At 47.4% G+C, this 111,327-nt stretch overlaps 7 protein-coding genes across 14 annotated transcripts in view; 4 read left to right on the top strand and 3 right to left on the bottom strand.

Annotated features, from left to right (window-relative positions):
- The window catches only part of LOC129785027 (protein Shroom1-like), a 15,966-nt gene extending 15,922 nt beyond the window's left edge, over positions 1 to 44 (top strand). Inside the window, exon 3 of the mRNA XM_055812302.1 lies at positions 1 to 44. This exon is cut by the window's left edge and continues 96 nt beyond it. The gene's annotated coding sequence lies outside the window, so the exon portion shown is untranslated.
- Positions 45 to 141: 97 nt separating this feature from the next.
- LOC101914239 (protein Shroom1) lies at positions 142 to 7,408 on the top strand. The gene is made up of 6 exons (XM_055812201.1): positions 142 to 152; positions 236 to 550; positions 2,387 to 2,968; positions 3,346 to 3,496; positions 4,768 to 5,040; positions 6,806 to 7,408. The coding sequence occupies exons 1-6, from the start codon at positions 142 to 144 to the stop codon at positions 7,058 to 7,060; spliced, it is 1,587 nt and encodes a 528-aa protein (XP_055668176.1). The 3' UTR covers positions 7,061 to 7,408.
- A 10,645-nt stretch (positions 7,409 to 18,053) lies between these two features.
- Positions 18,054 to 19,754, bottom strand: SOWAHA (sosondowah ankyrin repeat domain family member A). Its single transcript, XM_013303475.3, has one exon. The coding sequence runs from the start codon at positions 19,752 to 19,754 to the stop codon at positions 18,093 to 18,095; it is 1,662 nt and encodes a 553-aa protein (XP_013158929.2). The 3' UTR covers positions 18,054 to 18,092.
- A 7,670-nt stretch (positions 19,755 to 27,424) lies between these two features.
- Positions 27,425 to 65,647, top strand: SEPTIN8 (septin 8). Of its 2 annotated transcripts, XM_055811617.1 has the most exons (10): positions 27,425 to 27,589; positions 44,377 to 44,491; positions 46,523 to 46,718; positions 47,394 to 47,580; positions 53,347 to 53,508; positions 54,986 to 55,082; positions 55,431 to 55,599; positions 55,855 to 55,987; positions 56,781 to 56,971; positions 64,792 to 65,647. In XM_055811617.1, the coding sequence occupies exons 1-10, from the start codon at positions 27,560 to 27,562 to the stop codon at positions 64,844 to 64,846; spliced, it is 1,335 nt and encodes a 444-aa protein (XP_055667592.1). In that variant the 5' UTR covers positions 27,425 to 27,559; the 3' UTR covers positions 64,847 to 65,647. The 2 variants fall into 2 exon arrangements, with proteins under 2 accessions (XP_055667592.1, XP_055667591.1); XM_055811616.1 differs by lacking the exon at positions 64,792 to 65,647 and adding an exon at positions 59,890 to 62,840 and having other exon boundaries at positions 27,433 to 27,589; positions 46,523 to 47,580.
- Positions 65,648 to 69,116: 3,469 nt separating this feature from the next.
- CCNI2 (cyclin I family member 2) lies at positions 69,117 to 78,663 on the bottom strand. Of its 4 annotated transcripts, none has more exons than XM_055811612.1 (7): positions 78,328 to 78,663; positions 77,011 to 77,160; positions 75,444 to 75,578; positions 74,589 to 74,663; positions 73,308 to 73,448; positions 72,020 to 72,250; positions 69,117 to 71,252 (listed from the first exon to the last, which is right to left on the bottom strand). In XM_055811612.1, exons 1-7 carry the CDS (start codon positions 78,646 to 78,648, stop codon positions 70,845 to 70,847), a joined length of 1,461 nt encoding a protein of 486 aa, XP_055667587.1. In that variant the 5' UTR covers positions 78,649 to 78,663; the 3' UTR covers positions 69,117 to 70,844. The 4 variants fall into 4 exon arrangements, with proteins under 4 accessions (XP_055667587.1, XP_055667588.1, XP_055667589.1 ...); XM_055811613.1 differs by having other exon boundaries at positions 77,011 to 77,157; positions 78,328 to 78,446; XM_055811614.1 differs by lacking the exon at positions 78,328 to 78,663 and adding an exon at positions 78,176 to 78,312.
- Positions 78,664 to 80,998: 2,335 nt separating this feature from the next.
- KIF3A (kinesin family member 3A) lies at positions 80,999 to 102,985 on the top strand. 4 transcript variants are annotated; one of them, XM_055812071.1, is made up of 19 exons: positions 80,999 to 81,074; positions 82,540 to 82,822; positions 84,381 to 84,525; positions 84,761 to 84,845; positions 85,320 to 85,425; positions 86,177 to 86,316; positions 87,234 to 87,431; positions 87,826 to 88,000; positions 89,682 to 89,783; positions 91,371 to 91,442; positions 93,343 to 93,351; positions 94,972 to 95,128; positions 96,015 to 96,195; positions 96,499 to 96,609; positions 97,397 to 97,522; positions 98,649 to 98,702; positions 98,826 to 98,894; positions 99,130 to 99,254; positions 99,785 to 102,985. In XM_055812071.1, the coding sequence occupies exons 1-19, from the start codon at positions 81,069 to 81,071 to the stop codon at positions 99,831 to 99,833; spliced, it is 2,193 nt and encodes a 730-aa protein (XP_055668046.1). In that variant the 5' UTR covers positions 80,999 to 81,068; the 3' UTR covers positions 99,834 to 102,985. The 4 variants fall into 4 exon arrangements, with proteins under 4 accessions (XP_055668046.1, XP_055668044.1, XP_013159000.2 ...); XM_055812069.1 differs by lacking the exons at positions 91,371 to 91,442; positions 93,343 to 93,351; XM_013303546.3 differs by lacking the exons at positions 80,999 to 81,074; positions 91,371 to 91,442; positions 93,343 to 93,351 and adding an exon at positions 81,151 to 81,811.
- Positions 102,986 to 103,106: 121 nt separating this feature from the next.
- Positions 103,107 to 108,352, bottom strand: LOC101920907 (interleukin-4). The gene is made up of 4 exons (XM_005242811.3): positions 106,613 to 108,352; positions 106,306 to 106,353; positions 104,800 to 104,931; positions 103,107 to 104,568 (listed from the first exon to the last, which is right to left on the bottom strand). Exons 1-4 carry the CDS (start codon positions 106,745 to 106,747, stop codon positions 104,476 to 104,478), a joined length of 408 nt encoding a protein of 135 aa, XP_005242868.1. The 5' UTR covers positions 106,748 to 108,352; the 3' UTR covers positions 103,107 to 104,475.
- Positions 108,353 to 111,327: the final 2,975 nt, after the last annotated feature.

Genomic DNA, 111,327 nt, shown 5'->3' with positions numbered 1-111,327 from the left:
AACCTTGGTGAACCTACTCGGAGATCTACTGTTGGGCTCTGTTTCTGGGGATAACAAACACGGGAGTAAAACCAAGCAGCTGCCTAGGCTGACGGTGCTGGTTGCCCCAGTGTGCTGTTTTCATTTCCAGGACACCGCCAGATGTGCGGCCGGTGCAGCGGTGCCGGCTCGGCGCTGCGAGAGCTGTCTCGGCACCCCCAGGTAAGGCTGCGCCGGCGCGGGGCTGATGGCCCAGATGTGTGAGCTCCAGCGGCAGCGTGGCTTCTGCTTCCGTCCTCGTGTCGTGGGATCCTTCGTTGTCCATATGGGAATATTCATCTGCTACGCTATTTGTTTCATTTTGGGACAGTCTTAAAATAATTTCTGCTGTGTGGAGAAGTGGGAAACGCAGAGTGCACCTGAGCTGCCTGCCTGCAGCAGCCGCTCTCCTTCAGATCGCTGAGATCACAGAGAGCTCGATCCTTCAGATCGCTGAGATCACAGCTCCCTCATCCGAGCTCGAGCAAAAACGGCATCTGCAACAGCTCGGATATGCCCAGCCTTCAAAAATGTGGGTGATCACAGGGTGGTGTAGTAGGGGCTTTTGGTGTACTTTTTAAAAGGAAAAAAAATATGCTGTTTACACATAGCTAACTAGAAAGTTTGTGTGTTAACTCTCCTTAATTGTTTTGCTTGTTTGAGGAGTATCAGGGGAGAAAAGCATCTGAACTCTATCTCGTCAAGGCAGTGATGCTGACACTTGCATAGTAATAGAATTTCCACTCTTTCAGTCACTCAGAAAAATCCTCAATGGTTTCTGGAAGCTTGATTATCTTTTGGGGGAAAAAATTGTATTTTTAGTGAGACTTTGAAGTTTTTCTTAGATTTTCTGGTTTAGCTAAGAGGCTCAGCAGGTCAGCATGAACATAACTGAAAGTTCTGGACAGAACACAACATCAGAAACATATTTGATCATAGCTCTATAATACGTACTAAGTAATGAAAAGATGAGAATTCCAGAACTGGTTTCATTAGTAATTAATTTAGATTATCATATTTGGGGGAGAGCTGTAAGTACAGATTTCATTCTGTTACAGCTGCATCTCCTTTTTTCTCTTTGTTTTCCTCCACAAGAAAGTGCTGCTGAGCTGTGGTAGAAAACCCCAGACTAGGCTGGGCATGTTTGCTGTATGAACATATTAACATTAACAGGTTAACGTAGTTAAATGAGGGCTTAAATTTTCCTTCCATCTAATCCCTCTAGCTTTCCTCATTACTGACCCCTCATAATACCGTCAGGTTAAGAAAAACTTTGCTAGAGGCAAAAATAGGTGTGTCCATTCAGTCACAATTATTTATATATACAGATGTACTGACTGTTCTCACAAGCAGTTACCTGGATGCCTACATGACTGCAGAAATTGGTCTATGCATATTCCAATCATCTTGCGCTCAACAGTGACCCTATATTCTTGCAAATCCTGGTCCAAAGTGTATTTTTAAATTACATATATATACTTCCTCTGTCATCATGAACATAATTATTTATGCCCTGCAGGCAGCAGCTTTTTTCAGTCAAAGTTTGTTCTAAAGTGTTGCATCAGGAAGTGCAAAGCACTGGGTCCCACATGCATTGGCCAGCGCTTTTTTGATCTCAGAATGGTTAACTGAAAGGATTCAATAAAACTTTGACCTAAGTCTAATGGCTGTTTCAAAACAGAAGCCTCAGATGAGCAGCGTTTCCTCTCTGCTGGTGTTCAGTTTGCCTAAAGAGAAGGAAGCACTAGATGCCTTTGCTGAGAAGGGCTGAGCAGTGGGGGAGCGATGCACAGGAGACAGTGGTGGCATCAGCTGGTGCTCACTCTTGGGCTGAAGCGTTATGGCCATAGGAGTATGGGGGTGTAAGGAGCGAGGCAGAGAAGGTTCGCCCTTGTGCGCTGCAGTGGCTGTGCTCCGGGGGCTGGTACAAGGGGTGCAGAGCGGGTGGTCCGGCTCTGTTCCACTGCTGGTTCCCAGGTGGGGCTGGAGCAGGGTCCCCACATGTGTTGCGTCCTCTTGGCAGCATGCTTTTCCTCTGTTGGTCAAACAGCGTCGGTGTGACGTTTTAGGGCACTATTTACCATAAGTTTATTTTGGAAAATATCTATCTTGGTCATAATTAGCAACTGAGAAATTTAGTGGGGATTCAAACAACGTGGGCTGGTGCAACTAGGCATTTCACATACTTCCTTTTTCTCCCCCCAAGCAAAATTAATAGGTATATGGAATCTGAATTTAGAAAACTTTAATAAAAAAGAGGAAGCTGGAAAGATAATGACAATTACCTGTAGCTGCTTAAATAGGCTGCAAAAATATCTGTTGCAAAGGAAATGTCTCATATTAAAAGGAAGTGTTGTCTTTCCTATAGTTTCTGTGACCCTGAGAAAGATGGATACGAGAATCATGAATATAGAGACAGTGACATAACTGGACGTGCACGTTGTCAGGATGCAAAGGAGCTGACTCCTGAAACCCCTATTCCTGTCCCAAGAAGCGGAAGCAAGGAAGATGCTCAGGTGGAGGAGGAATGCAGAACCAAATCTCTGAGTGGCCATGCTTTAGTAAAGTATCCAGACCAAGAGCCTGCATCTTCTCCAGAGCGAGTGGCATACTGCCACGGGGCGGTAGCTCAGCCTCACCAAGGGGACAAAAATACAGCCAAAGGTTTAACTGCAAAGGAAACATCCGTGCACAATAGCCAAAGTGACTTTCTCCCTGAGGGAGAGACAAACCTACCCCAAAGAAGACTGCAGTCTCCTGAAGACCAGCGATACGAAGAACTGGCTATGGAGATCATTGCCAAAGACAATTCTCTGGTTGATGTTCTCATTCCTCATCCTCTTAGAAAAACTGCTTTAGACTTGATAGAGGGTCTGTTCCCTGTTGACGTTTCCATGCTGGATAAATGGCACAGGAAAAAGGGAGACATACAGCATGTGCAGGAGAACGAGTAAGTAGACAAACCAAATTACCTTGTATTTTAAGCTATTTTAGTGTATGAATATCACGTATATACTAGTAGTGAGATGACTCGAGCATATTATTTTATTTTTGTTTCATTAGCAAAATATTTTAGTTTTCAGATTTACTTATCAAGAAATATCTGAGACTGTGTGACAGAAGAGGAGCGTGATTCAATGGTGCCATATTAAAAGGGACTGGGACAAACCTAGGCACAAATCTTTTGTTCTCTGTCTTTTAAAAAATTAGAAAAATTGCTGTTATGAGAAGAGAGGGAAGTGATTCTGAAGTCAAGATAATGGACACAATGTTTGAGAACAAAACTTTTAAGTGCTTGCTGTGGGTATTTATTTTCTGTTCCAATAGCAGGAAAAGTAGTAGAGATGCAACAGAAGAACATCCTGAATCTGAACAGGGTGCCAAGCAAAGGAGCGAAGATCCTGCCTCTAAGGGAAACAAAGTCCTGAACAGGTGCAGAGGCAGCATGGACAACCTGGATGACATCACATCTAAGAAAGTATGTAGATGACCATCACAGGAACTGCTGTATCTTCACTAAGACAAGGAAGTTATTAGTAACCTCACATTTATTACTGTGGATGTTTTTATTCATTACTTTTATCCCAATAATAATGTTTCATGGGTAACTTTGATAATTATCACACAGATAATTTTTGCTAGTGTGTGAAATCCTGGCAAATTGACATATTGATTGTAAATGGTGGTATTTAAATCCTGCCTGGTTTGTTTCAGATCTCTTCTCCCACATGCTTCTCTTCAGGAGGCTGTGGGGGACGGGTTGTACCTGGAGCAGGCACGCAGGGTTGGTTATACGTTTCCCTGCGAGGCCGGCTCCTGTGCAGCAGCTGACTCACAATTTGACGCTTAGATCCGGTCTCAGAATCTGCAAAATCCATTACAACTGGCAGCCGAAGCAAGAAATACTTTTTACTCCGTGAGAACTGGCAGCAGTGTCTGCACACTATAGTGCCCTATTAATTTCCATATGTGCAGGGAATAGAGGGAGCTGGGATGTAGCTGGACTATGATAGAAACATGTCAGCTTGGAAGGGCAGTATGTAGCTTTGAAGAATTTGGGGGGGGAGGGGGGGCGGGCTGTAGAAACCTGACTGTGCTCCATCTCAGGTAATGACAATCTGCCTTCCTGAAAGTCTTCCTGGAGTGCATGTGGTAATATTCCTCACTGCCCACTGTCTGACTGCTGCTCCTGCTCGTGGTGACGTTGGCTGGTTTCCAGGAAAGCTGATGGGCTTCTCCTGCTGCTCCAGTGTCAAGGCCTTTCTCCATATCGCGATTTCTGTAACGAACAGCTGCCTCCGCTCGCTTTGTTCCCCAGGCACAGGGGCTTGTTTCAGTCACCTGGGGGACTGACTTGTTCTGTGTGTAATATAAATGAAATTCCAGTCAGTTCTTGTAAAGCTTGGTAATAGAGCTGTGACTTCATGCTCGTGACTTAGAGCCTAACAGTGCGTAATCATGTTGTAATCTTCATTGCAGTTCACTTGTAACAGGTTGGAAGCTCTGAGCGAGGAATTGCATCACCAGTCAAGGTGATTGCTGGTAATTTGCTTTTCAGAGTTTGAGAATTAAGTACAGCTTAGAAAATATTTCTTTTTTTTATTATTATTCCTTTTTCTTTCCCAGAGCTTAAAATTACTTTAAAAATCAAAAATTTGGCAACGTGAGGAAAAAATCTATTCTCCAGAAATGATGTGGATTCTCTTTGGCAATAACACTTTTCTGTGATTATTTTTTTTCCCTTTGCAGCTGGAACTCATCTCCAGCCTGCGGTCAAAGCTGCAGACCCTGTGGGAGGAAAGGGAGCTTGTCCTCTCCGAAGCCAGGGAGTGCACAGAGCGAGGCGAGGAGCTGCAGGCGACGGTGCGGGACGTCTGCAAGCCCAATGAGTTCGAGCGCTACATGATGTTCATCGGTGACCTGGAGAAGGTTGTGAGCCTCCTGCTCTGCTTGTCCAGCCGCCTTGCCCGAGTCCAAAACGCCATGAGGCGGATTGATGGCAATACAGACGCTGAGGAGAAGGTGAGTGACAAGCAAGCAGGGTATTTAATTTGTTTTGTTCACTTCTTTCCAGGTGGGGCTGTGCTCACCTCGTCTGTCCAGCAGTTCTAACCAAAAGTTGTAAATTATACCTGAATCGCGACCCGCCGCTGCCTGGGCAGCATGCAGTGCCATGCATGGGGCTGTCTCTCCGTGGCCAAAGCGGCGTGGATGCTGGTGTGGGCCACGGGCTCAGCGCTGGAGAGCAGAAGGTTGCAGTGGGCCCCGCAGCGTGCTGCAGGCGTGGTGCCAGCAGAGCCCTGTGAGCATCCGAGCCGGAGGGGTGGGTGGCCTTTGCACCCTTGGGCTGCTCCCTGTGGCGTAGCTCCAGACCTGTGCAGCAGTTATTTGGGTTTGGTTTTTTTCTTCCCACTGGTAATTTCAAATGCGGTAATTATTGCCTCTGAAATCATATTTCACTTGATGGGCTGTCTTAACTATAGCGAGCAGGAAGAAGATAGGGTTGTAGCTTGAGATAAAATTCCCTGTAGTTTAGCTCAACTAGCCAGTTTTGCTGGAAAATTAGAAATTGTCTCATGTTCACCCGGGAACTCTTTTCAAGTCTGAAAAGTCTCTTTTTTGCTAAAGGAGACAAGCCAGGTTTATCCCAGGGATTATGCTTTCCTGCTGTCCTTGCTGCTTTTAGACATGCTTTTATCAATATAATACCTGCTGTTATTTCTCATTTCAAAATTAGAAAAGGACAGATTTAGAAAAACTGGGATTTCAGGGAGCTGTGCTGCTGCCAACCTGTAGCTCTAGAGATTTATTGCTGTTGACACGCAGAACGGCACTGAGAGGGTCCTGCCATGCAGTGCGGTACAGAGAACCAGGATGCACCCGTGCCAAAATGTCAGTCGTTTAACATGAATAATTTTGAGCAATATTTCACACTGACTTTGGCTCTGTAGCTGGGGGGGGGGGGGGGGGGGGGGGGGGGAGGGGCGGGGGGGGAGGGGGGGCAGGCTGCTGTTTCTTTAGTGATCTTTTTATATGCTTCATAGTAAATACATTAAATAATTTATTTAAGAATTTTAATAACATGCTCAGTAAAGGCTTGGTTATGTGCCAGCCACCTCCCAGTTGCTGCAGCTGCCCCAGTGTTAGCGAAACCAGTAGTCTCAATCTTTGACTCCATTTTTAGGGTGTTGATGGTGGCTGTTGCTCTGTGCTGTATTTATGGACGCTGTCCTGAAACTGGACTTCCAGCAGTGCTATCCCTGTGAAAATCTGAAAACAGCTGAAAGATAATTAGCTAAAATGTGAAAGGTATTAAAATCCTGTCGAATAGGCAAGGCTTGATTCTCATGAGTTTGTTAAAAAGAAGCCTCTGATGAACAGTTACCGTCTGCACCAAGTTATGCTATCACATGTACCTTTTAATAGAAGTCACGCTCTCTTTTTAATATGACATTGGTACTCTGGCCACATGCAACTCACAAAATAAAAAGATATGTGCCTTAAAGACCTTCTAATTGACTGAAGACAGGTACAGCATATGTTTAAATTACCAGGATGTTAAGTATATTGATTTTTTTTTTTTCCTGAGGGCAGCATGGAAGAAGTAAGCCTTGATGGGGTTTCCACAAGAATGAGTAACTCAGTCGAGAAAAAACTCATGTGGAACACAAAGCCCACAAGAGGAAGTAATTAAACTAAATCGACTGTGGCTTCCAAATGAAGATCTAGAGTCTGCCAGAAATGATGAGTTTTCATAGTGTGCTGCTTTGTTTTTTCATTCTATTAGCAATCGCTGAATGAACGGCACAAGCTCTTGTCTAGACAGCGAGAAGATGCAAAAGACCTGAAAGAGAATCTAGATCGTAGGGAAAGAGTGGTCTCTGGTATCCTTGCCAAATACCTGACCGAGCAGCAGCTCCAGGACTACCGCCGCTTTGTTCAAGTCAAGACCTCCTTGCTGATTGAACAGAAGGACCTCGAAGAGCAGATTAAATTTTTCAAAGAACAATTAGAAAATCTTGAGAAAAGCATTCCTCTCTGACACCCACCGACAGACCATCCGTTTTCACACATCGTAATTAGTGACATTTCCCTGGAAATCCACAGGCACTCGCTGCACTGGGCTGGGTTTGCTGAATTCTTGCAATCTTGTTAGTGCCACAGTATTGCCAAGCGCCTAGATGCTCTGGTGATGCTCTAGGCACATGCTGGACGTGCCTTCCCCTTTGGACAGGCCAGCTGACAGCATCTTACAATATGTAGCAGACTGCATTTTGGAAATGACAGATAGGAAGTGTTGCTCCTATTACCTTGGCGTGTATTTTCCGTTCTGTTGTCTGTCCATCTGTTTCCAGATTGACATAATCTCAATAAAAGAATGATACAACTATTTTCCTCTTGTGGGTGGGTTGAGTGTTTGAAATGAAAAACGATGTGGGTGTATTGTATTGGAGATTGCTTGAAGCCATAGGAAACGTTACAGACCATTTCAGTGGAACTTCGGCACTCGTAGCTACCATTTGTGTATGACACAGTGAAAATGCACTATAATAGAAGAAAAAAAATTATTTTCTCTCTTGGCAATCGCCACACATCAGTCTTGCCTGGTTCTGTGTAATCCTGGTAAGCTGTTCAGTAGTAGGTCTTAGGGGGTCAGAAAAAAAAGGTGGTCCTCACTGGCATCCAAAAGAGCTGATCAGTGATGGTGCCAGCTGAACTGAACACCTTTGGGAATGATAAACTGTGAATTTATCCTTACACAATCATTTCAAAGTCCTCACTTTGCTTTCAAAGTGCTTATTTTTCAAGCAGCACCTTCAGGGGTTGTTTTTTGGTAGTTTTCAATTGTCAGTGTGCACAAGTGCTGAGCGTGGGGGGAGGCTCTGCTGCAGGGTAAGGTAGGTAGGAAGGGTGGAGGAGATCATTCAGTTTCAGTGAGGCTTTATATAAATCCCTTGGCAAAAATATTTTAAACTAATGTTGTGTGTTAAGTCAAACCAGTGATGTTACTATATTTAAAATTGGAGTGTGTTTTGTTTGTTTTTAAGTATTCAGTGAGAGGAATATTCAGTCTGAGCTACATACCTAGGCCGTGAATAAGGCGGCTGCTAATCAAATTCGGGTTTCTTCCACCGGTAAAATAGATGTTTGTTTCTATTCCGTGATGTTAAGCTTTACTGAGAAATGTTTTAGTAGTGGTGTGTGTTCTGACTACAGTAAGTAACACTGCCACTGAAGGAGGCTGTTCTGTTCCTGAGGCATCTTCACCTTTGGGACTGCGTGAGCTTTCAATGAACACACAGCCCCCCAGCATGGGGATCGACGTAGGGGTGAACGGGTGGTTTGGGTTCACTTTACCTCAGGTCACGTTCTTCATCTGAGTTTACTCACTGGGCAACATGAATGCACTGATCGAGGAAGGGCAGTGTATGAAAAGGAGATGACTGTGTGTTCTGCATGAGTGATATTTGTTAAGGAGAACCTGCCCACACCCAGGAGGGCACAGTGTGCACTTGCCCTGGCCGGGTTGAGGAGTGGCCTGGGAGATACGTGACAGTGCAATAAAGCACAAATAGCTCTGAGCTTGTCAGGTGCTCTGTATTCGTCTTCAGGATAAGCGAGTATATCATCAGGTGCTGCTCAGACTCCAACAAAGAAGCATTGTTCTGTTCTAAGTTTGCGTATTTATGCAGAAGTGCTTGTTTCAAAAGAAACAACGCAGTACCTGAGTAAGGCTGCGAAGGCTGGGCATCAGAAGTCTGTTTTATGATGTGTAACAAGTGTCAGCGAATACATTTGCAGTAAAGTGTGCAATTGGGTGGTATATAGCAAAGAGTAGTTTTCTGAATAACATTTTGTTCCAGTGATCTGAACAAAATAGATTGAGCTTAATGCTGAAACACTGTTTCCCTGGGCACACATAACTCCAGGAGTGCAGTGGCCAAGCTGCTGTGTGTACTGTGGTTATTGCCTTAATACGTGGGGGGAAATGGCCAGTGTGGATCCTGTGAGTAGATCTGCTCAGTGGTTCTCAAAAGGCCATAAATACAGGCTTTTAATAGTTAAATCTGAAAGCTGCCTTTTGAAAATGGTCTTTAAAATAACAGAAGTGATGCTAACAGAATCAGTAGAGAACTTAAAAAATACTAGCTTTGTTAAATGAGCTGTTTGAATTATTTGAGAAGCCTGACTTGAAGGTGCACTTCATTATTATTATTCCTAGTTGAGGAAAATCCACCTGATTAGAAACAAATGTTTGACAATTGAAGCTGATGCTTGCCTGTAAGGGAAAGAATGGGTCTGCCCTGTCTAGTTTCTCTTGTCTTTTCCGTCTTTTGTGTCATGGGAACCACACTGGTATTCATGGTTACACTTCAAAGAGCAACAGTGAGAAGTAACTTTTACTCTAAAAGCCACATATCCTTGCACCTTGTTACTTTGTTAGAACTGTGAATTCCAGGCAAAGTGAAAAATGGATGTAGCAATGACATTGAAACCTCTTTGCTGGCCACCCCCCATTCCAAAGCACCAGCAGCAGACCTGAGCTGTCAGGTGGGTCCTGATTTTGATACTGATCATTTCTTATCGGTTTATTTCCAGGGGATAAGCCCATAGTAATGGTGGTAGTTCACACTGGACCCAAGTCATGCACAGCATTCCTGGCACACTGACATACTAAGATGTGGGCTTTTAAAATCACAGTCTGATGTGCAAATGCAAATAAATTATTTAATGTGATCCCAGATGAGTTTGAGGAGCAGCCCTGGGTACCTCTGAGACTGGTGAAAGACTCTTTGGTTGCTCAAAATCGTAGCTGTTACCTGCAGGAGAAAGAGATGCTCTGTTCTTAAAAGGAGGTACAAGCCCCCCTCTAGCCCCGAACTCTAGCGTGGAGTGGCACTGGGGTGGCATGTGCTGGCCAAGAACTCCTTCTAGAGGGGCCAGTGCTGCTCTTAGCTGCTGGCAGAGAGGACCACGTCAGGCAAGCAGTGTCCGCATCCTCTAGGTGTTCTTGTCTTCACATCAGTTTACATTATTGGCTTAAAAAGAATCTTTCTCCAAAGTAGGGCTTGCAAACCGAGCTTGTTTGTGGGGCTTGCAGGACTCCCATCCCAGTGAGCACGACCTTGAATCATCCTGCAGCTCAACCAGCTGGACGTGCGGTCAGCGCCCCTCTCTGCTCTGGGCAGCTGTATCTTTACAGGTACAGACTGAAGTCAAGAAGGAGTTTAAGCTCCTGCTTTTGAATCCTTTTTGGGGAAAAAAGAGAGTTTGCATTTTCCTGAAGGTTTAGTATTTGAAGCGCAAATTACATCGCTGTACCAATAACCATTGTTTAAGTGGCAGCTTTTTCCCAGCTTCAAATCATGCAGTTAGCCAATTCCTTTAAATTTATTCTGGGGAATAACATGAGAAGATCTCATATTCCAGCCTAAGCTGCTTGAAGAGCTCTGTAAACAGATTTCCTACAACCTTCCTGGGCTCTCCTTTCTCAAGCCCGGTGCCTCCCTTCCACAGGTTCCTGCAGCAGTAGTGAGAGCAGACCCCACGAGGCTGCGTGCCCCTGCCCCGTGCAGCCCCAGCCCCGCTGGGTTCCCACAGCTCCCCAGTTTCTGCTGCCCCCCTGTTCCTCCCTGCTGGAGCACAGGAGCCGAGGTGGCCAGGAGTGCAGGGTGCCTCCTTCTTACAGCGCTGTGATCCCATGCTACTCCAGGTGGTTTTCTCTGACCCGTACAGGCAGAAGACAAATTTAACACCTAAGCTGTAAGTAGCAGTAACTGGTGGCGGTTGCAGGGAAGCAGATCTTGCAAATGTAAGAAATGTGGAAGTGAAACCCTGTGCAGTGCTCATATGCCATCACTGCTCTAGCTTTCCATTTGTGACTTTTCCAGCAATGCCACCAAGTTGCCTCTGCCGAGCATGTTAGACCTTCAAGCTCTGCTCTTCCCAACTGCTGCCCATAGCCCTGGAAAGCTGTCAGCTTCCAGGGGCTCCAGGGCCTTGGCAGAGACGTGTTGAACCACTTCTTGCACAAAGTGTCAAGTGCCTGTGCTGGGGGATGTAAGGAATGAAGGAGCTCCCTGCTACCTGCCCCCCCTGGGGAGAACAGGCAGGGAATCCTGCAGCTGCCCGCCCAGCACCTGGGAGTCTCCTGTTGCAGCCTGCAAGGTGAATACGTGCCAGGTAGAAGGTAATGTGAGCCCACCACCACGAGAGACCTGCAGTGAGCTCTCGGTAGGGATTAATTACGGCTACGTCCAGGAGAATGCAAAATAATAGTGCCAAGGAGGAATGTGCAATAGGCAAAATGCAAGAGCCTAGACCTCCCCCTTGGTGTGCCAGCTGTGTGGAGGCTGGTGGGATTCCAGGACTGATCTCTGTAACTCATTTGCCTATCCACGAACAAGCAGTGTGGGGGAAGAAACCAGTAGCTTATGTTCTGCTGAGCAAAAGCAGGTGGGCCTGATTTCAGGATAAAAAGATACTTTTTATTGCCTTGAGCTGGAGAGATGAGCAGGCGTTGGAGGTGTGGGGTAAAGCAAGCGGTCAGTGGCAGCAGACAGCGCATCATGCCCATCTGACAGTGTTTTGGCAGCAGTTGCAAGGATTTTGGGTATAGTGGCTCATTTAGCATTTGATGTAACACCCACTGCAATGTGTGGGAGTCACTGCTGGATCAGGAGCTGCTGTTTCAGCCTCTCAGGCACTGAATTGCGGGATTTTAATTATAATTTCTTTTAAACCCCAGGCTTGTTTTCTTCACTGGGGTGTTATGCTGTGGGACTTTCACATGTGGGGCTAATTAAGGAATGGAGGGGTGCAGAGGTTAATGAAATGTACTCTGCAAAAGATCTATTCGGTGCTGATGAGAGCTGCATTTAATAAGTAAAAGGATATTCTCTCTGCTGGGGGAATTCATGGCAACCATCTGAATAAAATTTTTAAAATAAGCTCAAAGCACCATTGCAAAGCTAATCTATGCCTGAAGGGAGCCCACGTATACATTAAAGAATAATCAGGCTGTAGGAATCTTGCAGCCTCTGGGTTTCACAAAATGCACTCAAGCAGCATGTGAATTTCACTGCTAAACGAAGGGAGGCATTAAAGGTTATCAGAGACTCTAAAATACCACATGAACCTTGAAGCTGAGTCATATCATACTTAAATCTATGGAGAGGAACTGATAGTCTTGATTTACAGACTAAGAGACATTTGAGCCAGAGGTCTTTCAGCCTTCAGCCCATGATGTAAGAACAAGTACATCCCAGCCTCAAGAAGGAACCACTTGTGGAACAATCTCTCCTGAGATCCCTGCTCCATGACAGCCTCAGATGGGATGGCAGGTGCCTCCAGCACCCCTTTCTGGGGTCCAGCCGCTCCCTCCTGGGATAAGGCCAGTGTCACTCAACGTCATAGCGGGAAGCATGAGCTGGTGGTAGGAGAAAAAAAGGGGTCTGAGCAATTCTCACTGCTGGGCAGGAGTCTGTAGCCACGTGCAGAGGTGGCTGGACAGACAGCTGCTTGGAAAGGAGTGAGCTGGTCCGAAATTCTACCTAGGAAGGGAAAGCTGAACGCTGCCAGCATCTTTTGTTGTGCACATCCATAGTTTTTTCTCCACAGAAAGGGAAAAAGACATAAAGCTGTGCTAACACTAATAGTATGGATCTGTTTTGTCTGGGCTCAGAGGCGAATTATTGTTTTAATTTAAATCAGAGCTTTTTTTAATGACAGTAAAAATTAAAAAAAACCCCAACCACCCAACCCTGAATGTACTGAGCCAAAAGGATTCTGTGACTTGTTGGACCTGCTGAGGACTGTGACACAAAGGAGCATGCTTTCAGCACACAGTGCAACGTTGCGGGGAGGGTTTGAGTGCGGCATTACCACCACCCCAGACCCCTTAAATCTGTTTCAATCCTGATAAAGCACAGACACGGACACTCCTGGCTGTGGCTGTTTCAGGTCAGCTAGCAAAAGGAAGGCTACTGCGGCGGCTAATGCAAACAGGATGAAGAGGCTGTAAAATGACGGGTGCATGGTGAGACACGAGGTGGGGACTGGGGAGGTAAGTGGTTGGGTGCAGCTCTGGCCGCGCATCCTGTTTTCAGAGAAGTCACCAAGGCTCGGGTGAGCTTAGGGGCTGTCACTGGCAGAGCTACTGCCGTAAATCCTGTCCCAGCCCCTGTGCTGCAGAGATATACCCAGATCGTCCAGAAAACCTTTTTTGCTGGTATGCTTGATTCCACTTCAGGAATGGTGTGAGTTCTACATGGAGAAACAGTCTTTCCCTTGTATAACCTGCATTTCTACCAGAAGCATTTGTTGATACAAATTTACCCAAAACTGCTTTGTGGTGTAATTGGCTTTTTTCTTTTTAATGTCTCTTTTGGGGCAGTGAGTAGGACCAGACTGCTTCCCGTGGGGGCTGCATCACATGCTTCTAAACAGGTCTGTTTTAGAAATCTTTGCAGGTGTAACGGTGTTGATCAGTGGAATGAGTTTGGGGAGAGCAGCCTGTCTATCTCTAAATGTTGTTTTTTTTTTTAACTAGTCTAGGTTATTTGGCAAGGATGCTCGTACTGCAGGCAGCTGCATCACCATTAGAAAGCATGTCCTGATGGGATTTTTCTGCCCGTTCACTCCCAAAGGGCCAGCAGGTAACCAGCCACTATCATTCAACTTCTAGCGGCTGGTGATGGGTTGGTTCAGGGTTGCACACATAGTAGAAGAGCTAGATGTGCTTAATGATTTGCTTTGGAAATTAGCGAAATTAAACCTTGGAACTGGAATAGAAAATGAATGGTCCTCATTATGATGCAGAGCTTTTCATCTGTGTTGTCCTGATCTGTCCCTGTTCTGTCACTGCAACAAACAAACACCGTGCTGTTTGTGCCCATGCTACGTGCTGGCCAAGTCCCTGTTAACAACCTCTTAGTTTGGGGCGGTCCCACATTAGTACCAATCACTGGAAAGAGCAAAAACTGCCATGCTGCCATTTTACTCAGATTAATATGCAAATCAGGAAGCAAATGCGTCCAAGGAATGTAGGTCACGGTGGAAACGTGCAGAGCGCGAGGAGAAGGGACAAGCAGTGGGCAACTGGGGAACTGGCTCGAAAGGCCTTCTCTCTACCTTCAGCTGGTGGGTGCAGCTCCCTTGGTCTGTTGAAGTTACCCTTCTGCTGGGCCTTGGTTCTGTGATGAAGCCAAAACCTCATAAAGGCCCCTTTGCAGTGCAGGAACGGCGTTTCTCAGGGCTTTCATAGAACGTGTGTTTCTATGCAGCACTTACAAGGGGATGGAGATGGCCAAAACTCTATTTGAACCTGACTGCACTGCTCAGACACATCTGGGAGGACAAAGTCTTTCCCTTTGTACAGAATCGTGGCTCAAGGCTTGTTTGCAGATGTCTTCAGTGCAGGTTTTTGAGCTGATACTCCTCAGAACAAAATGTTCCGAGGAATGGACGAACTGAGTTATCTTTAGAAAGGCAGACTAAGCCAGGGTCAGGCAAACATTAGCTTTACTGATCTCTGATGCTGCTAAACTAAAATCCGAGCCAGTTCTATTTGTGTAGGCGCTCCACTGAATGCGCAGCACTCACGCTGCTGCTTGTGCTGCCCACAGGTCTAAAAAAATTATCTTGATTTTGATTCGGAATATCAGTATTGCCTGCTTTAAAGAAGTGACCAAGGTGGCTACCTCCATTTCATAGCAGGAAAACTGAGACGTGGCAAGTAGGCAGGCTAATAACCAACGCAAAATACAACCCCGAGCTCCTGAGTCACAGTCCTGTACCTTATCTGCACCTTCCATCTCCAGCCTTCTGCAGCTGCCAGCCTTCCCCTACTGTGTAAGCCATCTCACCAGGTAGGAGCGGAGCCCAGGGGGCTAGGGTTGTTTGGGTTTTCCTTTCCTGCAGCCAGCTTCGATGATGTGGAAGGCAGCTCCCAGCTCAGAGCTGGGTCAGAGGTTCAAAAGGCAGCATGCTTGTCTGACCCGTGGCACACACCGTGGCACAGCCTCTGCCCTGGGCCAGCACACTGACAGGAGCAGCGGGTCCTCCTCTTGGCTCTGTCACTTGTGAAAGCATCCTGGCTAAACTTCACAGCTCTTGTTCATTCGAGTGAAAATCCTACTGTGTTCGGCCAGATTTGTGCTTGACACATCGAAAAATTAAGGAGACTTTTAAACTGAGGGATTCATAAAGCAGTCCTGGCCTTAGTCTCTGCCAGGAAAGCACTCCCATGATTGTCCTACAGCATCTCTTCCAGAGTATAAATGGCAACATAGGAAACCAAAACCCAGAAAGGCTGATGGACTGGTTTTACTTCAAACAAAAGGCAATATATATTTTTCCAAGATTACAGCAGCGCATTCTCAGTACCTCTCAGTATTTGTTTGCACCTGAAGTTGTACAGCACTGGGTATACTAATCACAGCCTGCCTACTGTCTTTTCCTTAATCTGCTCAACAAGGAGGAGGAACAAGCTGAGTCACTGCACAAACTTGTTGGCAGAGCCTGGCCCACCCCACCCACAGCACCCGACCTCTTGAGCTCCCCACCTTTGTGTTGCAACCTTCCTGCCAAGCCTCAGAGCACCTCCTTGGGGAACGCTGTAAAGAGAGCTCTGTTGTTGCTGGGCATTTTTCTATTATGCTAGCTCATCGCTGTGATGCCTCCAAGGAAGGAGTAGCACAGAATTTCCTTGATGATAAGTGTTGCAATGAAGTCTTACCTCAGCCATGACTTCTTGCTTTTCCTTTGACACAATAACACAGAAGCAATGAAACCTTCTCCCTACTCTCCTTATGGTGAATTCATGACTGTGCTTTACAGGTTGGTCGGTTATGTTTTTTTTTTTTAAATGGAAAGCACTCCATCCTTGAACCCTCCCTCTGACTCAAGTAGGTTTTACTCAGAATTAGCACTAAAACCTCAGCTATGTTATTTGAACAGGTATTAAGCATATAGCCAAAACTAATTAACAAACTTCCCCATAAGGCCAAGCCAAGCTGCAGAGTGTTTCCAATCCACACAGAAACAGAACACTTATACCAGGCTGCTTCAGTCCTGCCAGTGCCTCAGAAGCAACATGAACACACACACATGCTTCTGTGGTTTTAGTGAACGCAGAAAAAGGTGTTTAATGTCAGTAAAATTGGAAAGCCTCTTTAAAACAGAGTAACACACTTTCCCAACTCCCCCCCCCCGGAACTCTGCAAGCTGACACAGTACAGCACAAATCAAGGTTTTAAATGACCGTGCTGGTCAATGGTCACACCAACAGCTATAGAGCAAATAGGATTTTTTTTTTTTAAACCCTACTCCAGATATAGAAGTCATGAGGTGCTTGATCATTAACGTTTGCTTAACAACTTAATTAGTGCAATACGGAAGCAGACTGGTGCAGAATAATCCAGTCTCTTCCGAGAGCAGGTGGATCAGACCCCTCTGCAATCACTAGGGACTTCAGGGAGAACACTGAAGTAAAAGAGGGCAGTGCCTCCAACTTCAGCACAGTCCTACAGCACTCCTTGCCAAGCCAGCCTTTGGGAGAAGCCAATTACAGCCAATTAGAAGTACTAAGGCTTAATTCAAGACTGAAAAAAAACATTCCTGGAGTCACTGACTTGGAAAGAAAGGCAAAGCGTGCAAACAAGTGTTTCAGTATGGAAACCAAAACACCTGATGGGGCTGAAAAGCAGAGCAAGTGCAGTATTGCTATTACCTTCATCACCTCTAAATTATACAGGGTTTTAAGTTACATTTTTAGAGAAAACGTGATGGTTTAGCAGACTGGCCCCAGGAATCAGACAGTTTCTGTTCTTAGCTCTGCCTCTTTGCATTAAGTTTAACCAAACAGTAATTAAAAAAATAATAATCTCATTGCAAATGTGTTACTTAACCTGCAGTTAGCATGCTTTTTGGAGCTACATGTCGTTCTATATATAGAACCATTATGTTTATGATAGAAAAAAAAAAGAGTTAGTTTTAGGTCAATGATTCATGCTGTTGAGATGACAAGGTCATGCAGACATTCCATCATGACACACCTAACATAACATAAAGTCCCATTTTTATAAATATTTATTGTAAATAGGTCAAAATCAAGGCCAAGTTTTAAATAAAAGGAATCAGACATACAAGCCTAACTTTGTTTCCAGTTGGCTACTCAAAAACTCTGCAGGATCTGATTCCCAGTTTTTCAGTTGTTTTCACTATCAAATATCCACAAGGTTTTTATTCAGATTAAGTGATTGAACTATAGTCAAGTTTAAAAGTTCACAGTATTAGCAAGACACGTGGTTAGTACCACCTGGTCAAAAAGTCTTTCAGGTAGAGAAAAAAAATAAATTGAAAATGCTAACCTAGTTTTTGGACTGAGGTAGACAGGTCATGGTGACTTGAGTGCTGAGGGTTGGAGGTTTTATGCTTTTTTTTATTAAGTTCTTCATCTAATAAAATAATGCATTTTATAATTGCTACATAACAATTGATAGTTATGTTAGCATTTCTGATAGTGGGAAACTTTGTTTTGAAAAAGTACACAATTTTTTAAATAGAAATATTCCTCTTCTGTTACCAAAATAATCAGAAATGTCATAGAAAACTATGCATCTTTCCTCTAGTCATTTAAGCCTGCTATATAACAAGCCATGTTAAAGTAGCCAGCTACCAGCTTGCTGTTCACAGTGTAAAATATGCAATCTTTTACCTTACTTTTGCTCTCCAGCCAGGGAACACAGATCAAGAAGGCTGTACCTTAAGCATTTTAACCTGTCTACACACACAGAGGTTGTTTTAGTTTTTCCAGCCATAAGTATAAAGTTCGTGGCTTCCACCAACACACCAGTATGATGGTACATACAGCACCTGCAACACTCCCTGGGCAGCTCCCTTGTCACAGGCAGCTGTGTTTCATCCAGTGGCCTTTGGAGCTGGACCCTGTCACTGATCTAGTTCAACATCCAGACAGACACACAGAGAAGAAACCCAAGTTGCTTCTGCGAGAGGAAAAACTGAGACCCCAGTCACATTATCAAACAACTTTTATCCCAAGCAGGCAGAAGCTAGTGGCCAAAGAACAGCTCAGAAACAGGTCTGCGTTTCACGACGACCTCTTCCTCCTCCTCTGTTACCTCGGAGAGGGAGGAATATGAAGGGAATCCCCCTCTGGTCTTTGGCTTCCTCCTCGGGCCTGTAGTGGCAGCCAGGAGCTTGTTTAAGGACGAGGGTTTCCTCAGACCTTTGGTGAGGTCGTAGAAAGCCATGTCATCGGATATGACCCCCAAGAAAGTGCTAGTGGAGCTCAAGATTGAAGCCGCAAGCTTTGTGGTCTTCTTGATGGGCACAGAGGGCTCCGTGTTGGGAAGGCTGGGGTCTCCCAGCAAGCGCCTGACCGCAGAGGAGGCCCCTTCCTGTAAGTACTGGTGTGGCTTCTTCCCGCTGTAGTCCCTCAGGTCGATCTTGGCGTGGTAGCTGTAGACCAGCATGTTGATGATCTTCTCCTGGCCGTGTATGGCAGCCAGGTGGAGCGCCGTGTAGCCACCATGTGACCTGGCATCCACGTTGACGCGGGCGCCCCCTTTCTCGGCCGCTCTGATGATGTTTGTCACCATGTCACAGTTGCCGTTCTTGGCGGCCCAGTGCAGGGCAGTGAAGCCCGAGATAAAGTCCCTCCGGGCTGCCAAGCTGGCATCGCCCAGCAGCAGCCCATGGAGCTGCTGGGTCCACTGCCCGCTGGCCGCCATCACCAGCCACTGGTGCTCTGCCTCTTCCAGGGGCACCGCTGCCATCTCCTCGCTGGCCCGATGGCTTTTGGGCCCCCGCCGCAGGCCAGGCGACCGGGACCCGGCCTCCTCCTCCAGCAATGGTGGGGGTGTCAGGGGGGACCCCGGCTCCTCAGGCGGCCCCGGGGCGGTGGCGGCGGCGGGGGGCAGCACGCAGCGCACCGGCAGCATGCAGGGCTTGGGGAGTGGCTCCCGCCGGGGCCCCCCCGTGCCAGTGGGCAGGGGTACCCCGCCGCCGCCGCCCTGGAAGAGGCCCCGCAGCTCGGAGACGGCCCGCGGCCACGGTAGCTCCTCAGGGGGCGCCGGGTCGGTGGGGAACGGGGCGCCGCCATCGCCCCCCTGCGCCAGCGCGCCCCCCGGCGGCGGGGCGGTGAGCAGCTCCCTCCGCAGGACCGCGGACCGGCCGCCGTGCTCCGCCGCGGCGTTCAGCTCCATCGGCGGCCGGAAGGTGCTCAGCAGCGCGGCGTGTCGCTCCCGCAGGCAGCCCAGCACGGCCGCCGGGCCGGTGTCGGGCTCCGCCGCGCCGCCGCCACAGGTGGTAGAGGAGCCGTCGCCTTCCCGCGGCGGAGGGAGCCCGCCCGCCCTCCGGGCTCGCCGGTCTGCGCAGGCAGGAGGCACCTGCGGCAGCAGCCAGCGCGTCCTCCGCGGCAGCTCCCGCTGAGGTGATCGGGCCGCCCCGCCCCGCCCGCGCCGCCGCCCCCGGCTGAGGGAGCGGAGCGGCACCGGCTCCCGGCGACTGCCTCCGCCCGCGGGGCGGCGCTGCGGGGAGGGCCCCGCACCGGCCCCGCCACCCGCCCGGGCCCCCCACCGGCCCCGTTCCCGGCCCCGCGCCCCCAGCCGGTGAGGACCCCGGCGGCCGCCGCACCCGGATCCCGCCCGCCGGCCGCCCGGTGCCTCCCTGAGGGCGCTGAGGGGGCGCGTGCCGGTAGGTGCCGAGTGCATCAGCTCCCCGCAGCCTCCTCAGGCGGGGGCGGACGCTTCGTTCCTTTACTCCTCTCTCAACTTACTAAAACGATTCTTTTTTTTCTTTTTCTTTTTTTTTCTTTTTTCTTTTTTTTTTTTTGTTATTTTATTTCAGTAGTAAACAGGTGGTGCAGCTTTAGGTAGCAATCACTCTGCGGCCGGGTCTCCGTTCCCTGAGAAGCCTCTGGGGCTCTGTGGGAGCTGCAGTACCTCTGGGTCAGGGTCTTGTGCCACGAAATCAGTCAGAAGACAGGTGGACGGGTCAGTCTTTTGAAATACATTCAGCTCTCTGTGATACTATATATATTCTCATACCTATTCTCTATATGCCTTTTATTTCTATTGCATCTGCACCTATATAAACGATGAAATCTTCATAGCATGCCTGCCCCTAATCATGTACACCTGGAAAAGTCCTGCTCTTTTTCCAAAGAGATGCTGTCTCTGCTGCCAGATCAATTACTTCTGCTTAAGCATTTAACATAATTACTGTTTTCTGTTCTACAGGGGGGGAAATCCCATACAAATGCCGTTCCCCAAGCAAAGGAGTAGGACTGAAGATCTCTGAAGGATGGCGTTCAGCCTGCAAACTTGTTTTCTCCTCCACTGAGTGTTGCAACTGAGATCACTAAATCGATTCCTGAATGACAGAACAGTTTGTCTAGGAAAACAGCAAGAGAGGTGGAACACAGAATGAACAGTCAGTGTGGTATGAAGACAGATAAAGGTAACTGTCTGTACAAGGATGGATATGAAAACAGAAAATAGATTTGGTTTCATTTTCACTGTCTTAGAGCTAGAATAAAATGGAGTATCAGCCTGTGCCAGTCTCCATTTTGAAGGCAATTGGAGGTGCATCGATCCCCATGCAGTGCATCTCTTTCCCTTCTCATTGATGCTGACCTCCCTTCTGCCTCTTCACACCTTTTACTGGTGCTAGAAGAGCCTCTTCCCACAGATTGCTCAGTCTTCCTTTGGCAGTCTTTCCCCTTCTTTCTCCATCTTTGCACAGATCTCTGAAAAGCCATTTTATCTCTTGCTAACAAGCTGGCACTGAGCCCGTTCCTCAAAATCATTTTGCTGTTCTAACATAACACGTAATAGTGTGTAATCTTCATGCTGCTTGTAGCAATTCAGTATTTCTACCTGAATTGCACACCTCTTATTACTGCCTTTTTACATGGTATATGCAGCAACCTCGCCCTCTGCTGAGGCAGTCACTTGTGTCTAGAGTTCTACTGTATTAGCAATGCTTTCTAGCTTAATGGCATCGCCACAGTTCTGCGTGGCCTACTGTAGAGAGCTAATAACGAGCTATAATAAACCAAATGCTAATTGCTATACCTTGCTTTTGCTGTTGATTTCTTTTCTGTACTAGAATCCATTGCAGGCACAAGAAAACCTCAGCAGTCTGTAATTTTTACATTGTGAACATTCAACTATATCCTAGGATATAGGATAGTTTCATACTATCCTAGTTTCCTAGGATATAGGATAGTTTCATACCTGCAAATGAGTGAGAGGAGGAGGGAAAATAATTCAGCATAGGCTCTTTTAAAAAATATTTTCTTATGTTACAAATGCTAGGGGAGAATTTGCTCCTATTGCTTGAATTGGTTCAAGCACAGCAGGGTATGTCCTCGGGCTCGCCGCTACACTGAGGGTGTTTCTGTGGGTGCTTGCAGAGAGGTGCAGTGCTCCATCCCTGCCTGCCCAGACGTCAGCCTCCTGCACCCATGTACCCTTTGAAAGCCACAAGGGTGCCATCAGATCCCACCTGTTTGATCCCTAGCCTGGCACCTCTCCTGCAGAAGAGGGGTCTCCTCACACCAGGCCCCCAGGAAGCCTCACTGCTCAGCACCAAAGGGGGCAACCCTTGGGTTGCCAAGGTCCTATCACCTCCCTGGGGGCTTATGTTGGGTCGAGGTCCCAAAGGAGGAGTGTTATTGAGACTGTTCCCCACTGCAGGTCCTGACATTCCTCATGGCCGCAGAGCAGAAAGGCACATCCCCAGGAGGTCATAGAAGAGGAGACAGGATATTTATGAGTGTGCTTCGTGCCATACCAAGTGTGACCCGGTTGCTCTTGTTTAACTGCTCTGACACAAGGAGCTCCTTTCCCAGGTAATTTTCCAGTGATGCATCCAACCGCCTGTCCCATATGTGCTCACTTCATTCTTTACGAGCAACCCGTGCTGTGTGGTGATGCTCCTCTTCACAGTCTTACTGTCAGTGGGAGTTAGGTTAGTCCTATACTTTCTGAAATTAAGAAGAAAACAACATTTATGGCTATTTCTCTGTATCATTTCCAGACCACAGCATGGGGTGCATCCTATTTGCCAACCTTTTCCTTTATCTGTTGATGCCTTTTGGGTGCCCACCTTTCAGGCTGAGTGCCAAGTACCAAGAGATCCCAGTGAGCTCCTCTTAGTTTACTGGGCGCTGGCCGTATTCTCATCAGATTGCGCAGCAGAAATTAAGCTGTTCGAATTTTATTGATATAAATAATAAAAGCCTGGAGCATTATGGGTGTTTATGCTCATCAGCCATCTGAAATTTCCAGCCCTAAAAAGCATGAGAAGTTTTGCCTCTTCTGTGTCACCAAAAACCTACAAAGCAAGTATTTTTTGTGGGGCTTTTTACAGAATACTGTGGGCTGCTTCATAGGAGATTTCAAGCCATCTGTCTTGATATTTTTAATTTACTGGCTGGGATAAAAACAATGTACAGAAAGCTGTGATTAATTTATTACTACCTTTTTAAAACACAAATGTTGCAGTTTGCTAGTTCTGCATCATAAGCTATAAAGAGCTGCTCCCTTTTATAACTGTGTGACTGAGGAGAGTTACCTTTCCTGTGAAGAAGTTTCACAGACTTTCAAACTATCAACATTACAGTGTAGTAAACCAAACCACATAGAGAGAGCCTGGGGCCCTTTCCCACCCCCTCAGGGGAAGAAGGTAAAGGTTATATGACCAATTATTCACACCACACAAACCCAGGAAATAAAATGGGAGATCAAGCAAAGCATCTAGTCAGAGCAAATGAGTTTCTACTGACACTTCAGAACTGAAGGAGATGGTATCCCGGGGCCTGGTCCTTCCCGCATGATATTCTCAGAGCCACAGGGAAGGGGAGGTGCCAGGTTGGAAGCAATGGAGGAAGAAAAAGGGAATATGGAGGTTAGTCTCAGTCAGACAGGATGCTGCGGCTTTACAGAAAGGTGAAACTTAGGTGCTGTTGACTATGGGTGGAATTTGTACCTCAAGCAAAACTCATTTTCCTCTGTAATGAAATCAGGGTTCCCAGAATAAATAGGATGACAAAGCCCATGATTTTCCACTTTCCTTGTTGATATTTTCGTGTGAAACAAAGAGCATGCATTGTGAAGGAAAATAGCTCTTCCTTTGTTCCATGGAGAAATGCGGTAAGCTTCCATAGATAAACAATTGAGCAGAAGTTTGTGAAGGGGCAGGGAGAGGGGAGGAAGATTATGTGCAGATAAGTAATTTTCTCATAAATGAGGAAGGTTCAGCTGTAACTCAAGGGCCTTGGTAGCTGGTCGGATGATGTTTCTCAACAGTGAGTCCCATATATTATGAGCATAACTAATGAAAGTTTATTAAGGTTCTTGGTGGTAGTGCTGCTAAAAGAGTAGCTATGAAACCATTTGATTTCTAATAATTCCCAGGAGGACACATAATGAGAAATGAATAGTTACCAGTAAGCTGCTTCCTCTGGCCTGTGTTGAAAAAGTTCAGGAGTTCTGTTTGTCTGCACCATCTGGATTTGAAGATCAATGATTTTACTCAGCCCTGAAAGAGGCAGCCATTTTCAAAAGGCCTTGCTCTTGCAGCGCTCTATTCATGTGGCAGGTAGGATGATCACTTGCTTACTGTGGCTGTGTGTGAAGTAAAAGGGGCTGTGATAGCATTTATTTCTCTCCACTTTCACTGCCAGTATGCAGGGTCACAATGTGAAGGAGTAAAGCAACTCCTGCTGATCTCCCCACTATCAGAACTGTGCTACTGCAGTGCCACTGTCCTTGCAGCATGGGGCATTTTCCTTCCTCTCGCCAGGACAAAGAGGTTCCAGGAAAACATTTGCGCCTCTCCAGTGCTTTGTGTTCTCTGCCCCAGCTCTTTACCTGTAGAAAATTCACAACTTATTCTGAATTCACTGTAGATTTAGCAGGTACAAATATTCCAGAGTCTAAAATCCTTGCAGGAGCATTCAGCGCTGTAACATATGTGTAATTCATTAGCCATTAGGAATAATTTGCATAACAACTGCTTAACAAGCAGTTAAAGGAGCCACCAAATCCAATTCTCTTCTCTTGAAGCAGTTTTTATGCACCTGAAGCTTTTGAAATTAGCAGGATTTCTCTTGAATTGGCATTAGAAATAGTGTGCTTTTTGAAATAACAAGGTGCTTAAAAATAACTGCGAGCTTTTACACAGCACTCTCCTGTCACAAAGATCTGCCCCGTGCTGGTGGCAGTGCTGATGGGCAAAGGGAGAGAGGCCTCCAGCTGCAGAAGGTCTCAGCAGCGAAGCTGAGAGCGCCAGGTGACACCTATGTTGTCCCTTGATCTGTTGCAATGTCTCAGAATTTCCTGTATGCCGTGAAGTGAATCTTTGCATCTGACCTGCAGCTCACAGAAACCGGTAGCTGTCTGGGAATCTGCTTTTGTGAGCCTTGTGTTACATTCTGCAGTCTGTTGGCAGGGAACAGAGCTCTTAATGAATCTGTGTCAATCACTTCTCTCAAAGTACCTGGAATAATGGCATTTGAGCTGTGTTAAGCAAGAGTTTTTACATTGTCTTAAATCAGGACTCCCAAGCTTGCCTGTAACGTAAAACAATCGACCAAACAAACAAAAAAAGGTAACTTTTTAACCTTTTTATCTGTTTATTTTTGCTTCTTTAAGTGATATACAAAGGCAGCCTGGAAAGTTAGCTCTGCTTCTGTATAAACTGTTCTACTTGCATCTGTGCACCAGAAATACCAGATTTTAGCTTCCCCATTTTTGCTGAAGGACCCAGGGAGAACTGGAGAACCTTTGGGAATTGGCCAAAGAAACAAGATGGCAAAGCAAGGATAAATGAAAAAAAAAGGTTCAGCAAGCTTCTACTGCTGCTGTGGATGGAGAGAGACACAGCTCTAGATGCCAAAGGCCAGCAGGTCAGCTTGGCTGTGGCTGTGACAGGAAAAAGATTGGGGTTTTTTAGTAATTTTTGGTGACCCAAGAAATTAAATTAGCAGATGGTGTTCAGCAATGGCCTTTTTAGAGAAATGCAACATTTTTGCAACCTGTCTTTAGCCAGAACTGATATATGGATTAGAACAATTAATTTGGCTGTAGGCAGTCCACTCAGGAAGGATGGAAAAAACCTAGTTCTTCTGACCTGCACTAGATTTATCATGTTTCAAAAAGCAGATCACTTGGATACCAGCTTCTTAGGAAATGCCTTGAAATTACTTAAAGGGAGAATACAACCTTCTTCCTAATCTTTGACCCCTCTAAGCACTTGCATTTGATAACCTTTGCCCCCTCCCTCCATTTATCTACATCTGATTTTTATAGCCTGTTTTATTTCTCCAGCATAAGCACATCCCTTCTGGTATGAATAGCTCTTCCCAGAGCTCCTGCAGCACAATGCAGGTGGATCCCAAGGAGTCTTGGGAAGAATCAAAGATGTGGAGATGTAAAATATGATCTTGCATGCCTGCTTTAACACAGCAACTCAGTACCCAGCAGCACAGTGTGATCTCATGTATTTATATTACCGTAGGAGCAAGAGAGCTTTGTTCAGATCACAAATAGCAGGTGAGGGAGAAGATAGGTGTTAACAGAGAGTGCAGCTCATCCAGTATTGTAATGAGATGTAACTTCTGTTTTAATTTGTTTGCTGAGGTTTGGTTGTCTTTGAATACTTCACTCCTGCTTTAGGGGACTCCAGGGATTTTTGTGCTTTTGTGGACAATGAATGAAAGGAATTGGGGTATTTGGTATCTTTCCTTTTCCTTATCTTGCCAAAAAGTTGGAATTTGGCAAACCTTTTGAAAAATAACTGGAAAGGGGACCTAAGCACAGTTGCTTAGTAATTGGGGTGGGGCTTGGAGCTTTAGCTGTGTTGTAATTAGGTTATGACTATATTTGTGGCTCTCCTTGGTGCAGGAGGCTGGAGCTTGTGTTGCAGGTGATCTAGGAGCACCCGAGTAGACAAGGAAGAGTTTGCTGGGCAGAGCTACTCTCGGTAAGCTCTCCCTTGTGTGTTCTGTGGGAGGTGGTTACATTATGCAGTTAGATTAGATTAGCATCCTGCACCTAGCATAATTTAGGGATGTTCAGGCCACGAACTGGTTCTTGAAGGACAATCCTCACCAGCAACAACAGCAAAGATGGGGCAGCAGGCTCTGACCCTGCATGGGGAGGGGAGCATGGAGCCTCAGGCCATACTCAAAAGTTATCTTGATTCCTTAACTCTCCCTGTGGCTGGTTCGTGCACTGCCTGGAGAAGCAGCCCTGAGGGTGGTGTTTGGGGAGCAGCTCAGCTAGGCAGGTGTGCGTCCAACAGCCAAGAGAGAGGGCTGAGAGTGTGCCCAAAGCTGCTGGGAGGATTTCTGCTGTGCCCTCAAGACCTGCGTTGTAGCTGCTGTCATTCTGTGCAGGCAGTAGGTTTTCTGCAGCTCTCACAGGTAATGGGTTGCAAAAAGGGCTTGCTCTTCTTGAGGTGGTCCAAAATGATCTCAGCAGTCCTTTCCCCATGCAGAGTCTGCATTGTAGGGAGAAGCATTTAATTTCTCTGCCCAAACTCGGCTCTCCGACTGGAAGTGTGCAATGCTCCGAAAGATGGGATGAGGAGCAAAGATGAGGACACAGTGGCTGATGGGCAAGACTGGGGAAAGCCTAAGAAAAAACCAGAGCAGCAGACAGATTAGAGGTGTAGGTCTGGTCCAGTGACCCAGCTGCACGACTGAGCACACGTGGCTCTGGTGAGCTGTCCCTCAGCGGGTGCACCGCAGCAGAGGGCACCACAAAGCAAGAGAAACCGCTGCGTGCTAACAGCTTGTGCAGTGCGAGCGCCTTCGTGGGTACAGAGGCTGCGGGAGCTGGCGATGGGACGGGCTTTCTGCTCCCTGTGGGAAGGGCTGACAGGCCTCTGCCGCCTGCTTGAACTCGCCATAACGACGGGCAGCGCAGGGGCCACGGGCGCTGGGCACCCGGCGCGGAGCGTTCAGGGCTGCCTCAGCGCCACACGCCGGTGCCTGGGGGGGCTCCCCGGGACGCACAGGGAAACGGGTCTGACTGGGGGGTCTGGCTCCTGCAGAGGATGCTCCTGCCGCTGCTGTCACAGCCGAAGTCAGGCTGCTCTGTGCCGCGGGTGACGCTGCGTGGCCGTGTCACAGCCCCCTCCACCCGCGGGATGTCACCGGTGCGCCCTGTCACCCCTAACCCCCTTCAGGGAGGCGGGGGGACCCCCAGGGGCGGGCCGCAGCCCCTCCCCCCCCCCCGCAGCCCCTCTCCCCCCGCGGCGGGGCCGTAGCCAGCCCACCCCCTGCCGCGGGCCGGCCGCAGCCCCGCTCCCAGCCCCCTGCCGTGGGAGGGGCCGCTCCCGCTCCTACCCGCCCCCCGCCGGTGCCGGTGCCCGGCCCCCGGTGCCCCGGGCGGGCTGTCGGGCGGTGCCTGTGGCGGGCGGAGGGGAGTTTCCAGGAAGTGGCCATATTGGATCCATTCAGCCGCATCCACCCGCGGCGGGGAGAGCCGCGCCAGCCCCGGCCATGGCCGCCACCGACCTGGAGCGCTTCTCGGTGAGCAGCCGCGGGCCGGCCCCGCTCCCCCGCCCGCTCTCCCCGGGACGTAACTTGCGCTTTCTCTTTTTCTTCCTCGGGGGAAAATAATAGTACTACTAGTAACCGTGTAGCCGGTGGCGGGGCCGGGGCAGCGTGGGGGATGCGGCGGCGGGGAGCCGGGAGGAGCCGGCGGCGGGGGGTCCTGGGAGAGGGGCCAGGCGGCGTCCCCGGCCTGGCGGGGTGCGAGGCCGGCCCTGCGGGAGGGTCCTGCTGCGGGGCTGCGAGGCCGGGGGCTCGGTGTGGTGCTGACAGCGGGGTGGCGGTGTGGAGGAGAGCCCTTGGTGACGGCTGCTGGGGTGGCCAGAGGGCTCCCGGGGGGTGGCCAGTGTCCCTGGGTCTGCGGGGTCGAAGTACCCCGCACAGAGGGGCAGAAAGAAATAGGGTCAGACCTTCCTACATACGAACTGTTTACATACCGCTGGTACCTAAGCACTGAACCAGTGAGTAAGTTAACGGTGTGTATGTAATACTGTGAGAGAGACGCCGATGCCGACACGGGCAGAGCAAACCCTCGAGGCTAACTGGTCGCTGAGGCAATGTATGGAGAATGCTGTACAGCAAATATGGAGCGTGACCTGTGCACCGCGCCTCCCCGCAGCTCACATGTTGTATAACTGCTATCGGAAGTCAATCTGCCGAAAATCTGTGTCGGTGTAAATCTACTTGTCTACCGCTTCAATTTTGTGGTGTTGTTGGAAAGCCATGCTAATTAAATAGCTTGGCGATGCGTCTTGTAGTCTTTCAGAGCTAAAAACGTTTTTACTGCATTAAATAGCATAGCTCTCGAAAGTCAAAAATGTCTGGTGTGATATTGCTAAATAAACGAGAACAGCAGTGGCGGTTGTCTGAATTATAGGCATGCCGTTTGAGCACAAACAAGTCCCTGCTACTGTTTTCTCTGTAAACTACTTTTTGCCAAGAATCTCAAACTCTGCTTCATTTATTTGAATCCTGGCCCAAAAGTTTCCAGCTCAAGAATGAATTTGCAAGACTGTGACTTACTTAGAACTTGCATGAACGAAAATTGATTGTGGGCTTTTACTTAAGAAAGTAAATGCTTCTCAACTCTGGGGAGAGGGGATTAAGGTAAAGCCTCAGTGGCAAGGAATGGAAACACCGTAACAATCTCACTGCAATTCTTCCTGCGTTTGTATCGTGTATAAATACTTTTGATGTTTTTGGTGTGTCTGTGCAGGTTTTCATAGGTGTTACAGGAACCTAAAATATTGCCTAGCCTGGGAGAAAATTAAACTTAATCTTGTGTTCTTTGGTGTGGGTACTTGAATGCTTGGTGTACTTGTGTCAGTACTCCATCAATTTTATTTAAAAAAAGAAATGGGGGGGGGGGGGGGGGGAATGTTCCCAAAGGTGCTTGGCTCTCATTTGGAGCACCAAGGTGAGATGGCTGGGCTCCAACATGATTTTAGTGCCCAACTCCATTAAGAGAAAATCCGCTTACTTTGTGCAAGCGGCTAGGGTGAGTTTATAGGGGGCTGCAGGCCCTGTAGATTTGGTGATCGGCTGATCTTTGCCTTTGGCCTAGTTTGCCTTTTGCCTGGAGCCACGGATCTGGCAGAAGCAGGTGGGAGAGCAGCACCTCGTTGTAGGGCAGGGGACAGTCCCAGCTGTGCTTTCCTTTATCCTCAGCATGTCTCAGCTCTTGATGCTGTTCCTCCAGCAGCATCATGGAAACCTTGCTACTAAGGTGTTCAGAGTTGTTCTTTCTGCAGGGTTTACAGCTTCCTTGATGCCACTTGATATCACTGTGCCTCAGTTTCCTGAGCATAAAGTCTGTGTGGGAATAGCTCCTTACTGCCAAGAAGAGGTGATGATAAATTCATTTATTTTTACTGTCTGTTTGTATCTGCAGTGGGAAGTAATGTTGAAAAAGCCTCTGAAGGAGGTTTTTGATACACAGTAAGTCATGCTATTCAGATTGGTGAAGCTATTTATAAGTGTCCAGCTGACACTGACATCCTGGAATGTAGTGACCCTTAGGTTTGGATAATGTGTTTTCAAAACTCCCCAGATGCATGCTTCCCTTGTACAGTCCTCCAGAATGCCTCTGTCTCCAGCACAATAAAATAAAGTTCTCTTGGAGTGTTGCTGTTGGAAATGACCAACAAAAGCAAATGAAAGGAAGCTCGCCCATAGAAAACTGCCTCTAAGGCAGCAGAATCACACCAGCAGTGCTCAAGACTGCCTTTGTTTTTTGTGAATGTAGTGCTTGTGAGGGAGATTGGCTTCAGCCCCTGGAGACTGAAGTTTTCTGCTGATCTGTCCTGAGAATGTGATTCGCCACTGACTGCAGTGTTCAAGGGCTTGGTCTGCAGGCATTGCTTCTAGATACCTGGGGCCAGTTGTCTTCGGTACCGTTACTGCCGGAGTGGAAAGCAAGCTGATAAAATTTGGTTTAATTATGAAATACTTCAATTTGTCATTAAAGCTCGGAACTTCTCCATTGCCTGCTCTGGCCAGTGCTGAGCTAGCACATGTGATGACTGTGTGCTGGAGCAGACACTGGCAGTATTAGCAAGGATGTTGTGTTGAGTGGGAAACAGCCCAACCACCACGTGCAACTGGAAGCCAGAGAGTGCATGAAATGCAGTGAGGAAATGCAGAAGCTCTGGAGAAAGCTAGAAAAGCTGCCACGGCAGGAGAAGTGAGGGAGAAGTGACTAGAGATGCCTAGGAGAGTAAATGGGATGAGATGTGAGACCAAGACTGTAAGACTGTCTTGCTTTTGAGAAGCTTTTTGAAGCCCTCAAATCTGTTGCTTTCTCTCTTTTTAAATAAAACCCATCGACCTCCCAAAATGCTGTCATTAACTCTCTGCATTAACCCGTTGTCTGATTTGGAGGTGCAAAGGCAGTTGCTTGGGCTCTAAACTGAGCAGCTGTGTGCTCTGAGATGCATGTATGTGAGGAGGAACAGGTGTCCTCGGCTATAAGGCTAGGCTGACATAAGGATTTAACATTATGCTCTAAGTTTTGAAAATGTTATGGTTGATTGCTTTGTGTGCATGCTGTGACTGTGTGTATGGATGAGGGATTTGTGAACATCGACGCGAAGTGAAGGGAGGGCGGGATGCGTGCACATAGCTGTGTGTGAGGTGTGGTTGTGCAACAGCTGTCTACACACAGTCCTGGAGAAGATGTCCCTTGGTGTTAGTAATTGATAGCTAGGCTTTTACTGGTAGCTTTTCTATAAATTAGTGCCCCTTAGAAGATCTTACATGAAAAAATCCTACCACTTTATGTAGAGGAAAGCTGAATAACATCTTCCTCGCTGGAAACAGACAATGGTGGTGGGTGGGGTTTTTTTTTGTCATAGCAAGCAGCTGAGTTGGGGGGGTCTGGCCAGTTCAGCAGGTCATCCAAGTGTTGCCTGTTTACACACCACTGCCTTCTTGTGACCTGCTCCCAGCTCTGCTGTAACTGCCTGTGTTGTGATAAATTTCATGCATTTCTGCTGCTGCTGTTTTCTGTAAGCTCTCCTTTTCTCTTACTGACTGCACAGCCTAAACCAGCTCCTCCGTGTGCTGGAGTTACACATCAGTCCATGAAAGATGGGCATGAGGAGTGGGCTGAGAACAGCTCTGTGTGCCATGGCTGGGCAGAGAGGTTGCCACAAGGCTTACCACTGTAGGTCCTAAACATAGGCTTACATTTTCTTTTAATCAAACTCCCAAGGAAAACATTTCCATGGCTCAGTTCCAGTGGAAACTGGCGTTGGTTTGGGTTGGGACATTCCCCCTGCCCTGTTTTTTGCCCAGCCAGTGTTACCATTTGGAAGTTCTGGGGTTAAATTTCCTTGTCTCTTTTTTGTTGTTCAGTTATTTTACCTTTAGCCTGGAAAAACTCAAGTGATCCCCCATGCAGCGTGGAACAGAAGTGACAGATTTTTCTCCAAGCTGGTAACATGCACCAGGAAGCAAGCCCAGTGGGAGCAGCCCTTTCCCTCCCTGCCCTGGCCAGCCCTTCTGCCTGTAGTGTATGCTTTTTTGGGAAGGAGGGATGGAGGAAATGGTCCTCCACTGGAGGAGACAAATTGGTGGTTGCCTCTCCAAGCCCCGCGTTCCCTCCCTGGGAGGCTTGCCTGTGCTCATACAGGAAGACAGCTCTGACTGTTTCAACCGCAGGACCAATTAGGTCAACCACAGTCCATCACAGTTAAACACTTTTTTTGAATATATGTGCTGGGAACAAATATGTGCCCAGAATTTTTTTTTTTTTTCTTTCCCCACTCTGGTGCTGTTGCTGGCAGTGAATCTGGAGCGTCTCTTCCTTTTGCAGCAGAGATGCAACATGTTGTTCTGCGTGGGAGTTCCAAAGCTGCTCTTAACCGCTCGTAATCACAGTGAGCGCTGAGGCAGTGGGTGGAAGGATGTGAGCTGGCGAATGCTGAAGCCGCATGTGCCCTCTGCATCGGCAAAACAAATGAAAGCCTGAAGAATAACTCTTTCAGGAGGCCGGCACGGTGTCAGGGCTTGTCATCAGCACTGTGGTGGCAGCTGTCAGCCAGTCTCTAGCGTTGTTGGAAGGCCAAAAGCTCCCTAAATATCTTCTGTAGCAGAATACCAGTGCTGTCGCCAGCTGCGGGGAGAGACACAGCCCTGTCGCCGAGTGCCCCCACTGTCTCCAGTCCTGTCGTCTCGAGGCACCACCATGCAAACGAAGCACTCTGGGGACTGGGCTGTTTTTCTGTCTGCAGGAATGACAGTTGTGCTCGTCTCCTTCTCATGCTCCTTTGGCTCGGAGGTTGGGAGGGGAAGAAATGGCGTGATGCTGAATCGGCTTTTCCTGGGTTGTGCAATTAAGAGGAGGAATTTGGGAGGCCATGGAACTGAGGGAGAGGTGCAGGGTGTGGGCACACTGTTTGCACCCTGCCTGCATGGGGTAGGGGCACAGTTACATGATTAACTTTGATTATTCAGAACATGTCCTGGGCACGTTATAGGCTGTGGATGGGAGAAGCTGCCCTGCTGCTTTCAGATTAGCTGCAATCCTTAGAAATAATGTCCTGTCCTCTGTTTTGATGAGAGGGAGCCTGTGTGTTCGTGCTTAGCCTGCCTGTTTCTCCCCTTCCCCACATCTGTGTAGCTGCAGCGAGCACTGGGTTTATGCTTGAAGCTTTGCATTCATATTCACGTATCATAAAAGTATCAGACGGGTAAGAGAGCCTACCTCTGCTCTGAGAGCAGCTCAAGTGAGACAAAAATACTGAAGGAGCTGCTTCTCCTCAGTCCCAGCCACATGCTTTCCTTCCAGAGTCTCATCTCTGCTGTAAGTGGCCATGCTGTCCTCCAACTTGTGACATCTGGATGCAGAATTGGAGCCAGACAGGGAATTGGCACCCTCCAAAACAGGGTGACAGTGGAGATTTTCAGAGGGCTGGGGGAGAACAGTGCTGGTGAGAACGGCAGGACTCCCGGACATGTCCCTGGTCACCGCTCTCAGCTTGCGGGTCGACCAGAGCCTGTGGGGTCGGGGTTGTGGAGGCACCACTTTGTTTAGATGTTCAGATTCCTTTGTGAAGCCAAAAAGTGTCCATCTCCCCCACACATGAAATTCCAGAGATGTCAGACAGCTAGACAGCGGTTCCCAATGAGCACCCTGCCTCAGGGCTCTTGCCCTCTCTGGCTTGCACAGCCTCCAAACCAGATTGTCGCGGGGAGCTGTGGAGAGAGCGAGCCTGGGCTGGATTTCCATCGAGGGGCTTGGGGCTGCTCCTGTCCGCTCCTTGCTGCCGCACGAGGTGCTGCGATGAGCCTGTGCCACCGCTGCATTACGTGCACAAGGAAACATTCGGGGAATGCATCCAGAGTCCTCCACAGCAAGGAGCATTCTGGCTGGCTCCTGCCGTAAGAGAGAGGCAGGACACGTCCCTCGACTTTTGCTTGGCTGAGTTCATGTCTGCCTGCAAAGGGCTGTACAGGCATGCCTTCAGCCGTGGGCCAGGGTGAAGCATGATCCCAGAGCGCCTGGTGTTCACACTGGAAAACTGAACCTTCCTGCAGCAGCCACAGCCAGGGTTGTTCGGGTCGGTCGCTGGGAGAGGAGACCAACCAGGCAGTGTCAAATAGTGTCTGTTCCTGCAGGTACCCGGTACGTGCCGGGCAGCCCCGCGATTGTGGGGCAGGGAGGCAGCGCTGGGTGTCTAGTCCAGACCCCGCTGGCAGCAGGCTGCTCCAGGCCTTGGATTCTCATCCAAGTTGATCCTGGCTTTCAGCTCTGCTACAGTAAAAGGGCTGTCGGAGCCAGCCTGCCAAGAACGTTCTGCTTCCCCCAACGTTCCGCTTCTGCAGCAAAGGTGTTTCTAGCTCATAGTCATGAATATAGGATTATTCCGTATTTTCGTACAGAATGAATCGTCCTTTCAGCCTATCTTTTTGCTAAATGTGTGTTTCAGATAGTTTTCTCCTTTCTGTTGCCTTGAGTCTTCAAATTAAAGGTGTTCTGTGCTAATACACTTTGAGGCTTTCTGGAGGCGCATGCTAATAGGATACAGAGCAGTCAGCATATTAGCACAATGACTCTAGTTCAGCTCTTGGGGCTGCCTGGCTGTGCTATGTAAACCTTCTCTTTTTGGTGTCTTCCAGGCAGTGTCACAAAGAGACTTGTCCAGTAGTTGCAAGAGCTGTCTGTGGAGGTCCTGTGAGATGGTTGCATAAGGCAAACTGGGGAAAAAGGATATGGTGGTGACCAAAACTCTTGGGTTCCCATTAGATCTCTGTTTCCTTGTCTAAAAATATACTGAGTAATAGTATTTATTGTAATCAGGCAATAAATTCTGAAAATGTATGTGGGAATTAGCTCTGTTTATTTTAAGTGGTAACTAAAACAAGTGATCTTGGTGGCTGATAGCCAGCATGGCTTGTTCGGCATGATGGGGATCCAGATCCTTTTCCCTTCTTCAACATTTCTTTTAAACTGCCCCAAACCTTTTCTGTGGCACCACTCCTTAGGGGTAAGCACCCAGTTTCTCTCTTGGCTTTGTCCCACAGCCATTTGTATTTGCCATATTCTCCTCTTCCTTGTGGCAGGACAGTGGGGAAAGGAAGAGATCCTGCTGGTCAGATCAGTTGAGTGCAAGCTGGGAATGCATCTGCTGCCTTGGGTGGACTTGGGAAAGCCTCTAGCTAGATAAGTGGATAAGATTAGTCTCTTGTCAGGGTTAATTGTGAAGTTTCATCAAATTAAAAGCCTCAGCAACTTTTGAATAAATAATTTTGAAAAGAAATGAACCAGAGTAGTCTGGTGTGTTCTCATTTATCTGTATTTTGCGTTGTTTTTAAACAGACTGAAGGAAAAGTTATGTTTGTGTTTTGGAGTTCACTTTCTTGGTTTTGAATAGTGTATGGGGGGTGGAATTCTCAGGCTGATGAGAAGCTGAACTTTCTCATCCTTTAAGGTCATTTTGGAGGAAATGTCTCTCATTTTTGGTTCCATAGTTTTCTCTGTTTTAACCAACTTTCCTTATTCTCAAAGGCAGCATTCATGTTTGCAAAACATTGTGTGCATAATGCCTGACAAATCCTGTTTGGCTCCTTTGTAAACGCTTATCCAGTACTTGTGATAGGGGCAAACTGCATGTTTTATCCTTTCTTAATTAAGAAAGACCCCAGATTAATTAATTAGGCTTCATAACTGTTATAGGGAAATCAGTAAATAACACCTTAAGGAAAGGAAGCATATGGGAATTTTGCTTTTAGTGTAAAAAGTCAGAGGAATTTAAGCCAGAAACAGTCAGTTTGTTTGCAGAAAATTAAAACTGATGTTGCATTCACAGGCTGTGAATGTATCATCTTGGATGTATGTTGTACAAGAAAAGATGGGAAGCTTTACTCTCCCTTCAAACTTGGCTCTGAACATCAGCAAAAACTGATGTTTTAAGCCTGTGCCAATTAATTTGATTCTGTAGATGTGTGTAGAGTTTTTATTTTGTTTTGTGGTTTGTTTGGTTTTTGTGTTTTCTTCTTTAAAGGAGGAAAGGCTGCTGGGACTGGAGCAAGCTAAAGGCAGTGCCTGCAGTTCAGCTGTCTACTTGCAAATGTTAAAGCGAGTGGGCTGATGCAGAAGGGGGTATGTTGCGCGTGCAGATCCGTGCTGCTGGGTGTGCTTGGCGTCCAGTGTATTGCTGGGACATCATCAGTACAAGGTGTGCCGCAGGAATCAAAACACTGCTTTGGCACCATGGCTTCGATTCAGAAAAGCAGCTAAGGAGTTTGCCTGAGGAGTTCCTCTCTCAAAAGGAGTTTCGCTTTCTCACTTGAATCCTAGTCCACCTTCTCATGGGTAGGTGACTACAGTGTGTGTTCAGCACGCTGGGTTTTTACAGGTGTGCATCAGAGCTTTTTCTTCCCCAAGACTAGCCTGGGGCACATGAGACATTGTGAAACACTGATACTGGACCAGTGATTTTTTTTTTTTTTTTTTTTTTAATTCTTGTTTTCCCAAGATGTTGAGCATTGCTCTTTGCAATGCGCTTGCTGGTCTCATAAAAATGGGTCCAAAAGCTTTCAAGAAAGGTACCACTTCAGGCAATGTAACCTTTAGTTAGCCCTAAAAGAGAGATCCTTAGCTTTTGAGTCATCTTGCCTCTGTAATGTAAAGTGGCTTTCATATTTATCTGGCTTGTCTTGGTGGTGACTCCGTATCTGGTTTCTTCAGTGATGTTTTTGCCTGCCTGGAGTGCAGCTGGGAGCCAGGAGGGATATGAATAAAGGCTCAAGTGTCTGGGAAAATTCTTGGCATTCTTAGGAGAGCGGTTTAAAGGGGGGCTGGGAATTGTGTTGTTTTAGCGTTTTAGGTTTTTATTGGGAGACTTCAGTGTGGGCTGGGAGCTTGTGAGCGTGCAGCTACTGGAGATGACTGGCTGATGTAGTGTCGTGTACGTGGAGGGATGGCTCAGACGTGGCTGAGCTCTGTGTTGGAAAAGAGAAGGAAGTGACAGCCACGGGGCTTTGCCCTGCTGTTGCTGGCAAGAGCAGCAGCGTTGGGCATTTACAGTTCTTTAGGGCTGCTGCAGTGAGGAAAACACTGTTGCCCTCCCTGCACAGGCATAGCGAAGGCAGAGTTGCTTACACCATCTCAGATGTGTCCTGTTGGTTTGGCCACGTACCACCACCAGACCGGGCCGGAGCAAGAGGTAGCAGAGAAGTTGAAGCATAGCAGGTTGCTATTGTAAGACAAGTGGTACATCAGCATAAATCCCACATCTAAAATTTTCTCTGTGGCCTTATTTTTTTCTTGCTTTCTTCTTCCCCCAGCCTGTTATTCACTGCTCCACAATGGGGAGCTGGAATTTTAAGCACACACTTAAGATGAACTGAAAAACTTGAGAATTGAGTATGTGCTTGTGCTTTGCAAATCTGCTTGAGATCAGATGGCATCTAATGTGACAACTTCAGCCTAAAAGGTGCTGAGATCTCCGCTGGCCAGCCTCAGCTGAAGGCACTGGAGATGAAAGGAAGCACACTAAGGCACCAACGAAGTTGTGCTTACTACCCCTGAGCCCCTCTGTTAAGACTTCCTATGCTCAGCATCCTCTGACTGTTGTTAGACAGCCTCAAATCTGATCTCATCACTTCTCTTGGGCCATTTCTTTCTGCTTAGTAGAGTGCAAAGAGCCAGTTCATGCATTGATGCTGTAATACACCAGTCTTTAGCTTGTGAGTACAAGAAGAAGATATTTTGATGTGTGACAGTGTCTGTTTTGAATGTTGCTAACACCATAAAGGTGCTTTTCAAATGTCAGGTGTGGTGTTGCTGTTACTGCCCCATAGCTGCTGAGCTTGGCAGAAGGAATGTTTTCTTTGTGGAAACTTGAGTCTGTACTTGCTGCTGTTTCTTTGCAAATGTCAAGTGGCATTTGTTGACCAGTACTCGGGGATGGGGTGGGATCTTCTGAGAGAGGTGATCTGCTGGATTTTTCTGCATTAATCGAGAAACTGGGCCAAGCCCCAGGGAGTGTCTGCTTGGACAAAGAAGCTGAATTTGGCTTCCAATGCTGTTTGCCAAGGTCTCTAGGCAAGTACTTAACTGCTCCATGACTCAGTTTACTTGTGAAATGACAATAAAACAACCAGCGCCTCTGTAAGAAATCTTGTGGTGATGGGTGTTTGGGGGAGGTCCCCTCAGCATCACACAGTTGTGCAGTTGGGGTAGGGGTGCTGGAGCAGACCTCCCCTTCCATGGTTTGTGGGCAGTTTGGCTTGTCCTGCTGCCTGAGCTGCCTGGTCCGAGAAGGGGCCAGGCAGTGCCTGTGGCTGGCAGCGTGGCTGCTCGGGGTGTCAGCATCCATGAGCCTGTACACAGGACCAGCTTGCTCTGCCAGAGCTCATACAATCCTTCTGCTCAGTTGCAAATGAGACTTCCTGCATCAGGACCGAATAATTTCCTGATACCATGCATTTCCACTTGGGATGCAAGGGAATAGCATCCTACAGACCCCACTGGTATGTGTGTTAGTCTCTGTGTTGCATGTGCTGTTGTGGATTGTGGACAGGGAATCAAGACGGTGAAGTCATAGCTTTGTGACTAACAGCAGTCCCCAGCTGTGCCGGGTGCCGAGCCAGCCCCTGCAGAGCAATAACCGCTCCGTCCCACCACGGGAGTGCTGCCAAAGGTGTCTTGGCTGTGCGGAGCAGGGCCCATGGGAGCACTCTCTCCTCTTCCTCTTGCTGGTCTCTGAGCCACACTGGTTGGGGAGCTGCAGTCTGTCTGCTAGCACTGTTTTATCTTTCTGTTTTGATTTGATTGTAAATGGGAGAGGAGAGGATCTGTCTGTGCTCTGCACATTGCAGGGTGCCTGGCACACTGATCCCAGGACTCCACGTATGTGTGTGCTACCGCAGGGCAAAACGATGTGCCCGTGGGTATATCCAGAGCTACTGCAAGGCATTGGTGTGAAGGTAACAGACGGTACCCAGGTTGGAAGGGGACCTGTGCTGCAAAGTCCTGGAAGATTCAGTATTATTTAAAGTCAAGGTGTCATCCAGGATTGAGTAATTCATAACCAAAAGTGTGCCTTGGTAGTGGGAATTGAAGCACTATGGGAAAGCGCTGTGTAGATGTTGTGTTGTTGCCTCTTGCTATTTTTTCTGTGTGTGAAAAACGTAAATGGCAAAAGCCCAGGAAGAGAGGGACCTGAAATACTGCTGCCTGTGAGCTCCTGGAACAAGAAAGCTCTCATCTGAAAGGCTGTGCTTCCCCTGTGCATGGGGCTGGCGTCTGGGGAGCCTCAGCCTGGCCACAGCTCGGAGACAGCCCGGGTCAGCCGTGTGAAGGTGCTGGAGGGAGCATCTGGGAGCAGCACGTGCCTTTGCCTTGAAGGTCATTGCTCAAGTGTGTAAGCCCTTTTCATTTAGCAGAAAGAAGAAAGGACTGACTTTCCCCTCCTCTTTCCTCTGTAGGCTTTTGCTGTTTTGCCTTGGAAAATGTCAGCTGTTCATCTTTCTCACTCCCGTTTTGTTGGGCTGTAGAAATGGGAAAAGGCACCTTGGGTACAGAAAAATGCTGTGCTGTTCCTCAGTGTATTAAACCAGGAGTCTTGTACGCTGATGACTGCTGTAGCAGGGCCCAAGATTTACATTGCAACTCCCATCATGCCAAGTTCAAAATAATAAAAAAACCCCCACATTTTAAAAAAATAAATATCACCATTTATGATGGTGGCATTCAGTTATGCTTTTGTTTACCCATATGCTTTCACCTGCTTCATTCAGGAAAACAAAACTGTGGGTTGTCTCAAGCAGAAAACACAAGCATATGTCACTGAAGAGCATTTCTTGTTGAGATTAATTGAAAGGTGATAAATCTCGACTTATTTTTAGGGTTTTTTTTAACCAGCTGATGTCAGAATGGTCTTTTATGACTGAATTCCACTCTGTTCATACTGCTCCTGGAGTGAAAGCAAGGAGAGGAGGGCCAGCATATCTAAAAGCAAAGTGAGCCACTCTGTTCTGCACCAGGAGCCCCAGGTAGGAGAGCTCTGCAGTGGAGGGGCAGCTGGATGTGGAGCTGATCTTGCTGCTGGCATCCCCCATGGGTCACGCAGGCAGAGACAAATAGCTGCTTTTCCTGGAAGAAGTTGCTGAAAAAAATGCAATGATGTAGAGTGAAACTGATGCCAATTTGGAGGTGAAGCATGAAGAGAAATTGATCAGATTTTTATTTTTTAAAGGATTGTAGGCACACTGGTCTATGCTGTAGCCTATGCCACTTCTCCTCACAGGTTTCTTTTATCCCTCTGTCTACTAGGAAGAGCCTAATTAATATGTGAGTACTGTGTTGACTCTCTGACAGGGATCTGGATTTGGTCTCTCTGTTTCTCTGCTGCCTTTTCTTGTTTCACTTGCAATGAAGGGCCAAATAACATATCATCATCTACGGATGTGGTTTGTGGCCTGTCCCCGCAGCAATGCTACACGTGCCTGCAGCGATGCCACCTCTTGCTTCCTCCTAGCCCCACGGTCCTGCACAGCCACGGTCTGTGGGACCCTGCTGTGGATGGGCTGAAGAAGCTGATGTGGGTTGGAAATGCTGGTTTTAGTTCCCTGGGCAGCTTTATACTGGTGTGGCCACAGGAACAGGCCAGCATGCCGTTGTGCATCCCCAGCCTCCAGTGGACCGTTTCCAGGAGCTGGGGTGGCTCGTGCCTTACAGCAGGTTTGGAGCGCTGTGTTTGGAGGTTTGGTTTCAGTTCTTGTGGTGCTCAGTTAAGTGTGGCCATCTGTGCTACCAAGGGCACGTCTGTCCTTCTGCTGTGTGCCAGGAGAAGGGTCCCATGACGTAGCTGTCAGACCAGAGCCAAAGATCGATTTCCCTCTGGGATGGCTGTTGTTCCCGTGGCTGTGCCCTCAGGTGTCATTTGTGTGCCTGTTGCCTTGACAGACTGCTTCTCGGACCAGCCAGAGCATCTGTGAAAATGTTTAAGGGACTTTGGATCTGAAAATTAATAAATCCTGCTCTGACTTTCTGATGAATCTGTTGTTTCCCGTGAAATTCCAGATGAAAAATACAAATTATCCCCTTGTCTCTCTGCTTCAAGCCCTGAAGATCAGCTCAAGGCACAGAAGATCTTCAAAGAGCATGTTCCAAGGCTCCCTGTAAAGTAAAACCCTGGTAGCTGCCCATCATAGGATGCCATTAGTGACCCAAGAAGTCATGTTCAGGGCTGCAAGTGGCTGCTTATGGTGGGAGTTTGCACTCGGAGCCATCGCAAACACTTAATTATCATGTTGCGAAATGATCAAATGGGCTTTGGGAAAGCTTGGCTCGCCTCATGGTTATTTGCAGCCCCGGGATGGGGTCTGGTGGAAGGCAGGCTGTGAGCTGAGGGACCTAATTCTTACCAGGCGCTGGGGAGGGCAGGAGCGTTGCAGAGACCAGTGCAACTGGAAAGGGCAGGGCTGTGTTTCTGCCTGGCTCTCGCCATGGCTGATCTCTGCCACGTAACCTGCCTGCGCCTGTCCTGCAAGGCAGTTGTGTCGCTGGCACCAGATGTGGCAAAACTCCTACTGAAATTCTTAGCTTTTATTTAAAACAAAAACAACACCCCCTTACCCCCCTTGCTGCATTACTTTTTTTTATTACATTACCCTTATTTATTGCAGCATTTCTATTCTGGATTGGTTATTTATGCTGACTCTTGTGGGCTGGCTGCTTCTGCTGGAAAGAATTCAATTTTGAGTGTGACTTTGTTGTCTTCACTAGCAGGTGAACCGTATCAAGCTGTCCTTCAGCTACCCTGGGTGAGTGGGAGCGGGCCAAAAGGGTTAGTCATTGGGGGTGAGATTTGCAGATCAGCTGCAGGTAGGTGCAGGAAGAAGTGCAGGTGGCTGCTCATCAGGATGGTGGGTGGGTTCCTCTGCAGGGCAGGTCAATGCACCAAACAATGCAAGTGAGCAGAAAAATTAGTTGCAGTCACAAGGCTGTCAGGTTTCTAAGCTCAATGGTTTGGAGGGAAAGAATAAAACAGAAGGACTTTTTTTCCCGGTTCTTTTTCTTTGCGTTATTACTTTCCAGCAGTTGTTGCCGTTGTTTGTCCTAACACAGCAACAACAGCAAAATCCTTTTGGAAGCTGAATGACAGCTGAACATGCTGCAAGCACAGCAAATGTTTTTTAGCTTTGGTATTGGCATTGTCTTGAACTTGAACCAGATTATTATCGCTGCTTACAGGTAAAAAAAAACAAGGAAAATGCGTTTCAAGGTCACTGACAAAAATATTTCACTGAAGTTTGGCTCGTTGGTTGAGCAGCTTTAAGAGATGGCGAGCGGTTTTGAGTAAGTATTCTTGTCCCGTAATGAACAGCAACTGAACGCCAAAAAAAGAAGAGAAAAAGAAAGCCCTGTGCAAATGCGTTTGGGTTTCCTCCGGCTGAAGCATGACTGAGTTCTCAATGCAGCCTTGCCTAGCTGGAGCCTATTTTAAAATTGCGAGCAGTGGTGCTGCCTGTTGCCTGGAAACCTCCTCCCAGCCTTGGGCACTCTCAGCCTAATCATAGCCATCGCCAGCCTTTATTTATTTCCCATCCAAAATGTCATCCCAGGCTTCTGGTTTGTGTTTTTGTTTGCTTGTTTTTTTGTTTATTATTTAAAATGAAAAGACACAAAGTGTAACCATCAAACCGGGTGACTTTCTGTGGGAGCGGCGTGCTTGGCTGTCACTGTGGTGCAGTGCTGGGAACTGGTCTTTGAAGCTATGTGAGGTGGTGGCTCGGGGGGGGGCATGGGGTAGAGGAGAAGTGGGGGCTGAGAGCCTGAGGAAGCCCCACAAGCTCTGCCGATGCACACAGTGGCTTCCTGCACCTTGTGATAGTCTCCTCCTTAAGAGGAAAACCAAACCTCTGCAGCTCTGAGCCCTTTGCAGCACACATGCGGTGCAGTTCCCTTCCCTGCACAGCTGCACCGTCCTGTCCTGGATCCGCAGGTCAGCATTCAGCTGCCTGGATCAGCACGGACTCACCTTTCTCCCTGTGTGCTGGGGACTGTTCCCGCAGCTGGAGTCAGGATCTGTCCCTGCAGAGGTGTTAATCTGAGCTTTGGCATCTCTGCATGGTGACAGATGAATGAAAGAAAGTTTAACTTGGAAGTTTCCCTGTCTTAGGGGCCTTTTTTAATTCACCTAAACTCCTGTCCACCTTAAAACTGTAATTGATGCCATCTCTCCCACAGGAAAACTTAAAATGATTGCTGTTTCTGCTTAGTTAGTGAGCTCGATAGATCCTGATGGGATGACACGGAATTGATCGCAGGGGCCCAGCTGCGATTCGGTTGGGTTTCCAGGGGGAGTCCCTTGGGAGAACGCTGGGCTAAATCAGCTGAAAGCTGGTAACAAGTGCTAGCCAGGGCAGCCAGAAGGTTTGCATGTGAGGCATAGGAGCTGCTTCAGCTGTTCACAAGTTGTTCTTGTGATTGAAATGCTTTAGTTTACGAAGCTGAGAAGGCAAGAACTACAAAGGCAGAACTACAGGAGGCTTTGACTCGAGCTGCAGTTGAAAAAAGGTTTGCTTTTTGATTAGCAATCTTATTGCAGGCATAGAACAATATGCAAGGCTTATCATCTCATTTCTTGTATTTTCCTCTTGAGTTAATGTGAAGTTTGACAGCCAGCTTAGGCTCTTCTTGGTATGCTTGTCTTGCAGTCTTAGTGCTGGGACATTAAGTCCAAATTGTCAGGGACAGACAGAAGAACCAGAGCCAGGCAAAGGGCAGGCACTCTTGCCATCCCCATCTTCTACTGTGTGCTGGTGAAGAAGAAAAACAGCCGTTTGCCAAATAAGCTGTGAGTGTGGATTAATCACGCTCTGAAATAATCTATCTTTGCATCTCCATGGAAGGATAAGTATGCCGGAGAGGCTGCTGGATGGTGGTCTGGTCTCTGGGTTCAAACAGTGTTGCTTGGCTGTGTAGAGGTGGCAGTGTCTGTTGAAATACTTGTGCAAAGCCAAACTCTCCTGTTCTTTGCTAGAAACAGCACTTACCCTTCTGTCAACTCCTCTCTTCTGGACTTTATAGCTGATCTGATCTGATCTGCCTTTCTGTATAACACGGGGCATAGACCTGTTTCTCCTCAGATGTTTATTGTCTTAGTTCCTAAGCAAAGCTTCCTACAGGTGATCAGCTTCATCCTCCTCTGGGGGAGGAAGAGACAGAAGGAAGAACAAAGTGCATAGAGGGGAGGCAGGAACAGGAACAGCAGAGAAACGGTGGAAAACTGTGGTCACAGATGGTAAAGCAAGAGGATTCCTCACCCTGCCTGTGCGACGAGCACCCCTGAATGCCTAAGCAAACAAAACCATGCTGCTTATGGCAGTAGCAAAGGAAAAATATGGAGTACTTGGGGGAAAACACAAAATCTGTCAAGCCGAATTTGGTGCGGGAGTTTTTAAGAAAGTGGAATAAAAAAGGACAAGGAGAAATTGAGTGCTAAATCACATGGTGGTGGGGTTTCCTTTGCTAATCTCTCCCAGCTGTATGTAGCTGAAGTCTATGCTAGTGTTTTCTTTGTAGCCTGGTAGCTTAGTTCTCCCAATTCCCCCTGAAGATGAGTATTTCCCCCTCTTTTCTGTTGCTGGTGGTGGGTTTGTGCTGTGGTGTGCCAAAACACAAGCTCGTTTGGGCTGGAGGTTATGCAGTGCCCGGGAGGGTGCTTGTTTCTTGGGCTTGGTGGTTCCTCTCATCAGTCTGACTTGCCATCTTTATGCAGTTTGCTAATCTGGCTTCTTCCCCCTACCAGAACGAAGAGAAGAGGAACCTTTCCCTGGGGGGCCATGTTGGCTTCGACAGCCTCCCCGATCAGCTGGTCAGCAAGTCTGTCACACAAGGCTTCAGCTTCAACATCCTCTGTGTGGGTGAGCACAGTCCTCTGCAGCAGACGTGGGCTGAGCTGGCAGCGCGGTGAGGTTGGGACCAGGATTTCTTGTGTGTCCTGCTGTGCCATGGGGCTTGGCAGAGACTTTAAGCAAGTCAGAAATGCCTAACTATTTAAATAAATACTTTTTTTTTTTCTCAGTGAACTTCAACTCTCTGGAGCTTGATGCTTCTGAGTTGTGACTTTCACAAGTGACTATTGGAGATTGTTACCCAAAATTAGAGTTTTGGTGAGGGGGGTAGGGGAGGAAATGGGTGTGGGACTGTCCGGCCCTGCTCTGAGCTGAGCTACCCGTGCAGGTGCAGAAGCTGCAGAGAGCAGCAGGGAGGGCCAAGTGACTGAGCCTTGTGGGGCAAACCGGAAGAATTCCTGTAATCAGCAAGGTGTTGGGCATCTCCTTCACTGTGACAGCTGTGCAATAGGAAGCGTTAAGGGAAGGCTGTGTGTGGCAAATTAAGCACTTCCATTTGCAAACTGGGGTGGCTGGCATGAGCAGCTTCTTGGTGGATACGGTGTGCAAGCAGATGCAGTCAGATGCAGCGGTTAGCTGAGAGCTGCTGCTGATAATTCGGTCATGTCTGAGTGTGAGCCTGCACCCCAAAGTGGGGGATAAGAGGTTTGCGTTGGGGGCTGTGCCTGGTTGATGCTTTCCCAGCGTGGGTCAAAGGGCTTGAAGCATGACCATCCCTGTGCTAGGAAAGGGAGAGGGAGTGGAGCGTTCCTGGTTTTATTGATTGTAAAGTATTTATCTTGAAGATTATGAGCCGGTGCGAGGTGCTGACTTTAAAATAACCTTGTTACACTTTTTAATTTTGATATTGACATGATCTAGAAACCAATTCCTTCCAGTGATGAGATAAGCATTATTTTTACTTTGGCTGGTTCTTGTATTGTGTATCAGGCCTAAAGTACCGTAACCTGCTAAACCAGCAGAAATAGATCTAGAGGCAGCAACTCCTGCCTGGCCCTCAGTCTGCCTGAAGAGAGTATGGCTTTGTGTAGACTGTGCAGCGAAACGCTGACAGCTCTTGCAAGGTGCTTGTGCCATACCTAGCCACTTCTGAATATCCAAACCACAAGCAAAAAGCATGGCTAGAATCACAGTTGAACTTCATAGGCTTGTTCCTTAGCAGAAGGGTAATTGCAGCAGAGAGCAGTATGTTTTTAATTAGTGCCATTCTTGGGCACACCAGAATGGATACTCTTAGTATGGCCAGATGAGCATGCATTTGTGAAACACTCATCTGGAAGAAATTAATGCTTTTTTTTTTGGTCAAGAGGAAAGAAAGAAAACCTTGTATCCCTGTTTGCCAGATCCTGCTCCCAGCTGTGCCCACAACTGCACAGGAGAATGTGGCTTACATCAGTAGTGAGTTCTCCATGTGACTCCTTTCAGATTTATCTGGAGCACCAGGCTGGCTTTATTTCCTTGCCCAACTCAGCCACAGCTGGTAGAAAGCGGTGTGTGCCTCTGCGCTGTTCTGAGCACCACGAGGTATTCATTCCAGATGTGAGAGGAAACCTCATTGTCGGACTTGCCTGTCCCCTCCAGATCGTGCCAGACACTCATCACTTCGTGCTGATCTGCAGTTACCTGGAGCTATTGCTGTGTTTGGGACATCCAACAACTGTCTCAGATAGTTCTTGTCAGTGGGAGCAGCTGAGTTTTACTCCTCCTCATCTGAAGGCTCAAGAGACTACTAAAATTGTGCTCTCCCCAGCTTCTCTGGTGCAAGATCCCAAGCAAAGCCAGGGTACATGGAGAGGAAAATAGTGTGTTTTGCTGTGCTGTATGGCCCTCGCTGGGGAGACAGGACCAAAGCGCTCTGTGTTAGCTTTGCATTAAGTCTGGGAGGCGTTCAAGAATGCAGCTAGACAATTACATGTCTGTCCAAAAGCAATTTGTAGTAACCTTTCACAGTATAATTTAGTTCTGCTCTGTCATTAATGTTCTTTTGAAGTACCTGTGACAAATTCATGCTGCAGTGAGCTGATGATTTCTCCTTCCTAGGTGAGACCGGCATTGGGAAATCCACGCTAATGAATACCCTCTTCAATACCACATTCGAGACGGAGGAAGCCAGTCACTATGAGAGTGCAGTTTGCTTACGGCCACGGACCTACGACCTGCAGGAGAGCAATGTCCACCTGAAGCTAACAATTGTGGATGCGGTTGGATTTGGGGATCAGATAAACAAAGATGAAAGGCAGGTCTCGTGCCATCTGCTTGGCGTTTCTGGGCTTGCCTCTAATGCTTAGACATGGCCTGCCTGCAGCCCTGCCTGCAGTGTTGCAGAAGAGGTGTCCGTGTTTCTGTTAATGGAGTAGCTCCGTTTCTGGGGACTGAGTGTTGAGGGAGTTGGGTGAGGAGCCAAAAAGGTCACAGGAGGTCTTCCCAGCAAAGAATGGTGTCCTCCAGGAGCGTGAGCAGTTAACAAGCTGTCCTTGGTGCCAGCTTGGGAATTATCTGTGCTGGCAATGATCAGTGTCTCTGGATCTGTCTCATTTAATTACACAGACATCTTGTTCAAGCTTCAGGTAGAGGCTTTCTGGGGCTCCAAGGTCTCTCCTTGGTCATGTTGCATTGTTGAAGCCAGATGGCTCAGCCCTGAGATCTGGGCAAAGTCTGATCTGGGGAAGTAGTTGTCCTTCCATGCTCCACTGTCCTTAGACTTTGCAGTACAGCTTCAGGAGACTCCAGCAGCCTTTGGATTCTAAAGGTCTGTGTGTAAATGACACACTTCCCTGTTGTACAGCTAAACTGTGTGAGTCTTATAACTACTTTTTAAGTGATATCATGGTATGTCCAAGAGAACTCCTTAAGCCTTTGAATTGTTTACATTTGAACTCCAGTATCTGGCTTGCTAATGGTATGGTTTTAGTTACAGGCCGATAGTTGAGTACATTGATACGCAGTTTGAAAACTATTTGCAAGAAGAGCTGAAAATCCGCCGATCTCTCTTCAACTATCATGACACGAGGATTCACGTCTGCCTGTACTTCATCACCCCAACTGGGCACTCGCTCAAGTCTTTGGACTTGGTGACAATGAAGAAGCTGGACAGCAAGGTAAGGGTGGTCCCTCTTTCTGGAAGTGGTAATGCTGCTGTTGGTTGTCATGCAGAAGGTTTTGTTCCTTCCATTTAAGTGCTGGACTCCTTCGTGCATATTAGCTGAGCCATTTTTAGGACTCAGGTAAAACTTCATCTGCCCTGGTGGTTGCTGAGGTCTTGTGCTTGTTTTCTCACTGGCTTTCCTGAAAAATGTCAGGCGAAAAACCCGTTTTCCAGCTAGCTGTATAAAGTCTAGAGCGTCCGTTGCTGTAAGAGGCTTACCCAGATTTGTTCCTATTGATCAAAGCCATCAGCTGCAACTTTATTAGCTGCTCTTTACAGGTGCGCAGGTGAGGGTGCATTCCAGCTCCTGCCGTTGAACTGTGGGAACTGTGGAGTCACCTTTGGTGTCCTGACATGTCAGCAGGGACAAAGGGGCTCAGAGCCACCAAAACTGTAGGCATCCCAAGGTGGTCAGTGCAGAGGAGACGAGGGCTGCCAAGAAGCGTTGGCTGTGCATGCTGGAACACAGGGAGTGCGTGGTGGTGGTAGTGCCATATGATCTGGATAGGAGATCTTCTGAAAATGTAAATATGGTGAGAAATTTTCCAGGTCATAGGAATCCTAAAAGTGGGTTGTGAGAGGGTCTGGCTGGGTTTCCTTGTGCATATTATCTTCTGCCTTAGGGGGCAGTGGGTTACTTAATTGGCTACCACTGCTATTCCTGCAGCTCGGAGGTTTCTGACATGCTCTTGGTTGTTCCAGCTGGCTTCCAGGGAGCTGCAGGAGGCTTCAGAGGTCACTAGTGGCAGCATAATTTCTTCTTTGCAAGAATTTCCTATCTTTCAGAGCAGGATTTTACCAGCAAGTGGTTCCTTTCAGATGGCAGATGCTGATCAGCCTGCAGAGAGGGCAGGCAAGGCAGCTGGGACCCTACAGTAACCAGGTATCCCCTGGACTCCATTGAAGGAATGCTCTGTGCTCTGGCTGTTGTCCATGTGCAGCTCTATCAGACTGTCCTGGTGGGTAGAGTTCCCCCTCGCAGAGCTCCTGCTGTTTGCCCTCGCCACCCAGGGCTGTTGGCCTGCTTTTCCTTGGCCCCACTCCAGAGCAGGCACTGGGTTCCCATTGCAGTGGGCTGTTTGTAACCGTGGTGGCTGTTACACTGACTTCATCGGGTATCTGAAAACTTTCCCTTAAGAAACTCTTGTCTCTTGGTGCAGTGCCAGCATTACGTGTTCCCAGAAATATGTTTGGAGGAAAGCTTTTGCACGAGTCCCCTTGGCGCTGGTGGTCCCACAAAGCTTTTCTCTTCCTTTACTTCTGCATTCCCTACTTTTCACATCTCCCTGTGGCTGCCTTTAATGTGGTCCTTGGGTAGTACCAAAATAAATCCTTTGTACTTGTGCAGAGATGAGAACTTTTTGCACACGCAAGCCTTTTATACTTCTAAACTTCCACTTCAATAGTCCTCTCTGGAGTCATTTTATCCCTTTGCTCTCATCTCTCTTCTTACCATAGTGTGAGAACATCTTGGATTTCATGATGCAGTGGCCTCGCACAAGCAGGCATGTGGGAATGAATAAGCAAGTAGAGCCCATTGATGTTTTCTTGGTGTCAGTGATTTATGTTGCATTTCTGCATTGGTGTCATCCCAGGACATCCAGGTGCTTTCCAGGCGCTCCTTAAAGATTTGTGCATGGTGGTGCTGTGCCCCTTTCCCAGTGCACATGGACCGTTTGTGCTTGGGGGCCAGCGCATGGGCAGAGCGAAGTGGGGTGTTGGCAAACCCCGGGCAGCTTTCTGCCTGCTCCGGACTGGTGACCGAGCGGTTACCGTGCCTGGGCAAGGGGGGTGACGTGCTGACTCGCATCTGCAGCCGTGTGAGCGCACCTGACCCCAGCTTTCCTCTTGCAAAGCTTTGTGTGGCTGGTGGCCTTTGTTTTACGGTTGAAGAATGGAGCCCGTGGAAACGAAAGGTGTATCAGAGGCAGTGGCTTTGCTGCGTGTTCTGCTGGCTCAGCCTCTGAGGAGAGTTTAACAAGGGGTTTGTAGGAACTTGGCGCAGTTACACCTTTGCTTTAGCACACCTGTGGCATGGTATTACGTGTTGGGCAGGCTTTTGAAGCTGCATGACAATTCCAATAATGAATCTTGCTCTTAGTGTAGAGCTCAAAGTCCCTTCTGGGTAAAGCTGTTTTGTAAAGAAAATCTTCCCTTGTACTGTAATACAGTATCTTGTTTAGCTGAGCTCATGGCCAGCTGTTGTCTAGGGTATTTAATTACGGCCAGAGAGCTAGAAGGATCTCCAGAAGTGGTTCAAGGTAGACAGAATGTGGCTAGCTGGCTGGTGGGTGAGAAGCACATATGGCCTGGCAGGGGTTGGCCTTCTTTTGGATTTAACTTGGGAAAAGGAGGAGATACTTCCATCCCTGGGAGTGCTCAAGGCCAGGTTGGATGGGGCTTTGAGCAGCCTGGGCTAGTGGCCGGTGTCCCTGCTCCTGGCAGAGGGGTTACAAGTAGATGATCTTTAAGGTCCCTTCCAACCCAACCCATTCTCTCATTTTATGATAAATAAAATTGCATCTGTATCAGGTGAGAAGGTGACTTATTGATTTAAAACACAACCCTGCCCTGGAAGGCGATGGCACAGCTGTGTGCTGCTGTGGGCACCCTGGTGGTTGTCCCCAGATGGTTTCCAGTCAGTGTGTGTTGTTTACAAGCCGTGGCTAATTGTTTGCCCTTCATGAGCTGTCACATCCTAGGCAGGTCACTGGCCAGTGGGGATGCTTCAGGCCTGTCTGTGCCTCTGCTGTTTGGTTTCCAGCATAAGATTTGCCTCTTGGTTTCACTGAGACTTGGCATTCAGGAACACTTTGGAGATGGGGAAGAACTCAGACGTACTTCACAGTGTGAAAATGCATGTAGCCTTATTATATTAGCAAAATTATTTTCTACCAACTGACCGACTTTGGCACATTCTTGTAAGTGTTATTTTTGGAGATGAGAAATAACTCATCAGAATGACTTGCAAAGGAGTACATTTTATGTGTGTGCATGGCAGTTCACTGTCTTGTCTGAAGCACAGGCTTCCTTTGGTCATAATTCCAGCTCCAGCAAAGACTTCTAGCACGTGGACTGATGGTTGGGGGACACTGCACCTCTGTTGCATTCAGTAGGATGACACTCCAGTAGTCAACTTCATGATTTTATTACTAGATCTTTAAATAGAGAATATTGCTCTTCCACCATGAGATATAAGAATGTTGCTTTAGGATTCTGTCTTCAGCCCAAGGTAAACGTTATTTGTGTAAAAGAAAGAGGGGAGAGAGAAACCTTGCATGGTTCTGGCGTCACTTCCTTTTATTGGGGTTTTCTGTTCAGGAGGGACAGGAGAGGTGACTTTTCTTCTCTAGCTAGCTGTATATCTGTTTATTTGGCACTAATTGCTGTGCCACAGGCTGTGGCTTTTACATAGAAGTGGAGGCATGGAAGGTGCCATAGGAGGGCAGGGTTAGACATGCAGTTTGGTTCGGTACTGTCTTGTACCTCATTCGGTTTTTGTTTCCAAACTTTTCCGTCCTTTCTCCATGTTGTAAAGGGATGAGCTTATTCTAGACTTGGACAGCTTTTGGGTGCCAGTGCTCAAAATCAGAGAAGGGAAAAAAAGGAAGATAATTGTATAGTGCTCCAGGTATCACTTGCTAACTGTGGGATTCCAGTGTGTGAGTTTCCAAGGCATGCATGAAATGAAAATAAAACCAGTAATTATTTTAAAAATTTAAGGAACTCACAAGGGAAGAAGAGAGAAGGAAAGAGTTTACACCCAAATGCCATTTCTAGGACTCCACAGTATTGATTTTGGCTGTTGGTTACTGGAAATACGACAACTTGTAAAACCCTTTTAGGTTATGAATTCTGTGACAGCAGGTGCTGACTGAGCTGCCTTTGCAAAGGACGTGGGACCTGGCTGGAGGGTGCTTGAACCAACCTGGGTTTGCACCTTCTCCGAGTGCTGCTGGGGCAGCAGCTGTGCCCACAGAGCCTGCCTTCCCCTGTGCTGGGCAAGCCCCGCTGAGCTCCAGGCTCTGCACCTCCTGCCTCACTGGGAGCGGGGCTGAGCTGGGACTTTTTGAAAGAAGAGGGGCAAATTGCTTAGGCCAGCTGAAAATGGATTAAAATCACCTCTTCTGCTGGTTTGTCAGCGTGCCTGGCTGGCTGGAGAGCATGAGGCTCTGCACGCAGCAGCTCCCTGGCAGGGCCTTTCTGCTCGCAGATACCGCTCCTGAGCGGGCAGTACATGAGCCCTGAGCTGACCCTTTTTGGGTGGGAGATGGTGGATCCAAGCCTCCTCCGCACTTAGCAGGTCAGTGAAGCACCCAGCTGTGGTCATGGCCCTGTTTACCTTTGTAATGAGGACATTGACCTGCTGAGGAGTGGAGTGAGCAGCAAAGCTTGTTCTGGGGGGGTTTGTGGTCCTTGGTAAAAGAGGCCAGGTCAGTGGCTGAGAGAAAGGAGGAATTTATCCTCTCAGATAAATTTGCAATGAGCAAATTAAGACTGTTTTCTTTTGGAGTAAACGCTCTTGTATTTAGTAAGTGCTAAACCAGAGCAGGGGGAAAAAATCCAAGAAGCACGGAAAAAACACTAAGCTAGAAAGAGAACATGAGCTGGGAAAGCGAGGTGGTTTATTTTAGTGGGCACCCATTGGAGACCAAATGGCTGCTGTGAATTTCTGCTCTGTAGGACAAAAAGCATTGCTGTTGGAAATCGTTAGATGGCAAATCAGACTCTCCCCTCATTTGTTTGGATTCTTGTGTTTTACTGCTATGAATTTGGCTGCTGTTCAGACAGAGGAGTTTTGTTGTTGTTTGTTTAAGCAGTGGTTTGCAGGGTTGCACTTGGCTTTTCTGGCCATAGCAGCGTTATCTAATAGAGGTTCCTGTGACAGATCCTGCCCCACTGTAGCTCTCCCGAGCACGAAGCCATGGTGAACCACATCCCTGCGGAAGGATGTGGGATGTGCCCCTGTTTGCTCTTGATCTTTGTAGGTACTGGGCACAGGGGGACCTCCCCAGCCTGCAGCTCGTGGGTGGCTTTGAAACCTGGGGTGATGAAGCTGCGTGGGGTGTTGTGCTCGGTGACAGCTGATGTGAAACCAAAGCTGAGCGACAGCAGCGTGAAAACAGATCTCTGCTGTATGGCACCCTGCACCTTTCCCAGGAGGTCCGTGTAATCTGCACAGCACGCCTGAGTTGTGATCCTCACAGGGCTGCTCAGGAGGGTCCTTGGAAAGTATCCGCAGCTGCTGTGAGAGTGTCAGGAGCCCATGCTCTTTCTGCTTAAGCATAGGAAGGCTTCACGTCAGCTCGCTGCAGCGTTTCATCCTTGTGCTTGTCTTCTAAAACAGCTTGTCAGCAGAGCCAAAAGTGGAGAGGTGATAGCTCGAGATGTGACAGTTACACTGTCTTTGCCTCCCTCGGCGTGTGTAACAAAATACATAGGCAGGAGCAGAGGCTTTGATCTGCTCACTGTGTATTTATTGCCGGGTGTTTATCTGGAAGTCTTGTAGCCAAATTAGTCCTGGAAAACTCTTCCCTCTAGTGTTCAGCTGGGCTTGTGCTGCAGCTTGCATGCAAAAACATAGCACCTTTGTGGTTTTACGAAATGTAAAGCAGCCACCGGGGTAAGATCCGGGTCACGCTGCGGGCACCCACGCTCCCGACAGAACAGCATGCCCGCCTGCTGCTCACCCGAGTATTTTTCCTTCCTTCTGCTCTAGGTGAACATCATCCCGATTATTGCCAAAGCAGACACCATCTCCAAGAGCGAGTTGCACAAGTTCAAGATAAAGATAATGAGCGAACTGGTCAGCAATGGCGTGCAGATCTATCAGTTCCCCACAGACGATGAAGCCGTTGCTGAGATTAACTCTGTGATGAACGTGAGTAATGCTGCCCATTGCATCGCCACCAAAGGTTGTGACAATTAAACTGCCACACAAAAATGCGTTTGGAAGGCAAGTTTCATTGGGATTGTCCAGACACTGAATCTGTTTGAAAGTTGAGCTGTGGATCTGACAGATGCCTGAGGCCAGTGCATACAGAATTAATTAAAATGTGGCTCTTATTTAATCTGTGTGCTCTCTGGAGAAACTCAGCTCTAAAATCGGTTGTATTAATTTTTTTAAAAATAATTTCTTCAAAATTCATTCTGTTTGCTTTTAGGTTACTTTTAATTTGAGGAGGGAGAAACTTTGAATAAAAATTTTACAGTTAAGATTACCTTTCTGACTCAGGGAGGCTAAGCAGAGAAAACCCAATTCACAATAAAGAAAAAAAATTGTTGGAGTCCATTTTGTCTTTTTTGAAATTCAAAGGTCAAATTCAGACCCGGCTGAGGCATGTGCAAAAACACTTTCAGGTTTCCTGTCTCCCAAATCAGAGTGTAGCTATTGCAGCAGAAATAGCTGAAATGTTTCCGTGTTCATTTTTTAAATAGAAAGTAGCTTTTTCATTAAAATGAACATTTTCCTGCATATTTGTTTCTGATTCAGTGCTTTGTCTCTCACACACACCCCTCCCCCTTTGTGTTTTAAATTTCAATAGCCAATTGATTTCTGGGTCGATGGGATACATGTTTTCACTGTAATAGTTCTTTTTTGCTGAATTTGTGAAACATTTGGAAGATGCACTCTTTAAAAAAAATTGCAAGCTGTGTGTATTGGGGGGGGAAAAAGTGAGTCATGCTTGCTTGGTTTTTGAGGATTTTTTTTTTTTTGTTTTTTTTCCCCAATGAAAATGTTTTGGGCCACGTCTCTACCAGTTCCCACTTCCAGATCTGTTTCTTCTTAAATGTGAAGGACTTTGTCAGCCTCGTCCTGCTGAAGCACCCGCTCCATGGCTTCTTCCCTGCAGTGCTGAGGACAGTGCCCTGTTTCCTTACTGCGCTTGATGCTTTGCAGACTTCGAGAGCAATGAGCACACGTTGTATCCTGTACATGTCCCTTCCCGTGCCCACACACAAACTGCTGTGCCAAGGCCTGTTTATGGATGTCTTTGCTTGTGCTTTCTGCAAGGCAGGGAGCGCCCTGCTCTTGGCATGTGGAAAGACTACAGCTGCAAGAACAACCTGACAAATGGATGGAGGGAGATCAGTAATGATCATGGTGTTCCCACAATATTTCCCCACCTAGTTCAGTCCAGCCAGCATTGCTAGTAAGCTGTGTTGTGGCCCTACACTGCTCTCTGTTGTAATATCCCAGCGTAGAGCAGAGACTGCTCCGAGTACTGGAGGCTGTTAGCTTCAGAGGGAGGACTTTTTGCAGTTGATCCTGTGCCTAAATGAGGGGGATCTAATGGCTGAGCTGATCTCTGAGGGGTTGGCCCATGCACTGAGTCCCTGCCTTGGCTCTGTTTCAGGCTCATCTGCCCTTCGCTGTGGTCGGCAGCACGGAGGAGGTCAAAGTTGGGAACAAGCTGGTGAGAGCTCGGCAGTACCCATGGGGAGTGGTGCAAGGTAAGGCGCTGTGAGCTGGGCACCCCCTGCACCCTCCCTTGCGTGGGCATGTGCTGGCACCCTCTCCAGCTCTGCCTGCGTGTGCATGAAGGTGCCCTGTGCTAAACGGTGCAGAAATGTTCTGTGCAGCCTTTTGTGGGTTGGCCAATCTTCTCTTTGAATTCCTGTTCCTACTAGCAGGTAGTGATGGTCAGCGGGAATCCCTGCATCCAAGGGGCTGGGCTGTGCCCTGTGTGGGATGGCAGGGAGAGGTCCTTGTGAGGAGAGTGGCTGGAGTTAAGCTCGATGTACATTTGTGCTCCCCAGCCGTGTGTGCAGTTTGCTGACTTCCCCCTTTGCTTCCATCAGTTGAGAATGAAAGTCACTGCGACTTTGTGAAACTGCGGGAAATGCTGATTCGAGTCAACATGGAGGATCTTCGGGAGCAGACTCACACCCGCCACTATGAGCTGTACAGGAGGTGCAAACTGGAAGAGATGGGCTTCAAGGACACAGATCCAGACAGCCAGCCCTTCAGGTGAGTGGCCTTTGTGTCTAACATCGATTTGGAGTAACGGTTTGGTACTGACACTCCCCCCAAAAATGGGAGGTTTGCAGCTGGTATCCACAATGTTGGGCTGGAAGATACTAGCACTGGGTTTGAACTTTGCAGCTGAGTTAGACCTTCCCTTTCTGCCTGTTTGTCTTTAAGCAATGCGGACAGGCGTGCGTTTCCCCATCCCTAACTCATTGGTGTCCAAAGAATCTGGATCTCATTTGCTTTCTTCCCCAGCCTCCAAGAAACATACGAGACCAAAAGGAAAGAGTTCTTGGGCGAGCTCCAGAAGAAAGAGGAAGAAATGAGACAAATGTTTGTTAACAAAGTCAAGGAGACGGAGGCAGAGCTGAAGGAGAAGGAGAGGGAGGTGGGTGTGCCAAAAACCTGTGAGAGGAGCCCAAAATACAGCCAGCATAGGATCTGGGTCTGGGCAACATAAGAATCCTGGAAAGCACATGCAGCTCTCGAGCAGACCTCACCAGCCAAAGCGCACACACACACCTTCCCCCACTCAGAGAAGGGGATGCAGGGTAATGTTTTCAAAACAGCATCACACTGGCTTAGGTGTCTCAGAAACAAGTCTTCCCCATCCTGTGCAGTGTGTAGGAGACTTGGCTGCTGCTTGCTGAGTGAAGGACAGTGTGGGACGTTTTGGGGAGCATCCATGTCAGGTAGACTTTACCTCTGGACAGCAGAGTAAAGGGGACAGCTGGGCTGGAGTCCCTTGGGTCATTGGTGTGAGGCCCCAGGCAGCTGCTATGACGGAGGAGAAAATAAATGGACCATCCTCAAAATCAGTGAGGAACAAAAGAGCCCACAATGTCCACAGCCCCCTTGCAGGGCTGCAGGCTGAGCTGAGACCCTTGGTGCGCTTACCCGGGGCTCATGCTTTCTCCTGCTTTGATACGTCGCGTCAGGCAGAGCTGAATTTATTGTCTTTGCTGCTTTTGGTGAAGAGGCTGTGATTGCCCAGAGGCCAGCTCTGCCGAGGGGCTTGCACAGCGCAGGGGTGCCGGCTGCCGTGCCCTGCCATGGGGTCGCTCTGGGCAGGGGGTGGGGATTTGTGTGGGAGGTGCGAGTGGGGCTGTTGGGGAGGGGAGCAGGGGGAGCGCAAGCTGGTCATGCTGAATGTGATGCTCAGAGGGTCTGTCTCCTACCAGCTGCATGAGAAATTTGAGCACTTAAAAAGGATACACCAGGAAGAGAAAAGGAAGGTGGAGGAGAAGAGGAGGGAGCTGGAGGAAGAGATGAATGCCTTCAACAGGCGGAAAGTAGCGGTGGAAACCTTGCAGTCCCAATCCTTGCAGGCTACCTCACAGCAGCCACTGAAGAAGGACAAAGACAAGAAAAAGTAAGTGACTGAGCTAGAGCCTTTCTCCTCTGCCACTGGGAAGCTGGGTGTCTGCTCCAGTGCTTTAACGTGTGATCAGTTGTTTAGCAAATGGAAAAGGGGATTTTGGAATCCTAATTCCTACCCTTCTGACTCCGCACTCAAAGTGGAGGAGAGATGGGGCCCTCCCATGCCTGGGCACTGCCCTGGGGAGGCCCTGGTGACCACAGGTGGGGGGATTTGCCATCTGGGGCCTTTCTCTAACGGCCAGGTGTCCTGTGGGGTTTGCCCTTCCTCTGTGACAGCCAGCTGAAGCGAGCCTGCGAGCCGTCTGCTCCTGGAGACGGACCAGAAGGTGACTGGAAGTGAGCTGCATCTCCTCCCCAGCAGAGAGGAGTGGGGACAGTCCTGACACGGTTGTAACATCCTACAGATGTGGTCCCCTGTCGTGCACTACTTCACTGTGATCCGTAGGCTTGGGGCCCTCTTTGGGACCGCACTTATTTTATTTTTGGAGGCAAAGCTGTAAAGAAAGGAAACAGCGGCTTAGAGTGAGAAGATGCCTTGGGAATTCCTTAGGGTTCTGTGTGAGATAGGGCTCCAGGGCATGGTTCTTCTGCTTAGGAGAAAGCTCTTTTCCCCTAAAGGCAGAATTCCTGTCTTTGCTTGCTGCAAGTTATTTGATGTTTCTGAAGCCAGCAAGTGTGGAGCGAGGGCATGTAAATAATGCCCTTTCAGCTGCCTGGTTGTGTAATGGAAGAGCAGGAGTGGGGCAGACAGGTTTAAAAAGAAGAGGGGGAGGGGGTGAACCTGCTTTTGGTCAAGCCACTCTTCAAGGAGCACTGGCTAAGGAGCAAAGCAAGAAGCACCATCATGCAAGCTGGTAACTCTGTTACTCTGTCATTTTTTGTTACTTCCCCTTGCGTGAAGGAGCTTGAGGGTCAGAGCTGCATTCTGTCAGATCCGGAACAGGCGAGTGGCAGTGCTTTCTGAGCCTTTTAATGGTGAAAAGAAAGACAGACCATCATGAGCAGCAACACCCGAGTTTGCTCTTGACATCACAGCGTTCAGCTTCACGTTGCTGATGAGATCTTGTGCTCTGTCACCTCACTGCTGTGAACTGCAGCACTAGAGGAGCTCGTTCTACGTACTGACATGCTAGTAATTTGTTTCTTCCCGTGGAAGATGGCAGTGTGTGTTATTGAACTTATTTCCTTGGAATGTGAATGTGTTGCTGTTTAAAACAAACCCAAAGCACACCCTTCTGCAGACCTCTGGGCATGCTCTGGGCATATCCCACCTCACCCACAGAGTCCAAAATGGTCTGTAAAACATTTTGCTGAAAATAGGGTTTAATCCTGATAAACTCGCACATGAATTAGGGGCTGAATGTTGGGGCAGCCTGGGGCCCAGGGCTGCTTTGGGGAAGGTGAGCATGCCGAGCTGCACGCTGTTAACTTGCGTGAGCGATGCCAGTCACCAGGATGCTCTGGCGGCGATGTTCTGTGTGTGCTGGCCACGCAGAAACTGCAGCTTCCCTCTGCTCCATCTGTCCCCAGCAGAAACAGCTTTTCTGTGCTTTGCTGGTTTTAGCCCACCTGCGGATGAGTCCGGCCACCCTTCCTCTGCTGGGTGGTGCCTGGGAACCGGCTGTGGTCAGAAGTGGGGTCAGGAGAGGGCAGCTCAGGCAGTGTGCGAAGGACCAAGGGGCACCTCTGTGCAGTGGGGACACCCCCTGGTGCTGGGGCTGGGGGCTCTCTTCAGCTCCAGAGCACAGCTAGGGGAGGTGCGCCGTCATCAGGAATAAAATTAATAAATTAGGGAGAGGAAGTGGTTTTGGGGTTGGTATTTTGTTGGTTGGGTTAGGTTTTTTGTGATTTTTGTTGTTGTTGTTGTTGTTGCAAGCCTGTGAGCTAGTTCAAAATGTGGTATTTGGAGGTTTCTGTTCAAGCAGGATAATCAACTTTTTTAAAAAAAAAAAATAATTCAAAGGAAGGTGCCTCCCCTTGGCCTTGCCAGTGACCTGTCTTCCTAGACCCCCATTTCATCTGGGAGGCATTGGAAGGAGCTGGGGGCTTTGTGAAACCTGCGTGTCAGAGAGCACAGCCCTCGCCCGTCCCGCTGCCGCATCCCAGGCAGCCTGTTCCGTGTTACCCCACAGACCACACAGGCATTAAGAGGATCTGCGTATTCCCAATCAATCAGCGGGAATGTCTTTCCCAGCTTTCTTACCAGGATCTTTCAGCCAAACTGGATGGGAAGGCAGCTGGGATCTGGGCGCCGGTGGCAGGCAGTGTCCTCCCGGGCACCAGTGGCAGAGCATAGGGTTCAGGCTGTGCCTGCGGCTTCAGTGACCGAGGAGCCAGCGCTGTACGGAGCCGAGTGCAGTGTTAGCTAGGGGTTTGCTCCCTGCTTGCCTGGGGGCACGTGCCCACCTGGGGCGGTGTGAGGAATGGGATGGAGGGGGTGCGAAGGGGCATCGCTGCCGAGAGAGCCCCACGCCCCCCCCAAGGGATGGGGCTGCGAGGAGTACCCTGGGCGTACAGCCAAGGTGCTGCGACCTCGCAGGAGCTGGGAATATATTGTGAGCTCTGGAGGGGGTGTTGTTTCTACTTCCAGTTGTGAGGAGAGCCGGTTGAACCTTTTATCGTCTCCTGTTTCAACACAGTGGGTTTAGCAGCTTTAGTAAGGGATGGAGGTGGAAGAATTGCAGGTGTTGAGGGGAGACCCGGGTGGCTGCATGGAGGTTCCCTTTGGCACTTGCAGCAGCTGAGTGGGTTGTGCTCTGGTGGGGCTCAGCGTGCGGGGGGCTGCCCTTGTCTGCGAGCAGTGTTTGCCCTTCTCTTCCTTTTTTCTTTTTAACATATTTAGCTACATTTTGCTTTCATTTAATTTTCGTAATTTAATTCATGCTTTTTTTTATGTTTTGTTTCTTTCAGTTAATCACATACAGACTTTCAGGCCAAGAGTGGACTTGGTGCTTTCATGTGTTAAGTTGCTTGAGTTTCCCACCCTGTGACCCTTCTCATAACATTGTGTGAGTGGACCAAAGTGAAAGAGAAAATGAGCATCTTCGGTGGTTGCAGTGTAACGACTCGCTGTTATCTGTACAGAATTTATCAGGAGGTGTTAAGGAAGTAACCTTTACCATGTACATTTTGTTAAACAAAGTCAACTAATCCCTAAAGTAAGATGTTTTGTTCTAAACCCAGTGATTGAGAGCTGTGTATAAAGTGACCGTAACTGTTTGTCTGAACTCATCTTACCCACCATATAAATAATTGCGTTCTAGGTTTTATTATTATTATTTTTTAATTGGCTAAGGCGACTGCTTGAGGCTCATCTACCTTCCCCTGTACATGCACCGATGTAAGGAGTGGTCTGAAGAATGCTGAAATGTTTGTTTTTCTAACAAACTTCTCAAATAAGTTTTTAGAATGGGTAGAAAACCACAATGCTTAGACTTTCTGCTCTGGGAATCTTAGTCAGAGTAACCCTCATTCCTGTAATTATATATTTTAATCCTGAATTACTCTAAACACATTCTACATCATTTATAATATTTTTTTATAAATATATAAGAGAGGAGAGAGAGAGAAAGAATTGTTAACAAAATTAATGGGACAATGTTTTGAATTTTCTTTACTGCTAAAGTAGAACATTTATATAGAAAGATTTTTCGTAAGAGTTTGTTGTATAATGTGGAACTACAGGATTTGTGTAGCTTTTCAGTTGTCATTTACCAATGTATTTTACTGTTGTGGAAAAATTATTTAAGTGGTCATATTTACTGCTACTCTTTAACCTTAAGTTTACCATGTGCCTAATAAGGAGAATCCTCTGATCTTGAGCTATGCACCGTATTTATGCTGATAGGCTCTATTCCCCTTGGAAAGTGCTTTCTTTAACACTTTGCATGCCTAGAGATCACATCCTTGTTATCCTGGGCAACTGAGCTTAGAGGAATAATTAGGATCAATATTATTATTTTCCACTCAAACCATTTTGTGATAAGGCGGGGCAGTGACTGAATAGGGACTCACTAGCTGTGTTGTCATGGAAAAACAGTTGGACCCAATTCCATCCATCCATCAGATAACAGGCTAAAAGAGAGCAAATATTTTATATTAACTCCCATGTAGTGTCTTTAGAGTTTATAAGAACACTGGCTGGCTAAGTGTTAGTTGTGAGTGTGTGCATTTTTATTTAGTTATTAACATTACAAGATTTTTCTGATAGTTTAAAGACAAGAAGGATGTCAGCAGATTCCTTCTTTGACTTGCGGATGGAGGTGCACGGCCTCGTGCCTGAGCCGTGCAGGTCTCTGTGAGGGCAGTGCTGTGCTGGAGGGTGAGATGAGGTTCTTCAACTTGCATATCCCGTTAAAGCAGCTTTTTCTTTGTTTTTCATCCTAAACACGTGCTCAGGTGTTAAACTGTTTTCATATGCACATTGGCCTTTTCTATGGATATACTGAAAATCATGTCAGTGTTACTTGATGCTTGTAAGAAGGAACCTCCCAAGGATCTCACGGGTGCCTTTCAGAACAGGCGGCTCCTCAGAGAGTAGAAATTGCGCGCGCTTGTTAGGAGTCTGCTGAAAGCTGAACATCTAATTTTCAAGGCTGTGCCTCCAGGTTAGATGTATTTTAAAGAGTAACTGGCAAATGTTAGGAGGGTTAATGTGTTTTTCTCAGAGAAATGTACCAGGAACCCAGCCTATTGTTACATGCAAGTAGACAATTCCAGCTTGCCACTGCCTACAGCCCAATCGTGTCACACGTTAGGGGCAGGATTTTGACTTTAGCTAATGAGAGAACCTCTGGCGCACTAATTGCGTGAGTCAGCAGCCCAGTTGGGTTCGTTGTGTTGCTTCTCAAAGCAAATGCTATGTGGGCTGGGATAAAACAGTAACTGATGACAGAGAGTGTGCGAGCAGCTGCCTTGCCATCGCTTTTCCACTCGATAGCTTTCTCCTGATCTCACGCTGCAGCCAGCAAGATCTATGCAAATGATTTCTATCTGTCCTGGCTCATCAGAGATCAATTCTTTTTTCCTAGAATAACAGGTAGTTAAAAATAATGATGATAACAATGAAAGAGTAAAAACCTTCAAATCCATGGGCATTGTGAAGAAATTTCCAGCTTCTTCTCATGAAGACATTCAGAATGTATGTAACAATATTTTAATGATGATTATTATATTACATTGACTTTATGTTGTGATGGACATACCTTTACCTTGTAGTTATTTTTTAGAGCCCTTGATACCATAATCTGCCCAATGGGACTCAGTGTTTTCTTGGGTTTTTTTCCTCTAGTACTTGATTTTTCCTTTTGGCTGAGAAAAGATTTAAGTATATGGTATATAGAGTAGTTCTGTATCTTATTTTTATTTAACAAGTTACAAATACGTGGTGATGCTAATCTCACTCCAGTTCGAAGACTTACTTTTTGTAGGCTAGAAGAAGTGAAAGAAAAACCCTTCAGAAATGACTGAAACTGTTCAGTTACACATCTTTCAGCTGTTTTATGTATTTATCTGTAAAAGGTTGGTATTAATGGGGAAAAAACTGTCCATTTTTTTATCATTTAAACACTTACCATCATGTTTGTTGTCTGCTTTCTAATTTAAAATGTGTTTTGCGGGGCTCTAAGCCATGTAGGCTTCCCGTCTGGCTGGGTGCCATTGGGTGGTGGACTTGGAGCACATGGAGGCACCTGGGGGACCAGCCCGGGGGTAGCAGCCTCTCGGACGTGCTGCATCTGTTCGCTTTGTCATTCCAAATGTGTTGGGTTTTGGGGTTTTGTTTTTGTTTTTGTTTTTTACTTTTGTTTCTTTCCACTCACTTTGTACTTCTTTTCTTTTATTAAATCTCACATGTATTTTGAGTTTTTGTGGTGTCGTTTATTTAGCGGTGGTTTTCCTGTGTTATCTAGCGGATCTCTGTTGAAAATGATAACATATAACGACTGAAACCTTACCAGTCCCAGGATGTCTTATGACTATTGGGAACATTCAAAAATAAAATTAGCTAATTAATTAACAATTAGGTAATCATACAGTATGCAGGAAAGCACCTAATCTGTAATCTGGGGAGAAATTCTAAGATATTAATTCAAATGCTGTCCCTGTTGGGGCAAAAGTAGCCTCCAGGCTTGTTGGTACATCTCCCCTGTGGGATCTGGTGACTGAGTGGGTAGATGTACTGGCAGTTTCACTGATGTAACGATGCCCAAAGAGGTGATTTAAGGGTAGGGTGAAAAGGGAGCAGAGGTGGAGGGTTTCTTAACGGTGCTTCCAAGGCCATATGACTTTTCTGGAGAAGCACATCACGCACTTAGGCCAGGGCCATAAAAAGAGCACAGCTTTAGTTTGGAGGGTTCTTTTTGTCAGAGGGAGCTGCTGCTGAAGCTTTACCTGAAGGCCTGTGCTGGTGTCTGTTCTGTGGGCCATTTCTACCTATGAAGTTTTATATTCAGATAGTTTAGGGTCTCTGGGTTTTATTTGGTCTGGTGCTGAGATCAACGCTGCACCTGAAGCAAAACCAACAAGTGGAGTCTTGCAGATGCACAATGTTGGCTAAGTGGTGCTTCTGATGGGAGCCCCAGTTTCAAGAACAAATCCAAGTGGGTGACCCTGGCTGCTTGTGAAATCTTTTTAGCAACATGCAGGTGGACGGTGCTGTTGCTGCAGGAGTTGGCTTGTGTGCGAGACGTCTGCTTTCTGCGCTTAATATGCAGCTTGCTTAAAAGGCAGAGGGCAGTTCTGGTCATCCAGTGTGCTGCCTGTGTGCATGCCGTGTTTTTACAAGGTCAGGATGGTTTCCCCAGCTGCGGTACCGTGCTGTACGGACACCATACATCCACTCACAGAGACCTGACCAGAAGCGTGGTTGGAGCTGGTAGCGATCACCAACAAAGTGCAGGGGGAAGTCTGAGGCTGCACTGGGTTAGAGTTGTCGCTTGAGCCGGTTCAATTTTTGAAGGATAAGCCCGAGTGGGGACTTAGCAGTTGATACCAGGTAGTTTGTATGAGATGTTTTACAACCTTTTCCACCCCAACACTTTTTAAAGCCAAATCGAAAAGAGAAAGTCATTCAGGTACATAAGAATTAACTGGGAAACTGAGGTGGTAGAGAAGCTGGCTGTGTTAAAGACGGGCCGCCTGGTGATTCAGGGTGATGTACATTGGCAAGTATTTTTCCACAGGAGCAATGTTAAGATCGTTCATTAATATCTGTGCAAAGCTCCTAGAGATGCTCACGGGAGCTTGCGAGATGTGGCGTGTTGCTACAGAAGCCGTTGGGCAGTGCTGTCGGGACTGACAGTGTTTTGCAGGGCCAGAGCCGACGCCGGTGGCCGAGGCCCTGGGACGTGTTGATGTTTCCATTCGGGAGACGACCCAAACCAGCCTCAGCTCCCTGGGCTGCTCGGTGGGGAGAGCTGCGCAGCTGTGAGGGCTGTGACCTGGGAGGTGAGGCAGGGGCGGCGTGAAGCCGCTGGCTCTGCGGGCTGGGAGAGCTGGCTGGGGCTGCCTGCGCTGGCCCGCGGCGCCTCTCCCCATCTGGGCTCTCCGTAGCATGTGGCTTCTCAGATGTTCTCTCTCGGCAGTCTTTCCTCATTAAAACTTTAAATCAATCCTCTGATTACCAGTTCCAAACAAGACCGTGGTGGCCGGAGAGCTGCTCCCAGTTGCGATGGTTTGAAGGGAGATGTCTGTGCCCAGCCCTGCGCGCTGCCAGGCGGCAAATGTTAATTTGTACTTTGACCTTTCATGCTGTCTTTACTTAATGTAAATAACTGAAACTTAAATACTGATTCTCTTTTGTTTTTTCTGTAGCTTTTTTAGTCTTCCCAGTGCGTGCTCCATAACATCAGGAAGATATGTTAATTAGAAGATTTATTAAGGCAAAAACATCTCATGCAGAAGAAATTAATTGGTGCTTTCACCTTTAAGCTTGCAATATATTGCACAGAAGAGATTACATAGCAAGGACTAAGATAAGATACACCATCTCTTTTGATCGGGAAAAGTTTGCTTGATCAGGTTTCTTGATAAAGTTGAAAGATACTTGCCAAAAGATAAACCACTAATTAAGGCTGCTGCATGGCTTGCACTAAAACCAAAATGCAAATCTCCAGGCGAGAGCCGGTAGAAAGCATTTAACGCTGACTGAACTGCAGAGACAGGGACAGAGCTGGGTTAGTGTGAGAGGAGCTTTCAGCTTGCTGCTTGAGCTGCCGCTGTACTGGGGTTTCTGTGGGTCCTCGCCTGGGTCTGGGCTTGGGGTGTAACTGTCGAGCCTCCTCATGTCCCTAACCTTTCAGCTGGATTCTCACATCTCTCAGCAATAGCTCTTCCGTGTAGCTTTTTTTTTTTTTTTTTTTTCTGTAGACTTACAGGTTTTATAACCCAAATCCCCCAACCTTCATTTGTTTAGTTTTCCTGGGGCTGCCCACGTGTGCCTCAGAGCTTAACCCCTTCCCCGGAGCTCCCTGCCCACCTCCCCACCCGTTGCCTCCGGACCAGTACCCCTGCCCCATCCTACTGGGGGTGTGGGTGAGGAGAGAACATTTTAAAGGACAACTAAATGTTATATGTTAATGGTTTAAAGCTGGAGACTTGGTGTTCCTGGTTGTGAGTTCTGTGTTTGTAACAGACTGACTTCCCCTTCGGTAAATACTTGGGTTTTTTTTTTAAAAAAAGTAAAAAAAAAAAAAAAATGATGTCTGTGCCCCAGTCTAATGTCACACAGGAACGAGGAGAGGCCCCAGTTTATCTTCATTTTAAAACAACCTTGTAAATGAATCTCAGGAATGACCTGCTTGTACCAAAGTTGGGTTTAATAAAAACGAAACTGACTTGTTTAACAAACATCTTTTAAAAACATGTTTTGTACCCTGTAGTCACTGGAACAACTAAGTGCTGTGCCCAAATTCACAACCCTTACTGTTTATTCCACTTCCCCTCTGTTAACCCCGTTACCCTGCATATCTGTGTTCAAAGGGTGATGTCCCTTGCGCACCCCCATACGCCTGGGGACAGCTGCCCTGTCTCCAGGCTGCTGCTTGCCCTGGAGCTGTGGCGCTGGGGGTGTCGGACCAGCCAAAAACGCAGTCCTTGGTAGGAGGTTTGGAGGCAGCTTGCAGTCTGTACGCTTCCTTGTGCTGGGCGGTGTGACCAGAGTGGGACACGATCCGGCTGTGAGCAGCAGGGGGTGACGGAAGCCTGGCGAGGCTCCCATTGAGCAGGCTGGTGTGGAGATGAGCGGACAGTGCAAGCGGTGCTGCGTGCCGCAGGCACTGCGCTCCTGACCCCAGGGTGGGCTGTACCTGACAGTCACTGACACCTCTGGATGCCCTTGGTATAAATTAGACCTTGGAAATAAATTTCAGCATGTAACAGGTATGTGGCCTGAAAATAACCAAACAGGGCACACGAGGAAGTTCTGGAGACTCCTGCCGCTTGTGGGCAGCAGGAACTAAACCCCGGGACAAGCCTGTTCGTCCCTTCCTGTGCCCGGTGCCGCAGGGACAAGGTGCCACGTGCTTCAGTGGAAGTGGGACCAGGCGGGAAGCAGCCAGCGTCTGGCCAGGCTGGGGCTCGGGAGCTGTGCATTCAAGGCTGGAAGTCTGCTCGGGATGGCTCTGTCTGTCTTCATGTCTGTCGCATCCCACACCAAGCAGGAGGAAAGCTGAAGCAGTGTGTGACCATCAGGCTGAGCTGAGCAATGAAACGCCCTTTGCTGCTGCTTTGATGACTGTTTTAAACTCGCCTGCATATTCTTTTGAGGTAAACTGATCCAATTTCTCTGGCAAAGCTTTAATCCAGTTTGGAGCTGTTGTGAAGTTTAGAGTCCCATCTGGATAGGTGCATTGGGAATAAAGGGGTCTTTTCCTCTCAAAGTTGCTCAGAAGATTTGGTTCAGTTCTGTTTGCCACGACGATAGTTTGGTCACCAGTGGGATTCAAGTTGCACGCCTTGCTGAGGAAGAACGAGAGGACGCTGCTGAGACCTGCCAGGAGTTAATGCATCACTTGATCTAAGTGCACTTTTCTGCATTCTTAAAGAATTGAACTGTAAGTACTGTTCAAATTGAATTTAAAATACTAAAGCCAATTAGCAAAAACCCCAAAACCTGCATAGAGGCAACCCCACAAATGAGATATAGAGGCTTTATATGTGTCTGAAGGCACTTGGTATCGGTGATGCCTCAAGGTATCCTGCTACGCACTCCTGAAGGTCTTTCCGTGACCCCGGTGCTGGTTGCTGTTAATTGCTTCTGTGTGTTTCTTTGCTGTATCAGCAGATTTTGTCAGAAACCTGTAATATGGTAAAACAACTATTGTATTATTCTTTCCTCTGCTGTTTTCTTGTATCTTGATTAATTCTCTGAAGTTTCTTTGTGCACTGTGTAAATGAACTCTTCTTCTAGGTCATCACATGCCCACCATAAGTAGTGATGCTGAGGCAGGTTTATTATCTGAAACACCAGTGAATGCTGATCTGCAGCAGGGCAGCTTCATCCCTACGTGTAGCGGTCCCTGGGTGACTTGCTTTAGCTGTGACATGTTTCCTTTTGGTGGTGGTTTATGAATGGGAGATGTGGCGGCAGCTAGGGGTGGCTCTGAATTGCTTTGCTGTTTCTGGAGGCGATTTGATGATTGGTTTATGGTTTTGCACTGATTCAGAATCTGAGCATCCATGTGCAGCAGCAGTGTCTGCCAGGAAACTTCTTGAAAGATAAAAAATTCTGTGGATACTTACCATAGGGGGTTTCAGATGTAATTGTAGCTTTGTTTACAAGGTGGTGTTAGCCTCAGGCATCTAGAAATCTGTCCTGAAGTGAGGCAACAGCCGAAGGAGTCTGGGTTTCAGAGGTGTGCCTTGCTCCAGCCAAGACTCCTGCAGGGGAAGGGATCCTGCTGTTGCGGACACAAACCCACCCTCGCTTCTCTGCCGAGGGCCAGAGGCCGGGATCGGGAGCTGTGCTTGTGCCCAGAGGGCAGGAGGAAGGAACCTTCCTTACCAGGTCAAGCTGAGGCACCTGTGACAATGTTCTCTGAAGTTCTACAGGGACTAAATATTGCCCAAAACAACAACTAGCCCCGAACACATCAGGTCTGTGCTGGCTGAATCTGGCACGTCCTTCCCAGTAACTGGTGTGTAGCAAAATGGTTACAGGATCCACAGCAGTGAGTTTAGCAGCAGGTAGAATAAACTTGTGACTGCAGCATGGATGCTGTGCAGAGTTCAAACAGGCAGACACAGAAACAAGACAGTCATCAACTCTGAAACCCAGCTGGGCAAAATGATTGTTCCCTTAGTGCTGTCAGCAGGATGTGTGGGGTCTTCATCTTGTTAGTCATTACTTGTCCAGGCAGCGAGGGGAGAGATTAACAGCCTCAACCTCCATTCTGCAGTAAGAAGGAAATTTGCACAGCTCTCGCAATCAAAAATGCTCTCCTATTACAACAATGGTCCTGTTGCAACAGCGGCTTCTTCCTGTAGCTTGCAGCTCCTTCTGTAGGGCAGGAAGCTCCGTTCTTAGCAAGAACACAGAGGTAAGCGGCGCCTTTAACCCGCTGAGGCCAGGCCACAAGCAATCGTTCCCTTACTGTAACTCCAGCAGTGGAATAGGTGTGCAGAAGGGACCTGTGCTGCCAGAGGGAAGCAGCAGCAGCATGTCCTGGGAGAGCGGGCAGGCTCTGGGTTTACTGTTCCCATCCCAGTATGGCATCTTGCACCCTGACTGGGAAAGGAGGACCCTGCTGGGCCTTTCAGCGTAGACTTCATCTTTTAGAATTAGCCCCCTATTAATGTACAGTCGTGAATGCTGGTCATACAGATCTGCAGAGGTTTTGAAAAGCAGGTTTGACAACGGGTTTTAATCCAGTTTACGGGCAGGAAACTCTGTACATAGGATCAAAGCTGAGGGAAGAAACACGAGGTATGGTGGTTGTGCTGTGACGTTACAGTGTGTCATTTACTGTGTGTAGAGTTCTGCTGGCATTTCGATGGGTAACGCAGCTGGTGACAGCACTTGAGAGAGGGCGAGGGGATGGGAGAGCAGAACCAGGTATGCACCCCACCTTCCTGCAGGGACCTGGGTGGGCACCAGCTTTGGGCTGGACCCTTCAAGGGGCACACCGAGAACGCACAGACCAAGCTTATATTTTATTTAATGAAAACTACAAAAGACAACTTGCCTCCTTCAAAAAGTCAGGCAGTCAAGTCACAGCTTGTGATAGAAAAGGAAGGTGCTGCACTGAGCGAAGAGCCCTACCACAAAATTAAAACCTTCCCTGTGGTACGCCGGCAGGATAGATAAGTAACATATCCCAGACGTGCTGCTGCCTGGCCCCTGGCTGCGTGGGCACCTCATAAACCTTGTCTGGTGCCGAGCCCTGCCCCTGCAGCATCCCCTGGCACAGGCTGCTGATCACAGGTTGCCGTAGCTTTCACTTGCCTCCAGAGACCTCCTTCAGTTTCATTGTTCCTTCAAGTCACATCTGCTCACGTGTCACCTGTGCTAAGTCTCTAATACTACATGTTTCTTTCTGGAACGCTGAGGCACTGCTTTCTTTGTGGTTTAAAAAGAAAAGCATGGCTTTCTCCCTGCAGATGTACAAAGCTCGCTCTGTTCTTGGTGCCAGTTCTGGCAAATGCAATACTTTCAAAAGTGTTAACATTGCTGCTCAGGACGTCAGTCCTGCACAGTTTGATGTTCAGGAATTCCTCTCCTACAAGGTAAGATGATGAGCAAGGGGAAGAAGGCCAGAAACTTTCTTTCTGCACTGAAGAGTGCTGCTGTTACGCAGAATGTGTGTCTCTCTGCTCCTGTCTCATCCCTGTTCCCTATTTATTTATCCTGTGTCATTATGGGAGACACTTGCCTGTGCTGGTCCATATGAAACCCTTTCCTGTTCCGTGACAGGACTTGCAGGGTGGTGGTGTTATTCATCCAGTACTGTCTGGATTATACCTTCAAACTAGGGTAACAATCACCTGGAAATGCTGGCCCTGTTTAAAACAAAACCCCCCAAAACCCTAAGAAAACACTTTAAAAGAAGGTGTAAAGCTGTTTTTTAAAAAGTGCAATAGAGGTTTACACTGACCTTTGTAGTTTGTAAAACTGCTTTGCTATGGAGATTAGCAGTTAATAAAAAGGGGAGGTGGGGGGGTGGGTGGGCAGGATTTATTAAAGGCATTTGTATTGCCCAGTCTGGTAAAACAGAATAAATTTTAAAAAGCCCTCAACAGCACGTGCTGGTTGATGAGGGCACAAGGCAACAGTGACTGTGGACGAGAAGTAATGTCCCACATCTCGTAGGAACTGGGGTTGGGTCTTTAATGGCTTAACCAGGAAGGAGCACAGACCTCAGACCCCAGGATTCCAGGGTAAGGCCTATAAGAAAAACTGGAGGTTTGATTCTTGGTCTTCTCACTGCTAAACCAGAAGCTTGGTTCCACCTGAGGGCAGCTCTAGAGCCCCCTTCCTCAAAAGCAGCTCCTGCTCACTCTCCCATGGGGCATGTCAGATTAGCTCTAACAAGAGAACAATGGAGTGAGTGGATGAAAGGCTTGATCTGTCACACTTCATCGCAGCTATTTTAAAAATCAACACTGAGACATTCAGTTCTCTCTGGTGCACCTGTAGCCTTCTGCCAACTTGATCCCCGAGTTTTAGGATTGTGACCAAGTCTCTCCCCAGCTTTCCATATTTACTTGATGCTAAAAACTGAGGGGTGGCACACTGCTTAGGGAAGGACATAAAAAACAGGAAGATTTGTCATTTTCCTCTGAGAAACACAGCAGCACTTTAGCTCTGTTGTGTCAGCCATTCTGTTCACTGGTTCTGCAGTTGCTGCTGCCAAGGCAGTAATTCTCCACTAGTCCCTTTCAGGTGGCTGTAAGGGAGGACATGGGGAGCTGCCTTCTCCGGCCTTCAGCTGAGGGCACGAGCCACCCACGTTCACCCTCCCACCACTTGCTCCCCCATCCTCACTGCACAGGTGTCTGAATCCATCGTAGCACTCATCAGTCTGCATGGTGTCATCAGGAATCTGGGCTGTAGTAGGCATGAAAGGTGCTAAAACTGGCTGGCTTTCAGTGACCTTCAACCTCACTTGATGGGAATTCTTCAGTCCAAAAGGGTCATGGCAGGGTAGCCTTGCCTTGGGATGGCCCTGGATGGCCTGACTGATGGGACAGAAAATATAAACAGCATTGGATGGCTGCAAGTGCATTAGCTCTTGATCTGCAAGCTCTTTGCAATGAATGAATTCAATGCTGTTAACCTGTAAGGAAAGATGAAGAGATTTTCTGTAAGTTCATGATAAAGTACTCTCTTCTGGCTACTGCTCCTGTAGCTGGAGGGAGGGCAGGGACAGGCTGCATTGGATGCCTCAGCGCAGCATATCAGCAATGTGCACGTTGGCCCTGACGCCAAACACTTAACCTGAGTTAACCTCAGGGGCTCCTGAACTACTGCACAAAAGGGGGGCAATTTCAGACAAATTCAAGACCACAAAATGGATCCAAGGTAAGCTGACAGCCTGGGTCTTTAGCCTTTTAGGTATACTGTCTTAAAAGGCAAGTGTTGTATGAAACTGGAGAAAAGCTTTAAAAAAACACAAACAGAGCTTGCCTTTAATGTGCATCATTAGAAGCCAAACTGATTATACTTTAAAAGCAACGTAAATGTACTTAGAAGTTTTTGCAGTGTTCAGTGGGAGGCTGGGGACACAGTGGGCAGGTTTTTGGGTGCTCTCAAACATTCCCATTGCGGAGAACCTCTCCTTGCCTAGGAGGCACTTTGGCCAAGCAATTGGAAATCTCCCTTCCCTGCCAAAGGGAAGGCCTCCTCCCCAGTCCCAGCCCTTCACTGCCCTTTTATTCCCTCTCTTGTTAGCGCTAGCAAGGTCTGCAGCAAAGGCAGAACATGGACACATGCTTCTCAGAAGGCTGCTAAAGTGCAAAGTTGATCATAAGTACATGGGTGCTTTATTAATTTATTGGTGTCCTGGCCTTGAGATTTGTGACCAAAGGCCATTTTGATTCCTACCTGTGCTTTTTTTAGCAGATCAGTAATAACGGGAAACCAATCAGGAGTCAGCCTCTCCAGCTCTAAGGTGATGATCACCAAAGCCAATGTGGAGCCCTTAAACTGCACTAGCTGGTGGCACGCCATACAGTGCTGTAGCTGTTTGGTCAAGAATGCGACGTGGCGGGAAGGATTCATCTGAGGCAGCCCGTGTAGTAGATGGGGCCACTTGGACATCACCATGGCATGGAACTGGAGAGAAGATAAAGTATATATATATATACGCATATATATATATTTAAAAAAACAAACAACAGAGGTCAGTGAACTTTGTATGTTTTCATGTTATCAACCAGAAGTACAGACTAATTTCATCTCATATCAGGAAGCCTAAAGGGTTTCCCCCTCCTTTTTTTTTTTTTTTTTTTTTCTTTTCCCTTGGTGTTTTGTGTTTGTACTTGCCAACCATTGAACTGGGTTTTTAAGCTTATATTGAATGTACAAGGTCTGTGTTTCCTAACAGTTTCTGAAGTTTCTACATTATCCGGATTGCTATTGAGGAGATTCACTGCAGGCCAGCAGATATGAATAAAGTAAAACCAGTAATAATGACTGCACTCTGAATTTACTGAGGAAACAAGCACCTAAGAAAGGCAGTTTTCACAATCAGCAGCCTAAAATGGCTTAATATTTGCACATAACCTTAAAAAGGGATCCAGGATGTATTCGTATCACGTGGTTTTTGCCTTACTAGCACATGATCATTTCTTGAAGACAAAGTTTGTTTCTATCAAATGTTTAGTAACTGCAATCTGAACTAAGTGCCAGATTGGGGTAGTCTCATTGCCTGAAACAAGGGTAAATAATTAGTGGGATGAAAAGGAAAATTAAGAAAAAAACCTGTGTGTCAAATGTAGCAAAACTCTTGACAGCTTTCTATGTACAGTATTAATAGAAGGGAAATAGTTAGAAATATTTTTGCAGTGTGTATTTAAAAAATAAAAATGGCATATAGTTGTGCATTATGAGAATCTTTTTAACGTCCACTTTAGTTGTCCTTTAAAGATGAGAGTAAATTTTTTGAGCAAGATGAAAGGTTTTAAGTGGTAGAAAATTTTTAAAATAAATTAAAAAAAAAATCACTGTAATATTCTTCAAAAGACTTGCAGATGGCTAAGAACAGGTAGTTTGCAAAGCGTCTTGGGAAGGATGTGTGGGTGTGCCTATGTGTGTGCATCAGTGTTTTCTAGTCTTACTTGATAAGGAGCTGTTTCTTTAAAGAAAAAAATTTGCAAAACTTAGTGCTTACAATGTTTAAGAAATCCATTGGTGTTGCTGTGTAAAGATCCCAATGAAGCTTATCTAGTATAATTCTTTCCATCCTCAAGATCTCAGCTGGAGAGCGTTTACAACCACTCTGCGCTGCGAGCATCTTCACCGATGGTATTACCTGTAAAAAAAAAAATTAAAAATAAAGAAGCCAACGTCTTACACAGTGCTGTGTGTGTTTCTCTGTATTGTGAAAGGATCTGACAAGTTTATACACGTCTCAAAGCACCAAGCAGGTAACTCCCATCCTAATGACTGGCCCATGCTCACCACAGGGCAGCTGGCTATGAACCCAAGCCACAGCACCAACAATGTCATTCGCCTCCTGGGCTGCTGTGAGCCTCCTGAACACTGCATCGGTGATGCGTGTTCCCTGCTACTAGTCTCGTTTTGCTCCTCTAATGAGCTAGGAGAAGGCTTCCTGTTCGCCTGCTTACGGGGCCGCCTGTGGTTGTCTTGTTTCCTGTGGTCATTGACTCAGCTCCTCCTTTTTAGCTGAGAGGAAAAGAATAGCCTCAGCGTGACACATCCTAAGAAAGGCTATGAAGATCACTTCACTACAGCAACAGTTGTTCAAGAGGTGTGCGTGTCTGACACCAACTCCTAGGTTTCCTGTTCTTTTTCAAAACAGAGTGAAGGAAAGAGGAGAAACGCAAGCTGAAATGCTTTTGGCTAATGTCTGTAAATGCCTGAGGAAGTCTTATCAGTGCGCTCCTGCCATGAGAGATTATCCTGTGTAATCTCGCACTTGCATGGGTAGTGGCTGATTTTACATGCTCACCTTGAGGCGCAGACCTGAGTCATTTCCTCACCAGGTTCAGAAACCAGTTTTGACTCCAAGGCAACTCACCTATTTTAAGCTTCCTCTGAAGAACCTCCGTTCAGTGGTGCCTACATTACCCTCCCAGGACCCATAACAACGGAATTACAGCACTCTGATGTGCCACAGAGCTGTGCATATGCATCTTGACTGTCCCCCCAGACTGAGCTTTACTGTGAGCCATGGATTCTGAAGAAAGAGGCTTAAGGGAAGGAGAACACAGCCGTTACATAAGCAAATACAAGTCCTTCATCCATAAAGGTCACAATTCTTCCAAGCAACTATGAAACAAGACTGAAAATGTTACTGTCACCCCTTAAGGACTACCTGATGTAAACAAGTTAACCTCCTCATTAAGGCCAAGTTGTTGAAAGACCTGGAAACACAAGCAATGTGAACACAAGAGATGAGTTTAGTGTGTTTGATATTAAACATACAGACCTCGTCTTCTTCATTGGTTTTTGCTGCAAGGACAAGGCAGGAAATTGCTATGCACTGAAGATACTTTAATTGGGCCTGAAGGGAGAAGAAGAAGAAGAAAATACTGAGTAAAGAAGGTAACAGTCCGTGAGGGGTAAATAATTGTCATTCTATGACAGATGCACAAATTGCAAACTTTCATTTAAACTACAATTGCTTCTGTATTAGTTTAGCTGCAGAGAGATTCATTTGAAGCTGCAAACAAAGCAAGGCAATCCAAAGTGAAACAAAATAAATCCTTTTCTGGGTGCAATTTTTATTTGTGTAGGCCACAATTTTTAGACTACGCAGTGCCACAGTATTTACAATGTAATTCCTCTTCTCAGCTGAGATGTTAATTAATCTGTTTTTGCCAAATGCTGGTATTGATCTAAATAGAATTGAGAGCTGCAAGGCTCAGTTCAACTCATAACTTTGCCGTTACTTCAATGACAGAAAAAGTTGGCCCCACGGTTTGGTTAAAAATAATGGTTTCAAAATGAAAACATTAAAAATTATAATGCAGATGTTTTCTGTTTAGCAGAGACAACCAGATGATAATGAGGTCTTTGTACTTACCACAGCATTTGGACTACAATTCACACAAACACTTCTACCAAGGATTATAAATCAGTGGAACCTCATCAAACATTCCAGTTCGTTCATACATATATCTATATACACACACTTGCTTAAAAGCCTTCCCTAGCAAAGACCCTGACTGGTCCCTAAATCTGCTGCCAAATATAGTATCTGCTTTGTACATAAACTGATTACATACTCCTTACATCCCCAGTCAGTAATCTAGCCAGGAAAAAGCTGACGGAGATTCTCTACCTTTACTGATGCCAGTAATCGGTTAAAGATGCTGGTAGCTAAGGCAAATGTTTCAGGGTAAAACTGGAACTGAGAGTTTATTTCTGCAATCCAGAGAACTGCTTCCTTGTAACATGACAGAGAAATATCTGTTCCCTGAGGGGAAGAAAAGGTTAGAAGAAAAATACAGTTAGTACTTTGACGATTTTGTTAACATATCTCCAAAAGAAGATTCGACTCATTCCAAGTGCTCTAATTAACACTTCTGATGTCTGGAGGCTTGAAATGAAGAAAGTTGTTGGCTGTGTCTACAGAGCAAGGGCAAATTTTGGAGCAGTTTAAAGCACTCGTTTGTGTTGTCCACCCAGTCAGGCTCTAGCTGTGCTTACGAGGGCCTGGTACTGGATTGTACTGGAGTACTGAATGGGGAAGCACCCGGTCCTCCACTTGCACAGTGCGTATGAACCACCAAACTGAGCTCTTACAAACAAGCTGCTGAGTGTGCTTGTTATTTCCCCCTCCTGAGAAAACTGAAGCCTCCCATGCAGCACGTGTTTCATTCAGCCAGCCTCGACGGGCAGTCAGGAGCAGGTTTTGATTTACTCTTCAAGATTTCTTTTTTAACAGAACTTGGATTTGCTTAGCACTGGGACCACAGCAGCCAGGTTTATGACTCCCCCAAGGCACAAGGCAAAATGTACTTATTTTTTTTCTTTCTTATATCTTATTTGAAGATGAATTCAGGTGAGAGGAAGGACTTTGGCTGCCATTACAATGCCACACACAGCTCACGGCGTGCCACATGACCCATCTGAATATTATCACTGGAGAACTGAAAGGGTGTAGCAGTTATGCAGAACAGACATTTACTACCAATTCATTCAATATTACTCACTGCATTAGCTGTTTCACTATTTTGCTTTATTTAGTAGTAAAAATACTTGGTTAAAAATAGCATTTCTATGCTATTGCAAAAAAGAGACAAGACTAGCAGGGCACTTTTGTGCCTTCTTCCACAGATACTTGGTTAAAAATAGCATTTCTATGCTATTGCAAAAAAGAGACAAGACTAGCAGGGCACTTTTGTGCCTTCTTCCACGGATCTCATGCATTTTACAGAAACAGCTGAGCATAACTGTTGCCATTGGACACAGTGGCCACTAAGTGTTGCAGCTTCCTAAGGCAGCAGGCTGACTTGCTTTAGGAGCCAGGAATGGGGTGCTGAATTTCTGTTAGGCATCAGTGAATTCCCTCTTCTCCCATCTGAATAGACAGGACTCAAAGGTGGTGCTGAGCACAGTTAACCCTAATGTGATGTATTTATGGCTTTACCATTGATTGTCTGCTCTTGCCTGCTCCACCACAGTTCCCAAAAATACTTAGAATTGAAACAAAATGCAAACCACCTGGTTTACGTAGGGCATTCGTAAGATCTAAGATGGGACAAATGCAGACCCTCCTCCCCCTTCACTCCTGAAGTTTAGTCCATGCGGGATGACTTTTGCATTCAGGTGGATTAGGTGGCAGGACCAGCACTGCATCTCTGCAGAGTCCCTTAGGGACTTCCAAAGAGGACATGGGAGAATACCTTCAGGGTGAGATTCTGGAAAACTGGCACTTTCCAAATCCTAGCCTCTCTGGCTAAGGCATTTTCCAGGAAGAAGGCAAGTCTCGAGCTCTCTGGAGGCCCAGGGCACTTCATAGCAGTTTTTTGAGCCAGTTTCCCTGATGAGAGCTGCTGTCAAAACCAAGAAAAGAATTATAAAGCAACATCCCAGCTCCTTGTACTAAGTACAGTTTCCTCTTGTGATGCCTCTCTAACGCTGAGAAGGAAGTCAGGAGCAGCCATACAACTTTTTTGTTTGCAGACAGTACTCCTGCCATCCTTCTTCCCTGAGGGGAAGCTCATGATGAAGGAGAACATGTCATGGCTAAACAACAGTGCAGTTGGGGTTTTTTCATCCTAGGCTTGCTTGAGTAACCTTGGGTCGAGCAGTACCTGTTATTTCATTTATCTTGTTTCACACATTCAGCTCTCCATTTGCAGGGCTATTAAATTGCAACCCGTTACCACCTGATTTCAAGTTTCTGGCAAATAAAGGTCTGTTTGCATACAAAAGCTCGAAGATTACTGTTCTTAGGAGGTTTATTAATTCCTAGTTAGCAGTCTTCCTTAGAGCAATTTAATCTTTCTCTGTCACTGTTGAAGGCAAGGCAACAGCAACACTTTGGAAACACCACTCTCCAGACTAAGCGTGTATCCACATGAAACAAACATTTCTGAATAATTTCCCATAGGAACCAAGCAGTGAGAACGTTTCAGCCTGAAACTATTTCAATGCTTACACTTTGGTGTTTTAACAGCAGAAAAAGATGCTACTAGATAAAACTTCTGCTTTTTGTAAAGAGTGTGAGCTTCCTCATTGGTGTTTTCTGGAAGCTCACACCATTATCTCTACAGCTCCATTAAAAACCCCAAAGTGACATGAATCCTCTGGAAACTGTTCTACATTTCTAATGCTGAAACTCTGCGAAGTCTATGTGTCACTGAAAGCAGGAACCGCACAGGATTTGGGCTTTTGCTGCCACTGGATGTCAAGAGCATCCAAACCTGACTGCTCGGACCACTTCAGCAGAGGGAATAATGTAAAAGATTTATCCGTCAAATTTGATGCATCCTTCAGCCGCTGGGGGGGGGTGGGGGGTGGGGGGGTGGGGAGAGGGATTAATTAGAAGCTTAATTAGAAGCTTACCCTCTGGCTGACCTGAACGCGACCGTCCCCCGCGGGACACCGAGCAGTCCCCGCACCGCCAGCGCCCGGCCCGCCCTGCCAGCGCCGCGGGAGCCCCGGCCCGCCCCGGCCCCGGGAGGCGCCCCCCGCCCGCGCCCCGCCGCCGTCCTTACCCGCCCGGCCGGGCCGCGCCGGGGGTGCTGGGCCGGGCATGGGGGTCGGGGCGGCCCCGCCGGGCAGCAGCGGGGCTGGGGCGGGCCGGGCCGCCCGCTGACATCCGCGGCTGCGCAGGGCCCGCCCGGGGAGCGCGGGGGTGGTGCCTGCGGGCACCCCCGGCACGGAGCCCTCGCCCCCTGCGAGGTCCCAGCCCGAACCTGCTGTGTAGTGGAGCCGCCACGGAAAAGCCCAGCCACGCACCGGGTGGGAAAGTCCGTCCCGGCACATCTTCGTACGGGTACCAGGGGTCTCGGGCCACAGGATCCTCCTGCGACCATGCCTGTCCTGGGAAAGTGCGGCCGTGCCCTGCTCGCAGCTTGGTCTGGCAGGGAATGGCTCCTCTGGATCACCAGGTCGCCTTCCAGACACTGGGAAGGATGGTTTTGGTTGTCTTTCTTGGAGCATATGCACTCTGTCCCCTCCCAGGGCTGGGCTGCTCTACGGGCATCTGTGTTTCACCCCATGTTTGCTTCCAGCCAGCATCAGTGGGTGGGAAAGTCCTTTCCCGCATATCTCCTTACAGACATCTGCGGGTCTCTGACCAGGAGCTCCTTGTGCAACCATGCCTGTCCCGGGAAAGCGTGGCCATGTCCTGCTCACAGCTTGATCCGGCAGGGAATCGCTTCTTTGGATCACCAGGTCACCTTCCGGACACTGGGAAGGTTTTGGGGTTTTTTGTTTTTCTTGGAGCATATGCACCCTTGTCCCCTCCCAGGGCTGGGCTGCTCTGTTGGCATCTGTGTTTCACCCCATGTTTGCTTCCAACCAGCATCAATGGGTGAGAAAGTCCTTCCAGCATATCTCCTTCCTACAGACATCAGCGGGTCTCTGACCAGGAGCTCCTTGTGTGAGTGTGCTTGTCCTGGGAAAGCACAGCCTTGTTCTGCTCGCAACTTGATCTCACAAGGAATGGCTCTTCTGGATCACCAGATCACCACTCTGCTGGTCCAAACTGCATGGTGCTTCCCAGGTGAATGTTGTCTCAGCCCACGTGGGTCTGTCTCACCTGCACAGAGATCATTGTCTGTGTCAGGCAAAGCCGTGTGTTCCCGGGATCAGGATGAAATTCTGCCATGGTGAAAAAGATTGAAACCTTTGGCATAGCCCCCAAATCCACTCCTACTCCCTGTCCTGGCACTAGTCATTGCCTTGAAAAATGCGCTGGCCCTTCTCTTTGTCATAGCCCTGTCCAAAATACCCTTTTGCTGCATCCGCACCATTCCCGACACCTGCTGGGAGCTGTTTTCCTTCCTGGGAAGGATCATAGAATGACAGAACAGTTTGGGTTGAAAGGGACATCAAAGATCATCCAGTTCCAACCCCCTGCCATGGGCAGGAACACCTGCCACTAGACCAGGTTGCTCACAGCCCTGTCCAACATGGCCTATCCTTTTTTATTTATTTCATGGAGCATATGCATCCTTGTCACCCCTCCCAGGGCTGGGCTGCTCTGCCAGCATCCTTGTTTCACCCCATGTTTTCTTCCAACCAGGGCCTCTCCAGCTCTCACAACCACTCTCCTCAGCTTTCCCCTTGGCTCCTTGGTTCCCTCTGTTTTTCTCACACACCATTTTCTGTAGGGAACCTGTTCCAATATTTTATGTTAAACATTTTCTTGTTCCTCGGCTTTGTCTGCCTACACACAACTCCCTATTCTCTCAGCAGCCCTTTGGGTTATACATTTCTTGGTGCTAAATTACTCTATTAGTCTACAAATCTTTGCATACAGTACAGCTGAGTAATACTATGGCAATGTGTAAATAGCAAAGCGACTGTGTTTGCTGAACTGACTCACCTGGTGATGCTCAGCTGGGGGTGAGGTGAGGGAATGGCCCTGTCTTGTCATTACCAGCGCATTCCCGGCCCTGCGATATACTAGTGAGTTCGGTGGGTGAGATTAGAAACCCTTCTAGAAGCCCCACATCAATCCCGTCCACATCCCTGCTCACGCATGCAGCCCTCTGTCAAAAATACAGCACAACTGACTTACAGTCCCCAGTCTGTTTCTGTGCTCGCTGCTTGCTGCTGGTTATTCCTGGCCATACTCTGGGATCCCAGTCCTTGGTGTCTGAGCACAGGCAGCACGGGGAGCAGCGACTGGAACAGTGCCCTGCGACTGGCCAGCAGAAGGGTTTGGTTGTGCAGAAATACTGTAGAGGGGGGAGTGAGGCACTGATCAGGGGTCAGGAAAAGAAGGACATGGACTTTCTGCCTGTATGGAGAACTGGCTGGGGCTGCTGCCTGGTCAGCTCTGGAGCCCTGTCAGAGCCCCGGAGCCCTGTCAGAGATCTGGAGCCCTGTCAGACCCATTGGAGCCCTGTCAGAACCCCCAGAGCTCTGCCAGCCCCATGGAGGCCTGTCAGTAGCGGACCCCGGGATGCGGGGCCGTCGGGCAAGGCCGCCAGGGCGGCGCCACGGCCCGCTCCGCGCCCCCGCCGTTCCCATGGCGACGCCCCGCCCTCCCCCCGCCCCTCCACTCCTTTCATTGGCTGCAGCCGAGCTCCTATGGCCGCGAGGGGCAGGCCGGTCCCCTCCTTTCCTCGCCAGCTATTGGGTGCGCGGCCCCCGCAGCGCGCGGGGATTGGCTGCGGGCCGGGGCGGCTCGGGGCGGGCGCAGGCGCGGTGCTGTTATTGTTCCGTTGTGCCGCCCGGCGGGTGCCTCGCGCCCGGCGCAGCTCTCCGCCCGCGCGCTGCCGCCATGCCGGTGAGCCCAGCCGCGGCCGCCCCGGGGAGGGAGCCCTCGGGGCCGCGACTCGGGGAGTGCCGGCGGCTCCCCCCCCCCGCCGCCGCCGCCTGAGGGGGCGCAGCCCGGCCCTGGGGTCGTCCGGTTCCCGCATGCTTCGGCCTGTCGCTGACAGGAGCCGCGGCGCCCGCCGTGGGGGGGTTCGCAGGCCCCGCGGCTTCTGCTGCTCCCGCTCCCGGCGTGAGGGGCCGCCCGTGGTGGGGGGTGGCGGGCGGCCTGTGCTGGCCTGTCAGGCGGCGGGGCGTGGCGGCAGGTCTCTGGGCAGAGGCGGCGGGAGGCCGAGGCCGGGCTCTCCCTCCTCTCACGGGAAGGTCTCGCCTCCGCGCCCGAGCCGCAGCGGCCCCGGCCCGGCGCTGTCGGTGCGGGGCGCGGTGCGGCGGAGCCGCTGCTGGGGGGTCGGGGCGCGGGTCTGGGTGTCAGGCTGGGATCTGCCCTGGGCAGCGCTTGGGCCCGCCGGCTTTCCGCTGGGCGGCTGCGGGTGACAGCGCAGGGCGGCGTGGCTGGTGCGCTGGGGTCGCTGATTCGGCAGCTGATGCCAGAAACTTGCACCCGCGGTGGTGGAACGCCCCTGGGGGATCCTCCCCGCCGAGACGCGGCTGATCGCTCTCGTTCCGCCAGAGGAACAGAAGCTGTTCCTGGTCTCTGCAAGGGCCTGAGAGGAATCTAGGCAGCTGGTGGGAGAGGCGCTTGGAAACGGGGTTTGTTTCTTGTTGACATCCGAGACGGCTGCTTTAGAAGTCGTTAAATGATCAGCTGCAGCACCTAGCACCAAGGGTTGTGGCTGAGACTTTACTATATCAAATGGCTTTTAGATTTATTTAATCAGGAGAAGCATGTGACATCAAATTACTCAGTGGTGCTTCAAAACTTGTAACTACTTTGTGAAAGAAAAGGCTTGTGAGACTTTATAATGCACCTTTTGAATTTCCTAAATGATTAAAATTCAGCTAGTGTACTGAAGCTTGTAACTTAATGAATGCCCTTCAGCCAGTGCTGACTCGTGTCTGCTTATGTCATCTCTAAGGTTTGAGACTTGTGTGCTCCAGTGCGGGAGCATGGTCGGTGTTAGTGTATAACAATGGTATGGCTGCACCTACTTCCAGCAAACTGCTTGCAGGTTGTTTGCAAGCATGAACTTGTTTCTTAAAGAAATTCTTAGATGATATTGAATGTGGAATTATCAAATTTTACTTGATTGGTTTCCACGTTGGCAAACAGAAAACGATTGCATTGGCTGAGTAAGTGTACATTATTCTCTCAGCTTTAATTATACACCAGTTCTGGCTTTAAGTCCCCAAGTTTGCAATCCTATGGACATAGGCATCTGCCTGAGTCGATTCAACAGCGTTGTTTGTGCTTAAACAGGCAAGTATGTTAACAGTGGTGTTACAGCCTTTGGTGGTTTTTTCTTCTTTAATAATTATAGATCAACAAGCCTGAGAAGCTGGACAAGCCAGAGAGCTGTGATAATGTCAAGGTGGTTGTTCGATGCCGGCCTCTTAATGAACGAGAGAAAGCTACAGGCTACAAAATGGCAGTCAATGTGGATGAAATGAGAGGAACTATAACGGTTCATAAAACAGACTCATCCAATGAGCCTCCCAAGACATTTACGTTTGATACAGTGTTTGGACCAGAGAGTAAACAGCTAGATGTCTATAATTTAACTGCAAGACCTATTATTGATTCTGTCCTAGAAGGGTACAATGGTAAGTCCCTTGTTTAAAGTTGAGGATCCTATCTCCTGTTCTTTGCATTGTTAGAGTTTTTGCTGATCTTATTTAAGTTAGCTTCACTTTGAGGGCTATAGCCCTGTATAGTTTCTGTTGTGGCATCTGACTTAAAATAGCCTGAAGGTACATGTTCTGAGAACTCGATGGTTGTGCCTACTATGATCGTTAACAGTGGGAGACTGGTGATGAACAAGACTTGGCTGAGGTCAGTTAGCTGAATTGTTTTTGTTCTGTATCTTCTGTTTGCAAAAGATATGCGCTTTATCTCATTATTAGAATCCTCAGCGGCTCTTCACTATACAATTTCAGTAACCAGGCAGCTGCCACGTTCCTGCAGTAACTAGGTATGCATACCAGACTTGTGCATATAACTGCTGTATTTTCTCCTCTGAACTTTGCTGTTTTAAACTAAGATGACTAGTTAAACACATCTGTCCTGCCCCACACAGTCTGTTGCTTCCTACAGCTGGGAAGAGTATGACCATGATTTACATGTGTGTGTGTGGTGCATGTAAATGTATTGTGTAGAGGAAAGCAGGTGCTAGTAAGGAAGTGAATTACTGTTTTCCATAACGGTGTGCTATAAACAGTAGTATATTAAAAATTCTTAAAGGCTTGTAAAATGCCTAATCAAGTTTTGTGCTAACATACCCAGGTTTCAGCTGATTGAAATTCGTGGTTGAAAAATTAATGGTTCAGAGCTGTACCACAGAAGCTTTAGACTGGCCTTGGGGAAGCATTTTTTTACAGAGAGGGTGGTCAAACACTGGAACAGGCTTGTTAGAGGGGTGGTCAACGCCTAAAGCCTGTTGGTGTTTTAAGAAGCATTTGGATAGTGCCCTTAACAACATGCGTTAACTTGTGCTCAACCCTGAACTGGTCAGGCAGTTGGACTAAGCCATCACTGTAGGTCTGCAACTGAAACCTTCTGTTCAGCTTTTCTGACTTGACTTTTCAGCAGTGCTAGGCTAAACTTAAGAACCAGTACGTTTCTGGAGTACTAGAGTCTGGGATTTCAGTGAAGGTTCTGGATGTCTTCCTGTGCAGGTTGATTCTCTAGTCCAAATTGTAGCTGCATGTGCAGGTTCAGAACTGGGCTTGTGCTGTGGCCTGTGTTGTAGAAGCCTCATGTTGTTTCTGCTGTGGCTTAGAGTGCTAGCAGGAGTTGGTTTTGTAGTTGGTGTATCATGATCTTCCTCTAATTGACCATGTTATTAATTGGGCTTGCCTTAATTATTTGTGTGTGAGACCTAAGCGTACTAGTGCTCTGTACTTTAATCATGCTGCACAGTTAAAACAAGCTGACTTTTTCTTGGATATTTTGCAGGCTGGGTAAAACAGTGGTTCGGCCCTGTTTGCTGTGGTTGTTCAGCATTTCTTTTGCTCTCACCCTTGTACAGTATCTACTGCATGGGTGGAAAATTTCAAGTCCTTAACAACAGAAGTGTTTAGTGCTATCAGGCTAAGAAGGGTTGAGGTAAAACTGTGGTTAGCAGCTTCTTAGAATTTGTTCATATGTCTTCTTATCCTTCAGGTACTATTTTTGCATATGGGCAGACTGGAACAGGCAAAACTTTCACCATGGAAGGGGTCCGAGCAGTTCCTGAGCTTAGAGGCATCATTCCCAATTCCTTTGCTCATATATTTGGTCACATTGCCAAGGCAGAGGGGGATACAAGGTAAACAGCTTCTCTTCACTGCTTCTGTCTTTTGTATATCCATCTGTAGCAGGAGCCTGACCTTGACAATAGCAACTGAAATGGTACCTCTGGCCCTAGCTGAAAGACTCCTACTCGGGCAGTTTTTGATGGGGTAGCAGGATTGTGTTGGTATATCACTGTGTTTTCTTTGCACTCTGTGATTGTGTTGAATTTCTGCAAATGTCCTGCTAAGGAAGCTACTTTTTATCTTCAGGTTTTTAGTTCGTGTGTCTTACCTGGAAATTTACAATGAAGAAGTGCGGGACCTGCTAGGGAAAGACCAGACACAGAGATTAGAGGTGAGCCTGTTGTTCTGAATATAATGTTTCTTTTGAACAGTGAACAATCTTATATTTTAAAGACAAGAGGAGCACTTGAAGGGAAGTGGGAGGTTTGGCTTCTTGGCATGTGTACTGTTTCCTTTAAGGAACAGCAGATGGATATCACTGACTTCTGATTCTTTTGCACTTGGTCAGTTGCACAGGGAGAAGTGGGCTGTTCCATCTGAGTCAGTTTTGTGTCTGCAGTTCTGCCCCAAAGGCCCCTTGGCAGTCTTTCTAGAAACTGGAGCCCGAGATGTAAAGTCACTGTTTGCCATCATGGGAAACCAGTGGAATATTGTCCTGCATGAGTCTTCCTTAGCTGCTGATTCTGAGTGTTGGGGTGTTTTATGTGCAAGCCAGAACCAGGAGGAGTAAATCACTGACAGGGCCACTGAAAATTGCTGTTGGGGATCTCCTAAGGATGCTCAGTCTAAACTGTTTCTCTCTTAGGTTAAAGAGAGACCTGATGTGGGAGTTTATATCAAAGACCTTTCAGCTTATGTCGTAAACAATGCAGACGATATGGACAGAATCATGACTCTGGGCCACAAGAACCGTACGTAGCCTTGCTGTGGGCAGGTTTTTATAGCTCAGGCAGAAGAAAGGTCTGATTATGAGACCACAGTAAGAGATCCTGGTTCTAGCACCGGAAAGATTGTTTAGCTGAGCAGAGCAGAAAGGGTAACTCCTCCCAAACCCATTTTTGCAGGGGCAAATAAAGAAGGCTGTGCCTCCCACAATGGCCAGTGTCAGTGGGGGAAATGCAAAGGGGAGGATGCAATGAGGGCAGCTGATATTTTCAGAACTACTGGTGTGTGTGTGTTGGTCCTTTTCCCTCTTCATTTCTGATCAGGATGAACAACTAGCCCTGTGCTGTGAGTGGGAGGGTTTTTCTTCTCTGGAAGACTCCTTAGTTAAGCTCAGATCCTTTTATGGCCTAAAGTTCTGGCTACCGTTGCTCTTGTCATGGATTACTGTGTTCTGATTTCTCAAGATACAGCTTTTTCCAGGGTTCAGCTGTGAATACCTCAGACTACTGATCTTTGTAGCCTTAAAGAAACAGATGAGAACTACTGCTGCTCTTGGGATGAGAGTCTGTGGCTGGCTTAGAGCTACAGCAGGCTGTAACTCTTCTGCTAGTCCAGATTGGAGAGGTGCTGCAACTTCAGTGCCTAAGAATACAGTTTGCCAAGTCTGAGCATCCCTCTTCCACATTCTGAAAAACAGGGTTGGGATGAGTCCTCTTTGAGAGCAGGGAGAGTGTGATTAACTCTGAAGACAACATTGCTTTTTCTCTCTGTTAAAAGGTTCTGTTGGTGCCACAAACATGAATGAACACAGCTCTCGTTCGCACGCCATCTTCACTATCACTATTGAGTGCAGTGAGAAGGGGGTTGATGGAAACATGCATGTGCGCATGGGCAAACTGCACCTCGTTGATCTTGCTGTAAGTAGACCAGCTGGGTCTGCCATAATGCATGGTGCGCATGGCTGCTCATGTGTGCACTCTTGAAGGCACAGTAAAGGGCATGTCCATTGTTTGATGGCTAGAGCCCACCTTCTGTTTGATACTTGACTTCTTCTGTGAAGTATTCATTTGGGGCCTTAAATCAGAAGTGTACTAGGAAGTCTTTAGTGTAGCTAGAGCCTGTCCTGGTAAAAGGGCTTTTTTGCTTCTATAAAATAATCATTAAATGGATAAACTACATTGGAAAGAGCTCTCTGGACAGCATAACTGGGTCTTTTCAAGAGGCTGGGTGTTTTTTGGGGGGTTGTTATCATACAGTTCATCACTTGCAGGTTCCCTCCCTCTTGTCACTCACTTTGGATCAATGTAACTGTGCTGGCAAAATGCATCTTTGGCTTGAACTTTATGCTGGAGTAGCTTTCCTCAGAGAAGGTGCAGGGAAGGGGAGATTAAAGGCATTCAGTGTCTGCATGTTAACTTTATTTACATGATGTATGTTTAGGTTGCTCTATGAAGCTCTTTACAGTAATTTCAGTGTTGCTTTTCTTCCTTGACCTGCTGATAGGAAAGGCTGGAGATTGTGCTTAGCAGCTGCAGCTAGGTGCTTCATAACTGTTGACTTGCTTCTTATAATGCTTTTGTTCACAGGGACAAAATCTTCACTTTCCCAGCTGCATTACTCTGAGCAATCCAGAATTTGCTGGCACTGAAAGCTTTAGTTAAGACCTGTTTGACTTGTCTCTTTAACAGTGTCTGAGGTACTTGGCTAGGTTCTCTTAATAATGGATGAAAGTGACATGGCTGCTAGCATGACTTCAGGTGTAGTTGATTGTATTTGGAGGGAGGAGAAGTGTTAGATGATCTGTTGTAACTTTTGCTTCCTGTTCCCTTTCCAGGGTTCTGAAAGGCAGGCGAAAACTGGAGCCACAGGGCAGCGACTGAAGGAAGCTACTAAGATCAACCTCTCTCTTTCGACGCTGGGGAATGTTATCTCTGCGCTGGTGGATGGCAAGAGCACCCACGTGCCCTACCGTAACTCCAAACTTACACGGCTCCTTCAGGATTCTCTGGGGGGCAACTCCAAAACCATGATGGTAAGCTGAGACGCCCTTTCCAGTGCTAGCTGTCAAGCTGCATTTTTACAGGGATAGCATAGTGACTTTGCCATGAGAACAGGCTGGTATTTACCTCTTTTTTTTCAGAGCTGTTTGCAGCTCAGAGAACCTTCCATATACATATTTTTGTCTCTTATCTTTGCCTCTGTACAGGTGAGGTTCTAAGCACAGGGCAAATGTATAAATGTACATTACATGATCAAATAGAAGCTATGCTTGGGTAGCCAAAACCAGCTTTGGTGTAGAAGCAGCAGGAAGTCTTGGGAAAGAGTAGCAGTGTGAGACTTGCAAAGCTGGGGATGGGTCCCTGAAATGACCTGTTCCAGGCTCTGACACTCTGTCTTCTAGTAACTTGGTTTCCTGTGTGTCACAGTGTGCAAACATTGGACCAGCAGACTATAACTACGATGAGACTATCAGCACTCTCAGGTATGCAAACCGAGCCAAGAATATAAAGAACAAGGCCAGGATTAATGAAGACCCCAAGGATGCTTTGCTCCGCCAGTTTCAGAAAGAAATTGAAGAGCTTAAGAAAAAACTGGAAGAAGGTGAGATTCTCCTTCCTCCTGGTGTTTCTCTCTGCAGCAATGCTCATTCAGTTTGAGTGCGAGCATTCTTTGCTATTTGAAGATGTCACATGAGTTTGATAGCCAGTGCAGGTCAGTGTCCCGGTGGTGTTTTCCCTGGGGGGTTCTGGGAGAGGCATCCCAAGGGCTGGGGGGGACCTGGCTTTGTCATCTGGGTGGCACTTGGCCCTGGGCTAAGGGGTGGCTTCTGGGCTAAGCAAGGTGTGCCCAGACTTGCATGGTGAGCAGGAGGGCTCTGAACACTGTATAGGGAACTAAATCATACAATAAGTAAAGACCAAATGTTTTCCCAGTTCGAGGAGGAGGGATGCGGGTTTTTTTTTGGGGGGGGTGGGGAACGAACCAAAGTTGTGGAGCTAGAACTGGGGCTGACTTTCAAACACTACATGGAGAAACAAGAAGCTTCTTTAAGCTCTGTAACTTTGGCCTTGTGACACATATTAGTCCATCAGCATCAAAGAAGAGAAGGCTCTGAGGAGACATTATAGCAGCCTTCTGTATCTAAAGGGGACCTACAGGAAAGCTGGTGAAGGACTTTTTACAAGGGCGTGTAGTGGTAGGAAAAGGAGGGAATGGCTTTAAGCTGGAAGAGGGGAGGTTCAGACTAGGTATTAGGAGGAAACCCTTCCCCACGGGGGCGGCGAGGCGCTGGCACGGGCTGCCCAGAGCAGCCGTGGGTGCCCCATCCCTGGCAGTGCCCGAGGCCAGGCTGGATGGGGCTGGGGGCAACCTGGGCTGGTGGCCGGTGTCCCTGCCTGTGGCAGGGGGGCTGGACTAGACTATCTTTAATGTCCCTTCCAACTCAAACCATTCTGTGATTCTATGAAGGACCCTGCCAGAGGGAGTTTACTAAACCATGACCTTGGCACAACATCTCTCTCCAGAGAGATGCTCACAGCACAGAAGGGCTGTAGCAGTAAGTCCAGCATGGCTTGCTGTTTGGACTCTGCCCCATTCGGGAGAAGCAGGAAATGGTCAGTAATGTTTTTTTCAACGGTTGGGAGCTGGGTGTAGCTGTTCCATCCCTGGTGGGTGGAGGGTGGCTTCTTAAATTTTAGACCCTAAGCTACAGAACAAAGAGCCTTATGTTTGCTAACATTACTTGGAGGCCAGGATATTAAATGCTGAATTCTATTTGGTTTGGTTTCCAAACTCAGCCCAACACATCTGAGCATCATATCTGCAGTGGCAACACTGATAAACATTTGTGAAACTGGATGTTTTTGTCAATTAACAGCCGTCTAGCTTCATGTATACAGGTGTCTGATGAAGTCTCAAGTTTGTGGGAACTTTATCTGACCATTTAATCTTCCATCTGAGATGGAAGAGGCGGTATGGGGAGACTCTGCTAGGAAAACATTATATCTTAGTGCTTTGACAGTGCAAGGGATGCTTTATTTGCTATGAAAGGCACCCATTTGAGCTTTAACGTACACACAGTGACTTCACAGTATTACATTGCTTATCTTGATTTTCCTTAAGCTTCCTGAACCATGGCAATCTGCCTGTCTACTCAACATTTAATGACTTCTGCAGGTGCTCATGTCAGATACTGCTGGGTTTGGGCAAATGCTGCTGTCACAGTAACAAGCTGATACAAGGTGAAGGAAAGCGCATCAGAAAGCACGCTCTTCTCTTTTAGGGGAAGAGATATCTGGTTCAGAGAGCAGTGATTCTGAAGAGGAGGATGAAGATGATGATGGGGAGATTGGAGACGATGGGGAGAAGCGGAAGAAACGGCGGGGTAAGGCAGTAGAGATTCCTGTCAGTGCCACTAGTCTCCTGTTACCCAGGAACTGGTGTCAGAAACTGTAGCCAGAGCCAGGTGGGGAAAAGTGGAGTTGTAGAGCTGCCCTACTGCCGCTGCAATTATCATGCCTCTTCTACAAATGAAGCTATTTGGTGCCATCTCTGTAGACGGACTGCTCTGAACCTGTGTAGTATCTGCTTCCACTTGGGTAGTTGTGCTTGTGGTAACATTCTCTTTTGTGGTGGCTCCTTGGTTGCCGCAAGGTGGCTGTGTATGGCTTGTGACTTGTGGTGTGGAACTTCCTCTGCTCACAGAGGTGGGAGGAAGAAGGAACCAAAGATCAGTGGTAGGCAGATGTGGCTTTTGTAACCATGGGAATGGTTGGAGGGGAATTTTGGCTGTGGTTTAGGCAAAGGATTCATCTGTCTTATGGATGTTCAATAACTGACTTTTCTGGTGTCCTGCTCTATGTTGGTAGAGGAAAAACTTGACCTTTGGGTGTCTCTGTGCAAGCTGAAAGGCTGGATGGGAACTGCACACCCCTTGTTTGGGAGCATTTTGGAAACCCCATGGCTTTGTCCCACATCAGTGTTAAACTGTGTAACATCTAAATCCAAAGGGATGTTGCTGAACCTACAACTGCAGGTCACTGTGTACCATGGGATGCTGTGGCTCCCAGGGAGCTTGCTGTGCCCCAGAACCTCTCTGACATTTCCTCATGGGGAGTAGAGAAATCAAGCCCAATGCTACACCTAAACTTAGAGCTTGTCTAGTAGACTGATTTTGCCATTCAAACTGCTTTCCTGTCCTGAAGCACCCACATCAGTTTAACAGGATTCTTAAGTGTTCCCATTTTAGATGCGCTTTCTTCATTTACTATCTGTCCAAGTGGAGTTGTAAATGACCTTTGTCATGTCTTTGATAGCTGTAATGACTCTGACTTCATTTTTCACCTTTTGGCAATTTCTAGAAGTGAAAAGATTGACCACTGTCTCCATCAAGAAACGAAGTCCTGCCCAAATCTCCTCCTAAGAGGAGACCACCTTCAAAGTTTTGCTTGAAAGGAGTAGAGGGCAAATAATTGACTTGCTCGGGTTCCAAACTAGCTATGTTAACTTCTTCAAGTAAGGGTGGTGCTTAGCAGTATGCACAGTAACTGTCTAAGCCGATTCTGCCTTCTGGAGGGAAGAGTGCATGTTGCCACGCACATAAGACTAGAAAAGACTCCTGGTCACTGAATCCTCTGCTACTGCAGATATCCACAGCCTTCTCCACTATGATCTGGTCTGTGCTGTTGTTGCTTGAAATGAAAGCTGCCTTGGCATGTTGTTTTAAGCTGTAGGCTGGTTAAGATGGGTTTTAACTGAAGTGTCTTTCTGAGCATGCTATTTTGTGCTGGGAAACGGTGGCTTTGCAAGCTGAGTCTGGGAGGGATCCTAGCCAATGCTTCCTAATGGGAACTTGTGCCTTTCTGAACTAGGTTGCTGGCCCGACTGGGTTTCTTTACTTCAGAACTAACTTCCCATCTGCATGTTTCTTTCCTCTCTGGGTTTTTCTGTGGGACGCATTTCTGTTTTCCAGGCAGTAGCAGCAGCAGTAGTTCAGACTCCACATGCTCTGTCATAGAGAAACCTCTGGATAAGTCCTTCACTAGTGAGTGGGAGCTCTTAAGTCCTTTAAGCTTTGGCCTCTCCATAATCTGCACACTCCATTTTGCAATGCTGCACTGTTCCCTGCTATGTCTGTTGGAAAGATAAACCTGAGCTTTTAACTCTGCTAAAGCATGCCTTTCCTTTGCTGCTTCTGTGCTTGAAACAGTTGTTCAATGTGGACAGTGTTAGCCAGGTACAAGAGAGAATAGGAAGCAATTTAGTATGCTACCTGAGCAAGGCTCAAAGACAACTGAGAAAAAAATAGGTTAAAAAGTTTGCAACTCTGTATTAAATGCTCCCTTTAAAATACCAGGAAAAAGCCTGAGCTAACTTTATGTGAGTTGCTACAGTATGAGTTTATGAAAAGAACAGCTGAACAGGTGAAATGGGTTGTGCTGTGTTATACTGGGCTCTGCCTTCTCAGAATTAGTTCTGGAGAAAACAAATGGAGCAATCAACAGTATATTTATACTTGCAAAGAAAATGTGGTAATACTTGGTTGATCATCTTTATTTTGGCAGGTACTTAAAAAAAACCAAAACAACTCACCCTTGATGGTGGTTGGGGTTTAACTGCCCCATGATATTACGTTTTTGATCAGTGGGGTTTAATTCAGAGGACAAGGCACCTAGATTGTGGTCTGGAAGTGAAGAAGTCTGCTCCTGGTCAGAGAGAGGGCTCTGTGACTTTAAAAACTCAACAATCAATTAGTGATGACAAAAGAAAGAAATCGCATCTTAGGACTTGGCTTGTAGTGACTTCACCAACTGTTGTGGTTATCTGTATGGATGCAGTCTGCTCCCCTCCCTGTGTGGAGAGGGTCTGGAAAGTATTACTGGATGCTTCAATCACGTTTATACTAGTTACACTAGTAGAAGGCATCAGCTCAGAGAAAGCGTGATAGAAGGTTAAGAAGGATCACAATTTTAAGGGAGACCTTTGGTGGGTCATAGGATGGTAGGCTTGGAATCTGCTTGCTTCAAATTTGCTCTTTCAAAGCTTGCTCGAAACCTTGAGTATTTTATTTGGATGAGGACAGTTAATAGCAAACCACTGATGTGGCAGCGGGTGAATGAGTCCATCTCCTGCAAGTTTGGAGACAGTTCCATAGAAGTTGCACCGGGCTTTTGGTGATTAGGATAAGTATAGCTATGTGTGGTTTGGGATATTAACTGTCCTCAAGCGTGACCCTTTTGCATGTGGTGGCTTTCATTATCCCTTTCCTGTCCTGCCTTTTTTGCTGCACTTGCTTGAGTAACCAAAACTGGCTATATACCTCTATGGAAGCATCAGTTACTGCAAATTAACCTACTAATCCCCTGTGTAATTAAATGGAGAAATCTTGTGCTGAGTCTCCCTATGTGCAACTGTCATGTATCTTACAAAGGATTGGCTTGGAAACTTGGTTAAAACTTATTAGCATACAGAAGACGCATTCTATTTTGCAGGTAATATAACAGAATTGGCTATCTTGAGTATGGGGGGAAGCATTAGGTCTGTTATTGAAGAAGAAATCTACCCTCTTTAATTGTTTCTTAGGGCATGATCTTTGCGGCAGGCTCATAATAGTACTTCTAGATTCTGCATTGCGTTGAATGGGCAGAAGAAAGCAAGAGTGAGCTGAAGATTATCCTGGATATGCAAAGCACTCTGAAGTACAGAAACTTTCTCTGCTTTAGCATAAAATCGTGATGCACTAATGTTTGCTCTAATGGAGTTTTTCAGTGACAATTATCCTCTGTTTTCCACTCTAGAAATGTGCATATATAAATATAGTGAATGTTTGTTCTGATGCTGATGATTGTCCAAGATGACCAAGGCAATAATATGTTTTCTTTCCTCCTCTTTTTATGCATATGCTGCCTCTCTGCGATTTGCTTTCTACTTCCTCTTAATGCAAGATCAAGCAGGTTGGTGTAATTGATTTCCACCTCCTTGTAATAAAATTGCAGAGCTTGTGAAAGAGTCTTAAAACTTGGTTTAGTTCACCTTTTTCTCTTAAACTGAGAATGTATAGGGCTGTGCACTAACAGTCAGAAGCCTTTACCTGGCCTGTCTCTGTGATGAGCTCTGTATAGCACTTTCAGAAAGCTTCTTACTCAAAGACTAATTGGAGAGAGGTTTTTTCCCCACCACAAATCCAGAAATAAGTGCTTATTATCTGATCTCAAAGTTTGGCAGATGGAAGCTAAGGCATTGTTTGCTCTAGTGCTAAAGTCCTTACCTTGTCACAAAACTAATTGTCTTGCATGAACAAATGTGTATACAGATACATACATATCTATATCCATATGTGTTTATGTGTGTACATGTATGTTTAAAAATATGGTGTTTTGTCTGCTAGAGCTTATATATGTGTATAAAGCTGAATAAAGACTGGAGGAAAGGGAAGCCTTTAACTGAACAACGTCCTCAAGCATGTTCTGACTATATGCGTTATGTCACTGTGGGGGGAAAAAAAGTCCCTTGACAGTTGAAGGCTTCTGTTAGTTTCTAGGCATCTGGATTCTACATTTTTTGGGTTTGTTTTTCCATGTCTGGAGAAGAACAACACAGGAAAATGAAGGATTTGCTTATAATGAATAAAGGGAGACTTGGGACTTGTGGGAGACTTGTGGATTTGAGGAAATGCACGTAGGCTGGGCATGCTCTCACTCCAGATAACCCCCAGTGATCTCTGTGTTCACCTCCCTTAGGCCCTCTTGGGATTACAATGAAAGTTGACTCGGGGCTTGCAGAGTGACTTCCTGGAGCAGCAACCTCACGCTTTGTTTCAAAATCGCGGGAGTTTGAGGCTAGCTCTTCAGACAGACTCTGGCTGCTTCCTTTGCAGCTTTCTGTGAAATGTTACTGGTTTGCTGTGGTAGTAATTATGTTGTAAAGACACAGCTGACTAGTCATAGCAAACCTCAGTACTTTAAAATCTGTGTAGTCACTGTTACATAAGTCAAATACCACCAAAAAGTTTTGTTGATAGCCTGTTTTTCATAGGGCCGTTTGGCATTTCTCTAGTCTCTGTATTTTCATAGTAGTGTGTTCTTAAAGTATCTATGTGCTCATTTTGCAGTAGGTAAGCCCATAAGGAGCCCAATGAATGAGGGCTGGTGGGGATGCTAAGCTGACATTTCAGTATGTAACTCTTGATAGTTCAGCTCTTGTAGTTGCAGGTCAAGGCAGTCTTCTGTCTCCCTTCATTTGGTCTAGTCTGCATAATTAGAACATCTGAGTTTCGAGCTCGGACTTCTTCTTGGGCAGCGTTCCCTCTCCAAGTGTTGTTCTTCATGTGTTTTCTATTTTGGGGGCATTAGTTCGTGTTAGTTATATAGTGTTGCTTCTCTGTAGGAACTGGTGGCAACTAGTCAGTGTTAAAAAGGGATTTGAAAGACTTGAGTTGTGCCCAGCTTGGAGGTGACATCTAATTAAATTTTTATTAAATGCAAGTGTTGAATCTGAACTGGGGAAAAAATGCCTTGATACAGAGGCTATCTTATTTTTCTGTGAACTAATTTTCCCCCCCGTCTCTTCCAAAGGCAAAAAGAAAGTTTCCCCTGATAAGATGGTAGAGATGCAAGCAAAGATTGAAGAGGAGAGAAAAGCTCTTGAAACTAAGCTTGATATGGAAGAAGAAGAAAGAAACAAAGCCAGAGCTGAACTGGAGAAAAGGGAAAAAGATTTGCTTAAAGCTCAGTAAGTACCCTGCTCAGAGCAGTTTGTGTGGTTGTACAGGTTTTTCCTTCCTTAGTTTGCAATGCAGTTATAGATATCTGGAGATTTATGGTGAGGTGTCTGTCAGACTGTGTAAACTGAATATCAGCTCTTGCTATTATCAAAGTGAAAGAGGAGCTTACTTTGCTTTCAGAGTTTAAAACAGATGGAAAAGACAAACTTTATCCTTTTGCCACTTCTTTCTTCTCTGACCTTTGTCTGCTTGTGTAAGATAGAGTAGAAACATAAATGACTCCTCCAAACCCTGGAGACCTGTGAAGAGCAGCTGTACTCCTTGGTCAGTGGGTAATAGCTGCATAGCAAGCCAGGTTTTCTGCAGCATACTCTTAGGAGCTTGTCACTTTGGGTGTAGGGGTTCCCCTCTCTGGAGCTGAAAAGCTGCTGAGACTGCACTGGCCCATGCGAATAGGACAGTCCTGCTGTCAGAAGCTGCTCGGACAGCAGCCAGCATTCCTGGTTTGTATCTCAGCTGCCCTGCCTTGATCTCTGTTCACTCACTTCCATTTCTGCACCTGCCTCTGGGCGTTGCTGTACTGGCAGGACTCTTGGGGAGAGGGTGCCTTGGGTAGCCTGGTGATATTGCTGGTGCTTTGCAGCCCCTCACAGAGGGGACTTGCAGCAGAAGAGAGTTGTCTGCTGACCTGTTTTGCTTCTGAGAAAGCAATGGGAGCTGGAGCACAAGCAACTCCCTGCATCCACTTGTACTGCTTCACCCCCACTTAAACCCTTGGCAGCAAGACAAGTTTTTCCAGCCCTGTGAATGCTGTCTGGGCTGTACAACTGAGCTGGACCTGCTGCTGCGCAAGCACTGTAGGTTAGGAAGTTTTACACTTACCTGTGTCTCTAGACAAGAGCACCAGTCCCTGTTGGAGAAGCTGTCTGCATTGGAGAAGAAGGTAATTGTGGGAGGAGTAGACTTGCTGGCAAAAGCAGAGGAGCAAGAGAAGCTTCTAGAAGAATCTAATATGGAACTGGAAGAACGAAGGAAGAGAGCGGAACAGCTTCGCAAGGAGCTTGAAGAGAAAGAGGTGGGGTCATATGCTGTAGCTGTCTGAAAACAGCAATGGCAGGGCACACCGTGTTTTGTGCCTTGGGCACTGCTCATTTGGGTGAAGTGGGCTCTACCCTGTGTGCGCAGCAGGAGCTAACGAGTTTGGAGGCCGTACGGTGGCAGGGCGATCACTGGGTCTGAGCTAGCCTGGTTCAGCCAGGCCTCCGTGCCGTTGGCAAATGCTTTTTGTTCAAGTAGTTTCTCCTCTTGTTCATACTATTGCAGATAGTTTCTTTGTTTATGTTAACGTGTGGATGTCTGTGCTAAATGTTGCACACAGCAAGAACGCTTGGACATCGAGGAGAAGTACACAAGCCTCCAGGAGGAAGCACAGGGGAAAACCAAAAAGCTGAAGAAAGTTTGGACAATGCTTATGGCTGCAAAATCAGAGGTTAGTGTCTAAAGTCCTCAGCCTGTGATCACGTGAGGGACTGTAGCTGGGAAGGGTAAGCCAACAGCTTTGTAACACTGGGAGAAATTGCCATATGTTTAGAAATGTTTTTCTGTGCCATCCATTTGGGTCATGTAACTCAAAAAGATCTAATTAAGTCTGGTGTTGGAGCTTCATTGGGAGGCACGTTGTAGAGCTTTTCCCCAATCCAGGCTGAGAGGGGCTATGTGCAAGACATGGAGAGACTCAGAACTTCGAGGAAAAAAACCTGGTTATTTCTGAAACATAGTAAGTTGTTAGCTGGCAGTCCAGTCTCCTGCTTTGCAGCAGCCTAAATGCTCCTCTGCTCTTAGCTCTCTGTCCTTTCTGCCTGTTGCCCTTGTTATCTCTTCCTCAGTCACTGGATGAATGTGCCCTTTGGCTGGTGTCTGAGGTTCCTGTTTCATGAAAAGTGCATTTTGTCTTTGGGATCAGAGATTTTCCTTGAAATCTTGCCAGGGATGTAACTTGTCTGCATGCTCTTCATCAGCTCTTAGCTGATGCAGAGCTTGGGTTGGCAGAAGGCCAGTTTCATTTTTATGAAACTGAGAATTAATGCTCCTTTCAGCCATCTCTGAGCCAGAATGTTTCAGAGTGTTTATTCTTTTAGAGATAATATATTAGTACTTATCACCAGAGTTTGCTTTTGTTTCCCAAAACCCTTGTATAGGCAGAAGACTGTTCTCTTAGGCTGTTACCATGTCTTAAGCTAGCTGTGATGCCTCTCAAATGCCTTGTTTGTTTTCAGATGGCAGATCTGCAACAAGAGCATCAGAGAGAAATTGAAGGATTACTAGAGAATATTCGGCAGCTGAGCAGGGAACTTCGTCTGCAGATGCTTATCATAGACAACTTCATTCCTCAGGACTACCAGGTAAAGATGTAGGATTGTGCTATGCAGGCTGAACCCTCCAACTTCTATTCTGTCCAACAAGTGGAATGAGCTGGCTTTTCTCTTCCCGAGGTGTTCACAGTGAACCAATTAACACTTGTCTGTGAAGTTGTAGTGCAAATGAGTTGGTACATGTTGCTGTGAGCCTTGCTTTGCTGTGGCTCAGCTGAGCAGGTGCAGCTTGGTTGCATTCATGTGTTTGTGCCATCACCTGGTTCTAACAATCCAGATAATGTTAAAGTGGGAAAAGGTGCTTTTGTCAAGTGACTCTTGTAACTTGGTGGACTTCTGCTTGAAGTTCACCTGGAAGAAGATCAGAGTTCGTAGGTGCATTTGGCTCCAAAACCAGCTCTATGATGTGATTAATGAATGCAGAATGGCTTTGTTCTATTTCTTGGAGGTTTTGATAACTTTGGCTACAATTCCATGGTTATGGAATCTGCTTTAGGGAAGCAGTGTATGATGTTTCAGGGATTGTAAGCAGAGGGATATACTAGTCTGTTCTCTTGCAGCATATTTGCCTAATGGTTTAAAAAAAAAAATCATTCACCCACATATTTAACTACTATATTCACCATGTGCCCATGCTCTGGGTCTGTTCAAAACCTCTTTTTTCCGCTGTGCTTGAAGCTGTGGTTGCTAATGTCTGGTATTAATACAATGTAGTAAGACTAAGATTGAACTTGGAACTCTTCACTTCTTGTTTTCTTTGTGAACCCAATAGCCAGGAAATTCATGATGAGCTTAAATATGATGCATGCTATTGAACAGAAAATACAAAAGCTATTTCCCTTAATCTTTTGTCTTTTCTGTATTACAATGTGTGTTTATTGCTATCCTGATGGCATTGGCATAATTGGAATTCCCACTCAAGCATGGCCTTCCCATGAATACAGTTTGGGAGTGGTATTTTTCTCTTCTGTAGTCTTGAGAGTGTAAATTGGAGTTTTTGAACGTGATATGGCTGTCCTGAAAAAAACAACTTGGAACGGTCAAGACTGTTCTTAAGCAGCTTGTCCAGCCTTTAGGGGAGATATGTTCCGGGAAAAGGCATCTGGAGGGTGAATTGTGTAAGTCTATAACAATTACTGTTCTAATTTATTTCTAGGAAATGATTGAAAACTACGTTCACTGGAATGAAGACATTGGAGAATGGCAGCTGGTAAGCTAGCTGGCTGGCTCATGTACAACCTAACATTAACTGAGCCCAGAAGTAAATTGATAAAGCTGTAGTCAGTTTTACTGTGTACAGTAGGCATTACTAACAGACCTTTCTTTCTTTAAGAAATGTGTTGCATATACGGGAAACAATATGAGGAAACAGACACCTGTCTTGGATAAAAAAGAGAAAGATGTGAGTGATTCTTTATAAGCTTGTATTGAACTGCCTAAGTCTAAGTTCTGCTTCCTGTGCCTGCCACTGCACATTTACAGGGAAACTGTCCAATTTGAATTTCCTCTTCTTTTGGAGAGATGAACCTTTTTAGTGTTACAAAAGCACTGCTGATCAGTGTATAAAATCATTCTGATCTCGTTTTATGGGTTTTTTGATTTTTTGGTGTGTGTGGGTTTTTTTTTTTTTTTTTTAGCCCTTTGAAGTGGACCTTTCCCATGTTTACTTAGCTTACACTGAAGAAAGCTTGAGGCAATCTCTGATGAAGCTGGAGAGGCCAAGGACTTCAAAAGGAAGATCCAGGCCCAAGACGGGTAGAAGGTGAAGAACTTTGGAGTATCTGTATTTAATGGGGGATTTACCCAGGGGAAGGCTTAAGTCTGTGTATACAAACTTACCGTAAGTCTTCAAACACTTAATGAGAAGACAAAATGCTAAAATTTTGCATGGTATAAAGTTTACCAGTGCCAAGTGTGACAGAACCAAGCTGAAATCTCTTTGACAGTAAGATCTTGACCAGAAAGACTTGTCTGGAAAATTTTTCTGATGCCCTTTTGCTGCATTCCCGTCTTCTGGCTGCTTGCTTTAGCTTTTACTGTGTTCTGTGTTTCGGTTTAACAGCTGACACATCAACAGTACATACATGGTTATTACTGGAAAGTAATGTGCTGTTGGGGGAGATTTCAGCACAGATTTCTTTGGACTGTTTTTGTGTGGTTTTGACAAATGCTTGTGGAAGAGTAACACTGTATAGTTTTGACTTGAAATGTAGCTGGTTTCTGACTTCCGTAGACAGCATAATGATGTGTGTATGGTGTTGTTTTTCCCTTTCCTTTCTGCTCTCCAAACAGAAAACACTCAGCAAAGCCAGGAGCCGTCATTGACTCTCTGCTGCAGTAGGTGTGGTCTGTTCAGAATTGCCGTAAAAATCAGTGAGTGTATAAGACTTGGTCAGAATATGGAATTCAAGAGGTGGCACAGTCTGACATGGCTAATAAAATCCATACCTTGCTGGTATGGAGCTTTACTTTAAAAAAATGTATTTTTCCTTAGTTGCCTGTATATTGTATGTTATATTAACATAATATTATAACTGGTATATATGATGGTTGTGAAATTCCATGTGTTAAATGTGTTGTGCAGGGAAACTATTGTTGGCAATCCTTGTTGAAATGTATAGGAAATAAGGGTTCTAGATGTGTGTTTAAGTGCTAGAAGATGTTAGCTCAAAACGGTTGATGAAATCCTAAAATTTAAGGCTGATAAATCTGATTTTTGCCCTGCTTTGCACATAACCGGCAGCTTTCACTATTGTCCTCTGTTGCACTGATCTGTGTTTGAATGTGGTGGCTGCAAACCTTTAAGAGCATCAAACCCTTTTATTTAAGTGTTCCTCACTGTGGCTGTTAACCTGATCGTATTGTGTATCAAATACACAGTCTTTGTCCCTTGACTTGCTGTCTTGCTGTACAAAGAAAGTAGTTGGGTAGGGGAAACATGAACTACAAAAGTCTGAGACTTGTGGGAAGGGACCATGCTCTCTTTAAGTGCAACAGAAAACAAGCGTGTCTAGTGCTTTTATTTTTGTCTATTTGCTTGTGATGCTAGCGTTCTGGAGAATGAAGCCTTTGGTGCAAAGGCAAAAGAGCTCTCTTCCCTCCTTTTAAGGCTGTGTTGCAGCATTGCTTTGGCTGCTTTTTATGCTTCTGAGCTGGAATTTTTTAAATGTATGTGAATTGTTCTTAATCCGAACAGCAGAGATTATTTAAGGGGAATGCTGTAACACTAGGGCTTGGCTTCAGCCCTGGGACTGTGAGCGTTATGGCTCCATTTTCTCATCCCTGGCTACAAGAGCACTGGATTAGTGCTCTAAATTGAGGATGAATTTAACTCTGCTATACTAAAACAGGCATGAATTGCCCAACTTTCCCAGAACAGTAAGATACCTTGAAATAACTGATGCTTGTATTCCCTTGTAGACTGTATCATCTCAGGTTTCTGGCTATGCTCTGATGAGAGGAAAAAAAAAAATTCTGGTCTCTAATAATAACAACCATTTATTTGTGGTGGCTGCTCTTTTTCTTTGATGTTTATGCTGCTAATAGACACATATCACTTTAACACATTGCTTTTGTGTCACAGAAAATGCATCTTTTGGATTGTGTGTGCTTTAACTCATGCTGGAGCATGTCAGCTGCAGGCATCTTAGCAGCTCCCATGCCAGGGTGGTGGTAATTAGCTGTAACTTCCGTGTAAGCTTAGTGTTACCTAGAGGTTTAAAAAGCTGTGATTATTAATGGAGAAATTGAGACCTTAAGCATGACAGAAGGAACAAGACAGCTTCTTGGGTGTCCTGAGTTCTTGCTAGTAGCCACATTTGCAATTACTAGAATGTTCTTGTGAAGTCCTTAGAGTAGTTAATCATCGTGACAGTAAGAAAGGGGGATCAACTTTTAACTGGATGTACCTTGTGGCTCTATGACAGGTCTGTAACAGGATCCGTAGCAGTTGAAACTGGTCTTTAAGGGCATATTTTGCTCTGGAGGTGTATTCAGTGCTATTCTAAACAAGATGTGAGCTTTTTCCCTGTTTTTTTTTTAATGTGTTTTTCAGGATCATGACTTAAACAACATACTGCCCTCTTATTTTGAGGCTGGGGGGAGTGTCACCTAAGTTCATACAAGATTCAAATACAAACACTAGCATTTTTTTTCTAGCCTCACACTGAAAGAGCTAAATCAGAATTTTTGTTGAGCTAGGCTGTAGTTAGTTTTTTTTTTCTCTTGAAGAGCTGACCTTACTTTGAATGTGCTTGGAGAGTTGGGTTTATCTTGTGTGACATACTTCTCATCAGACAAGACAGACTGAAAATGGCTTAGGTGACATTTTGTCCAAGGCCTTATGTCAATTCTGAGTCCGAGCCTGTACTAGTTCTCAGAACCAGGGATGACTGTTGTTTCCCTATTGTTATGTGGTGTTATGCTAAGATTTGTTGAACGATCTGTTTTTAAGAGTTTCTCCTGAACTGAGCTTTCAAAAAGACTGTTGAAAAGTCTTTTACCTGACAGACATCAGTGGCTTAAAGATACCATAGTGAACCATAACACTGCATTTCAAGTATTTAAAACTTAACTATGAAGGCGTATGCTTAACAACTCAATGTTACAGTCCTGCTGCTGAAAGCAATAGTACTTTACCTATTTAAGTGAGCCTTGGGGCAGAGAAAACAGTTAATTGCTTGCATAGCTTTTTCATTGGCAGATTGGAGAAACTGTTGATAATAGCCTGTTAATAGGGGCTTGGAGAACAAATTATCTGCTCTTTCGAGAGGACTTTAAGTGGAACTGTCATGGTCATGATGATCTATCAACTTGGCTTACCTTATAACGAGGGTGTTTTGCTGAAGTTCTGGGAACTTTCTTTTAAAACCAGGGAGTCTGGCTGATCATATGGGCCTTCTCTAGCCCTGGACAATCTGTGAATGTATTGTGGGTCCATAACATGATTTAATGAGGAAGGGGTTCGGTTTGTGTGGGTGGTTTTTTTTAGGAGCTTAATACAGCCATTCTCATCCCAGGTCAGTATGTGCTCTATAGTATTTATCAAAAATCATATTACCATAATATATATTGTGTGTGCTCATCTTTGCATCTTGCTACCAGAAGATTCCCCTCATTCCAGAACAGTGACCTTAACATTGAGGTTTTTGATGCTTTATGTTGTTTAACATTGTGTGAAGGAATTATTTCATATTTAACTTGTTCCTGATCCTTTCTTTAAGAGGAGGGGAAAATGGTCCTTAGTGCCTTTCACTGACTACACTGTCTGCACATGTCCAACTTCCACCTTTCTCAACAGTTCTGCTTAGCCAGTCCTGTACACAGGAAGAACTACTAGTTTTTGTATAATTTGTCTTCCTATTTATTGGTCTTCTAACTGTTTATTTCTGATTTTTCATTGTTTTATGATTAAACTTTATTCATTACACTGTATATATCTGTATTGTGTCCCTGGAGCATGTTCATACCAAGAAATAAAATTCTTGATTCCTAGTTCCCCTCTGTGCATGTTTGTCAAATGACTGTACATACAGAATCTTTCTAACCCAACGAGTCGAAGCTGTGTCAGGAAGGGTAGCTAAAACAGTCTGTGCAGTTCTGTGATGTGCAGTACTTGCTGGAGAAGTTAGAGAAGTGAGTCTGGGGTGCGTGGGGATCCTCACTGCCAAGCCCTGAGTTGTTGGGCAGCAAGCTCTTGTGGAAGAGGTAGACAGGGCAGAAGGAAGAGGGTGTTTCACAAGTTTTTTGTGGTCTGCTAACTCTGCAGCTCCCTTGAGTACTGTGACTCAGCTGATGCACGAACCAAACCCTGCACAGTCCTGGGACTTTCCATAGTGCTCTCCCACACCATGCCAGAATAAGTTGCAAAATGGTAATACCTAAATACCTGCAAGACTTCAGTTCCCTGTTGCTAGAGAGACTTTAACCACCACCCAGGTTGGTCACATGCTAGAGTCATCCCTTCAACAGTGTGGTTTTGCTTCCCTGTTGCTGTTTATTTCACTACTGTTGCTGCTGGAGCTTCTTTACTCCTGGGCTGCAAAAGGCTATGCCATATATATAAATGTATAGTTATAAATACAGGCTATAAAGTGAAGGGAGAACTAAGGGCTTGCTTAGCTACAGACTTGATGTCTCTTTGCAGCTCCAGCACGTACGTTGGAGTTCAGTGTCAGAAGCAAGGCCCTCTTTGTGGCCTGTCTTCTCCCTCTGGCTTCTGGGCTCCTGCCCCTGCAGTACACCTGCTTTCCTTGTGTTGGTGTGAGCCTTAACCTCGCGGCAGGAGAAATTCTTTGTTTTGGCAACTCTTGCCGGCACCACCCTTGTGCCAGTAGACTCTGGACTCTGTTCACTGTACTCCCATGTATTTCTTGCAACTTATATGGCAAAGTAACAAAGATTACTTTTGACTTTATGGTTTTAAGCTCCCTCATTTTTTTAAAGCCCCGGTTCCATCCAGGAACCTGTCACTGCTCAGCTCTCTGGAGTCAGCTCTGCCGCTCTGTGCCCTGCTTTCTGTCGGGTCACAAATTCACCCCTTGCCAACGTGGATAGAAAATACCCATCCTTTCTTTGCTGCTCTATCGCTTCCCCCTGTGGCATCCGCCTAGTCCCCATTGCTTTGGGGCCAGCCTTGGTCCTCTTTCCTAGCCACGGCTGCCTCGTGGGGCCCCTGGGCATTTCTGTTGGGGCTAGTGGGAGAGGGCTGAGGGGTCTCTCCAGGAGCTGGGGTCTCCACAGCTCAAAGGTGCTGCCAGCAGGGTCCTGCAGCCCAGTGGCCCACATTCCAGCTCATGCCTTCAAGCTTTCAAACGTACTCCTGTGTGCTCCAGTTTCTGCCTGAGTAAGTCTTAAGCACTGCCAGCAAATTTAGTCCAAAATTACATTTATTTAAAGAATTATTATAAATAATCTTTGAAAAATACAGTGTCATTGTAGTTTAAAAAAAACCATAAACCAAAACTCTTTTTTCACTTCAAACCCTAGTCTTTTACTAGTCGTTGGAGGACTCTGCGTAAGTCCACTAGGAAGTCATTCAGGGAGGTAGTGTTGCCGGCTGCCACGGGACATGGTGCCTGTAACAGGAAAAAAGGGCCATGAGGGTGTTTGCTGGGGGAGGGATCTGGTTCTGCAGCATCATCTTGGTTGCTAGTGGTGGTGCGGGAGAGGACTGGGTGAAAGCAAAAATGGTGACCGAGGGAGGAGCTGGATGTGCAGAAAGCTCGAAGGCCAGGGGCTGTACAGCCAGCGCAGTTCGTGCTGTGAGGGCTGAGCATGGGGGCGGTGAGGGGGTGGCATCACTTTACCTTGTGGGCTGGGCTCTTCCTTTGGACCAGACTGAGCAAGTTGAGGTAAATGCCCTCCAGGTGCCTGTGGCAGCTCCGGCCCTCCCAGGCTACTGTGGTGGCTTTGCATAAGGTCTCCATGTCATCGTATTCCTGGAAAAAGACACACATGGTTATTTTAGAAACCCTTTTTGTACAGTCATAGCTTTGTTAGCAGCAGATTAAAACAGCACAAATAATACATTTCTGTTCTAAAGGGCAGGCGGAAAGTACAGCTGGAGAAGTCAAGGCTTCCTGGCTGCAGGTGTGTGTGCACGGGTCTGTTCCTGTCCCAGAGGGGGCCCTTGGCCGCTGGCGAGAGGTTGTGGCAGAGCCTGGCACGGCGGTGAGCACCCACACGCTTACAGCACCAGGTTCCTCTTGGAGGTGTGAACGCTGGACCCTGTGCTCGGGGAGCTGCTCCCTGCAGGGCTCCCTGGGGACAAGGCTGGTCTGGGTGGGCAGAGGCTCTAGAGGATTAACAGAAGCCCCTGGGAAGAGGTTGCCTCTGTCAGGTGCTTTGATTAAAGTCCCATTGCAGAGACACGTGGAAGATGAGGAGCTAACAAGTGCTGGCAGTAATGGAAAAACTGTTTGCTGTCTTCCCTGGGGGATGGTCCTGATGCCACCTTGCTGTGAGCGCTGCCTGCTCAGATCTCTGCTTTCACCCAAATAGCACCAGCAAATAAGCGACAGTCCCCGTGAGCATGGCCAGGTCTGCGGGCGTTGGGTTGTGCAGCATTTCTCACTCCCAGGGCTGGTCCCTGTGGCAGGAAGGGTGCGGGGACCCCCTGAGGGGATGTTCAGCCCCGGTCCCCTGAGGGAGGCTGCTGCATCCCTTGGCTGCCACCCACCAGTGCAGAACGAGGTGAGGGCATCGGCTTTCTGTGAAAACAGGAACTCTGGTGCCGGGGAGCTTGGCTTAGGCAGCAATTTTCAGACCAGAAATAGGCTTTATTATCTGCTATTAAATCTTCTGCTAACTGAAGAGCCTTCCCCCAGATAAGGGGCTAAAGAGGGATAGTATGTCTAACCAGAGCTTGAGATGCTGTGTGATAGGCACGTGTGGGTGTCTGTGGGGTGGTGACACACCACTCCAAGGCAAGGGAAGAAGTTCCTCTCTTCCTTTCTGAAAAGCTTGAACCTCCGTGTGCTGCTGAGGACACAGGCTGCCCATTCCCGCCTGCCCCTCTGCCTCCCCCTTCCCTCCAGGGTGGCCAGGACCAGCCGATGCTGCTTTGGCTGGAGGTGGAGATGGGTGCGGGAAGGTGAGGGCACCCATGCTGGGCAGTGGCAGCAGCAAGGACCAGTCCGGCGTCGCTGCTCGGGCCCTCATGCTGTGCTGCACAGGGACGGGCAGGACTGCCGGGGCTTCACGCCTGCCTCCTTGCTGCCCTGCGCTCTCCCCTGGCCCCCAGCATCCTCTCCCAGCACCCGTCGTGGCCATGTGATTATTTTTGAACAAGGACAAGTTAATTTTTCTCTTACCTTATCGCCTGCGAAAATATTTGTCATGTTTATGTTGTCACAGGAAACCTTTATCAAGACACAAAGGAGAGGGGTAATCAAGCTAGAGAAAACGCTAATGCGGATCCATCCTGACACATGCAGACCCGCACCCATCCCTCTGCCTGCCTGCTCTCGGCCCCCTGGGAGCACCGTGAGCCCCACGCTCTGCCTCAGCCCTGCCTGCTCAGCACCTTTCTTTGACTCAGCATTGCTCTCGCTGAGCCCAGCGAAACAATCTCTCCCTCCCATCAGTGAGTAGAGGCTGAGCCATGTGAGCGAGCCCTACCTTTGTCTTCAGGAGCTCGTTCAGCAGCCTGATGCTCTCCTTCAGAAAGATGGAGGTCTGCAGCCGAGCAGCCACGTGGCCCTGGCAGGCTGGCAGCGCCAGCAAGATGAGCAGGACTGGGACCGGGATGATCATGGCCTGTTCGGGCTGAACCCCCTCAGCTCACAGTTTCTGGATATTTTGGTGATCTATACCTGTGTGTGCTTTTCTGGAAGAAACATCTCAATTTATGGCTGTAAAATTGCTGAACCTATAGGAAAAACTTATTTTTCCCTTATCTGCACTTTCCAAAGTTGCTCCTATCCAATTAGGACAACAGGTATTTTTTATAAAAGTCAAGGCTTTCTTCTGATCTCGCATTACGTTTCAACATAGGAAATTTCCACCGTAAGATAACAGTTAGAAGTCAGGTCACGTACAAAAGTATGTAAACTGCCTGGTTTGGGGATTCTGCATTTCTCCGTATTCCAGGACTTTCTCTATGCCCCAAGTTGAAAGTGGCCAAACGGGGGAGACCACGGCTCTGACCACGCTCAGATAACGGAGCTTTGCGCTTTTTTTTCTGTATCCTGCAAGTTCTTCCATCTCGTGTATCATTTGACTATCTCCAAATCATGCAAAGCATCTTCCATCTGCATATTATTTTCTGTCTATGGTTATCTTAACTTGCGCCGGGGACAGCCAGAAAGCACAGCACAGCCCTGCCTGGAGCCTGCGGGGACAAAACCTCCTGGGCTGGAGCAGGGCATCACCGCCTCTCGGCACCGGGGGGTTACGGAGAGCTGGGGGCCACACGGGACCCCCGGAACAACACACTCGGGCCCGTGGCACCTGCAGGGATGTGGGGGAAGGCCAGGCTGCTGGCGCGGGGCAATCCTGCGGCGTTGGTGCTGCTAGCGCTGGCACTCGCATGGGAAAACAGGGGTTTGCGACTCCGCAGCAGCCGGTAGCTCAGCGCCTGGGGGCTGCCCTGGCCATCCCGCGGGAGCAGCCTGAGCAGCGGCCGGGCACTGGGCTCTGCTGGCACCCCCGCCCCGGCTGCCGCAGGAAATCACACTGAGAAATGAGCCGAGCTGGGAAACTTTGGAGTTTTGTAATAACTAATAGGTATTTTTCTAACTCAAATAGCAACTTGCCATCAGATGCTTGATAAGAGTTTGTGAGTGTTCAATGAATCCAGGAGCAGCCAGACTGAGAGTAATTCTGTTTGTCTAATTATGAAATGCCCCAGATGAAGTTAGTGCCACTGACTCAGAAAGACCTTTGTGAGGGATTTGCCAGCGGAGTGCTGCGCTGTTTCCTACCCGCACCGTACTCGATGCAGAGCAGATAAGGGAGCGCGCTCTGGTGCGGGACGGTGCTGTGGTGGCAGCTGCTGCGGGCGATGGCTCTGGGGCCAGGCACCTTGCCGGGAAGCCGGGAGCTGCCGTGCTGCCCTGGGATGGGTGGTGGTGGGAGTCTCCCTGCCAGAAAGTGATGCTGGAGAAGGGGATGGAGGTGGCAGCCCCATCCTGCAGACACAGTGGTTTCTGCAGGTATTGTGGTGGAAAGCTGTAAAACCTGGAGTAAATGAACAGAAAATGCTAAATTAACAGAAAAATGTAACCTTTGAGCTACTGGGGCTGAATCATGGTGGAAAAGTGCATCACTGTGTGTTGGGGAAGTCACCTGTACTGGGTTCGCATGGCCAGGTTTGGTACCGAGGGGTGGCCAGAAGCTGCCCCACGTCCCGTGAGCCGATGCCAGCCAGGGCCAGCGCTGGCCACAGCCGAGCCCTGCAGCCGCGGGGGCAGCAGGGCTGGGGGTCGGGGGGGTAACGGGACTGGGGGTATGGGGGATAACGTGTAAGGGTCCGTGTCATAATGGGTTTCAGGGTACGCGGGACAATGTGTTTAAGGGTGTTTGGGATAACGTGCTTAAGGGTACATGGGAATGTGGGACAATGTCTGAGGGTCCATGGGATAACAGGTTTGATGGTTCATGGGATAACAGGTTTAAGATTATGTGAGATGACAGGTTTAAGGGTGTGTGGGATAACATGTGGGATAACGTGTTTCAAGGTGCATGGAATAATGTGGGATAAAGGGTTTGATGGTCCATGGGATAACGGGTTTAAGGGTCTGTGGGATGACATGTGGGATAACGCGTTTAAAGGTACATGGGAACTTGGGATCAGGTATTTCAGGGTCCGTGGGATAAGGTGTTTCAGGGTGTACGGGATAAGTGGGATAACATGTTTGCAGGCCTGCGGGACACCGTGTTTGCAGGTCCAGGGGGTAAGGCATTGGGGCACGGTGGGCTGTGGGGGGCTGCAGCCAGGGGGTCCCCACCGGGGTGGGCCATGGGTGGCTGTCTCCCATGGGCCCTGGTGGGGGGGGCCGTGTCTAAGATTCAGGTTGGTTTCTCATTATGCCACTCTGGTTCCATCGGTAATTAACGCAATTAATTTCCCCTGGCCAAGCTCACTGTGTTGTGGCGGGCACTGGGGAGCGATCGCTACCCCACCTCTTGCTGCCTTTTCCTGGGGAGGGGGTGATGGGGCAGCTTGGGGGGGCCTGGCCCTGGCCAGGGCCAGCCTGCTGCACCAGTGAAGGACAAAATTCCCATGTCCTTTTCCCGAGGGTGGGCTGCGGCTGGTGGCAGTGGTGGCCCCATCGCCTGCTGGAGGGGCGTCTCCGGCCCCAGCACGGTCCTCGTCACTGCCTGTTCCTGGAGCCCCCGCTGTGCTTCATCCCAGCCGTCATCCTGGGGATGAGCCTGCTGCCATTCTCCCTATCAAAGGTGCTTGATTCAGAAACCTATCCTCAGTTTTTCTCCCCCTCACGCTCCGTGGTTGGAAGCATCTCCATCACACGAAGATCCTGCCTGGGTTCCCAGCGCCAGCTTTCCTGCAGCCACCGAGCCCAGGGCTCCATCGCCACGGGCACTGGCTCGACTTTCCCCCTTTTTCTTCAGCACAAACCGGAGTGCTTCCAGGACAGCCACGGGGAAAAGGGCATGAGGGTTTGCTGGGCATCATGCGCTGCCCCAGGTAAGCTTCGGCTGGCAGCGGCGGGGGTGTTCTGCTGTTTTCTTGCATGTCTGTTGCCTGCCACATCTGGTGCTGGGGTTTATCCAGAGCAGCTCCAAGGGTGCAGTTAACACCCTGTCACACATGTTCATAGCAGTCTCCTGCATTTGTAACAATTTCCAACAGCCATTTTGCCTATTTGTTTCCTGTCCATGTACTGGCCGCTCTAGCACCCAAGCAGGCTCTAGTCCCGTGCGCCAGCCCTGTCCCTTCCCTCGCCCATCAGCTGAGGACGCTTTCCCCGGCGTCTGGCACCGCTTTGCTGCCTGTTTCAGCCCTGCTGCCCCCCCCAGACCTCACGCTGCACCCCAACATACTCCCCTTCAGCATGGGATGAGCCACGTGCCCCTTCCCCATGCACAAGACGCTCTTCCCAGCCAAGGACTCGCATCCCTGCTCCTCCAGCCACTCCTTTTGTTCTGTGTTTTCCTACAATTTCTGCAAGCCCAGAAGGTTCATTGGTGTCTTTTACTTTCTTGACAGCTTGCTCTCAATGGCAGATTGGGCAGATTTGCTGTATATTGTCCCAGAAATGCTGGCCTCCCCCACCCCCCGGTCCCCTGTGCGACTGACCAAGGAGGCAGCACCCCCGATGCTCCTCATTAACTGCTGAAGGTAAGAAGAATAAACTGCGTAAACCATCGGTACCAAGAGCTCGTTGCTCAGTAGTTTATTGCTTAAGCCCTGAGACACTTCTATAACATCAGTGCAAAGTTGAAATGAAAAAATAAAATAAAATGAAGACATCTAAATACATGGTAATTTGAATATATTAACTCTGTTGTAATACAAATATTTTAAATAGAGGGAAGAACAATAAATTATGAATCGGCACACATTCATTGTCATGGAAAAGCAATTAGGAAGTAATAGTTCCCTAAAAACGAGGTAGCAGTATTTTAAATATGACTGTATTCCACAGAACTACTCTTCTATAACTTAAAATACCTGAATACTGGCTTTTCCTTTTTGTTTTGGGTCCCACGCAAAGAAAATCTTTCAACAGCTAAGACTTTTTGGTCTTGAATCTTTAGATTATGCAGTATAAAAATAAATTATTTAAATAAAATAGAATAATAATAAATAAACTCCAGAAGTATGATGCCAATGAGCACCCATTAGATCCAAAGTTATCCTACAGACTTTCCTGATCTTCACTATTAATAACTTAAAAGCCCACCGACAAGAGAAGACGCGTTAGAGGTTACGCGCATGGTTCTGTCCCACTCCCTCCGCTGCTTCCCCTCCCGGCTGCCGCTCTCGGATGCTGCACTTCCCCGGCTCCGAGCCCTGAGCTGCTGTAGTAACTCATTAGCAAAAAATGCATCATTTCAGTCTAGATTTTGATCTCGTTAGGAAGAGAAGGCGATTATGAAGAAGCCTCCCTTCATTAAGAGGAACAGGAAACAGATAATTTGGTTTTGGTAGGCGCTGCAGGAGAAGGTGAATGAGTTAAAAGCTCAGCCCTTCTGCCACGCTGCCCGGCAGGATGGATGCTCAGCTCCTCCCAGCTGGCAAACCCTCCCGCATCCCTCCCGGGGATCACATCCCTCCTGGGGGGTCGCATCCTGCCTCATGCCAGCTGGAAGAGCCGCAGGGCTGCAAGCGAGCGCTAAGGGCAGCCTCATCCTGATGAGACCTCTCC

Source organism: Falco peregrinus, chromosome 8 (genome assembly GCF_023634155.1).
Source record: "Falco peregrinus isolate bFalPer1 chromosome 8, bFalPer1.pri, whole genome shotgun sequence".
In the NCBI taxonomy this organism is placed as follows: Eukaryota; Metazoa; Chordata; class Aves; order Falconiformes; family Falconidae; genus Falco; species Falco peregrinus.
Note: the sequence above shows the minus strand (reverse complement) of the source record. Positions and strands in the feature narration are given on the sequence as shown.

Excerpts from the sequence above, each read along its gene's own strand:
- LOC101920907 (XM_005242811.3), bottom strand. The coding sequence starts at position 106,747 with ATGATCATCCCGGTCCCAGTCCTGCTCATCTTGCTGGCGCTGCCAGCC. Across the intron at positions 104,932-106,305 it reads ATATTTTCGCAGGCGATAAG|GAATACGATGACATGGAGAC; the intron begins GTAAGAGAAAAA and ends GTCTTTTTCCAG. Across the intron at positions 104,569-104,799 it reads GGAAGAGCCCAGCCCACAAG|GCACCATGTCCCGTGGCAGC; the intron begins GTAAAGTGATGC and ends TTCCTGTTACAG.
- LOC101914239 (XM_055812201.1), top strand. Across the intron at positions 2,969-3,345 it reads CAGCATGTGCAGGAGAACGA|CAGGAAAAGTAGTAGAGATG; the intron begins GTAAGTAGACAA and ends CTGTTCCAATAG. Across the intron at positions 3,497-4,767 it reads ATGACATCACATCTAAGAAA|CTGGAACTCATCTCCAGCCT; the intron begins GTATGTAGATGA and ends TTCCCTTTGCAG.
- SOWAHA (XM_013303475.3), bottom strand. The coding sequence starts at position 19,754 with ATGCACTCGGCACCTACCGGCACGCGCCCCCTCAGCGCCCTCAGGGAG.
- KIF3A (XM_055812071.1), top strand. Across the intron at positions 86,317-87,233 it reads TGCACCTCGTTGATCTTGCT|GGTTCTGAAAGGCAGGCGAA; the intron begins GTAAGTAGACCA and ends TTCCCTTTCCAG. Across the intron at positions 89,784-91,370 it reads GAAGCGGAAGAAACGGCGGG|GCAGTAGCAGCAGCAGTAGT; the intron begins GTAAGGCAGTAG and ends TCTGTTTTCCAG.
- SEPTIN8 (XM_055811617.1), top strand. The coding sequence starts at position 27,560 with ATGGCCGCCACCGACCTGGAGCGCTTCTCG. Across the intron at positions 46,719-47,393 it reads CAGATAAACAAAGATGAAAG|TTACAGGCCGATAGTTGAGT; the intron begins GCAGGTCTCGTG and ends GTATGGTTTTAG. Across the intron at positions 56,972-64,791 it reads AAGGACAAAGACAAGAAAAA|CTTTTTTAGTCTTCCCAGTG; the intron begins GTAAGTGACTGA and ends TTTTTTCTGTAG.
- CCNI2 (XM_055811612.1), bottom strand. The coding sequence starts at position 78,648 with ATGGTCGCAGGAGGATCCTGTGGCCCGAGACCCCTGGTACCCGTACGA. Across the intron at positions 74,664-75,443 it reads GATTACTGGCATCAGTAAAG|GCCCAATTAAAGTATCTTCA; the intron begins GTAGAGAATCTC and ends TTCTCCCTTCAG. Across the intron at positions 72,251-73,307 it reads CAATGGATTTCTTAAACATT|TTCCATGCCATGGTGATGTC; the intron begins GTAAGCACTAAG and ends TCTTCTCTCCAG.